At 36.8% G+C, this 133,887-nt stretch overlaps 5 protein-coding genes across 21 annotated transcripts in view; 4 read left to right on the top strand and 1 right to left on the bottom strand.

The window, feature by feature from the left end:
* Positions 1 to 16,405: 16,405 nt before the first annotated feature.
* On the top strand, positions 16,406 to 90,501 carry LOC106174496 (roundabout homolog 2-like). Of its 16 annotated transcripts, none has more exons than XM_087018613.1 (28): positions 16,406 to 16,645; positions 30,930 to 31,076; positions 60,339 to 60,454; positions 72,880 to 73,206; positions 75,985 to 76,263; positions 76,556 to 76,822; positions 77,214 to 77,338; positions 77,603 to 77,762; positions 77,887 to 78,084; positions 78,498 to 78,587; positions 78,853 to 79,037; positions 79,326 to 79,476; positions 79,910 to 80,040; positions 80,329 to 80,590; positions 80,869 to 80,984; positions 81,128 to 81,293; positions 81,648 to 81,788; positions 82,028 to 82,058; positions 82,810 to 82,970; positions 83,876 to 84,078; positions 84,295 to 84,427; positions 85,039 to 85,861; positions 86,194 to 86,369; positions 87,935 to 88,120; positions 88,782 to 88,922; positions 89,127 to 89,231; positions 89,623 to 89,858; positions 90,228 to 90,501. In XM_087018613.1, the coding sequence occupies exons 3-28, from the start codon at positions 60,400 to 60,402 to the stop codon at positions 90,240 to 90,242; spliced, it is 4,863 nt and encodes a 1,620-aa protein (XP_086874739.1). In that variant the 5' UTR covers positions 16,406 to 16,645; positions 30,930 to 31,076; positions 60,339 to 60,399; the 3' UTR covers positions 90,243 to 90,501. The 16 variants fall into 16 exon arrangements, with proteins under 16 accessions (XP_086874739.1, XP_086874740.1, XP_086874743.1 ...); XM_087018614.1 differs by having other exon boundaries at positions 78,850 to 79,037; positions 82,813 to 82,970; XM_087018617.1 differs by having other exon boundaries at positions 78,850 to 79,037; positions 84,295 to 84,382.
* A 6,672-nt stretch (positions 90,502 to 97,173) lies between these two features.
* Positions 97,174 to 100,476, bottom strand: LOC106167582 (basic phospholipase A2 nigroxin B-like). Of its 2 annotated transcripts, XM_087017597.1 has the most exons (5): positions 100,406 to 100,476; positions 100,080 to 100,233; positions 98,535 to 98,676; positions 97,914 to 98,041; positions 97,174 to 97,596 (listed from the first exon to the last, which is right to left on the bottom strand). In XM_087017597.1, the coding sequence occupies exons 2-5, from the start codon at positions 100,108 to 100,110 to the stop codon at positions 97,463 to 97,465; spliced, it is 435 nt and encodes a 144-aa protein (XP_086873723.1). In that variant the 5' UTR covers positions 100,111 to 100,233; positions 100,406 to 100,476; the 3' UTR covers positions 97,174 to 97,462. The 2 variants fall into 2 exon arrangements, with proteins under 2 accessions (XP_086873723.1, XP_013401837.1); XM_013546383.2 differs by lacking the exons at positions 100,080 to 100,233; positions 100,406 to 100,476 and adding an exon at positions 98,969 to 99,161.
* Positions 100,477 to 100,933: 457 nt separating this feature from the next.
* Positions 100,934 to 112,391, top strand: LOC106174499 (uncharacterized). The gene is made up of 15 exons (XM_087017596.1): positions 100,934 to 100,950; positions 101,101 to 101,137; positions 101,404 to 101,800; positions 102,099 to 103,185; positions 103,501 to 103,628; positions 104,046 to 104,225; positions 104,677 to 104,834; positions 105,190 to 105,315; positions 105,734 to 105,853; positions 106,290 to 106,405; positions 106,986 to 107,181; positions 107,840 to 108,019; positions 108,701 to 108,826; positions 108,964 to 109,124; positions 109,398 to 112,391. Coding segments are annotated over exons 1-15 (3,807 nt in total). The 5' UTR covers positions 100,934 to 100,948; the 3' UTR covers positions 110,191 to 112,391.
* Positions 112,392 to 117,373: 4,982 nt separating this feature from the next.
* Positions 117,374 to 120,740, top strand: LOC106174504 (uncharacterized). Its single transcript, XM_013556087.2, has 5 exons — positions 117,374 to 117,464; positions 118,171 to 118,632; positions 119,312 to 119,570; positions 120,118 to 120,315; positions 120,527 to 120,740. Exons 1-4 carry the CDS (start codon positions 117,462 to 117,464, stop codon positions 120,306 to 120,308), a joined length of 915 nt encoding a protein of 304 aa, XP_013411541.2. The 5' UTR covers positions 117,374 to 117,461; the 3' UTR covers positions 120,309 to 120,315; positions 120,527 to 120,740.
* A 4,916-nt stretch (positions 120,741 to 125,656) lies between these two features.
* Positions 125,657 to 133,887, top strand: part of LOC106174493 (uncharacterized) — a 10,107-nt gene continuing 1,876 nt past the window's right edge. The window contains exons 1-10 of the mRNA XM_013556074.2: positions 125,657 to 126,133; positions 128,733 to 128,838; positions 130,011 to 130,102; positions 130,446 to 130,647; positions 131,066 to 131,212; positions 131,755 to 131,840; positions 132,081 to 132,273; positions 132,745 to 132,906; positions 133,589 to 133,689; positions 133,829 to 133,887. The exon at positions 133,829 to 133,887 is cut by the window's right edge and continues 140 nt beyond it. Coding sequence (XP_013411528.2) covers positions 125,789 to 126,133; positions 128,733 to 128,838; positions 130,011 to 130,102; positions 130,446 to 130,647; positions 131,066 to 131,212; positions 131,755 to 131,840; positions 132,081 to 132,273; positions 132,745 to 132,906; positions 133,589 to 133,689; positions 133,829 to 133,887 — 1,493 coding nt within the window. The 5' untranslated portion in view covers positions 125,657 to 125,788. The remainder of the gene's footprint in view (positions 126,134 to 128,732; positions 128,839 to 130,010; positions 130,103 to 130,445; positions 130,648 to 131,065; positions 131,213 to 131,754; positions 131,841 to 132,080; positions 132,274 to 132,744; positions 132,907 to 133,588; positions 133,690 to 133,828) is intronic.

The following is a 133,887-nucleotide window of genomic DNA, read 5'->3' as shown; positions in this document are numbered from 1 at the left end:
AGTGTCAAGATTTGTGTGTCATCTTCATTGCTGGTGAATCATTATGTAAATAATTGGTTCTTCTGCTCCTTTCAGACAGACTGACAGACAAACAGACAGATGAATATGCCACATGGGCAGGTTGTCCACCTTCTGTATGCTTCTGTATGCTTTTCCATATCTAATAGTAGGAGAGATGGATAGACCTACTGACAGACAGACAGACAGACAGACAGACAAATAAACTCAAGTGACCACAGATGTAATATAACAGATGTAATATAACATCCTAATGTCAGCCTCAATCCCAGGTGTAAATACATCACACTGATTGACGTGATCTTATCTCTCCTTGTTAAAATGTCTGTGAACCCATATGTGTGCTCCCCGTGCCTGCACTTACACACCTGATAACTCCCCAACACCAGGTAGGGATATCTCAGCTAGATATAACACACACACAGAGCTTAGAGAAACACTGTGGCCAGATAAAAAATGTATGCACATTTTATTTTGAGAACGACGGGGAGGTCGGTGTGCATTACTGTTATGCTTGATCTATTATAGAATTATTATTATTTAATTATATTTTGTTAAATTATTACATTAAGGATAGATCTATTGTAAAATAAATTTGTTGGACATGACAAAAGTTCCTGGTTCTAATAAAAGAGCTTTCTGGTCAGGTTTAAATTGTGAACAGGAATCAAAAAGAGTTATTTTGGACAAAATGTTCTTTGCCTCAGAGATGTGGAGGGGAATGTTTTTATTCATTGCTTACAATAATAATAGATACAATTGGATAAAGGTTTTGGTATTCCTAAGTAACTGCAGCCTAAGGTGGGGATTTGCATATACATATTAAACATTTCTGGTACTTTAAACTTTGTGAAATGCTTTTAATTTTTCTTATCATTTTGACATTTGAATACAAGTCAAATTAATATCTTGAGTTCCATCCCAATAATTGTTTGCAGTGAACTCTGGAACTGGTACCCTGAGTTCCATTACATAAATGGCGTTTGCAATAAACTCTGGAATTGGTACCCCAAGTTCCATCCTGAGAATGATGCTTGTGAGAATCATGTTTGTAACGAACTCTGGAACTGGTACATCACATCACATCACATCACATCATATCACATCACATCACATCACATCACATCACATCATATCACATCACATCACATCAACATCAACATCACATCACATCACATCACATCACATCCACATCACATCACATCACATCACATCAACATCACATCACATCACATCACATCACATCACATCAACATCAACATCAACATCACATTGGCACCAACCGTAAATGCCCAATGATTAAATTACCTGGGAGTAGTTGGTATTCAACAGGTATAAATGTAAGGTAAAAATTTGATACCAAACAAATGTCTTCTTTAATCCAATGAATAGGAAATCAACATATATATAAAGAAATGGATCAGCTGAAGAATCAAACGAGGTTGCACCATTTTTTTGCCAGTGTAAATGTGACATGAGATTATAGAGAAATTAGAGCTCCAGATCTGTAGCACATTAGTTGGACATTATGAGGTCCATTTGGTGAAATCACTTAAGAGACCAGGTTTCTATAAGTGGCATCAGTAAATGACCTTGCATCTAAACACTGATGATGTGTGCACTACTGGGAAAAGTAGTTTTGATGTTGGTGGCCTTGTTCCATGAACATATTCCTTTTGGGCTCTATAGCTGATGGTTTTGGTCATGCACAGATAGTTTAACATATGTTTGTAGGCTATTTTTTTTCTTTTGAAAAATATATTGGCTTATTTTATGGCATGCTTCCCATTCAGAAACATTCAGGAAACATTTTCTTTTGTCTGCTCAGGGTGGAAAATGTAGGCGAGGGGGGGGGGGGGGGAGAGTAACTAAAACTAACCATCATCCCCCTTTATCAATTGCTTTATTTCCTATAGCCATTATTCATTTTTATAGAAAGTAATATGTGGTAACCCTTTTATATGTTTCATGAAATGTTCTAATTTTCATATATTTCGACAAAGAATCCCTATGGTTTACAATGTAGGTCCCTTACTTCCATCATACTATATGTACATATGGCATGATAGGAAAGACCCCCAGGGCTTTTGGGCCCATCTATGTTGCATTAATGTACATTCAAAACAGGTTCCACTAAATTCATTTTTGATGTTTTTTAGAGTTAATATTGATTGCATTCTGTCATTCAGGAACCTACTTTGGTACGTATATAATGGATATATAATGAACATGTGATAGTAAGCCATTGTAAGCCAATACCTTAACCCAAGGAATTGCAGAAAATCCATGTTTCTTTTAAAAAAACAAAACATTTGTGGTTTTCTCCAAAATGACATGGCAGATAGCATGCTGTGAGATTTTAGAAATTTATTATTGTGGATGATTGTATGGAAGTCTGTCTTACATGTGCTTGTGCATCTGCATGCTTAACAGACTAATATACATAAAATGTATAAAAACACACATGCATGGGGGGGGTAACATGATTGTATTTTCTCTGATGCTGAAAACTTAGGTACAAAAAAAATGCAAATTTTAGAAAGTATACACTATGTGGGATATTTGACAACCAAATAACAGTTTTTGTAATTGACTCCCCCCCCCCCCCCTCCATATTATCTTGTTTCTACCCTTGGCCTTTATATTGTATTGCCACATACTGAGAGTTTAATTGAAATCATGTCTGTGTCTGAAATAAATGTGAAATGGAAATTATATTCATGCTGTGGAGGAAATATTAAAAGTTAGTTATAGAAATGGCTTGGAAGCTAATAGTCAGGGAATAGTCAAGTTAACTTAAAATGCATGTCTGGATTGGGTTATATACATGTATAATATGTTTTATGGAAAAATAAATTGGAAAAATATTGTGATATTTGCATTAAGTATTTATTTAAATATATCTAGCCAGTGAATGTTTTCCTCTTTTGTTTTGCTTTGATAGAATTCCATTTTAGCTATGGAGACAGAAGAGTGATGGACGACAGCAAAATGGCCGTTAGCAACAGACACCCATAGATCATCTGATAGATAAAGTGATCATGGACTTTCTAGATAGATAAATTTCTACTTCCAGTTCCTGTTTGTCTTTACCTCAGTTATTTATGGGCTGAGGAGATGACAGTGTGTTTTATTGTGGGAAAGGATGTTTTATTCACTGCACAGTCTCGTGAGAGAGTAGCAAAATAATAGAAAACGGTGACAGAAGGGCAAGCGGGGTTGCCAACTCTAGGTAGGCATATATGGATATTCAGTCATTTTTGTCTTCTTTTCTCCCTTTGTTTAGAATTTGTTATGAAATATGTACATAGATAGGATTTTCAATGTTAATCCATCTATTTTGTATTGAAAATAGATGTGTCATCCCCCGCCTCACAATATGTCAAAATCATTCCCATTTATCTTTAATTTTTGTTATGGAAAAGTGCATGCTAGGGAAGTAAGTCAGTTCATTGTTGAGTATTCACCACAGGTAACTGTATGGTTTTCCATGATATCATATATATTTTTGCATTGACAACACCCAGTTTAAATACCAGGTATTTAGTATATTTCTACCACTGCATGTCGTGTACCAGCAGACACTTGACGCCTAAGCTTGACATAACCAGCCTCCTGTCACAGAAAATTTAAGTACATAATTTTGGTGTCTTTCTACCTTTTTCACTGCCAGAAGTATGCTATGTAATATCCATGTCCAACAACACCCATTTTATGTATCTTGACTTCTGATTAGGCTTGAGGAGGAGACAGCATGCTGTTTTCTGAGCGTCCTGTTCACACAGATGCACTTATGTGAATATTCTGTTTCTGATGTCATCTTTGTATGAAGTTACCAGTTGGCACCAGCACAGCTGTATTCCACCTGAGTGTTGTTGCACTTAGCTAGGTTATTACTTTTACTCTGCTGCTACTGTTAAGCATTGGTATCAAATAGGGTGGTAATCAATAGATAGCATCTTGAATTGTATTTGTCAAACCTAGCATCAGAATTGGCTGAAGTTTACCAGAAATGTGACATATTTAAAGATAAAAAAAAAAAATACCAAGAATTATTTTACAAACTGAAAACTGATAGACCAGGATATTTATTGCCTGAAGAGTTGGAAGGCTCATGCAAAAGTTGTTAGAGCGGGAAAGTTTTGTGTTTCAGAATCCAACACATAATTGCATGACTTGTGTGAACACACTTTTGGCAATGCTACAGTGTAGAAATACTCCACCCCTTTAAACACACACTATATATGTTAGGTTAGCATGTGGACATGCCTTTGAGGATATCTTCATCAGGCTGGTAAGTACTTCTTATATTTTGGGACCAGAAAATATTGGTGCTGAATGTGCAAATCAAAAAAAGAAGAGAAAAAGAAAAGAAAACCATGGCAATAACACTTGGCTCCAGAAGAAGCTTTGTCTATTAAAAGAACAAAAATTATGTCATTTGAGCAATGGTTTCAGAAGAGGTTATAAGAGCAATGAAGATGTAGACAGGTTTGTGAAATATTAAGGTAAACTTAAGAACTGTTTTTTATTTGAGACATTGGGGCTTCTTAGTACAAGAGAGGTCACTTTTCCTTTTTTGGATTTAAAAGTTCTTGAAGTGACCAGTCTATCCTAGGTTACAGACATGGCCATGTTTATTCATTTTCCATTTAATTTCAGCCTTTGTCCAAAGGGCCTAGATTAATTCTACTGTAACACAATAACATCACTTTCTCTGCACAACTTGGGTGACATTTACCAAAGTAGAGTTTCAGGTGCGGTCTTGATATAGATTTACAACTTCAAGGGCTTCTAGATGGTGATTTACGGCCCAGAGATCATAAGGTAATTACATCATGATTTTCAATTTAAAAACTTAGGGTGGAGAAGTGTAGGTTGAGGTGAGATCTAAAAGGATTTAAGACACCACACGTTGTAATGCTGACACTTTAAAAGATGATTTAGTGTTTTAAAACAATTCTACCTGATTGACTAAGATAATTGACAGAAGGGAGTTACAAGAGGCCAATATGATTTTCAATTGGAAAGTCAATTGAGCATATAATGAGTAGACTACTCCCCGGGACTGACTTCACCTGCTTATTCAACCAAAAATGCCATGTGTGGGGTGAATGATTCTCTGTAAAGGTTTAGTTTGTTGGTATAAAGAGATGTCTGGTATTGAAAACGATGTTTCATCTTATAAGACAGTCATCTGAAAATTATAAATGGCCACCTTACACAGTTTTTGATATTTAAAAAAAAGTGTTCACTTTAAAAAGTGTTGATGCAATATTTTTAAAATGTGTAGTAAAGATGCTATTGTTGATAGTAACAGTGATCTGCTTTGAACACAAAATTTATTTCTTTTTAAATACATAGATAAATTGTAAATAAAGAACTTAAATGACCTCACTTGATAAATCAAACAAAGAATGAAAATTAGCAAAAAGTAACAGGTGCTAATGAAGAAAGGAAATGCCACATCTGCATCAGTAAATAGTCATTTACTTGAAAGGGGGAATACCTTAGGTAAGTGACTGAAATTAATTAAGCCCTGTGGGCCTATGTCTCCTTGTCTTATCTTTCTTGGCCTGAAGTGCTAAATGCTCCTTAAGTCCTTCACCTATTAACCGCTTGCCTGCGTGCTATAATCTTAATTAAAAACAGAATCATTGGTTATGTCAGGAACAGGTAAGTCGTTTTAAATGTCCACCTATCCTTAAATGTTACCTAAGACATAATGGGTGGCACCATTGATTGTAAGAGAGGTGTACTAACTTGACTTTTTTCATTCATGAAAAATGTATGAGGCAGAATTTCCTTATTTTGTGCATTTAAGAAAGAAGATGGAGGCAGGGGGGATTTGGAGAGGTGGAGAGTTCAAATGAATTGCACTTTTGGCTGGCTGGGGAAAGTTCCCCCTGAATGAAAATTTGATCTAGGGCCTATGCCAGTTTGGTTAAAAAAGGTTCCCTCCTTTTGAAATTGATGGCTGCAGGCCAGAGATATCTTCAAAATGAGAAAATATACCAAAAAGAGTAATCATCTCTATGAATATTGATGGTTATTTGCTTTTTACGTGTTAACTGACTAGCTTATGTACTAGTAGCATATTTGTTGGTTTGTTTGTTCATTCATAATTCAAATGTCTGTGTTAGCTGCATGTTATTTGTTTGTTCACAGGCTAGTATGTTTATTTTTTACATATGAGTTGTTTATTTAATTATTTGCTTTTCTGTTTAAAAAAGTGTTTTCTGGCAAGTTTCCCATGGTCACTCCAAAATTTTTTAAGCAGGTAAATAGATTAATTAACTGTAACTTTAAGCTAGCCACTTTGCTGTTAATTTTCAACGACAACATTGCCAACAAACCCTCCTTTGTCATCAGTGACTTTAAAAAACGATGAAGTAAATCAAAGATGCTCTATTCCTGACTTATTCATCAGAACCAGCACTATTCTGTTTTAAGAACCAATTTTCCAACTTAACAGAAAAAGTTTTGTTCAAGGTGGCACGTCACTGTCAAAATGTCAGATGTAGATTGATGACCAACTATCTTTTCATTGTTATTTGATTCTGCACAACATGGGGACAAGAGGGGCTCATTTATCACTGTGTTGAAGCTATGGGGGAAGGTTTGAGGGGGGTGGCTGGGATGTTATGTGGTTTCCAAATGGTATTTGTGGGTTGCAGATAATGTATACTTGCATTTGTGTTAAATTGTAAAATTGTTAATTATTGCATTGTTTTTTATTATTATTGTGAAAAGGTTTTTGGCAAATCCAACTAAAATTATGTATGTAATGACTATGCACATATTTTGGGAGGGGGGGGGAGAAGAAAAGGGGGAAAATGGATGAAAGATGAGGTTTTTCTAAGTCACCTAGCTTCATGTAAATTGCTGATTGGTGAGAGTAGGGTAGGTGGAATGGAAGTGTTTCACAAATATTGGACCCACATGATGTACAGGTGCTATGGCTTCTTAGTGGCAGTGAGGGGGTGGAGTGGTGGAGTGGGAGGTAAGGGGGTGATTCCTCTGAAAAGATTATAAGTATTCCTTATCAGTAAGAAAATCAGGATGAGATGAGTGTAGATAATGTGGTTTCTTTGAAGTCATTTGAGGTCCCTTTGTTTTTAGTTATGAACTCTAGGCCAGTGGCTGAATAATAGTTTTGACAGGTGGTCTGAAACATTATGACAGTCATGCAATAATAGTAAATTGGACTCCTGCAGCAAAGAAAAAAGAGACAAAGGAAACTGTTACCTGGTTAGAAAAAATATGATTAAGAATAGATGAAAGACAGCAGGTTGTAGTAAGGTAGGTGTGGACACCTTAGGAGTGCTGTAACTCTGTTAAGGCTCTGTTTATTTCTCAGGTGAGCGCCAGGGTTAATAGACTTGACACTAAATGAAGCAGGAACAAAGGGTGCTCTCTGACAGGGCTGAGCGTGCAGGCTTCCTGGTTTGACATGGTGTTCAATAAGAGTTTAGTTTTCTGATATTTTTTGAAAGACTTCATTTGGCAGTAAACTGACTGACTCAGGTTTAGAATTAATCTAAGGGTGTATTCCCAATAACACTATCATACAAGGTCAAAGTAACTCCATGGGGACTCTCACTGAATGCAATTAGATTAACATGATTCTCTTGTTTCCAATGCACTGGTATAATGACCAGTTTTTCTACTCAAAGACAACAGAAGGAGAGAAGGAACGAAAACAGAGAAGATGGATAGAGACAAAGACCATGGAGAGGGGCGGGGGAAAATGCAAAATGTGAAGAATTGAAGCCTTTGTGAATGCATGATGGTGTTGACATTTTTTTTCTTGACAGATATTTTTGCTGCTTGACAACAACACTTTGCTATATATTTCATAGCACTGATTTTAGTGAAGTTAGCATGGCCTGCCATTTTGACAGGACATACCATGCCTGCAATCACCACTAGAAAAAAAAAAAAGATTTGCTGTTAAAAAAAAGGCTGAAATTCAATAAATGCCCACACAGAACCCAATAGTATAATTGAAGAAACTCTAGCTGCATCTTTAGAGCAGTAGAAAAGAACATATGCCTGCGTTCATCAGCAAAACGCGCCTTCCTCCCCGCCGTGCCTTTGTGGGAAGCCAGACCACAGGGAGATGATGTTACATCATTAAATGGGGAGCTGATAGCCCTGGACTGGAATATCAGAGCCTGAAAAAAAATATAAAAAGCAGGTTTTTTATTATGTTTCCCTTTTTGTAATTTTGTGTATTTTTAACTTTTTGATATGGTGTAAAATGACATGTATGCTTCTTTTTTTTGCACCATTTACACTGTGTCGGTTTTGGGCTCACTTGAAGCTAACAGGGACAGGCTGCCCCCCCCCCCCTTTAATCAAGCCGGTTGTTTTTGTGATAATTCTTATTTATCTGTTTGATCTTGATTCACATTTCATAAACCTAGAAGGTTATGAAAGTATATACAGTATGCTTTTTTAAAAAAAGCTATTTTAAATTGAAAAGTGCAATACAACAAAAAGAAAGATAAGTTAGTTCAAGACAGTTAAAGAAAAAATATATAGTCATTGGCCTAAGATTTGAACCCCAATCTTCTTCATATACTAGTATGCTGCAGTTAGCACACTACCTCTGCAACACTCTACCTCCTTAATGTATTTCTTACGTAAATAGCAGTAGATACAATCAACAAAAAACCTTGATTAAAGATGTAATCTGTGCCATAGGATATGTCATCTTAGGTGCAGAGTGGAGCTCTTTTTTAAATTAAAGGTCTATTTACTGCCTGTGTGGCACAAAACTAATGTAGGGGTACAAAATGTCTAGAAAATTCAGCATAAAAAAAGGATGGAAAGAAACCATTACTGGCCTAACAACATAATCTAACTACTTAGGATTGCTTGTTAAACTGTTTATTTTAAAAGTTTCTTGCAAAAGGGTGGGAGAAAGGAAGATTATTAGATATGTGAAAAATACAGATATTGAAGAAAAAAAAAACACGAGGCCTGTTTTCCATAAATGTCCTCCATTGCCAGCTTAAGTTTCTTGTATGATGGTGGCATACAATCAAGAATGGAAGCTAACCCCTATCCCCTCAATTCATACATAATCACAAACATGCATGTCTGTATGCATGCACAATCACGTGCATGCATTTATTTGCACACACACACACACTTATGCACGCACACACACACACACCATCATCCTCACTACTGGTGTACCTTGTACTCGCTGATCAGTCAGACTTGGAAAAAAAATTACTAAAAAGTGTAACTGAGTATAACAAACGGCTAATGTTTAAGATAAGTAGTAGTTTTACCTTTAGTGACACATATAATGTTCCTGAATGAAAGATATCAAAATTTTCATCCTTAGATTGAGGACCAACGTTTGCTTTTAAGTTTCCTTTTTTTGTGTGTGTGTTTGTGAAACCTGGGCCAAGAAACAGAACCCAAATCCACCCATCCAAGTGACATCCCAACTGCCTTATCAGTGACAGCAAAATGACAACAGGTGGGGAATTATTTGTCTGTCATCCTTTCTCATTAGTTTTGCCTGCTTGGATTTCAACAGTAGCACATGACAGTCAGAGTGGTTTGAATGCCACAGGGAAATGAACCTTAACCGGACAGCCAGACTGGAGGAGTTTTTTTTTTAGTGATACAGGTAGGCTGAGAATTGAGAATACTCTCTGTATTTGCCTTGGGACAGCATCTGTGATGGATGGAGAGGGAGGTCTGTAGTGTATGTAACTTGTTAGCACTTGTCTAGATTAGAAATCTTTCCTGAAGCATCATCGGAAACAAAGGCTAGAGAAGAAGAAAAGTAGCCTGAGATGGACTTGCTTAGTGAAATACTGAGGAGGGAACTGAGATATTTATTAACTGAAAGGTAAACTTGTATCTGATGGGTTGAGGATATTTTAATCATACCTCATGGGATGGTGGTTATTAATTATAGAAAATTGTCACATTTAATGTGAAAATGATACATGACATATTGCCTAGAAAGAAAAGAAATCCTTATGCCTCTGAAAAACGAGTTTTTCAGGTTTTTGATACTTGTATCACGCTTTATTGAGAAAAGATGCTTCGATGCATGAATATTTAGCAAGAAAAAGAAAACAAAGTTTCAGGTTTTGATATGGCCAACATATATGGACACACAGGTAAACCTAGTGACAGTCTCTGTCACTAAATGTCACCTCGCAAGTTATAAATGACCAATCACATACCCACGACAAAACTAAATTACTGTCTTCTTTAAACGATTTGAAGTTTGCGAGACAAGTATGATTAATAAGGTGTAAAAGCATCCCCAGGTGAGGGCGTATATGTATGGGGGCTGTGTTTATGTTATTATCTTTACTCCATGGTTACGTCCAAGTACAGCAGCTCCTCATCAGTTAATTTTTTCTGAATAAAAACTGTTGACTTGTCAAAATTTTACTGGTTGAACATTAAATTTATGAGACTGTCTGAAGGGCTACTAACCAATGCAATTGCTGTATGTTTTCAGCTAGATTTTGAACCAAAAGTACTGAAAGTTTTATGTGTTTAAGTCCAAGATGGACATACATGATGTCCTGGTGACATGAGCATGAGTGACCAGAGACAGTCACCGTTACCTTGTGGTCAGTCTCCCTGTCGCCAGCAGATAGGAGTGGACAATTAGGGGGAGTGACCATCACTCTCTGGACAACTGGACATTTGATATGGTCACTGGCTGTGGTCTTGGTGATATTTATCTGAATACTTATCAAATTTATTTGCCCACCACACGATAGGCAAGGATTAAATTGGAGGAGAGGGGAACATGAATGTTTTTATAGCTTGATTTAACCCTCAAGAGACCAAGCTATTTTACTGACGGAAATGACCAAGTGGGGTCATCTATGACCCCATTGTGTTCTATACAGGGATCCTTATTATAAAAGGCTGTTGAGGGTTTATCACACCTATACTACTCCCAGGATTTAAGACAAGTATTTTATAATGATCTAATGTAAAAAAGTATTTGGTAATAATACTTTTATTGCATGAAATAACCAAGCACAGATTTTAAGAACAACATTACACCGGTATTTAGACAGTCCTTGTCAATTTCCACTTGCAGAAACCTTTCTTTTTATTTGCCACACTAAATGAAAAAAGTACATTACAAAATTGCTTTGAGTAAAAATATTTTGACTTATGTTGAGATAGCATCCTGCTGACTTCAATAAGAATAATTAGCTGATTTGCTGAGTAGGGAATACCCTAATGCCGGTAAGGAAGGCATACTTCTCAGAACACATTCAATCAACCTACATGTATGTTACTACCACATCTGTGTATATAACAAAATCCACACAAACACTTTGTTAATATATGTATAAAATGATATCGACAGAATTCTTTTGATTTCCGAAATACCCGAAAATTGTAACCGTCAAAATGAGAGACCCAGTTATGAGAACAAGTTCCAACAAAGCTACTGAAATTAGATTCAGCGATGCACTATTAGGAACACTTCAAGGGCAATCTTTACAAACCACTTATTTGTGCCTATGCTTTGGGCACACTGGCTGGTTGCATGAAGTACATGCATGTGGCATTTTCCTGTCAGTTGCATGGGCAAAACATTTGAATTAAATTTAAAAACTAATATTTAAAAACCAATGCTTCTCTTTGGGGTCATAAATGACCCCACAAGAGTTTGTGCTGTATGCGCCACACTAATTGGTTGATCCCTACAAAAAACTGTGAAAGTGTGTAGGATTAGTAGACTGACAAACTCATGCAAGGAAAGAAAATTCGAATAAAAAATAAAGAGATGGCACATTAAATCATATGGCTGGGGTCGTAAATGACCCCACTCGGTCACTTGAGGGTTAAAAGTCAAGTGCCTTAGTTGGATTGTGATTAAAATTAAAGTGCAGCATCAGATTTTTCTTCAAAGCTGCTGCTCTAAACATGAAAGTAAAATAAAAGAAATAATTAAAAACCATTTGTATAATATTTACAGTAGGTTGATATAGGTTGATGCTGGCCATGTTCATGTTACCACAAGGTGATTTCGAACTTTGATCAAAATAGAAACAGATTTTTACTTGAAAAAGAATTTCTTAAAATTTCTTTCTCTTTTAAAGTTTGTGAATATAATGAGTCATCCTGCTAAAAATCTTGCTCAGAGGTTGCCATTTAGCCAGGAGGTGGAGAATTTCACAAGTTGGCAATCAAATTTGTTACCTCCTGGTTTCGAAGGGAACAGTGTTCTAGATTGCGTGTGAGATCATATCTCCAGCACAGCTTCCCATGGCTTCAAAGAGGAGGAATTTTTTTATATCAACTGAACACATATACTGAATGATGTATGATAAAATACTCCTGTGTGCCAACTGCCATAATTAATTAACAATTAAGGTAACACAGACTATACTGAGTGGAAAGATTGGGGGGGGGGGGGGGGGGTAATGTACCTCATGACCTTTTTAGCTTCATGATATTACTGAAAATTAGCCTTGCTCTATCAGCATGCTGCTGTAAATGGCAGAGGTCCCAAACTCCACGTTTACACATATTTATCACATCTTCACTATGAATTCCCATTTTTGAGGTGTTTATTAAGAATAACTTTTATAACATGTTAAATATCTTTAGAATTGGCACTCCTGTATAACGAAAAAAAATTGCGTAACTCTTTGTCCACAAAATAGTCCTTTCTGTTTTGAAATAAGGAGGGAAATTGAAGAGTCACATGGCCCTAACATCTGTAACATGGCCTCATTACTCACTCACCTGAGGTGAGCATCTTCCCAGATACTTCAAAGATGTTCCCCCAGTGTGAACTGTCATGGCAGCCAAAAAGATCAAACAAGGGTTTCTTTAAATTGTTCTTGAATTTCCAGTTTTTTTAATCATAGCCTAACTTTGAGCATGGCAGTAGTGTTTCAAGGCATGGATGGCTGGCCACAACCAGGTCTTTAAACAGAACAGGGAATACTGTTAAGACCTATGGCATGTTCACACTGAATTGATTGTCCTAGGTAGTTCAAACCAACTTCACAGGAACTCTCACCGAATGCAATCAGATTAACTGTAAAGCACACCTCCTCTTGTTTTCAGTGTACTCGTACAATCGCCAGCTTTTCTGTATTCTACTCAATGCCAGGAGGAGGCGTGTTAATCTTTAATCTGATTGCTTTCAGCAAGAGTCCATGCGGAGTTGGAACGATCTGCATGTACCTAGTGCAATACTTTAGTTGTGAACACACTCTTACTTTGAAAATGCTAGATAAGTCATGTGAAAAGTTCACATTTTCTTTGAAGAGGTGAGCAGTAAAGGAAATATAGGATACTCTTGATTCGTTTATGATGAATTACATATTTTTGGTGCTTACTCACAGATGGTCATATAAGACGGAAATTTGATTATTTGAGTCAGGAGATTTTTGGAGGTATTATGGTATAGAAGAAAGGCCTATAAGTACAGTGGTCATTTGTAGTAGGGAACATACAAGCAAGAAAAGCATTGTGTGGCATAACCAGTTCTCACAGTAAGGTAATGCAATTTATGATATATTTCACCAACCAATGAAAAAAAAGGAAAAATAAGGAATATATATATATATCTGGGTATATTTATGCTAACAAAATAATAATGCCTATTATAGTGTTTTCTGAAAGTGTATTGTTAAATTTTAAGAACAACCACACAGGAATTAAGAATCTACGGGTACATGCTTTTTAGCAATACATCTATTGAAGACCTGTGACAAATATCAGTTTGTACATGTGGGTATGCTTGAGGAGACACACAGGGTCAGGATGGACAGACTTCTACCATGTTTGTGTCATGCCTTATTCCGGGTCTCCTCCTTTGATGGAACTCAGACCAGCAGGAGGGTCTTGCTTCCAGTGATCACAACATTGCAAGACTTGCGTCAAACAAGAAACTAGCTTGGATCTTGTGTCCTAGAAAAAACAGTTTGTGGGAAAGCCTGGTTGGTTTACATTTTTTGGCAATGAAGGTTTAGTTGAGGACAGTGAAAGTGAGGTTTTTCCCTGGTGATAGTTCCTGAGTTGCTCCTGGAGTTGATTTGCTTTTGAATTCTTTTGTGCTTTGTCATAGGTTGTTTCCACTTTCAATAAGTGAAAAAAAATTATTCTTTTCTTAAAAATGCTGGATTCATACAGAATAAATTGTTGTCTTTTGTGTATGATAAAGGATTGGCTATTATAACAGGTATGATAAAAATATACAGTATAGCTTAGGTTGAAAAAGCCAAAGGCTTGATCATGATCTCCGATCATTTAGTCTTTATTTAAAGAAATATGATTTAATTATTTCAAGAATCAATTTTCATTACCAAAACATCAAATAATATGTCAAATATATACAAAAACTTCAGCACATGGAAATGAAGATAAAATCAACACTAATTAAAAGCTGACTTTTGAGTACTTTTTATCAGGGTGATTTTGGATATTTGTCAGAACTTTATAAGCAGTGGATTATGGAATACAAGTATAAAAGTTTACTGTGCACTGTACATAGTGGCCGGGAACACAAGATTTATAGCCAGACTGGAGACAGATAGATTAGAGAGGTGTGATATTATCGCTGAACAGTCATATTTTTGACAGGATATTTTATGGGCTGTTGAGCAGTCATTGTATATAATTTGTGTTCCTTTTTCCTTGCAACACCTCCAGACATCCAGGTAAGCACTTTGTCATCTTTTTTCAGATAAGAAATGGACTCTTTCATGACAGCTACAACCCTCTCTTAGTACATATAACCTTATTATCTTCGTGCAGTTTTATCTTGATGAAGATGTAAGATATGTGATGATAGGATATCACCAGGCTATTGGTGGCAAGTGTGTCTTTGGCCTACCATCAGGATAAAAACTCTCTCTCTCTCTCTCTCTCTCTCTCTCTCTCTCTCTCTCTCTCTCATGACTTGTTTTGAAGAGGCTACGGAGGAGAAGAGCACTCCAGCCTCAGCTATCTCAAATTAATACTCATATTCTATTAAGATCAATCTGAACATGACTTATTGTCCAGAAAGTTTGAGAAAAAGGATGTCTTCATCATCGTCAACATGCTGTCATGATCATAAGAATTATAACAGCACATGTAGCATATAAGCCACTTCTTAGCTTAAGCCTATGGTTTTTGCCAACTTGGCAATACTGCCAGAATAGAGATTGCAATAATAATCTGAATAAATCACTTCTTGCAGCCATTTTGGTTATGGCTGCAATTTTGGATATTAAAAAAATTGTGTAAGTATAAAACCTATGGAAGATACTGCAAATTCTCAGCAATCTTTTGCAGATAATGATCAATGTTACTGGTTTTCAATATCAGTATTGATTTTTTTTAACAGTCACAGGAATTCTCAGACCTGACTGAAATTGTCATGCTTATGTAATCCCAGTTGGCCAAGGTAATCTCTGATACCTGTCTGGAATAACATCACACCCATGCTTAATCTAGCATTGATGCGTCTCATGTCTTACTGTAAAATGGTGTCTACATGACAGGAGCATATTAGTATGTTTACCTGTAATCAGGGGTGAACAGGTGAGAGTGAGACCAGTGTTTATTACGGCTTGCGGCAGTGCGTGCCAGTGTGTATGAAGAATCCAGCATAAATATGAACAGACGGCTTTTCGTGCTCACATGATAGAACTGGCTCAAACCCTTGTTGCAGACAGACAGATAGGGGTAATGGTGCATATGTTTTTGGTGCAGATACAGAGGTAAAGATAGAGATATATAAGCATGAGATATATATACAATTAATATTGCCACCTGTTTTATTGAATGCATAGATGAAAAGGTACACACAGACATAGGTGCACATGCTGCATTTTGGCGCTGATGCAAAGGCAATAGTAAGTTGGCAACCTAGCAAAGATATGCATGCACAGTCCATATTGATGTCCGTGCCATCAAGGCAGACTGGTTTTATATTCAGCTAGATGTCCTGCTCGCTTATCTGAAGTAGTGTTGCCAACTCCACATAGTTACACGTATTCTAGACATTTTTCAGTGACAATTCCCATTGTTTTGGGCGCTTAAATCTGTAGAAGATAAAAGTTAAGACATGAGATTTGGGTAATTTTAAAATTGCTGCATTTTTCAGTTTGGGGGCAAAAGTAAGGTTTAATTTTTTTTTTTTTTTTGGGGGGGGGGGGATATTTGTTTTTGTTCTGACAATTTAGCAACTTTGAACAGTACAGGTGTTTACATATGCCTATGTGTTGAAACATGTAGGTAATGCTGTGCATGTTCTTCCATGCCTGGGCATATAGTACTTGTATATAGGGAAATTCATGATATCGTGCTTCCTTTAAATTCATTTAAAAATCCCAGGTATTCTGTAACACGTATCCATTTTTCATTGCAGGTATTGAAGATCAGAGATTTCAGCCACTTATTGAAAAGAAATACTGCATAGAGAACAGACTCTTAAAGAGCATTTGCTTCTAGAAAAATTCATTTTAAACAAATCAGAGATTTGGAGAAAAATAAAGGAAGGGCCGTTGTACTTGAACTGGATTCCTACAATTATATTGCAAGGAATTTGAGTCTATTTGCTCAGAGGGATAACAGCAGCCTGTTACCTTGAATTTTAGACAAAGAAAAGGTGAGTATACAGAAGAAATATCTACTAAGTCTGTTTAACCTGGGTGAGGTGAGGTAAAAGAAAAAATTAGCTTGTTGTGCTTATGTTCTTTGTTTTCCTCATTTTGATGAGGAGTCTGATCTGATTCTGATGAAAACCCCGTCTACTTTGGTCTTTTTGTCTGTTCTATTAATTCTTAACTAATATCTGTCTTATGCTTTACACATACTAGGTGTGTGTGTGTGTGCGTGTGTGTGTGTGGGAAAACAAGTCTGTAATAGCATCATGAAACAGGTATGTTTACATATATTATATCAGGAAACATTCCTTAACTGTGTGAAGTCAGAGAGCCTCATTTTGTATTATATATAGTATATCTATTTTGAATTACCATTTGTATAGGCTATATAGGCGCTTTCTTGTTTGCGAACATCTGAAGAACTTGTAGATTTCAAGCTGCTTCATCCATTTCATTATTCATTAAACTGTGTGTACATATCTCTTTGTTTGTGCAGACAGTAGCATTTCATATTTATAAATATCATGGTATGTAGACAGAAATGCAGAAAATGGATGATAATTTTCATTGACATTGTCCTGGTATATTATCTATATTACTATGAAGTATTATCCATAAAGTATTTATGACAGTGTGTTGCATAAAAAGAGCAAGCATTTTTTTCACTTTAAATATTTTATAGGGTGTAGGTACTATAGAATATAGAGTTAAGAGGTGTAGAGGCTATGTCACATATTAATGTTGCTGCTTGCAGTTTTTTTAATGCAGCTGATTATATAGGGGAAAATAATATGCAGTCCATCTGTATCAGTTATATATCGAATTCATATCATTAATCTTATCATAAATCGTAATGGATGCTTATCAATATCTGAAATGAATTTAGTTTTAAAAATTGCCATACAACAGATATGATCTTCACTGATTACTGGAGATGTGGTGGTAAAATATTTATCATACAATGGGAAAAACAGTAATAGTGAAATATTGAAAAAGAACAGAAATGGAGAAGATTTGCCCAACTTCTCACCAGGTCTTTTATTTGCTCATATAACTCAGAAGACACTTATGTAAATATGTTCTTATTAAACAAACTGAATATGGTAGCAGTAATGTAACTAGGTTATAAAACCATATCATACCCATTGCTGGAGGAGGACATGTTGTATCAGAGCATGCAGTGAACACTGTGTTGGAATGGCTGCCAAACTCCTGCTTTCATGAAGATCACATAGAAAACTGCTGCTGTTTTTACTTTTTACATTTATTCAGATTAAACACCAAACATAAAGGCAAACACACGAGTGATGTTAAATAATGCTTAAAAAAAAGAAAAAAAAACAAGAGAAAAAGGGCTTCTGCACTAGCTCAGATGCAGCTTTGCAAGGTTTTTCTTCTCCTTTCTTCTTCTTCCTCTTCTTATTTCTTCTTATTATTATTATTGTTATGCCAGGAATTAACTTGGGTACTTTAAATTACCTAACCTGAAAATGCCATTCATTATCTAGTAAGTATGCAACTGCACACCACTTCTGCATTTATATCATCTCTTATTTATTACTACATTGTGAAAGCATGAAAAAATGATTGAAGACCCCTTTTGTTTTCACTGCTTACGTGCTAGCTTCATTTTGAAGGACAAATAGTGACTTTGTTATCTTTACGTAAAGAGAGAGCAATAATGGCATCATTTGTCTTGTCTCTGTGAATGTAAACAACATCTGTGAAGCCTAGACCTTTTTCACCTCAATTAATTACTTATACGCAAGTATTTTTATGATTATTTATTACAGCAAAAAGTAACGTGTCTACGTGTGTACAATTACTCTCTTTATTCTTCAGAGGTAGTAGTTTCACTTGCCTTCTCTGTACTATCTTGAACTGTGCACGTTTTTTGTTCGTGTTTATGATGGATAAAAGCAATAATTTTCTAACATTTTCTCTATTTACATCTAGTTGCTAAACCTTTGATGATTCTTTTTTTGCTTTCAGCTAAGTAATCATAAAATCACATTTGTGAGTTATTTGCTTTGAACAATCAAAATAATGTTTTTTTTTCATGCACAAATGTGCAATAAAATCAACAGATTTAATATTTCTTGGAAGTTGAATGCCCCTGCAGTATAAAACCATAGTCATTTAATATTTTAGAGCTGTGCTATATGAGTACAACTTATGCTAATATTTCTGCTATAAAAAAGCATACACTTAATTTTAACTTTAGAGTGTTGGAGTTAATGCAGTGACTACCAGTCAGAGATGGGGAGAGTAAAGAGAGAAGTACATGGGTCACACGTGGTTGTAAAAATGCCAGATTTACTTTTGACATTTATAGGTAGAATGGTATTGCAGCAATGCATTATATACACTACAATATTCACATATTGTTGGAACACTCAGTTAGATATCAAACTCAATGTGGAGCGTGATCCTGACCACTGTAAGTACTGGCTACCCAGTTACTTCTTTTGCCTCATGGAATTCTATAGTTGAAAAACACTGCAATTACTCCACAGACTAAACTGTAATCATATAACAGAGCAAAAAGTATTTTCTGTCTTGTCTTAATCAAATTATAAAACAGTTCTGCTGCTAATAGCTATCCCTTTACCTTGGAAACACCTGCATGGTGCTGTAGTGGCCATTATATTTCTACCTGGAATATTAATCTTAGATGTCAGAACCTGGAATTTTGGCAGATTACTAGAAAGTTCTCATTACTCCGAGTCGCCTCGGAGAGTCTGGGCAATAAATATAGTGCTACTGGTGTTGGTAAAGATGGTTCTGAATGCCGAAATGTTTTGGTGAGTGGATTTTAGGGTGCATTCCCATAGACACCATCGGTCTATATGAATCCACCCAACTCTGCAGGGGACTCTTGCTGACTGCAGTCGGATTAATTGACACACCTCCTCTTTGCATTGAGTAGAATACATAAAAGCTGGTGATATGAGAATATTGGAAGCAAAAGGAGGCATGTCATTCACTTAAGATAATTACACTTGGCAAAAGTCCCAGCAGAGTTGGATCAATCTACGTAGATCGACAGCGTTTATGGGAATGTGGTCTGTGTTATTGACAGGAAACTGATTACTGTTATTACTTGATTGCTAAATTCATGCATGTTTGCATATTTCCAAAGCAGCCCTGATAGCAATAGTCCTGATAAAGATTAATACTTTTCCCTGTTAACTTAAGATGTTCACTTGATTAACAATGATTGTCAAATGTAGCATAACTAATGCTGGGAATAAACAAATGTGGAACAGTTGTTAGGGAAAAAGTTTATACATGGCATACATGAAGTTTAGAATGATCAGCAGCCATTTTGTGCAGTGAAAGAGCTAGCTGTCAGATATCTTTATATTGAGTTATGTTTGTATGTAAATTAGTTAAAATATTTCAGAAACATTTTTTAAAGGAACCTATCGCTTTTTTATAATGTTATCTTTTTATCATCCTTACCACTTCTCAAGGATAGCTCTGCCTGGCTGACTACTGTCAGAAGCCGGCCATTTCAGAATTATTTTGCGCCTAGCAAAAAGATTCTAACCGTCTGCTGGAAACCTGTCTAGATCCATCCTTCAGGCAACTTAGGGGTCCTTCAGAATAGATGATCCAAGTACTAACTGATCCACCAACTAAATATGGCCTGCCACACTTCAGAAGCGATGCCGCTGATTCCTGATGGTTTTCTCACCTCCACACGTGTCATTCAACTGATTTAATCTTGGGTCTGAGGTATAATTGCTAGGCCCCTGCAGCGATGGCACGTATGGAGGTAGGGAGGCCATCATGGATTTAGCGGCGCTTTTGAAGTGTGGTTGGCCATATTTAATCAGGGGTCAGTTAGTACTTGGATCATCTATTCTTAATGGCCCCTTAAATATTCTAGTTTCTCCTAAGATGCCGTAACAATTGTATATCTAACAACAGTGAAGATTGACCTGTCTAAAAAGGCATTTTACTCTTATTTTTTATCAGAAAGTCATCCGATGTCAGATGAACCTCAGTCGGCCATTACTGCAGGATGTCACTCTCTGATTGCCCTGTCCCTGTTATGTGTATCTTAGGTGAAATCTGATAAACAGCCAAAGCAGCTGTAATAGCTTTTTATGAGAACAGATAACATCACTGATAGATGGAAAGGCTTACTTCCTTTTCCTATAATACAAGAGTAATAGGACAGAAAGATAAATATTTGTTTTAACCTCATTCATAAAAAAGGATGGCATTGCACTGTCTGCATTCAGAACAGCAGACTATAACAAGTCCATGGGTCCAATATGGCCGACCCACTTGAATACGTCCCCACAGGGAATCTATTCAGTGTCTGTAAGCGGATTAGACGGCAAGCTTTTTAGTCGGTCACCATATTTGGCCCGCGGACTAGATAGTCCAATGAACTGAATGCATCCTGTGTTTGTTCACCAGTGTGTTCCTGAGGGTGAAGAAATTGTGAATTGACGGTGGAAATGTGATTTTCATCCATTGAAAAAAGAGGTCTTTAGCTATACAGGTGCTGTTGTGCATCAGTTTCTGACATCTTCAAAAAACTTTCCTGAAAATGGAAAGTTGCCGTTGCATTTATTCAAAGCATTGCATCCCCTCCCACTTTGTACATCATTATTTTGTATAATTTTGGTTGGACCAACCTAAATTTTTTGCCATTTCTCATTACAGTTTTCATTACATTCAAATAATATTCAGTTTGGAAACGATTCATATTATACATCTGAACATTATTTTTCTTTAGGTGTATGCTTTTGACTGACAACATATATATATATATATATATATATATATATATATATATATATATATATATATATATATATATAAAATCAGTGTCAGTAGAATGGATTGATGGTACTGTCCATTCATGTACACGAAGACTTATTTGCAGACCCAAAAAAGGCAAGAAGGGTTCCATCCTAAATATTTTCCTCTTTTGCCTGTAGATATGTTGCGTGAATTAAATCAACATAATTTTATTGTACCACCAGCGTTAGCGCTGGCGGTACACATGGTTTCGGTCTCGTCCGGATCGTTCCGCCGGCTCCGCCGGCTCCGCCGGCTCCGCCGGACGGCTACCGTTACCGCTTCTCCTCCTAGACGGTAAGGCCCCCCATACCCATCTCATGGATTTAGGTCACCTATAATCTCAACTCGTTCCACGTAAAATTTGGGCTTTGTCGGTATTGGGGTCTGGGTGTGGCACTCATTGCAATGCACCCTTGTCCAAAAATGGCAAAATTAAATGCTAATTATCTACCCTACGGAAGGAGTTACGGGAAAAATTTCTACAGACGGCTTTCCAAAAGTCATATGTGTAGATTTCAAATATACCCTCGGATTTGACCTTTGACCTTTACTTCAAGGTCAAATGGGCCAAAATTTTCAAAAAAATGAAATTTTTTACGAAAAAAAAATTTTTTGCCCTGTTATTCAGACACCACACAGACTTAACCAATAATATTATTGGAAAGTGTTACCCTTCAGGTCATCTTTCATCTCCGTGAATTTGGGGTCAATCGGTGCATTTTCACAGGAGTAGCGGCCATAAGATACCGAAACTGAAAACTGTCTCTAATTCGGGAACCGTTAATGCTAGAGACCCATTCTTTTTTGCATTTTGTAGAGCATGTAAAGCCCAACACTGGAGGTGGTCTCGGTTTTTTTGTATTCCATACGGTTTTCGAGTTACGCTGTATCAAAAAGTACATATTGGTGGTGAAAGGAAAATGTACGGAAGCCCACTGGTGCCATATGTAGAAAAAAAAATTATCTCGAAATTTCGAGATACTATTTTGAAATTTGAACAAAAAAATTTACCACCAGCGTTAGCGCTGGCGGTACACATGGTTTCGGTCCCGTCCGGTCCGTTCCGCCGGCTCCGCCGCCATGTTACCGTTACCGCTTCTCCTCCTAGACGGTAAGGGCCCCCGTACCCATCTCATGGATTTAGGTCACCTATAATCTCAACTCGTTCCACGTAAAATTTGGGCTTTGTCGGTATTGGGGTCTGGGTGTGGCACTCATTGCAATGCACCCTTGTCTAAAAATGGCAAAATTAAATGCTAATTATCTACCCTACAGAAGGAGTTACGGGAAAAATTTCTATAGACGGCTTTCCAAAAGTCATATGTGTAGATTTCAAATATACCCTCGGATTTGACCTTTGACCTTTACTTCAAGGTCAAATGGGTCAAAATTTTCAAAAAAATGAAATTTTTTATGAAAAAAAAATTTTTTGCCCTGTTATTCAGACGCCACACAGACTTAACCAATAATATTATTGGAAAGTGTTACCCTTCAGGTCATCTTTCATCTCCGTGAATTTGGGGTCAATCGGTGCATTTTCACAGGAGTAGCGGCCATAAGATACCGAAACTGAAAACTGTCTCTAATTCGGGAACCGTTAATGCTAGAGACCCATTCTTTTTCATTCATTTTGTAGAGCATGTAAAGCCCAACACTGGAGGTGGTCTCGGTTTTTTTGTATTCCATACGGTTTTCGAGTTACGCTGTATCAGAAAGTACATATTGGTGGTGAAAGGAAAATGTACGGAAGCCGACTGGTGCCATATGTAGAAAAAAAAATTATCTCGAAATTTCGAGATACTATTTTGAAATTTGAACAAAAAAAATTTTTATCTCGAAATTTCGAGATAGCATTTTGAAATTTGAACAAAAAAAAAATTATCTCGAAATTTCGAGATAGCATTTTGATATTTGAGCAAAAAAATTTATCTCGAAATTTCGAGATAGTATTTTGAAATTTGAACAAAAAAAATGCTATCTCGAAATTTCGAGATAATTTTTTTTTTCAACATATGACACCAGTCGGCTTCTGTAAAAATGTGCAGTACGGTAATGGATAATAAATTTTGAACTCCGGAAAAATAAAACATAATGCTTGGCAAAGCAGACAACTTGTGGTCAAAAATGACATTATTTTATCAAATTTAAACTTCTGCAACTTCAGAGAACCTCCCATTTCAAGAACTTTGACCAAAATGACCTTTTCTTTATTTTAATTAATTTTTTCTGTAGGAAATTTATGGCACATTATGGTAACTCCAAAATTATAACATTTAGTCCCTTATATCTCCAAAACTGGCAGAGATAGGTCCATAGTTACTATTGAAGTTGAATAGGAAGTCATATACTGGCAATCTTACTGTGACCTTGACATTGACCTTTGACCTACTTTTCACCATGAACTGAACTTTGCAAATTTTGCTTCCCTTTTATCTCCAAAACTGGCAGAGATAGGTCCATAGTTACTATTGAAGTTGAATAGGAAGTCATATACTGGCAATCTTACTGTGACCTTGAAATTGACCTTTGACCTACTTATCACCATGAACTGAACTTTGCAAATTTTGCTTCCCTTTTATCTCCAAAACTGGCAGAGATAGGTCCATAGTTACTATTGAACTTGAATAGGAAGTCATATACTGGCAATTTTACTGTGACCTTGAAATTGACCTTTGACCTACTTTTCACCTTGAACTGAACTTTGCAAAATTTGCTTCCCTTTTATCTCCAAAACTGGCAGAGATAGGTCCATAGTTACTATTGAACTTGCATAGGAAGTCATATACTGGCAATTTTACTGTGACCTTGAAATTGACCTTTGACCTTCTTTTCACCATGAACTGAACTTTGCAAATTTTGCTTCCCTTTTATCTCCAAAACTGGCAGAGATAGGTCCATAGTTACTATTGAAGTTGAATAGGAAGTTATATACTGGCAATCTAAATGTGACCTTGAAATTGACCTTTGACCTACTTTTCACCATGAACTGAACTTTGCAAATTTTGCTTCCCTTTTATCTCCAAAACTGGCAGAGATAGGTCCATAGTTACTATTGAAGTTGAATAGGAAGTCATATACTGGCAATCTTACTGTGACCTTGAAATTGACCTTTGACCTACTTTTCACCATGAACTGAACTTTGCAAATTTTGCTTCCCTTTTATCTCCAAAACTGGCAGAGATAGGTCCATAGTTACTATTGAAGTTGGATAGGAAGTCATATACTGGCAATTTACTGTGACCTTGAAATTGACCTTTGACCTACCTTACAATGAACTTAACTTTGATTGCACCATTTTTAGTTATATATATTTTTTGCATATTTTGAAAATTCTTGTTGATTGCATTTTTACAGCTTGTCAAGCACAAGACTGGTGGCTGCACCCCTTATTTTGTGTATGTGGGGGTCTATACGAATGCGCTTGCTCCAGCTGGTGGTACAATATTCGGAGGCGGTATCGCCTCTCTGATCCTCTAGTTCCTTGTGCCCCCCCCCCTTCCCTGGAACATAATACAATGGTATGTAAGATATTATGCATGCACACGGCACTCTATGTACACACTCTGCCTACATGACACAGTACGACACCACCGGGAGAATCTGAAAGCTATAGCAGCACACTCCATGTGACGCGTGCCGTCAGATATATGGAGACAGATAAAAACACATTTACTGTATATACGCTGTAATCATACTATTTATCAGGAATTAATGTCTTTTAAATCATCATTATGGTTGACCCTGGATGAGTTGTTGGTTGGAACCAGTGGAGCAGTATCTGGGCCATTTTTGATGAGTTTTTACATGAACTTCATTCATGAAGTCCCTCAGGTATACTGTCTATAAACAGTTGTTATAACAAAGATGTACCTATGAGACATAAGTTCAAATTTTGGTAAAGTGGTACACATTGGAAACCTAAAACTATGTTTATATCCCAGTAATCAGTTTTTTTTGTTTTTTTTTTTTTTTTTAATCCCACTATAATATGTTATAATTTTTTGGAATTTTTTATTTAACTGTAAGCACATCTTTGATTATGCATGTCTACAATGTACAAGGAATTTTTTCTACTCTCCATTTGTTTTTTGTTTTTTGTTTTCATTTTATATTATATCTTATTTACTTAACCATTTCCACTCTTCTATCCTTTACTTAACTTCTAACCTACAAAAAAATTACACCAGATACTGTAGTTCCCAAGGCAAGAGGTTTGGCATTTCCACTAGTGATTGGATATTTTTCTTGTCAGTCAAGTGATCCGTGGTAGAGAGGGTTATCACTGGTGACCATCTCCTCACAGAAGGCTACAGTCCACCTGCTAGATATTTGACTACTGGGAGAGGGGAAGATAGAGAGACAAAACTGCCTCAAGGATAAAAAGAGTTAAAACTGTATTTTGCAACAGGCTAGGAAAAAGCTGAATTGTAATCAGCCCTGTTGCAAGGGAAAAGTTACGCTACAGGCAGATTGATAAGGATACAAGTATGTAGAAGCATGCACAGGATCATGTACACTCACACACACACATGCACATACACACGCACATACACACAGTGGTAGATAAGGGCCATTCACATTAGCATTAGTGAAGTTAACCGCAGTTGAAATTGCCAGCTTGACTGGAGATTAAAGGGGGACTGCAGTCATTATTCGAGTTACATGTAATAACCATCTAACAGATATGGTACCAGACTTGTAAAAATATTTTTGACAATTGTGTTTGATGGCTGAAAATTTTAGTCACTGTTACACAATTTTTTTCATCATCTATTTCAGTACAGTATGTCTTCTGATGAGTTCAATTGTTTTCGGACTTGTGACAAGCTGGTTACAATTTTAAGCTTCAGACTGGGGCTCTCAAACTGCACACACACACACACACACACACACACACACACACACACACATTCCATGTCACGAAAACTGACTGATTAATATTTTTTCTAAAATTAAGATCCATAATTGATTTTGTTAGAATAAACAAGGTGAAAGATGCACAAAGGAGAGAGTCATGGAATAGTATTGAAGTAGCATGGATGAACAAGGGAAATCAATGAGAATGATAAATCAGCACATGTTGAAACCACATTAAAATGGAAGAAAAAAAGGATTTCTCATCAACATGCCCAAAGTTACACACATTTCTATCATTCATCTACTGTTTCCCAGTTCTCACCCAGACAACTACCAGCTGTGTAATGTATATGTTTATTTAGACAGATAACTGTTTTCTTTCCTCCACCTTCCGCTCTTATTCATATCCACTCAAGGGAAGGTGTGAGGAGAGGCCAGCAACAAAACTGTTGACAAACTCCTCTGTTTGATGAAAAAAAAACTTGGGTCATTCGGTATTTGGCGGTAGGTATCAGATGCAGTGGTGTGAAACTTGTCACACCCTTTGTCATCAAGTGCCATCTGCTGATAAACGGGGTGGTCTGAAGTTTAAAGCAATAATAACTCTTCGTTTCGGCCAAAAAATGAATTTTCCTGGAGTAAACAACAATTTTCCCATACTTACCAATGGTTAATGAATCCATTTTTACATTCAAAGTTAGTCCCTGGTTTTTTTCTAAAAAGTTTGGTTTTTTGTTAAAATCTCTTAAGAGATTTTAACAGAGTATAGACATCAGTGGAGGTCACGTGGTCTAAAGACAAGTTCAAATATCAGAATAAAAGCTATAACTGCTGTTTTTGTGGTAAAACAGAATATATTATATTTCTATGAGTTATTCACAAGGTTTTTATTGTGAAATATAGATCTCATACGAAGAGTTATTATCCCTTTAAGACAGAAAAGATGTAGTCCATTTTAACCCATGGGGAAAAAATAAATCAGCTGTAGACCTGTTTTGTAAAAGTCCATATTACTATTATAAACCATTCAACCATAGTTGTCTGTTTTCCACGCTTAACCTTTCAACCATCCCCTTCAAAACCCCCCTTTTTTGCCTATTACTATGCAAGGGCCTTCAGGGGGTGGGAGTAGGTGCTCTGAAGAAATTGTCCTTTGGGCTCAGAATTGGTCTACTCTAGATCATATTTTTGATCCAGTCTCTGTATCATTTCTCATTGTACAAAAGATTTTTTTTCCAAAAAGGAACCCTCCCGTTTCTTTTGAAAATGTTTGCCACAGGCCTTAGCTCAGATAACAAAAAGCACTCCATGACAGTCTATCTGTTTGCCTTTTGCCGGCATGGCTGGAAAAAGAATCAAACTTTAAAGACTCACATTCCGGAAAATCATGTCGGGAGTTACCAGGAACATCCCTGTCTGTAGCCCCACCACCCAGAAAAGATGGAAAACCCATCTTTTGATCGGCCTTCACATCAAATGCTAAAATTCCATCAACAGTTATTAACTGCGCCATTTCAATTTAGCATCTGACCTGACATCTTGAGCTGTCAATCAAACTGACAGCCCATCAAAGAGCTTCAAAGTGGACCGCTGTAAAAGATAGCCTTGGCTCAGGCAGAGGTGTCTGTGTGATGAATATATTTTGGAAATTGTTTACATTTTTATTTGGACAAGGATAAAAAAAAGTAAGAGATGGATGAGTTGCATGCTGATAGATATGATGTCTACATTTTCAGGCAGAACTTTTGGTGAACATTTTCCAGTGTTTCAGTTGTTATCATGAACTTTTACCGATATTTTGAGGCTCTTGCGCTTTCTTCTGTGGAAAAATTGTCTACCTATTGCTTATAAAATTCCATCCTATTCTCTGTTTCTCTCTCTCATTTCTTCCTTCAATCTTTCCAAACGTAACCATGTAACCAAATTATCTTCGGTTGCATAATAAGGCTATTATAACAGTAACCATAGCAAATACCTGCCAACAATAGCAATCCATCATTGTGTCACAGGTAAAGAGGGTTTGATGAGGTGTTAATTATTATAACAGGACTTGATGTAATTCCAAGATTTTAGGCTGGTGTGACTCACTTACAATAGGTGTATTTAGGGGGGTATGGAGACAAGTGACACCAAATTTGTTTATGTGCATTGTACTTGATGTCAATGATTCAAAACAGTTGATTGACATAAGCATAGTTCCCAAAATGTGTAGATGTGGAGTATCAGGCCAGTAGACGGGGGTTGGGGAAGGGGGGGGGGGGTGGTACAAAGAATTGCCCTTTTTGCTGGAAATGGCTACTCTGAATCGAAATTTGACCTAGGTTCTAATATATGCCATATTTCACTTTGGGTCAACTATACGGGGATGCAAAAATCCACTTTTTCAGAACCAGAAATCAAATGTTAGCAAGTTACGATTTAGTCAAAGCAAACACATATGATATTAATCCCAAACAGACTATTTAATAACATCCAATCAGAGTGTGATGACTGAACAGTTGAACTGTGTTATCACCCAGTGATGTTTGGTAATGTCATTTCAGTATTTACCTCGTCACTTACTGTGCCTTTTCACACCTCCCACTTAGAAAAACGTGTTCTGTGGTGTGATATCTCTGAATGTTGATGTTCTAATAATAATAAACTCAATAAACTTTTAAAGAGACAGTTTTTGCAATGTAAACTATATTTGTTTCCATTGGACATTTATACTTCTTCAGACTGGAGGGCTAGATACACTTTTGTTATTAATATGATCTGTGACAGGAATGGGAGTGGAACCAGAGTTTCACTGAAAGGGATCAGTTTTGAACCCCCCCCCTCTCTCTCCCCCTCTGGTTGCCATTTGAACCGGGGCCCCATTTGAACCTGGGTTTGCACTCTGACAGAGATTGAGGGACATTTTACATTATGGAATATATTATACTGGTTTGTCCTCACCACCAACGCATTTGTCTTTTTACCTGAACCACCTAATGTACCTATCATGTGATCATTATTGATAAAAAGAGAAAAAAAATTGACTTTATTTCTGGACTGACTCAAAGCCTCCTGACTGACTTTTTTTAATGCATGAGTGGTTTTTGGTGAGTTCTTATATATTAAAAAATCATCACTGTTTAGGGTTTTTTTCAAGTAAAAACTTTCAAGTGTTTTTTAAGAGTATAAGGATTTTTAGAATATGAGGATTTGCTCTAGTGTAAAACTTGTCATTTAAAGAAATTTAATACATTTAGAATAACTAAGAAATCATTCTAAATGAAGAGATATATTAATGGAAAGCAAAACATTTTGACACATTTGAAGTAAAAGTTAAAAAAGGGCATTTTAAAAAAGCTTATTTTTAGAAATACAGGGATGGTGTAATAGAAGATAAAAAGTTAATTCAAAGAGAAAGACCAGAGAAGAAAAGAAAAAAGTTATTAAACCTATCCACCTACGGTGAGTGACACTGGATACCCGTCACTCCAATCTTCCTTTATTCACAATCAAGACGAGATGAGTCAACTTAATATAACAACTGATTGCATTATTTCCCCTGCACTTAAGGTCTTGGCTCCACTTTTATAGAGAGAATTGTGTTATTTAATCTCTCCATCAACTGTCAGGGGAGTGAACAACTGAAATGTCCCATCCTAAGAAGTACAAGTAGTAGTGGTGCTGGCTGTCTGGTGTAATTGGTTATCCAGTCTCATGGCCCCATTGTGTAGTTTAAGGGACAGATAGTGGATAAATAAAATTATATGATAATACCACAGATGTCAGGGCACTTACTGTATTCATTGAGGGCCATTTGAGGGGATTTTGATGAGTGAGGACTGTTTTTCACCTATCTCAGGTGATAGTGTCACCCTCTGTGGTTTTGTCCATTAAGTGACTGAGGCAATAAAGATTTAGTGGAGTAATAGTCTGTACCTGTTGAATTGCACTACCTGTCACCCAGATTTACTGCTGTCTCTTAGGTATTGTTGTCAGGAATTGATGGCACTTAGCAGCACACTTCTTAATGAGTTATTAAGAGACTGGTTGGATAGAGTTGCTTAATAATGGATGTTGTGGTATGTGGAAGGTTGTGGTTATAAAAACATTGCTTTTGTGATTGTAATATTAATGTTTATAATTGGAGATGGCTATCTGATTTATTTGAGGTTGTAATTACTGCGGATCTCTCTCTCTCTCTCTCTCTCTCTCTCTCTCACACACACACACACACACAATGCATACACCAATACACCACACACACAAACACACACACACACACACCGTGAGCAAGCCAGCTAGAGCACATTTTACCAAAATTTTTCATGTATCAGCATTCAGAAATGAAAACTCCATCTGGCAAAGAAATGTAAACTTTAAATAATCAGTTTGTAGGAAAAAGTAATGAAACAAAACAAATTAAACATGGCTTCTTCCCACTTTATCAAAAAAAAAAAAAATTAAAGAAACCTCCAGGAACACCAAAGAACAGCCTGTCCCCCCTTTCCAAACTTGGAATAACCCACTCTGGCTTAATAGGCTCTCGGCATGACTTCCTCCCCACCTCAGAATGGTATTGACCCAATATAATGAGATTAAGAGGATAGTATGCTTTGCGTATTCCAGGTCTTACAGTTGCCAGAGGAGGTAGATCGAGTGAGAGCGAACGGAGACTTCAGAGGTGTGGATAAATAATAAGTAAGCTGTATTCACGCCAGAGCACAGAAAGAGCAAGGAGGATAACAACACCAAATTGGATTTAACCCTTTCAAGGTAAGCCCTGTTTTTTTTTTCTCATATCTTGGTGAAATCTTTGATTGTTTATATTTACTGATGCCCACCCTTCGCTGTACTTGATGAGTGAAACCCAAGGTTGGAGTGGAGTGTTACAGCAGTTTAAGGTGGATATTGTTTATGAGGAAATGGGAGGAAAATATTCAAGACATAGTACAGCATAAATATATTCCTTGGAGGCTTATCAGCAAGACCTAAAGAACCTAAGATATGGGTCAGTGGAGGAAGAGACAAGTTACTGATGATGCACAGGAGTTCGGCATTCAGTTGGTTGATGTTGGAGATCTTTGAGACTTTTTCAACCAGATAATAATAACAATATTTATCAAAATATATAAGCTATGTATGATGACCATGACTTTTTTTGGGGATAAGGATACATTATTAACATTTGTCCCTTTTTTTCTCCGGATACAACAAAATTGATTTCAAACCGTTTATGACAAACTAATCTATTCAGACAGTGGAATCTGATTAGAGATGGAAGTGATTTAAGTACTCTGGCATAGGTGAATGTATCCTAATGATTTAGTTGACTTCTTAAGTCACAGGATGTTAGGATTATGGTTACAGATTGGTAATAAGATGCCAGCAGTATCATACCTTAAGCTAAACACAGCATAGCTTGCGGCTCATCTATTTATCATATCAGAAAAAGGTGAAACTTCCATTAAGCTGCTCAGTGCTTTAATGCTATGCTGAATGCTTTGTTGGCTTTCTGTGTGCAAATGCTGTGATATGGCCAAAGGTGTTATTACTGTGCTACTAGTGCACTTTGAAGTGTACTTTTTTCCATTGGGATTTTTTTTTTTTTTTTTTTGTGTGTGTGTGTGTGTGTGTGTGTGTGTAAAAGTAAGAGAGATTTAATCAGATAAAATTATAATTAAAAACATCATTACTGTATCTGAAATTGCCCTCCTGAAGTTTTCCTCAAATGACACAATGTTTCCTTTTGTAAAAGTGGCGTTGATATCACAAAAGAATTCAATCAGGATGAGAAGCAATTAAACCCCCTCATTACTGCACAGGGATATAGTTCCATCTAGATTGGCCAAGTGGAACAAAGAGAGCTAGGTTCTCTGGCAGAGGCAGTGGATGATACGATACGACTTTCATTCATGTGGAGATACAATAAAAAGCTGCCATGAGTGGACCACAGGTTAATAATTTTGCTGTTCCTTAAACCGGTGGTCAAGCCACTTAATGGACATTATCAGCAGGAAGATGAATGGACCGTGGAACATCTTTAATGGGGACCCATCATGAAACATTGTAACTTGACAACTGCACTTAAAGAGAACCCTTCTTTTTGACATCAAACAACAATTGTTTTGGACATGACTGGCTGAAATGACCATTAGCGTAGGACCATTATGGCCATTGGTTTTAATTGAAACTGACCACTGGGGATGAAGTTATTGTGACAAGACTGCAATGTTAATGCAAAGTGACCAATGTAAATGAAACATGTTGTTCTTTTGATGTCTGCATAAATGCCTTCATGAGTGGTGTTGTAAGTTGCTGCAGGTTCCCAAATTCACAACAATAAGAGTTAATGGATATGTTTGTTTGATATTGGACATGGTTGTGGTATTTTAAGTGGTCAATGGATGACCACTGGCATTTTGCTGCTGGCACAATTATGGTATAATATGGTCACATGCCACTCTGATATAATTCTAGATATCTGGTCAAGTCACCACAGTGCATCCTTATTTAAAAAGTGATCATTTTATATTTAAGAGGGACCTGTTCTTCAGTGCTTGTATCATAACTGTATAGGATCCCTAATTTGCCAAACATTGGTCACACACAAATTTCCCTCCTCATAATGCAGAAAACTTTTGTCAAACACCACACTCAAAAATAATTCTTACCTTGGGCCACTATTGATATCAACAAAGCAGAGAAGAATCAATTAAAGAATGTCTACACCATGTGTCCACTACAAGTTTGGTATATAAATAAAGAAGCTGTGTTTGGTTAATATATAGAGAAAGTATAAAAATATTGAGTTCTTGGCAAATAACCATGAGCAAAGCTGAGGAAGTGGTCACCTCTGGACATCCAGGCTGACCAAGGTCAGTTGGGATGGGGCGGAGGTGAGTCAAAAGATTGATGTTTACTTTGGGTCAATAAATCATACTTCGTTTAATCCCTTTAACCCATATATTTTGTATTTCGAGATGGGGAGAAAGGTTGAAGAAAGGCTGTGATCTGATTATATCTATAGGACATATCATATATGAGAATGAAACCCTGAAAGCTGCACTTGGATATAGAAAAAAAGAGAAACTGATTTCTGTAAGGTTTCACTGTCTGAATCACACCCAGCAATTCAAAGAAAAACAGGGAAGATGGTGGAAAATACCTGGAAATGGTGTCCATTAGTCTGTGACTGAACCCTGCAAACACATGCTGCTGCGCCATTAGATATATGACTGCGAATCCATTTGTATGGCATCGTGACAATAGGCAAGATTGAATGGAGAAGCCATAAAAGTCAGCGGGAAGTTTGGAATGGTAAATTACAGCTGTGCCTGGTCGAAAAGACAGGGATGGTGAGATACTGGGTATTTATACAAAGTCCTTTCTTTCAGTGCAGTGGTTAGAAGTATAGTTCACTATTATGATGATAAAAGACAGTGCTTAGTAATAGTGCTCACTAGGTATGAATGTTTTTGGCAGGTTATGATGCTTTGAAATGTGAAAAAAAGAATGAGTGAATTTTATGACATTGTCATTGTACTACTTTACTACATAACTTATTAATAAATTCACTCAAGTAGTGCCATGCCCACCGAACTGTGAGTGGATCGCAATAAGTATTGAAGAATGGGTGTATCATATTTATTAGTGACTGCTGCAGTGACATCTTTGTGATAAAATATTCAGTTTACTTAGCATAATTGTTGTTCTGTGTCAGATATTTCATCAAAATCAAGCTAAATTGTCATAAATGATTAATTTTTTAACAGTGAAAAATCCACTCTGGGAGCAATTGATCCTAGATACAATATTTTGTTATTTCATGCATGTTAAAAGCCACTAAAGCAGATACTAGTACCAATTAATGCATCAGCCAGTTGAAAATTAACAGAAAATGCTCTCACAATATCACTTCAAACGTTTCCAGACAGTGGGTAGATGTCTGAGTTTCTCCTTCGCACAGCTGTTCATTAAGCAGAATTTTTCAGTCAGTGTGTTAGACACATTTTCTCAGACCCTGCAGGAAAGAATCATCAGCTGATTGACCATGTTGAAACTATCTCCCTCTCTGCACTGGCAGACAGATGTATGCGAGATTAAGTTAGGTATTTTAGTGGAAATTTTCTTCCTGTTTGTTCTTGAAATGCGTTTTTGGAAAACTGGAGAATTCATCTTAAGACTGTCTGGTTTGTGAATAATGACTTGCCACTTTTACACAACCAGATGGTTTAGAATTTGTAATTGGAAAGATAAGATAATTTTTCTACTTTGGAAGACACTTTCTGAAAATGCAATAAAGAATTCATGGAACTGATTAGGTTTTGCACCATTTAGACTGAAAAATTGGCTAATACTATATGCCCCTCTTCCTTAAGCATTGTAGACTTTGCTGGAACTAAGAGATGTTCTTTAAAATGAGCAGGTTGCTGGAATCTTAGCACTGTGTTCATGCTTTAAGATATTTCAAATCTGTTAAAAGAGTTTCTTGTGCCATTTGGTACATACATATATCGTGATGAACTTTCAGAAAGTGCCGCGAATCAGTGGGTGAAGATACCATACTAAGCCTATTATTCTCTGTAAACAAAATTTGACTCCAACATTATTCCTCATAGTAGCATATTGTTTAATTTTGATAGATATACACAAGCTTGTCTGTATTTCATTTTCATTTAATGCATCTTTTGTTTCAAACATTTTTGGCTTATATCCAAATAAAATGATTTATTCTAATGGACTGTCTGACAATAACATGAAAATGGAGCTTGGCTGCTCATCTAAAAAACTAAACAACAACAACAACAAAAAGATTATATTTATTTTATTAATCACCAAAAGATAACAATTTCTATTTCTTCTGCTTGATATTTTTGGATTTTCTGGGAAAATCTCCAAGAAGTAAGGATATCAGTTTCTGTCTGTTATATAGATACATGAATTTCAGGTTCTCAGATTCCATTGAGCCTAGATAAACCAACAGAATCTGCTGCCATGCCTTGCTGTGTGTGCACCACATCTCTAATGTACTCGTTTTTCTACTGCAGATAATATTCAGAGAATAAGGCTGAAAAAGTTATTAAGCCTCGGACATTTATCAACCCTTATTTCATCTGCATTAAAAGTTAAGTAGCAATGCATCATTTGTAGCTACAGTTGTCATTATTTTGACGTCAGAAACAATTGTTGCTCGTCACATCCCTAAATGATGGATGTGCCTAAACATTTTCTTTGTGAAGGAACAAGAAAGGAGTACAATGTTTTCAATACATCAATTATCCAGAAAAAATGTAATTGTTCATCTGATTTGCTGTGTATTACTTTTTGAATTGCATAGCGATAAAGTAATCACCAAAGCAAGGCAACAAAATGCACTTGTTGTTACATAGTTATACAATTTTGCCCAAGAGCCCCAACTCAGATGACTCAATTACTTGTTTGAGTTAGACAATTGCTAGTAGGCTCTTTTAACTACCAAGACTGTTTATATCATTAGAAGAAAAACCATCAGATTTACATCATGGATTCTTATCTACAGTTGCTGATAAAGAGAAAATAACAAAACAGTTGTATAACTGTCTAAAAATTGTTTATAGAAAAATCTGTTTCCAAGACCTTATGAGACTTTGATTCCCCAGAATCAACCTATTATAATTTAATTTAAATTACTGATAACTAAAAAGGGAATGAATAAAGAACATGTTTCATCTTGCATTGGTTCAAGATTTGAAAAAAAAAGAAAACATAAAAAACAAGCGAAGTGACAAAACAGCATGTACATCAATAAAGCAGCACCTCCATGATGTATCTTCATTAAGTGGATATGAAAGATTGATGCATGTACTCCTAATGTGCAATTTTGTCCCAGAATTATGATGGGTCTTCTCACTGTAGCTGTGGTGATCTGTATCTGTCATCCTGGGTTGGTTACATAGGTGATGCCAGTGTAGTGCATGTGTGGTTGTTTTTTTTTTTTAAGCATGATAAATTGTAACAAAAAGGGAGTGATTTCTTAATGAATTTAGGTCCTAATGTTAAGCTTGGTTTAGACAAAATGCAATTGCACGGTGCATTTTTCAGAAAAATTAAGGGAATAAATTGATATATATTTTTATGATAAAATACACACACAGTTTCCTATTATTTGATGGTGCCCCTATATCATTGTGGATGTTTATAGTACGAGATGTTCTAGATCTAAATGTTCTTTTTCTTTGTAATAAGAGTTACTAGGGGGCAGGGATGTGGCGTTGGACTGGAACCTTTTGTTTAAAAAGTTCTGTTTCTTTGCGATACTCCAAGAAAGCAGGGAGGTGGGGCAGGGATGTCGAAATTGGTCTGGAAACTTTTGTCTAAATGCTCCGTTTCTGTGTGATAGGAGTTCTTAGAAAGAAGGGAGGTGGTATGTGGCTAAAGCCTGACTAGGGAATTTAATGCTGACATTTTGGTTGATCTTACAAACAAACAGCGGGGCTCTAGCTGTCTACAAACTAGCTACAACACGCTGTAATCATGAATGGAAAAACAAACCATAGGAGGGGAGATTCCCAGTCAGCTCAGAACCTCGAAATAATCACATTTTCCTAAAGAGTTATTGTATCTGATATAATCCAAAGCAGTAAATGATTTAATGAAAAATTAATGTTAGATAAGCAGTTTTTAGTTATGTATACATGTATTTCTGTTCATGATTGGTAACACTGAGCAATCAATATTTTCAAAAAGAAAAAAAATGAATAACAAAAAATATTTCTATTGAATATTTCATTTTAGCTTTGCAGAACCCTACACGTTCTGATGGCATGAAGCATGTGCATACACGAGCTTAGTAAAAAAGGGGATTTTTTTATTTGCCAAATACTTGAACATTTATACAATGACCGCCCTGTGTGTGATTGCTTGATCGATCCAACACTTGAGTAGTTGGGTGGGCAATAGCATTAAGTAAAGGTGTGGCCCCTCACATAAACTTGAAAAGTACTTAGAAATTTAATCCTAGCAAAAATGTGTATTGAGAACAAGCTATATTTTTGTTAAAGAAGTTAATTTGTGACTGTGGGTGTGAGTGTTGGTCAAAGATCAGTTGAGGCTTTCTTCTTCAAGTTGGGGTTTCATTTTCAATAACATTTTTAGATTTCGGTGATGAATTTCAACTTCTTGAATCATATCCTTATGTAAACTGAGGCTAATAGGTAAGGTCGTGTGCATGTAGGGTGCTTAAATTAGCAATCAGATTCTGAAAATTGTTCTAGAACATTAGATCTGTATGCTCATACTTCCTTTTTCACATAGGAGAAAATGAATTTTTGTCCTTCAGTCTAGGCTATATTTAAAAGCAAAGTTACGGGATTCAATCTGTTTGCCCAGTCTATCACAATCTGTGTAATGCCCATAGGAAGTATTTGACCTTTTCCTTAAAGTCAGAACATTTTATAAAGGAAACCCAGCCACTTAAGTTGGAGTAAAAAGTTATTTGCCAAAGTGAGTGGTTTGAACAGTCTGGCTCACCGTCTGCTGTGAGAAGCACAACATCAAAATGTTTTAAACCTCTGACAAACTGCCATTCAAATTGAATGAGAAATTCAGGCAAATCTAATGAAATTTTAATGGATTCATTTTATTTTTCTATCTTTCTGTCAATTTGCATAAGATCTGTTTATCCCCCCCCCCCCCCAAAGGCCCTAAAGCAGTTGGGATAAATCAGTAGAAACCACAGGGTATGAGCAATCCTAGCAAAGGAGCATATAACTGGCGGTTATGTCCCAGCCCTCCAGTCTCGTACTTGTGCCAAGGTCACATGACATTTGCCTACGACCCTGGATAGCAACCACAGTCCGAGGCATGTTTTGGCAGCAGTGTACACATGTCCTCACTTCATTCCCTCGATGACTTATCACTGACCCTCAGAAAGCATGAGAATATTATATAGGTTCTTTTAATGACGTTCAGTATTCTAGACATTTTGTGGTTCTCATGATGGCACCTTAAAAGAAGTTGAACTCTTAAAAATCATGAGAACTTACTCCTTCTATACAATGCATTCAATGGTTTTTGCTTAGAGGCATTAAATTATTTGGTATCAAACAACTGCAGAAAGATCTGAATTGTCAAATAGAGTGTATGTATCATTTGCAGTGTTTTAAAACCTTTTCAAGATATGGAATTGCAGATGGGGTATAAACTCGGTCTTCAGTTACCTCTGAATGCCAATGTTTCCTAGCTAACAGACAATTGAACTTTTATATAACTGTCTTATACCCTTGTACTCATCATCGTATCAATGTGATACTGGTATGTATGAATATATATAGTTTCATTTGCCAACCATTGAGACAAAAAGGGACAACTAAAACTTAAAAAAAAAAAAAAACAAAAACAAAAAAAAAAACATCATGAAGATTCAAATGGCATTTCGAGCACAAGGATATGTTGTAATAATACAATGCAGTTTCTGAGCCCCCCCCCCCCCCTGCTCTCTCCCACCCACCCCTCCCCCCATTTTTGGGAAGCAGGCTAATATTTGCCTAGTACATGTTCACAAGAAGACGGTACTGCTATCTCAAAGACATTGTTTGGGCACCCAGGCTCCAGATATGATACCTAATCTTAAATTGATGACAATTTAATTAAGATATGTCTAAGTGTTATAAGGCTTTGTGTGTATAACCTCTTCAGTTAGAGATATAAGGGGGATCAAAGAAGGAGGTAATAGCACTTCATTGAATGGGAGGTCCTAGTTATGAAGAGTTTGTTAAGATTATGGCATCTCTAAAATGAATTGATGTTACATTTGATTACTTGGTTCAGTGGCTGATTCATAGAGTTTCTGAACAGTTTTATGACTTATAAACTGACTTGCTTCAGTTTTGAGAATGATAGTAAAATAAGGCAATGGAATGGTTATAAATGCTTAAAGGGGGTGAGACTGGATGGGATAAAGACTGAGACAATCTGATAATTTTATGAATATCAAATAAATGTTGCACCATAAATCTGGGTATGCTATGAAATAATTGATTTGTTCACAGTATGAGCAATCCATGTCTTTTATTTGTTATATACATAAAGATGAACTAGACAGAAGAAAAATAATATTATCTGTCAACAAAAAGAATTAATTTTTCAAATTTTGCATTTGAACCACACTGATTTATATCAATATTCCAGTATATCCGGTAACCGACCAAATAATGTTAATGTAAATGGCAGTTATCATGGCGATATTGTGGATGATAGAGAGATTGTTTTAATTGCCATATGTACTGACTCAGTGAGTGTATTTATACCCAGACATCTATACTACACCTCTAGGCAGTGAGCCAGCTGTTGACAGGCCATCCCATGGGATACCTTCCGCATTGGGGCACTGGGTTACCTCGATTGGGTGTGTTCAAATACTGTTCTAAATTAAACAGGTATTGGACTAGCTTTAGCACACGATGCCACCAGACAGTTCAAATGTTCAATGGAGTAGATTAATGTGCTTAGTGCTGCAATATGTTGTGATGTTTAACACATTCTTCATGTTTTTAGAATTGATTCTTGTTGTTTTTAGATTTAATTTTATGTACACATTTTTGTAAGATGAAATGCTTATAATTTTGAGACTGCTAAATTGATTGGCACAGAATCTAGTCATCTAGTGGCTTCAAATGAGTCAGTTAAGTCCCCTTCTCAGTTTAGGTTAGTCTTGTGTGTGCTAAGGTCCATTGTATATATGTACAATGTCAACTTATACTATTTGTGTATTGAAGCAAAGGATAGGGTTCTATTATTTCTTGTCAGTTCAGTCAAAATGAACCAGCTTTAAATGACAGTTGCAAGGATTCTCATGCTGTCATATGAATCCATGTTCAGGGTGATCATAGATACACTCCTAGTCTCTGTGATGAATAATGCTAACCATTATCCAATTTTGTTGAAGGAAGGGAACACCATATAGGATGAGAATGGATTTTTACGAGCTTCCGTCACATTGTGTGCTCGTTACATAATTGGTAAAGCAAATATTGCTTTGGTTTTATGACAAATTGACCAAGCTTCTGGGGTTCTCAGAGATTTATTGATTCTTAATTAGGCTGGGCTGAATCAGTCAAATATTCACCTCTAGGTTTACTACATGATGAAACAATGGCCACGGAAATCAGGATTTTCAATATCCATTATAGAAATAATCGGCTCATTTTCTGTACTGTGATTGTGCTTAATAGGGCAGTCTGACAAAAGTCTTAATTAGACCACCAATAAATTTACCTATTATAGGCTGACTAATACTTCTTTTTCTTGTCAGTTTGCGGTAATAATTCTGTGGTAGACAAATGCTTTATTATTCTGAGCTTGTGGGATTACTGGGAGTCTAAATGAAATTGTATTCTGCTTCATTCAAGGATTGTTCTTAATAGAATTACTTGTCATTGGCTTAAGGATGTGATATAAAAAGGATTTTTTTTAGAATGCAGAGGTTGAATAATGTACCTCTGCTCTTTTCAATATTATTATTAAACTTGAAAGAATCATCTGCCATTGATTAATAAATTTGATATGAGAAGGATTTATGTAAAATGCTTCTTTCTAAAGGAGACGTCTTTGTGACTGCAATATACAAGATGAGCTATATGTAAATTAATATCTATTGCCTCCGGCACTAGCAGACTGCTTTTAGCTGAAATGACAGCAAATGAGATGGAGCTGCATGGGTCTTTTGAATAAGAAAAATACATATGACTAACTGAGTAGCAGCATGCTACATTGGTCTCAGTGAAAAACTAGAGGAATAAACATAAACAATTAACAGTAACATTCTTAAGACAATTAGATTGTTTTATTTTATTCTCTGAATTAATAATTATAAGTTTTTTTTGGCAAGGGATGGGGGAGGGGGGTTGAAGGAATTGCCCTTTTTGGCCAGAAGAGGTCCAATCAGAATCAAAATTTGATCTTGGTTCTATGCTTTTGTGCAAGTTGGTTCAATTAAATGGGAAAAGTGGTCTACTTTTTTCATAAAAAAGAATCCCTAGACCTCCAGGCCACTTTGAAATTTCTGACCACAGGTCTGATTATGTACATGTCTAAGTGGCCCATGTTCATGTTTATTCATGTTCTCGGCAGATTCGTTAAGTGCCCATAGTCCACTCTAACATGTCAGGTAACATGTCAGGATAGCACATGTATACATAGCTTTGTGAAACATGTGCTTTGTTTGCTTGAAAATAAAGCAAACAGTTATTAAATTTAAGTAACCACGACTATGTAACTTGGTGCTAGGTTTGTGGGCATATGCTTTTGTTTGTATAGGATTTGTGGACGCTGCTTCGAAATGTTCATCATTTCATAAAAATGTCATTTATGATTGTGGTCAAACAGATGTTCTCCTTTATGCTTTCAACTGTCCGTGTTATGTGGTCACAGGAAATTTGTGTAATGATGTTTTCTGGGTTCTAATGGCTTGTTCTTTGTTGGATTATCTTGCTTGGAGCAGGATATAGATTAATTGAAGGCGGAAACAAATATGAAGAGGTTGGCAATAGCTATGATGGGATATCTTGCGCAATTTTATTTTTATTTTTCTCACTGATATGTGGCAGTATTGTTCTCTGCCAGGTGAAGAGGAATAACAGATGTGTTGTTATATGGTTGATTCAATATTTGTCTGTTTAATCTAATGCAGTGATATATTATGAAGCTCTGATAATTTGAATACCTATTTCTGCTGTTTTTTTTTTCAAACTTTCAAAGCTCACTGTTTTAAGACATCTGCATTATCAAACATACAATAATGATGGCAAAAACAAAATGCCTTATGCAGTGACTTTCCCATTCAAAAACATGAATTTTATGAGAACTATTCTATAGCAGTAAGTAATAAGAATGAAAATGCTAATATTGTAACTGTTGCCATGGCAGCACCTTATTGGAAATATTTTGTTTACAGCATACACTGTGTGTCAGTATGATAGTCCATGCAGTTTTCCATATCATCACAATCCAACATCATTAGTTTAATAGACTAGCATGTCCCCAGATACCATCGTATGGAAGTTGTGTGTGTGTGGATTCTGGTAGAGCTAGCACAGGGAGGGATGTCCATATTGATTCGGAAGATTGCAATTGTCCCCCTTTCCCACTTCTTGATATCGACGACATATCTTAATTTCTTACCCCCTCCCAATCACAGTCCTCTCCTCCCCCTCTCACTGCATGGGCATGCACATACACACAAACATACCCTCCCCCCACCCCCCACACACACACACGCCCACCCAAGAATTGAAGCTTAACTACTGTGGTCTGATCCACAATGAAACTGTTCCTTCCTTAGAAATATGATATTTCATAATTTGTGGTGTTATCTAACATTGAAAGGGGGAGGGATGAGTAAGCATGAGAGCTGGTACAGAAGGAGGAAGCGTCATCATAGATACATTGTTTCATTGTTCCAATGTGGGAGGTCACATAGTGTCATTTTCCTTATAGATGCTTTATTAAGATACAGTGTCTCATTGTTCCACTTTGTCCCTGATACATTGTGTCAGTATTGTAGTGAGGTGTGATTAATATCAGGAAGAGCTGGTACCATTTGTAACAATTTTCATTGTAAAATGTTGATGTCACTTTTGTGACAAGGAAGGCTTGTCGTATTATTTGTATCCAGCTGTCATGACATTTTGCAGTGATGTTTGTTATTTCTGAAATACTGCACGTCATTTAGTAGCACAAAAACATCACACAGTTTGTTGGACAATGCACCATAGATTATCAAACTGTCATGAATCTTGATACTCTAATGACAGCCATGCCAAATGTGAAGCACTTCCATAGACCACCCAGATGACAAAAAGGATATTCCTTTCCTGTCATAATAGAACATCCTTTCTGATCACATCATACACCGTGAGATATATTAAGATTACTGGAAATTAACCTGTAGTATCTGCATGGCTATGCTGTTTCCTTTTACATTAATGGAAATGGCAGTGGGTCCATTCCATTTTACTTTGAAACTGAAGGCGTGCCAGAAGAAAGATGAGAAAATATTCGCCCGGATCATGTGAGGTTCTTCCTCTCTCTTCAGTTGTACAGGAAATCCCTCCCAAACTCTGCCAGAAATGTCTGTTGTATAGCATAGTGTTTTTGTCTCCATTTTGTATGAATTAAAGAGAGAGAGAAAAAAAAAACAAACAAAAAAGACTGAAATTACAGATTCTTCCTTTCTTTTGATTTTGCAGGAAATTCCAAGTATCTAGTCATATATATGCGTCCACAGTCAGATGCCTTAGTGTTGGTTTTTGTGATAATTGATTCAGAAAGAATAGGGTCTCTATTGTGGGCTCTTCAAAGGAAGTGAACTATGTTTGAGGTACAGGGAGCTTACTGATGTGTGTAAATTTCAGTTATCTTTAATTCAGAATCAAAAGGATAGAGAAACCAGCTGACATTTTATCCGTTTTGAAATGTTTTATGATTTTTTAAAAGCTCACTATGATAATTTATCCATGAAATCATTTTTGTTTCTGTAAAGGATAAATTTGTATATACCAAAATGGGTCTGTCTGGTATGTAAAATTGTGGTTGTGGGAAATTGCCAAGGACTTTGACTGAAAGACTTAGTATTTAAGAATAAGCGGATAAGCTTAATGGATTTTATGACAGAAGGATGACCAAAATATAATAAGGATGGCCAGAGATCATTCACCTGAAGGCTATTGCAGTCTCACCCTATAAAACGCATCAAAGAGATGACCAGGAGAGTCTTTTGTAATGAAGGTATGAAAACATGTTTCCTGTGATCATCTGAACCACAGGGATAAGTAGGAGCAAGCAGTTTTGGGCAAATTTAATCAAAAATAAAATGGTTGAACCCAGTTCCATTTCTTCTACAGCGATCCAGATCTGTATGAGAAAGCTGAACTTACTCATATTTTCCACTTCGATGGACGATAATTTTATAACCTGGGTTTTCCATTTTCAGAGTAATCATGAGTTGAATTTGCTTCTAAGGCCTTAATGAAAGTGGCCAAGCTATTTAATCAGTCATACTTGATAAACCTCTACTCTAAAGGCTTTCACATCAAAAACTGCAGTGGAAATTCCAAAAGTTCCAAGTTCTGTTGCCCCTCCTATACTAAGGAACCACACATCACCTCAATCTCAGCCCTAATCTCTTGAACGATTGGTTACAAAATCCAAGCATAATATTTTTGAAATAGTATCATCAGATCAAAGATTATGCCTTGGTTGGAGTGGGTTGCTTATCTCTTACAAGTGTGCAATGTTATGCAGACAGCTTTAAGTATAGAGAAGAGTTAAAGGGGAAAAAAGCTGATCAATCATAACCTGATTGCAATCCTCTTAACAGGGCCCTCTCATCAGTGAAGGGCCACTATTAAGTATGGTTAAAAATCACAAAGTATTCATTCATGTGGATGGCCTTTATGACATGCCACCATGGCCCCTGAAAGGGATTTTGAAATATAGCGTGAAAATGATCAATATTACCAACTTGGTCCAAGTGAGATAAATGTAATCTTTACCTGTTTTCAATATAATGGGTGGGTTAAGAAGTGACAAGGGTTGTCTTGACAGGGGACTCCCAGGTAAGCTGTTATAGACTCATTCAAGAGCCTCTTCAGATGGCAACCTTCATAGGTATTTCTTGGAATATATGTTAAATGTATATTTTTTGTTCCTAAAAAATGAACATCAAATGTAGATGTACAGAAAGTATGAGGATGACTGTGTTTTTTACAAGAAATTAAAACATTTTGAAAGTGATAACATCTTTAATAAGAAGTAAAAGTTTTTTTAATTAAATAAATACAGTTTGAAGTTTATGTGCCTTGGACAAGATAAATGAGAGGTTGTTGTACAGACAAGTCTGAGAATGATCATTGGGTCACTGAAATGACTTCAAAGATTGAAAATTCAAAGAATGTTCTTCATCAGTGTTAATCCTGAATGATGATTGCCAGTATATCTCAGAAAATGAAATGTCTAAGGGACCATTCCCACAGATATTTGGATCGATCTATCTCCCTGGGGAGTCTCACTAAATTGCTATCAATGTAACCAGCTTAAATGTCTGTCATGCCTAGTATAGCTGTTAGGGGGTAACTATCTTTACCCCCTAGCTGATTCGGTAGGCATGACAGACATGTAAGCCTCTTGAGCTGACAGCAATTTAGCGTGAACCCCCAGGGAGTTAGGTCGATCCAAATGGACCGATCTAAGTATGGGAACTCAGTCTAAGAAATTGAAATGCATGGGAAAGGAAATGGAGTGAATAGCATTATAGGAAACCTGTCAGATTGCAATACTTTCTCCATTAGACAACCCATTACTTAACCATTAGGTAATCTTATGTGATTGAAAACTGTGTCTGGGAGTCTATAAGTCTCTATTTGTTCCATGCACATTAAAAAGCCGTTCAGCCATTCTCTGATTATTGTAGGCCTTAGAGAAATATAACCCTTCCACTTTGAAAAAGCAATCAGACATTTATATCCACATCTTCTGTATGAGTGATGCTGTGATAACAATCCCTGCAATGTTTTATTTATATGTTATATTTATAGAAATACTTGTCCCTAGGATGGAACAATGAATGAATGCGGGTTATGTCATTTAGCAGAGGGGAACCCCCTCTTAGCTCTTCAGTTTGAAAAAAAGAACAACACAAAGGATCAATCCCAAACTTTCCTTACCTACCTAATTTCCCTGAAGGTAGTTCAAGGCAAATTACCCCTCAGCCCCCCTGTTAAGGTGGAGGGAAATAGCAGTCTAAAAATAACACCTTGATGTATTGAAATGAGGTCCTTGTGACTGACTTGAGAGAATTTGAAGCCTTCGGTAATCTACTTATTTCTGTGTTTTCTGACTTTCTATACTTTGGACACAGAATTGCTTTTTAATCAGACTTTGTGAGCTTTTAGGGAGAGGGGGATAAAAATAAACAATGTAATTTAGTAAATGTGAAGGGGTTGGTGTTGTTATTACTGAAATATAGTGTTAGATAACAAGATATAAGCAAAAGGCAAAAATTAACAAAGGAAATAAGCAAAAGGCAAAAATATTACATCTTGATTTAGTATAAATTGATCATGAACTTATGGTAAAAAAAATAACATATTTAGAAGGCCAAAGATTCATTGACATAATTTCAAAGCAATTGGCTCAGGTGTCAATGCAATCCATCTATAATAATAAATTTTGATGTTTGTTTATCACCACATAGCTTTGAAGTTCTTAACACAATGGCCAGTTATGGTAGCCATCATGGACTGAACAGACACAGGGCCATCGTGCTTAATGGGAATGAAATACAATTTAGGATGATTTAAGATCTTACACAAACAAAAGATACCTCTGATATTGTCCCCTTACATCCAAGCCAATGTGAGAGTTTACAATATTAAAAGTCTCATCAATTTTCATAAAGCATATACAAATGTCATCTCAAATTGGAATTGGTTTCAGAGCCAGTGTCATGATGATGGGCAATCTTTATGTATGTCTGGGATCTGTGATTGATCTGTTTTTGTAAATCTGCATCTTTTTTGTTGTTGTTGATTTTGTGATTGTGTCTAGACCAGTTAACACTACAGTATTGTGTAGGCGGAGACTGTTGATTAGAATTGACTGTGAACATGTATCACTGTGACCACCACAAGTTTGATGCAAAGTCTGGGTCATCCATTACATTGTGTGATACATTGTTATTGCATTACACATTCTTGTCACATAATCTAGGGTCACTGCATTGTAGGTGTTGATGAAAAAAATGGAAGAGTTTTTGATAAAGTGTCTCAAGTCATTTGAATCAGTGTGGGAGTTTTTGAGGATGTATTGATGACAGAAGGAATTATGTTACTGTAAATTACAGCGTGTGGGTGGCTGTAACGCTTGCCTTGTTTAAGATTGTACAGATGATATTTTTCAGTCAGTCTATGGTAAATGGATGTTGCAGATGCTAAAATGGTTGATGTAGAGGGATACATATTTCTTCTTGTTCTTCTGATTATAAGTTTACCATACTTACTAGTACACTCAGTATGATAATAATCAGTGATGATAATGGTAATAACAAGTAAATAAATAGATTTTAAAGAGAAGATAAATGGATTAAAAATGATGGTAAAGGTGACAGTGCTGATACCATTGTTGAAATCAATCACCTTTATTCTAACAATAAATATCTTAATATAATCAGTGAAGGGACAGATATTTAGTAACTATAAATAAGTATGCCAGTGAGTATGTAAGAGGGATAAAAAACATTACCCCTATATAAGTATAAGCTGTCAAATGGAAGGAACAGAGGGCAGGAAGTAAGTGTGAGAGGTCTGAGGCGGAGTTTCAAAACATGTGTCCCCCCTCATTGACTGGATGTATTTTACAGAGTCTCATTGTTTACAGTAGAAGTATAGGTTACCTCATGGTATGGTGAGTTTTTGGAATTTCATCAGTGTTGGAATCAAAGAGGAAATGACATGGGTTAAAAAGACATGCTAAAATGTGTGAACCAAAAACTTTTTTTGTATATTTTTATTTCTTTTGTTGGATCTAGCTTTTATTTTTCCACAGTGGTTGAAACAAGAAAGTAACATTGCAGTTCCATTTATTTTAGAATGTGTATCGGTGCTTTGTGGATTTGTCATTTAAAGATGTGATTCAACCCATGCAATTGTGTTTTATGAGAAGCAACATATGTGACAGAATCCATCTAGCTTCTGTTTACTAGCATAGTCTATAGTTCAGAAGATTTGATGTATTTCTAAATAATAGATCATATGACACTGACCAAGCCCAACCTTTCAGAGTATATGTTCTATTGCATTGCATTGTTCACTTTCTCTTGATGTTTAAAATGAAGAAGTTACAGGCCTGGAAGGCACTTTGGAATGTAAATTGTGTTGTTTTCCTAGTTGGAGTTCGCTTCCATTGATCTTGGCTTAACACACAAATCAAACATGGCCACTCCAAACGACACTTGTCTAGTGTTACTAGTACCATTCATCCCATACTAAAGCGAGAATGGATTTAGCCATTTCTGTTACACAAGACACATTGTGTAGTCCTCAGCCTTGCTTCCAGCATATCGCAGTGCTTAAAAAATCAATTTTGCCAATTTGTCCGTCATTAATTTATCATGCTTCAGTTAAGGCAGCAAGGAAGGCTATTATTGCAGGAAGATATTGGTCATTGGGATTTGACAAGAAATGAATGCAGTTTGCAATATCGTTGTCAGCTGTGTAGTACTTTCTAAGGGTGATTTGCTTCCATGTTGGATTTATTTCAGTTCATATGAATATCATTTTTACGAAGGTGCAGTAAGTACAGGTTACTCTGTTTTATAATTAATTTGGTTTCTTTGAAATTGCATAGTTTATTCTCTCTCTCTCTCTCTCTCTCTCTCTCTCTCTCTCTCTCTCTCTCTCTCTCTCAGTTGTCTGACAGTCATATTATACATTTCAAGCATTCGTATTTGGCAAGAAATTAAGAATTAAGTTCTGCATGACAAGATGCCAAAAGAGGCAAAAATTGCCTTAAGTATAGGTTAAAAAGCAGGCAGTGTGATGTCTAGGGCCTGTTCAAAAGCCGCTGATCTGGGGACTAACTGGTCCACGGATCAAATATTGTGCGACCCACTTGAAAGCATGCTGAGGTTTAATTCCTCTGCCCCTGCAGGGACAGTGGATGTGGGAGGTAGGGAATCCATTGTCAAGTGCACACCATATTTGATCCCAAACCAGTTAGTCCTTGGATTGACTGGTTCTTATTGATGGCTCAATAGAATTCCAATTGAACTTCAACTTACAGGTAAGTCTCATTCAATTTTTAAATTTTCATGCAGATATCAGTGAGATCAACACAGAAAATATTTGATTACCTTGCTTCAATTTTGGTCCAGATAGAGAGTTGATTGCAAAGATAAATCAATAGCCTACAAGCATGAAATTAGAAAAGTATATTTTCAGTACTTGAATTAAGGATGGCAAGTTGATTTGGGGTTTATTTTTAATAAGATGACGTGATATTATAAGGCAGAATTTTTCTACACCTACCACAGTGACTCAGGGAGTGGTTTTGCAACACTTACAAGTTAACATGGTTTGACTCTGTATTTGACAACAGTGGTGCCTGCATGGAGGACCCTGTGACAGTAGGGTCACCTGGATGTCTGTGCGTCTGTCATCGTGCTGACAGATGGAGGTGACACTTTTTTTCTTGGGTCACCTCACCAGATATTGACACAGGCGAGTTCTCTGGAGATAAATTACTGCAGAGGATGACTGGTTATCACCTTGGAATACATACAGGGAATTGGGAAATCCCAGTAGAAATTGGTTTATCTGTCATTGTGAGAGACCAAAGCTTGCCAAAAAATATGGTGTATTCAATATTTCAGTCTGGTGGGCTTTTAGGGAGGATTTATTTGTCAGTCTTGGGCTTGTTGGTTTCATTATTCCCTATTTAACATTTACCAAATATATACAAATATGTGACCTGCTTGGATCTTCATGATACACATTTTATAAAGAAGTATTCCTCTGATTTCCTCAAAAAATGTGGTTGCTTGTTAGTCTTATAACCTGAAAAACATAAATGCAACCATAAAGGAGACAAAATCATTATGCCTGAGATAAATACATGAAGTCAGCCATGCTAAAATGCCTGCAGCCCATGGCAGATTGACAGGTGTTGGTTTATAACTGTGACGTCCAATAACAGATTTATCTTAGACTATCAAATTATACACTTTCTGTGTTAGAATAATTTGTTGAAATTAATATTGTAATTGATAGACATCATAATGGGTAGTAAATTGTAGGAAAGACAAAGTGACCATCCAGCTGGTAATTATGGTTATTCAGCTCATTTCTGGACACTTATCCACAGAGGAAAGCCCTCCAGAAGTTTATCAAGCTAAGTGGCACTAGTCGATCAGATCAAGGGCCCATTAATATTTAACATGCTGTAACTGTAGTCTTACAGGTAAGGTTTAGCCCCAGGTGACATTTGTGGCCAGTTGGTCAGCTTTGTCCAGTGTTAATACACCTGTCCAGGTAGACCGTCTGCTGTCTTTGAATTATGGACTTTGTGGTCATTTGGTACATTGTGATTGGTCTCTGAGTGACCCAGACAAGGGTGATTCCACAAACCCTTGATTATGCTCCGATTTGGACAAAATCATACTACCTTAAAATTTGCTTTGTAAAAAAAGGCTTTGTCCCCATTGACTACAGTGCCACTCTGTTGCTTAAAGAATGTTTGGATTTGCTTAGGGAATAGACTACTTTCACCTGAGAGGAATGATTATCATAAAATGTGCTGATCTTTTAATATGCACATTTAAACTAATCACAATGGTAGAACTGACCATTGTTATTAACTGTATATTTCTCAGTTGATGGACAGCCCTCTTTTCTTTTATCCATCCTGTATGGTGTTAACTGCATCAGCAACTCACTGGTCAGTCATTTACCTGACCACATAATTAGCCCTTAGCGGCATGACCAAATTTGACCAAAAATGAAGCTTTCAGGACTGAGGATGGAGCGTGGCGGAAGGCAGCTGAGAAAACCGTGGTTCTGTTGATCTAAGATCACTTGATATTTACTAATGTTATTACCCATTAGTCTGATAATATTTTTGTATATTTATTCCCAGTACTGTTATGAAACCCCAATAATATTTAGGTTTTGGTTTTGATTCAAAATGCCGTCTCCGGTATATATTTGTGTTAGAGGGAAAGTCACTTTGAATATATTTATGCAAACGGGTGGCCCTGAAAAGGGCTTATTGTTGGGAATGTTGTTATAACTTACCTGTATGCCCCATGCTTTCATACCTTCTGCAACTGTTTCAGAGTTAATTCTGGTAGTGTTTTTGCTTTCTGTAGACCACACAAAACAGATGTAGACATAGGAATCAACATCATATAAATGTACTTGGTTTAATCCAGACTGCAGTTTACTGACAAAAGAATTCCATGACTAGGCTGTTAGGTCACAAGTGGCTGGATTTTCTTTATAGTTACTGTCGGCAAATTAAGTCCTTACCTTGTCCATTGTTCTTTTTGTGATGAGATTAACTTTACTTCAGAATTATTGTCACAAAATTCAATTATCAATATGTCACTTTCTGTAAAATCATTGTAATATGTCAATGTGCCCCGTGAACAGGTGAATTAAAGGGAAGGTCAGTAATGATTAAGTTAATATTTACTAATAACCTAACAATGGTGTGCTATGGTCAAAAGTAGATTGATACAATTGAATGGATTGAAATAATAATACTCAGAACTAAAAGCCAATAATTAATGCAATTTCCATTATTTATATGAGAAATATTTTCGAATGATTGATAATTAGAAATTAGAAAGAAATCATTTAGTTGAGATTAAGATAGTATACTTTGTTTGTTATCAGTAAATACTGTACATAAAGACAGCTTGAATTAATTTGAGTCCTTTATTCTGTTTAAAAGCAGCATTTATTCCATGAAAGAATAGGGCATTTTAACAGTAGGAATAATCCTCTGGAGCATAATAATTGGAGTTTTTAATTGCCAGTGTGACAGATCTTAGACCAATAAAATGTTTAATTCTTCACAGACTGGATGCCAAAATCCTACTCAGCAGTTTAAATATTAGAAGGAAGAGTAAGGGAGTGAGGACATTTTTGTTCAGTAATTCTTTTTTTAACAGGAGAGGATAATTCTTTGTGACCACACGCATGCATGCATATGTACACACACACACGCACACACACACACACACACACACACACACACACACACACACTGAAACTTATCGTTGGGTGATAAGTTGCCAACAACAACATGTGTCCAGTATTTACAATGTTCAAGATCTCATTAGAAAAACAAAGCACATGGTAATCTTCACAGTCAAGTGTGAAAATTCTAATCAAATAGTAAATCCTTTTTCACCTATGGGACACAATGAGAGCACCTGCTCATGTGCTTGTAGCCGCCATCTTAAACTCGCAAACATTAGGCACTCTTTTTCTCAAGGGCGTCAACTTATCAACTTTGGACCACTGAAGGATTTAGATTCTAGAGATTGAAATTGAAGCATTATGACTGCATTAAGATTATAATTTGCAAATCTGATCCCTTTTCTCATGTGGATGTAACTTATCAGATTGGTTTGAAGTTTTTCTGTTTGGGGTTAGTTTATACCCAAGTTGGGATTAAATCCCACTTATGATCTGATTTGCATAAAGGTCTCAGTTTTCCAGAGTACGCCTTCAGTCTTTGACTAATGGAGTAAGTCAGAAATAAAAAGATGTATTTAGAATATATCATCTTTGTGATTATGAGAATTTATTCACAATAAACAAAAGTCAGGAAAAAAGAAAGATATTCTGAAATTTTGCAGAACTAAGCAGGTGATGGCAACTGTCTAATTACTACCAGTATGTTAAACTGAAAAACTTGCCCTTAAATCATTCACCATGGTTGTGTAACATGACAGTCCACAGTGTAAAGTACTGAGTACTGTTGCTGTTGCATTGCATGTTAGAAGAACCTGGTGTATTGTTCATAAACAATGCAAGTCATATTGAGAGTTAGTGAAAATAATGTTATTAAAGAAAGAGAGAGGTTAAGTCAGTCAAAAATATGATACAGAGATCTAAAATCATAGATAATTAAGGGATTAGTCTTGTATTTCACGCTATCTCTTACTTAAACCTCAATGATTCACCAGCAGCAGGGGCGGATCCAGAGATATTTTCTGACAGTCTTCCAATTTATCTTTGTTAATTCGTCCTCAATTTTTGACCGTCTTCCGACAGAAAATATTACATACCCGTCAATGTAAACTTTAAAATCTGACCGTCTTCCAGAAGACCCAGAAGACGGCCTAAATCCGCCCCTGAGCAGTCTGGCATAAGATATACAACATATATCTTCTGTTAGGTAACAAAATTAATGAAGCAGTTGATTAGAAGGTGGCATTGCTGTGATTAATGCCGAGCTCTCTGTACTGTGCAGGATGAATGATTTGCAATGAATGGTTCACTACAAGCACTGGATGGCTATGTGGTGTATAATGCCAAAGGAATCCCTCTTGTGACTTGCCAAGTGTTTCTGTTACCGCGTATTATGTGGAACTCCTTTGTTTTATATGTGTGTTTGATGTGTGTGGTATTGTTCAGTGATGTTATTGGAGCAGTGCCTTGCATTCAGAGTTCCGTTCTCTTCCATCTCCCACCTGGTGTTGTTACAGCATGTTATGTCGGATGCTTTGAATGGACATTTTATCAAATTGAAAACTTGAAAGAAAATTTGGTCACATGCAGTGGCTTCAGGGCACTGTTTCAGTGATGAAAAACAATATATTTCTGAAAAGTCTTTAGTGAAAAAAGTACCTTTTTTGTTCCAAGTTTGTTATCTCCTTCCTTCTCCCACACTTTTGTAAACTCTTTCAGGTTAGGTGCGAAGTGACTTTTCACACCTGATTTTCTAACCTTTAAGCAAGAATGCTAATTTTCTCCCTCTTGCCACTTTCATAACTCCTGTCACTGCTCTAATCACTTCATCAACCAGCACCATAACAATAGTCTAACTCTTAGAACTCAGCAAACAATACAATAAAAACCATTAAATAAGTTTTAAGGTCACCAACCTTATTGGAGGCAGTCGTTTATAACCAACCCCTCATTAGCACCATATTTTTTTCTTAGTCACTCTTTTATCTAAACCCTATAATTAAAGCTGGTCTAGCACATAATTAGAGGGGCTGTGGGTTTTAATTGGTCCAGATTGAGAGGTCATGTGACATTGAAGAGCAAATTAAGATGGCTATCAGACTCCCTGAAGGATTGGTGCCTGTTCACTTCTATTAGGTGTGCACCTGGCACATGTACACTGAAGCCAGTCAGTAGTAGTGGACTGGTCTGACAGGCAGGCAGGTGATTACAAGGATACTCTGCACTGGATTTATGCACTGGTTATAGTGAAGAACTGGACACTGCTAAAACTGTGGACATATAGATGCAGGCTCACTTCACTCTTGGATTTACAATACTGGAATATATGATTTACAGTGGTGGATTTTAACTGAGGAATATTTGCAAGAGTCATCACAAGGGAATCGTAGGCATTGTGCAGGATTGCTCTTAAAGAAAGGTTTGTCATTTCACTAGGTAAAGTTTTGCTTACTATACAGATAGCCAGATCATTACGAAATTCATTTATCTTTAGTCCTAATCTTAAGTTTGAATAATTTTATGCCTCTGGCCTACAGTTCAACCTTATTTCAAAGCTCTCATATAAGTGCAATGGAGTATTCAGAAATGTTACTAAAATATTACTTTATTAATGTACATCTTTTCATGCCCAGTTGAGCCAAGATAACCAGCTAGAGGGGAAATGGTAGCCAGAAATCTGTAGCCATGAGTTATACAGCAGAGCTGGCCCAAGGGTTAACTTACAGCAAAAATCTTCTTGTGGCAGCTCTAGCTCCTGGGGCTTCTTTTATTTTGCACTAATTAACCGATTACCACGGCTTTTGGTTATTTGTGGCATTAAGTGAAATAGCAAATGGTATCCAAGGACCTCTATAGAGTTAATTAAGGTTGAAAGTGAACATGTCAAGCTTGGAGAAATTTTCTTGAGGCAAAGATAACTGTAAGGGCTTTTATTTTGCTTTAATAACTAAGTAGGAAGAATGCTAGAAATAATGGAAATTTAAAAGATATTTTATATAGACACGTGACAACTCACTTTGATATGTATTGTTTCAGCAGGTTATAGAATTATGATTTCTTACCTTAAGAAGCCAGTCTGATCTATACATATGAATCACCTTTAATAACAACAAGGTTGCATGGAACAATGGAGGGATTAGAATGGCTTCCTCTGGTTAGAAAACCTAATCATATTTTAAGTAATTAAGGTAAAATTTAAGGTAAGAAATCATATTTTAAGTAGCGCATTTAAAAGCTAGAAAATCACAAGAAGTTGAGTAAAGAGAGAAGAACACAGACAATGGAAATGCAATGTATGGTTTGCAGACCATAAGCCAGCACCTTAATGTAATCAAGATGAAGTGATGAACATGATGTCTTGTATATTAACAACAAATGGAGAATTACATAATTTGTCCAATCTCAAGTGAGAAATGCACACCTAGAAAGCAGATCTCTACAGAGATTGATAGGTTGGAAATGAATTCATCATAAAAGGAGGACACACAAAGAAAGTGATTATTGAGTAGTAATTATAAGGTAAGGCATGAAACCTAAGGTAAGAAATGAATGCCTGCAGTGACCAAGGCACATACTGAGAGTGGATCTTCATTACTAATTATGATGTAAGAAATGAAATCTGAGACTGGCCAGGGAAGAGGTATGCATATAGATTGGTAGGAATGTGATAAGGTAAACCGTCTGCATACACATATAACCTTCAACAGCTGGAATGTGTGTAGTCTGTATACAGACCACTCCAGAGGCTCTGTTCACACATAGAAGACTGGGTACAGTACAAAACTCTTTTGTCCAGTTCATGTCCTTTCTTTATGTGAACACCATGATAATGTGACCCTATTTGAACATGCTTTTTTTTTTTTTTTTTTTTGGATTTTGGCTATAAAAATTGATTGAATGCAATCAAGCAAAATTTGATTGCTCTACCCACTGTTGCAGACCCAGCAAGGTGTAAATATGCATTTAGCATTTACTTTGCTATCTGAATGCATTGGTATGGTATGGGGCAGTAGAGCCTATTATATCATCTGTATATATGCATAACTCTATGGGCTCAAGTTATAATGAATGACCAGCTGGGTGGAAAAGGACCAGAGTCTGGGTAAGATATCAGTGTGGTTTGGGTATGAATTTCTAGTGGACATCTTCCATTGTTGAATATTCGAGTGTCTTTGTGTTTTTTCTACTTGGATACTGTGACTGGCATGGGATGTAATGGGGAGGAGGTAGGGAGGGGAGGGGAAACGGAATCTCCAGACTGAAAGCTTATCAACAGGAAGGTTCCTTGGCTATACTTTTTTTTGGATAAAATTCCTTTTACCCAAACGGGGTGGATGATTTGATTCAATAAGTACTTTTGTTGTAAACCATAAATGAATCTGTCAAAAACATTTACACATTTTACAAATTTTTGAGCTGTAATTCTTTTTGGTATATCTACAGCAGATGTCCAAAATTAATAATGCTTCACTAAAAGGAGGTTAGCTGGATGTATCAGCATTGAAAAAAAAGGTAGTTTAGAGATCACAGAATTGATTTGACAGAAGAGAAAAAACAGGCTGGCATGAGGCAGAACTTGATAAGTAGAGATTTTTTTGGTGCTTCTGTGTAAAAGTATGTTCATGGCTAATTTACAATATATATATATATCTTATTTTGGCACTTGTATGAAATCTGGAATATGATTACTCAAACACTTTTCACAGAGTAATTGCATTGTCAGTTGAGAACTGTAAATTTTTGCAATGGTAAATATCACAGAAAGGCATACATTAGATTGTGGAAAAAAAATTGAGAAAAAATGTCAGTGTCATTTTGATTAGACCGAGCACAAGTGTTCCTGAACTAAGACAGATGATTCATTCAGTGGGTAGCCCCCATCCCCCATGTAGTCTTGTGGAAGGAAATTGTGATGTCAAAAGAAGGAGCTGTTGCCAGTGTCAGAGCAGGTGAACAGGAAATAGAGAGGCATGTAGGACAGGTGTATCCCCATCTCGCTACCTTATTATCTACCTGCCGCCTATTTGCTGGATTACATGTACAGGGGCTGATACATTGACTTGCTGATCCGATTTACATAGACTACAGTTGATATGTTATAAGTCATTATTGTCAGATTTTTTTTCATATAACACAATCATGTCTATGATTTCTTTATATATTTCACTAGCTTATATATAATTAAAGATTTTTAATGCCTAACATTGCCCAGCTAATGGCTGGTCCCATCCTTTCTGAGCTGAATGCTGGAAAATTTTTTGTTTTATCATATACGTAAAAAAATTGAAATGTAATATTGTTTTTTTGTTAAATGAATGCTTGATTTAGCTCAGCATAATGATATGGTTTAAAGCGTTTAATGTAAATGGAATTTTTTCATAGTCTGAACCCAGTGTGTTTTATTAGGAAGTGTGTATTAACATTACTGGAGAAGCTCTAAGTTGGTATCTGCACTGCTTCACAAAGAGAGTTTCCGAGCGTGACAGTTATTAATTTGTTGCTCTGTGATAGAATCAGATGAAAGTAGCCTAAATGAACCGAGAGCTTTTACGAGCTGATCGGCAATTTCCGTTCACCCATTGCAATACAAATTACAGAAATAATGAACTAGAGCTGTGCTCAGGATTTAATACAAAATTGCCAGTGAACTTGATGTGTTAATTCTTTTCTGATGCCAAGTAATGTGATCTGTTTTCTTTGTCTTTTGGTATTGATGGCACCTTCTAAAACAGAAAAATGATTTGTAAGACATGTTTACAAAGAGTCATGCAAAAGCTTATACTATAGATGTTCAACTCCTCAAATAACTGAATTATTATTTTCTTTCAAATCTATCAATGGAATAAGATGAATGTCTGTATAGCATTACACCACATCTGTGTACTGCATGTAAAATAACATGTTGGCTTGTATTGTGACAATCGCAACTACTGGCTGACTTTGGTGGGGAAAAAAGGAATTGTCACTGATAAAATTTCTCAAAGTAATTAATTTGTTTTTAAAGTCCTGAAATTTTGATTACTAAGTTTTAAATAGAGAGTTGAGTTTGAGGCAGATTAGTTCATTTAAGATATGTTACCATTGTATTGCCAAAAAGGTAAACTAAATATTAACTGTAAAGGTATCCTGCAGTGATTTTTTCTTCAATACTGTAAGAGCGAAAGACTCATTCGTAAGTTATCATATCAACATCTTCTGGCAAATGTTAAAAATAATTTTGTCTCCCCTGGATGATGTTTGCAGAAGTAGAAACAAATCAAGCCTGTCGTTATCTAATATTATGTGACAGCTGCAGCAATTGAAGTGAGTGTATTTCTGCTGCAGATAGCACAGAGTGGAGGAGTATTAATAAACCCAGATTGGGAAAGAAAAAAAAAACAATTAATTGGATCTGGATAGAGTTACAGCATTTCAATTTCCAAAGCATAGGGACAGATGGGGAAGACATTAGTTTGGATATAAATTCATTAAGTACTGGTGGCATTTGGGTGTTTTTTATGCAAGTTGGCTTCGAATTTCAATGTGGACTGAAAATTGCACATGGACAAAGGTGGCATTTTTAACAGAAATAAAGGCTGCAGTTTTTGTAGAAGATCAGGTGATACCGCAGCTTTTTATAAAAGAATAACTAGCTTGTGTGATGATGATACAATATTGATTGTATAATTGTTTTGCACTTGTGATGGTGGATTTATGAACTGATAGCCAGGCAGTGGTATATTCTAGATTACATATATATGTAGGTAGACCACAGTTTCATTTAAAAAGCACCATTTACACCCATAGTCTTTCCACTATCACACAGTAAATTAGGACTTACATAAGTACATGAATGAGGTACATGATAACTGCTGGTTATCATTTTGATGACACCTCTTTTCAACTGAATATATTTCATAGCATGATGTATATTTTTAGTATGACAAATCGGCTACATGATAACTCTATATATATGTGTATATCATCATTTTGATACCATCTCCCCGTTAAACAGAAAAGGATTTATATAATGAAGCATTAGCTTATACCACCATATTACATGCGAAGTGAAATTTAATGCAAGGCGAGTCTTTGTTATCACCTGATACAGGTGTGCATCTTACCTGGATATAATGAGTTGTAATGACAATGATGATCAGCTATATGATAGAGGTGACAGATGGAGAAGACATCGGGCACTGACTTGAACAGAAGGACTGGACTTTCAAGGGGCACTTTGCTGGACAGTTTGTGGACGTAGTGCCAATACAGTGGACAATCGGAGATTGTTGAAGAGAGACTGACAGCCAGTGAACATTATTTGCAAGTATGCTGTCTTAAAAGATAGGATCAGTGACCTGTATAGGACTGTTATTAGAAGAGTTATGGCACTGGGAGGATTTTGTCCTGGACTTTATTTAGTTGGACATACTGATAAATGTTGAGTAATGACGATACTCTTGGTATTTCAACAGTGTTAATTAACACATACATAGGTCTGCTCATGTTTGCATACTCTACCAGTTAGAATATGTACAACCACATCATGAATGCAACATGAGGGAATTTGAAATTGTAATGGATAATGTCTTACAGCAGTAATATGTATAGTTTAAAAATCAGTATCTAAATGAAAAATCTTTTTTTTTTTTTTTTTTTTTTGTGTTATATATATGACTTTTCATAAAAGCAGAGAAGGTAGGGAAAGCTGGAGTAACCTACTCTCTCTTTCTCTTTCTCCCATGGCATAAAACTTTATGATATTTTCTTATTGATAGGTCGTAACCCGTTGTGAAAACTGTGCTACTGTTATGGTTAATTAAGTACAACTGCCAGGATACTTGACTTTATTCCATTAGATGGACAGGTGGAATTATCGATGTCATATTATTTGTGGCCTTGGAGTTGATGATCCCAGGTCATCGGAAATTACTGCTATCATTGCTTCATTATATCTTATTTCTGTTGAATATTTGGAATGACATGCGGAAATTGTTGCATACTGAATGAAGCTTCTATTATGTATAAAGTTAGGCAACAGATGATTGAAAGTATAATTGCTTTTAAATTAATCAGAAATAAATGCTAGGATCTGTTAAATTCATAACAGAACTAATGCAAATGGCATGAATATACATGGTTTTGATGTCAGGCATTATTGCAATAGGTCTCTGACGCATTTCTTTAAAAGGTATGATTTGTGTGCTAAACTGCAAGACTATTTTAAGTATTTTAATAGTTGTCAAGCTGACCTGTATATATTGAATCAAAGATGACCATAGGGGATCTTTTTTAAATATATAAATATTTTGTGTACTTTCAGAATTGAGCAACTGCCTCTCTCCATGTCCCATGGTGCTATGAGGGTTGGAGTTTAGACCACCATGAGTACGCTGAGGGGGAATCTGTGGGTCCTGGTGCTGGTAGCCATCTTCTACAGTGAGTATATACTCATCAATGGGCATAATGAGTTGTGTGCGTGTTCACACAGGTACATATGCATGTTTGTTCGCACAGCCACATATGGGTCTATGTGAATACGAGTATGCATGTGTATCATGAAGTGCTCTTAATTTGTCCCAATAAGACGACACCAGACCTTAAAATGTTAAAATTTGTTCATGAAATCAGTTGAAATGTGAGTCTTTAGTGCATGTCCAATAGGTTGAAAATTTTCAAGCTCATCAAATTGGAATTATTTATAGAAGTGATAATAAATATATAGTCACCTTAATTCAGCAAGTCCTTTCCACATTACCTGCTCTATAAGAATCAAAGTTGACTTCTATGTAACATGTCAAGACACCCATAAAGTTTGTTGTGGGAGCTGGACCTTTCTTGGGTGGGAATCATGGGGAACATGATTTTGGTACCATCAAGATGGATAATACATTTTTGGCACATTCCTATAAGGCAGAGATTGATCAGGTGGTCTCAGCCCACAGGTACTTATGTCATTGATAGGAACACACAACTGGTTCTCTGTCTCTCTCTCTCTCTCTCTCTCTCTCTCTCACACACACACACACACACACACACACTTGGAAGATGCTAACTTTCAAAATCTTCAATTTCTGTGTTGTGCTTTTTTGCAACAGCAGAAGTATTTTATGTATATATTATGAATTACTACATTTATAAGAGTGCCGTGGAATAGAGTTTATAACCTTGCTACAACAGAACAATTTTTGCTTCCTTACGTGTATTGTAATTCACAATAAAGCATTCAAGGTTGTCAAATTTTGACCTTAAAAGTTGCTAAAAGTGGCCAGATGAGCAATTGTAAAGCTTAAGGTCAAAAATGTTAATATATGATCACCAGCTTAAGTACGTGTTTTTGTCCTCAATGGTTTTTGTTGTACTGGCAGAGTACTGGAAAGTTTTAAGGCCGCCTGTGTCTTGTCTCTACGTGTGGCATGGCCTGTTGTATTTTGCACATTGAAAAGGATTTTTCAGATACCATTAGAGTAAATCGCCCAATTTGACCTGCAGAAAATACTTCTAAGCCGGAAAACTTATATACATTACAGAACTGGTAAAAATCCATTTTTAACCCCTTGCTGGTGATGTGCATTTATATTGAATTAAGAAGAACCCCTCGGCTTGGAAATAGCTTTTAAATTCCCTCCCCACGCTTGACCAGGGTTGACATCGCTCAGACCATTCATTCTTTCTAATACAATTTGTTGCCTTTGGGTTTTCATTTTGTGTTCAAATTAAAGGAAGGGGATTATTGATAATATTATCCCTATTGCTATCAAGTAATGGTATTTGATGTAGATTTCCCCCTCAAGAGATGCCAGGTTTGGAACCATTCTGAAGTGGATGATGTCAAAAGATGATCCGGCTATCAAAATGAAATCAAGCTGCGCGTGTGGCACCTCAATTGAAATTAATGATCGGGCAGATTTGATAGTTATATGCATATATAAGAGGAAGGAGTTTTTTTGGAATTGTTCACCTGGGGGCCAAGAAATTAATTGGAACTGGCGTTTTGAAGTTTGCAGTGCCAAAATATCATCTTGATGTCAGGGAGATATGAAGTTGAGAGTGGCAACTCAATTTAAACCGATATGTCTGGCAGGTTTGATTTTATGCAAGTCTGTTTGGCTGGTTTTTGGGGAAATAACTGCGTGAAACTGTTTTAAATGAGTTTGACATCTGAAAAAAAGGGCTATTGTTGTAGGTGACTGATCATGTCTCAGCCATTTTCAATCATGGATGATACCCTTGCCCTTATTACTGTGTTACCATCCAATATATCAGAATAGAGGATCTTTATTCCATCCCACAGACCTCCTTTAAAATATAGTAATTCCTGAAAAAAGCAGGTACAAATTCCCCTTGCTGTAACACAAAATATTCATTCAACTATGCCCAAAATTGTTCGTCCAAGAAAGATATTAGATAAGTGAAAAAACTTCCCCAAGTGACAATAGATGGCATTGAACAAGATAACCCAAACAACTCCAATATTGTGATACCTGAAGGGTTGGAAGATTGAAAAGTTGAAAAAGATCCAAAAGTTGAGCAGATACTTGAAAGAGCCAGTGTGAGAAGGAGATGATACAATAACAACAGAAAAGCAGTTCTTTTTTAAGATGATAAAGAAATGTTCTAAATGAAATAAAAAAGGCAAACAGCAGCCAGTGGCAAATGAAAAGTATCTCACACCCAGATGAGATCTTCCCAAGGTCACAACTACTGTGTAGTGGGCTGGCAGGTGCTTTGTCTATGTAACACTACCTCTTGGGGCTCCTGTAGCCTACAGAGTATTTGTTGCTTTAGTGCACTGGTTTCCTGTGCTTCTGTCTAGACATCTGTCAGAAAGGAGCTGAGAAAAAGCAGGGATACCCAGGGATGGGGGAGGGGATAGCTGAGGGGATGCAGAAAAACAGGGATACCCAGAAAAGTGGGAAAAGGTTGGGTATCTTAGGGGGTGAGGAAAAGCAGGGATACTCAGCGAGAGGATATCAAAGGGGATGAAAAAATAGATAAAATTATAGAGAGAGAATGGGGTAAGATTTCTAAAGGATAAGAAAATTGAGGGGTGTCAAATACCCCGTTCACACTACGCTCAGTTATCCGGATAAGTTGCGAATTAGGTCACAATTCGAATAAATGCAGTAGTGTGAACGCAAGAGGATTTTGAAAATGCGCATTTTCAAAATCCTGCAAGCGAGGTGGATTTCTAAGCGCGATCCGGATAACTTACCGGAATCGACACCTGTACAGATCTTACTGCGCATGTGTGCAGATAAGTGCGGGTATCTATGAACGCTGGTTTATTACTTTAGCGATTGCACCAAACGTATTTGGAGGTCACCACTCACTACAACATGAGGAAACAAACTTATTTTGCTACCTTATACTTCTCAAGAATGCTGGAATGTCTTTTGAGTTGCATTTGTCGTCACAAATTTTTGTTGATATTTTAAGATTTCCTGTGCGGCGCATGCGCGAGTGTTCAAAACAGGAAGTTAAACCTGAAATTTTCAACGTGGGATTCGGATTCGCTTAGCGAGTGTGAACGCAATACCGAATCGGATTCCTTACGAAAAATCCGAATTATAGAAATGCGCATTTTGGCAACTGTAGTGTGAACGGGGTATAAGTGCAGCTAAAAAACACTAAGGGATACAAGGGAGAAAGTCGGACAGGGTGTCAGTTAAAATGAGAAAGAGCAGGGTGCCATAATTTAGGTATTGGATGATAAAAACAGATCAGCACTACTAATGGGAATCTAAGCAATAAGTGGACTTGTGGTCTAGAATTGCTTCTTAAAGAAAATCACATGAGTCTGGTGTCTGTATTAAGGGGAGGTTAGCTGGTTACAGAATGGCCTTTCTGTTCTGGGTCACATTGAGAGTGGGCGTGGCAGATGAGCAGGTGATAGCTTACCTGTACTTCAACTGGAGTGGACAGGTATTGTTACACCAGTAATGGGAATCTTAATAAAGAAAACATTAAGGTAAGAGGTAGATTACTATGGTGTAGACTTGCCATCTGGCATGACACATGGTGGTCAGGGGTTATTCATCTTTAAAGTGCCACTTCAACATTGCTGAAATTCTTATATATTTGTGATATGTTAGTCTTTGAATTCTGCAAAGTTCAAATGTTGTCTGAAGTAGCTTAATGGAATATCTGGTCATTTCGGCTTGAATATCTGAACATTTCCTTCATTCTGTACCTACTAATCACAAGTGAAGTAAACTGCCATCTATATGATATTGCAAATGTTCCACATTAGATGAATTCACATGAACAGTCACATGAACAGAAAAGTGATTGAAAAAAGTTCTTCAAACATCTCAATCCAAAGTTCCAGTCCCTCTTTCTCCCTCATCTGTCTATCCATTATTGCAGCTGTTGTTTCCTCAAGCCTTTGTAAACTTGATCTTCATCCTCTGTGTGAGTCATTGCCTTCACAAAACAAACAAAAAATTAACAAAAAAACATGCCTACACCACTCTATCATTCTCTATGGCTGAGGAGGACATGGGCTGCCAGATTTAATAAAGTTGTTGTTGTTGTTTACACGTGATACATCACAATGGTTGCTTTTAACAGGTGAGTGATTGAGTATTTGTCACACCAAAAGTTTGAAGTCTAGTATGACCATGTCCACGCTTATTTGCAGAAGTGCATGCAAATGAGAACTGCTAAAAATTAAGTTGTTAATGATGACAAAACACACTCTTCCTGATTTACATGATGCCTTCAATTAAAATGGTCTCCACTCTTGGTTGGTTGTGAGTTGCTAGTTCCACTTACAAATTCTGAATTTTTCTCAGGTTGGGGGAGGAGAGGAGAATAAATTTTACTATACTGCTATAATTGAACCTTGTTATGATAGAAAATCATGCTGTAGCAAAGCACAAAAATATTTCGGAGACATCGATTCCTAACAGAAATATTAAAAATGGAATAAGTCTGTGGGTTTATTCACATGTTTATTGGGAAATTTAAAACAACAATAATGAAATCACAAATGCCAAGATGTCTCATTGGGATTGTCTCTGCTGCATAAGAAATCACATTAAAAGATTACAGATATGATGGCATGAAATAGTCTAAATGGGATTCTAATCTTTCTTCACTTAGAGTTGTCCCACAGGGGTATGAGGCCATGATAAATTTCTATCTGAATGTTAGATAAACTCTCTGCAAGATGCTGCCTTGCAGTCTCACTTCAAATAAACACTTGTGTTAAAGCTTGCCAGTCTGCTTGGAAGGAGATGTGTACATCAGACACATGACATAATATGTATGTGTCACAGTGCAGGCGCATTTGTGTGCATGCATGCATCTGTTTTTGTGTCTTCTTGTATGGCTATACCTGCATGAAAGGGATATAAAGTGCTAATGTGGCAAATAAATTCATATATTTAGAGTCCGGAAGAATTTCTGTCTTTACCAGTATGCTTATGTCAGTTGTTTGTCTATTCACCTCTAGTTCATTAACAATTCAACTCGAGATGTATGAGGGTTCTGTAGCATTAACTACATACCATCAGAAATCTCATGGGTTTTCTATCATTTTGTTCTACATCAAATCTTCATCACAGTCCACGACATAAGCTATTTTGTCCCTATAAAGTTGGCTTCTCTGTGGCAGGGGCCTGGTCTCATAAAGGAACTTCAGTTCAAAAGATGTTTTTTACTTAAAAACAAAAAAGTCTATTTTGAGGAAAGACGAACAGTTCATTTGATTGCATTATTTTTCCCATTAAAAAAAAAACAAGAATGGCTTTCTCAGTTCTTTTCTTGGACTCGTAGTTTTTTTCTGGCACAGAAGTAGCCAATATTAAAAGTAAAGATCAACTCATGATTTGAAATTCTTTTGTGAAGCCAGATCCACATGCAGTCTGAGAATGGAGAGATAGGGACATCTCATGGGTTTTCAGACAATTTGTAGAATTGCTGGTAGTTACCAGCTTGGATCAATACCAAAGATGATTAGGGACTAAGATAGCAAGAACTTAGCTGGGATAAAGAACGATATGTCCACTAAGCAGAGAACTGAAATCCATGAAATTTATTTTGGTTTATCAAAAAAAAAAAAGCAACAGCAACAACCAAAACATTTATTTCATTTTGATACTGAAAATTACAAACACAGATAAGAATAATCGAATAGTCATATGGGTTTTTAAAGTCAATAGTTTGGATAGTTTCCCAAATGCACTTTGTGAAACAAATTGCATTTATATATTGATTTTTTTTTAATCTGTGACTGGAAAGGTTCTCCAATATTGGCAGATGTTCAAACATATCAAAAATGTTTTTGAGACATCATTTTTAGTTCATCCAATTTTGACAATGGTTCAGAAATTTAAGTGGTTCAAGTTAAGAAAGAGAGAACAGAACATTTATAGGTATGCTAGATGACCCCTAAAGAGCCCCAACTTTGAATAAAACAAAAGGAAAATATCGATTACTTAATTGTGTGAAAAGATTTCAATCTTGGCCCCTTCCGTTGTTTTTGGGGGCTTATTTAATCTAGCAGGTTTGGTGGTATAATCAAATTTTCTGAACACAGAAGTGACTTTGAATATGATAAGGAAAGGTCAATTTGGAATAGGCTGGGAGGTTTTAACAAGTTGGGATGCCAAATAACACTTGTTCTGTGTTTGCACTGCACAGCGTATTATCAGCACTTTTAAGTAATTGTTTTTCAGCAAAAAAGCCAGGCTTTTTCAATAACCTGTTACCAGAGTGTTTTTGCCTCTGTTAACTAACACCACTAAAAATAGCAATTTGCAGTTGCCCTAATGTCTCTCATCTCTACTCTCTCCTTCCTTCCCTCTCTCCCACTCTCCTTCTATCTCCTCTCCCCCTCTCTCTCCCTCTCTCTCTCAATATGCATGTGTGAGTACATCGAAAATGTGGTATTCCCCTGCTGGTTCTTCAGTAGTCAGTCCACTTATTTCATGTTTTCTTAAAACACATGCTTAGACTGTAAATGACCACAGGGCCATCCTTTCCACAATAAATTGTTTTGCTGACTCATAAATATGTGTAGTGGAGATGATTTGAACAAGTGGAAAGCATATTGGACTGCAGGGTGGTTTGCACTGAGAGGTGATGACTTAACAAACCACAAGTGGTGAATTTATTGACTGACCATATGTTTCATCAAGTCACATTTTAATGGGTTGATTACACGAAATCAATGGGTTGATTACACGAAATGTGCGAAACAGAAAGAATACAATGACAATTTTCTTTAGCCCTTAACCTGAATACTTTTCAGTAGTAAAAGAATACAAGGAATGAATTATAACATATTAAATGAATTTTTTTTCAAAAACAGTAACTTTAAAGCTTTATTTATGAAATGCAGGAATTTTTGCTTAATTTCACCCAAATACTTTATCAATAGTGAACAGTAGATGGCTAATATTGAAAAGCCAGATAAATACACTGGTAATCATGGTGTTGATATCCCCAAGGACAAAAGCAGAGATAACCTAAAGAATTTATCTCAAAAAATTCCTGAAGTAAAATTGAATTTGGGGAGTTTCTCATCAATGCTATGATTAGGGTATCTTTTATTTCCAATTCCTGAGTCAATCATTTATGGGAAATCATGTAGTGAATCACTAATTACCTGCTCCCAAGGCCATTATTGTTCCACTGGACAATTACCATATTTATTTCAAATGGCGCCAGAAAGTCGCCAAGAATGTGTCAGAATTCCACACCATGGTCATTTGAGATGGTCATTTGATGACTGTTGGAGGGTTCTTACATCAGCACTCAACACTTCTTGGAATCTGTTAATGAAGTAATTGTTGAGACTTGTGAAGAGAGCCTCTAGTGAGCAATGCCATGGCAACATGTAAATGAGTTGTCTGGATGTCTGAGTATGGCTGAGCTGTTGGCAACTAACTCCAGATCTGGAGTAACCAGCAATGGCTTCCTTATCCTCATCATTTTATTCCCTTAGATTCAGTGTGAAACTGGTTGTATATATGACATATTGCTTCATAACTGCAAAAAACTCAATACTTTGTTTAAGAAATGGTATGCAAATTGCTGTACACACTAAATGTTCATTGCTGATGAACATTTTTGGAGTCTTTTAGTAAACAATAACTACTGGTCTTTAAGAAAACTCCACATTACAGCTACTAGAACCATTATGACCAACTGATTTGGACAGTGATCTTCTGATGGCTGGTCATTGTTATAGTCACTTTTAGTATCAGAAGTCTCCTTAGACCCCATTCTTATAGATTTTAGATCGATCTATCCCTGTGGGGAGTCTCACTAGATTACTTTCAGCTTAGCCGGCTCAAGCGTCTGTCCCGCCTACTAAAAGCTGTAAAGGGTAAATAACTATGGTGTGCGCTCGGCTGACTGCAATTTAGCGTGAACCCCCAGGGAGTTAGGTCGATCTAAATCTTAATCTCTGGATCGATCTAAATCTCTGGGAATGCACCCTTAGAAACTCCCTCATGTGGTAGACTAGGCACAAGACACCCAAGAAGGTTCCACTCAACCAGATGTTCTTTTGACTGACAGTTGGGGTTTGACAGTATTGGGTTTATAATGTGGCGGGGTACGGAACCATTCTGGCAGGTGCCATTGGCCCCTCTGTCATCATTATCATAGTGTTTGATACAAAATACTTTTGGTAAGGAGTTGGGTTGCCCTTTTCTTAACTGGCCATGGAAAGTTAGTCCTATATATGAATGTGGAAATATCGTCCTTCTATTAATGGCAAAAAACTAGGAGGGGGGATAAAGCCATCCTTGGCATGCAAGTCTGTTTTAACACCAGCCAGAGTGGAACTACACTAGCATAGGCCTGCCTGTTGTTGCTTAACCAAACACCCAGCCTTCTAGACCTGTGTATAGGCCACTGGGTGTGGATTTTATAAATCTTGGACAGTGTTTTACCCCCAACAGCTAAAGCAATAAGCAGTGTTGATTCTGTAAGCAGACATTTCATGGTCAGTTTGATGGAGGTGTGACACTTATCATCAGGTAATTGGATGCTGGATATCTGGACAGTGTACACCCAAGTGGTGGCTGAGAATGTTTGATGTTTTGACAAGGTCATAGGTTTGGACATGTGCCATTTCTCTGCAGTGTGCCTAGCCCCTCCCTCCACAAATGAAAGTTTTGCTCTCTGAAAATCAAAAAGTAAAACTTTGGCCTTGTTTTTCTGCAGTTTTTACAACTATTTATTCAACTTTTAGTTATACTTTGAGATAATGACAATTCTAAGTATTGGCATAACGGAGAAACAATCCCTCTCAGTAATGACTGTCTGTTTTTATATATGAGGACACCAGAGCTGGGGAGGAGGGGGGGGGGGGGGGGGGGGGAGCTCATTATGGTCATGCAGCAGGCATTGGCTTAGTCATTGACATGTATACACACAATGAATATTTGTTATGTACAGGTAAATTTAGGAATAACTTTCAGGGTACACATCCTTATCACAGTCTTGGATAAGATTAGCCAAGTTGCATTGGTGCTGTAGTTGTTGGAGTAAGCACTGTATTGGCTTGAAAGTGCTTGCATCCTTTTGGCACTCTTGGACACTCAAACATGTTTGTTGCTGTGCATGTTTCCCTCCCCTTCAAACTTGTTCTAAATGTCAAAACAAACAGCTATCAGACAGCTCTCTGAGTGGAGATACAACAATCACCCACACAACCTTTTGAGAGAGCCGACTACTGATATTGCCCCGTAGTATATTGTGCCTTTAGAGCCTGGTTCTGCGAGATTGTTCTCGTTAAGTGGATATGGATTGACGCTACAGTTTAATAGTTTCTCAGACTTAAGGTGCCTAGTAATGTCGTACGATAAGAAATGAGCAGAAAAATGGCTTTTGGCATTCAGTAGTCTTGTTTGATATAGATATGATATAGATTTCTAGTCCGATTTGCCTACTACATATAACTAATACAAAATAGTACATTCATGATTTAGTGTTCTCATAAGTTGGTGTAGTAAAATGTTGTCTCAGTAATTTCACTTTTGTCTAAGATATGTACACATGGCCATTATGTATGGAAGAGAATTGGTTTCAATTACTTGCAATAGAGTGTTTAAATGTTAAGAATAGTTTGTAGCCTGATATTAGTAGAAATGTGTGTGCATGCATCTGTGTTACTTGAATGTGTGAGGGGGTCATATAAATATGCATGCATGCATGCCTATGCACATGCACATTTGACCCACCCCTTTGCAATGGCAAAATGAGTCCCAATTTGAACATTGGTCTAAGAAGCTCTTAGTAGGGATGTGTATACAAAGCAACCCACCCAAGTGGAATGTACATTAAAAAAAAAACAGCAGTATTAGTATTATTGTAGTTCAAGCATTGTGATTCCAAACACCTCAGAAAATCCTCCATTTTGTTTTGACTCTGAGATCGGGAAGGATTAATGAGTTGTAAAATATCAGGACGAGAACATTATACAAACATTCAGAAACAATACCAACACAGCAGACAAAAGATAAATATTTTTCCTCCTGAAGACCACACTTGGAGTAGAAGAATAGGTTGCTGCTGTCTTCCTTTTCCCATAGATTCTTGTTTGTGAATGAATTTTGTCAAACAGTGATGTTGATTTGAAGATGTCGGTTGTTAAAAAAATGAAAATACAGTGAGTTATATGCCATTAAAAAGGTGATTGAAGGATTCTGGAGTATGGAAATTTTATGTGTAGACTTTGGCAGTGTGTGGTGGTTTTCTATTTTCATGATCATTTTGAATGAAGGCAAGGGTGTGTATTGTTGTCACACACATGTCATGGCCTGCATGTGTGTTTGTGCATGCGTGCATGCCTGTGCGCATTTATTTGTGTACGTATTTCCTCATTCTTCAAAACTACTGTTTACATTGCTTGTCAAAGAAATAAGTGCCATAATTATAAAAATATATTTCAATTGTCCTCATAATGAAAAGCACTTGAAGCTATGTCTGAAAAAAATGTGCTTGCTACAGGTGTTTATTTGTAAGTTGAAAACTATTGTGTCAGATTTAATTGAATAGTTTTAAAGTCCATGTTCTTATCTTGGAGATATTTTCCATTTGTAGGTTTTTAAGATGATTGTGACCCTAAAAGCTTTTAACTAAAAATTCTTTGCTTGAAAAAAGTGGAACTAAAAAAGACATTCAGAGAAAGAAAAAAAATTGGCTTAGAAGTCCAAGGACCATGAAGGCGTTGTGAAGTTATGTTGGACAGGGAAAAGTTTTTCAGGGTGAAATGTTTGTTCTGCCTTTCTTCTTCTGCTCCTTTGATGTTTTGTCAGATATACTTTCATTCACCCCTGTCAAGGAAGGCGAAGTTGGACCTCTACACTCAGGGTCATTTTTTTGGCATTTGATCACAAAAAAGACCATTTCTTTGGGCTTGCAGTACAAGCCATTTCAGATGGCCAGGTTAGTTTTTAGGAGGCAATGTCATGGGGTTATCTAGATGGGGACAATGCAGAAAAAATGCAATGTGTTTATAATGTTGGTTCGTTCAAGTTAGAGTTTACAGGTCTCCCTGAAATCTAGTTCATTATTTTGATTGTGTTTCAACCATTTGATTCAACATCCTGACAAACTGCCTTTTCTTTTGTCCTTTTTCATTGTAATTCTGGTTTATAGCAGTACATTCCAATTCAGCTGAATTACAAGAATAATATATTATAACTTGTGGGAACTTATTTTTAAGCAACTGCGTTCAAATGAAATGAAAGTGAATGAATGTCATTTACTTTTAACAAATGTTCCTGGGCCATGCACTTGCCCTTTATGACCTCAGCTAATCATTTAATCTCCATGGGTGGCAAGAGAAGATATTTTTTATTACTGTTGAGATTGCCTGTTTATTAAACACTTGTAGGAAACCCTACTGTATTTCTGAATGTAATATATCATGCATGCTAAGAGTTAAATGGATGGTTGCCTTTGTTAAGAAAAAGAGAAGAGGTTTAGAAATTGAGTTGCATATAAAGCACAGCTGCATTTATTTTGACAACGTCAAAGTTTGTGAGACCAAAGTGATTCGTTTGTCAGTAAGTCAATTGTTTCTGAAAATGTTTTTGTCCAAAATAAAAAGAGAAATCACCACTTTTTGTGAGGTTTGCTTGTGCTTTTAAACTAAAACTTGAGCCTTTTTTGATATTTAAAGCACAATACAAAAATGAATGTTTTATCTTACAACACAACCTACCAGAGTGATAACCTCAATGGAATTCTAGTGGATGATCTTCTACACACAGGCAATTGGAATGCTTGCATTTCCGCCACCTGTTATATCTCTCAGTGCTATTTTTTTCTGGTAAAAAAACAGCCTTAAAATAACCAAAGGAAAAGGGTTAGGAAAAAGCACAGCCATTAGTCTAGGAGAAAAGTGGTAAAGAAATAAACATTAGGGTTGCCACACTGATGTAGACTGTTATCCAAGATGCCCATTGACCAAATGTCTTGCTGAAATCACAGGCATAGATTACTGAAACAATAAATACATCTTTTACTTAAATTTTCTCTTCAAATCTAATTAAAGACAGGGTGCACAAATCTGGTATCACTTTTCATTTAGTGAAAGAAACTTATGATTGATAAAAATTAATAGACCTAGAGATAAATTATTTAGAAAACTCATTTTGTATAGGCACCATAGAGTGGAATACAATGAATTCAGTCTTATGATTGCAACATAATGCCTTTGGTTCATTCTTCTTTATCTTCTTCAGTTATATAATTATAACCTGCATTTATCCCCCCCCCCCCCCCCCCCCCCCCCCCCCAATTTTACATTTCACGAAATGTAGTATCAAGTACAATATTTTTAATTAAAAAAATCATCTTCAAGTGTTCAAATTTGCTTGTTTTTGTCATTTCAGACATAGTGGCTGAAACCATCCACCCCAACCCCCGTATAGTTGAAAACCCCACTGATGCCTACGTGGCAAGGAATGAACCCGCAACCTTGAACTGTGGGGCCGAGGGCATGCCTAAGCCCACCATCACGTGGTACAAAGACGGCGTGCCAGTGATAACGTCCAACGAGGATACAGCATCGCACAGGATGTTACTGCCCAATGGTCAATTGTTCTTTTTAAGGATTATACACAACAAGAACAACAAGCCAGATGTAGGGACATATTACTGCAATGCTACTAATATCCATGGAAGTGCAATAAGTAGGAACGCAACCTTGGAAATAGCAGGTAAGGAAGGCCCTTTTGATATCAAGCGGTATAGTTTTTTGGATCCAGTTTGAGCGATTAGTGACTTTGTAGCCTGGCTTTTACATAAGAATGTATATTCGCGCTCAACACAGCCACATAAGTTGATTATTTTTTAATAGTACATTGGAGCTTGTGAAATGGTTTAAAATCCACATAGCATAGTTACTTGCTAGACAAACTGGTGGGTTACGAAAAACTGCCTTGCTCAATGTGAGAAGGACTAACACATGATTTAATCTTAGCAATACAGCAGTACCAGAATGTTTCGCAAGATAGACGACTTTTACTTGACTTTATCATAAGATTTCACCTAGACAAAGATGAAATTGTAGAATTATGTGTTATTGTTTTCACCAGGCAATTAATAGACAAGCCATTCCATAATAAATATATGAACTAAAGCTTTAAGCTACTTATCACCATTTATGCTTGGAAAGCTAGTAAAATTATGACAAATCTGACAGTAATCCGTTATCAGTTATGCCATTAAGTAGATTCATGTAGGATTTGTCTGAGCACAGGTCCTGCCTGCTTCATTAAATACAACTGTATAATATTAGAAAAGATAAGGCTGGTCGGTAATCACTGTACAGCATATGTAGGTCTCTGGGTAATTCCTCACTCGAGATTACTATACAGAAGAAATGGCTACCTCCAGTTTTCAGAGGTTTGCCACCTCCTTGATATCCTAACATGCCATAAGTACAAAGACATGTTACCTTAGGATAAGCAGCCTCCCCCCCCCCCCAACCTTTACATTAGGCAGGTAAGAAGATAATAGTGTTCTTTGTGGCACACAAATAAACATAAATTTGGGCGTCATCCAAAAATATGTTATTAAATGTAGTTTAATATCTTGTAAAAAGTATTCACGGAATTATTTTTGCCTATTTGTGACACACCACATGGAGCAAAGTTGGTATTTTTTCCTGCATGAAGAATAGATATTATTATAAAGAAGTTTAACATGGAGGACTCCCTTGGCCCATAGGTCATATTGAAGCAAATTCCCCATCACTGAAGTTGATGGAATATGGTTTCAAACTGGGATGCAGGTTGCTTTTCTTTTGTAATTTTGGTCAAAGGATGTGTCATCAGAAAAAATGAGAAAGGTTGTAACAATTTGAAATGAAGTATTATTTGTAGGCCAATCAGGAAAGCAGGTCATTAAAAAAATTATCTTGTCCAATTTGATATTTATCCAGCTGGCAGCTTACATTACCCTGCCTAATGTATAGGCTTTTTTAGTTTATAAGGAGAAGCATGCCAGTTTGTTCTTGAAATCCCATTAACTTATCATATCGGAAGCTATGATAAGAAAGAAAAAAAACATTTTTCCAGTGTCTTAAAGCCTCATGGAGGACTTTAGCCATTTAGAGGACAATTAAGAATAATATCTGTTAGTGTAAGGCCATTTTCATGTCTAGTTTCATAGTTTTCTTTGTCACTATCTGTAGGTACCACATAAGAACAATGTGCAGCCTCTCAAATCTACTCATTGTATAATGAAAGTATTTTGAGAGAATATGCCAAGGAATAAGTAGTGATGGATAATGTGGGAGGTATATCTCAAATTTGCCAATCATGTCTAACAGGTTTTCTGTGTAAACCTCTTCAAGTGCACATAACTATATATTTGAAGTGGGTCTAGAAGCAGTCAGTGTACTTTATTTACTGTATAGCCTGCTGTTTTACGTAGTTTTGATGATATCACTGTTAAGTGTTTTTATGGTACTTGCTGGTGTGGATTTATTGCAGTATTGCTGACTTTAACTTCCATTTAATCTCAAATAACTAGCAGTAAAACTTAGTAACAGAAACAGATTAAGGTGAGAGTATATGTGCAACCTTATAAATTTACCATACATCTCAGATATCTTGATTTTAATTTCAAAATCTGCAAATAAAACTACCACTCCATGCAATGGAATATGTGAATCGGCTTGTTCCCCTCCCATCTCTCCCCCCCCCCCCCTCTGCCCCCACCACCAGGAAAGAAACCAACATGTGCAAACTCAACAGAAAATATTTCCATCCTTGGTTCTAGAGCCCTCCCTCTGGGCATAGGCAGCCAGTATAAACATTTGGGATATTTAGACTTTCCCTGAAGTCTATTCCTAGAATCTTTGTACTTGACTCTGAGGAATGCCTGGTTTACCTTGCCTAGGAGCCTGCCCATCTCTTGGTCCTTTGATCTTTAATTATGTTTTATCTTGGGAAATATTTGTTCAACCTGATCCTACAGCTTCTAGGTACACACAGACTGGGGCTGCATGGTGAAATTATGCAGAAACCATATTATGGGAGGGATAAAGATTGAAGGGAAACTCAAGGATGGTGGTGTATATAGTATTGAGAATCTTAGATTGTTCCCCCTCCCCCTTCATTTTCAGCTCGAGAAACTGTGCTGAAGTTGATAGTTTTTGGTGCAAATTAAGATCTCTGATGAGTCTAGCACACAAAAATCTATAGAATTTAGATATTTTTGGATGGTCTGTCCAGGTTTTTCTCTTAGGTTACTAGTGGAAAGAGGGCAACTGAGTTCTCTTTGTGTAAATTTTGCTTTTGAGCTATTTTCAATTATTTGCTTCTGTTGATCAGTTCATGGATGATACCTCCATATAAATGAACAAAACTTGGTTGATTTCTTTATTTTTACTTTTTTGTTTCCAACTAAGAAAAAAAAACACTCAAATCTCATGACTTTCAAGCTAGTATATGAATTTGCATCTTTAATATCATCATTTTGATTTTCAGTTCTGCGTGATGAGTTTGAGACCAATCCGCACTCGACCAAGGCAGCCATTAACGATGACATTGTTCTCGAGTGCGACCCTCCACGTGGAAAGCCCAAGCCGACCATACTTTGGAAAAAGGACGGGATTGTCATTGAGAGGGACAGGAGGGTTGCCATTGACGACAGCGGCAAGCTGACAATATCGCAGGCACAGAAGACAGACACTGGCACCTATGTATGTGTGGCCAGGAACAGAGCAGGAGAAAGGGAGAGCGTCAGCGCATATGTTGCTGTACAAGGTACCATGTTAAAAAGATATAGCTTAACATTCGAAGGTACCATGTTAAATATAGATATAGTACATTGTTTGACGATATGCAAGGAATTACATTGAATAGACGTAACAGACAGGATAATTTAACTGATGTTGCCTTTCCACTTTTCCACTCAATGTATTAATAAGAGTTAAAAACTTTTAAAAAGTCAGTTTTGGAGGTATTGGGGCAGAAATGTGGTAGAGGTCCAACACAACCGGTTCAGACAGTCTCCACACACCAGTGCGGTTTGCTGAATTTTTTCTTCATGTTGCAGAGAAACCAGAGTTCACAGAACCACCCCAGGACAAAGAAATTCAAAAAGGTCAGGGAGTGGAGTTCAAGTGTGCTGCCTCTGGGGACCCCGCCCCCACCATTGCCTGGAGAAGAGAGGAGGGGGAGATGCCCCTGGGGAGGTACAATGTCCGAGAGGATGGGACCCTGGAGCTGAAGCTGGCTGAGATTAGTGATGAAGGGGTGTATATATGTCGAGCTTCTAATCCAGTGGGTTATAAGGATGCCCAAGCCAGGCTGACTGTACAGTGTATGTATATTGCTGATTTATAGTTTTATGGTCATGTTCACATCAAAACTAAGTTAAAGCAAAATTATAAATGAAAAAGGAAATAAATTGATAAATGAAGCTTCAGCTGTGTCATTGTTATATTTGGCAAGAAATCATAGAATACTTTACAAATTAAATTTACCAAATAATATTATTTTTGGGCTATGGAAACATAAAATATGGGTTTATGTCCCATTTTAAACAAAATTGTGTGTGAATACTTGTTACATTGTTCTTTTTTACATAACACATTTTTGACATGTCTGTGATAAATAATTGTTATTTGATTTGATTTCTATTTAATGATGCGTACTCTGATGTGTCTGTGAAATGCAATTAATATTTGACTCGATTTCATTCCCAATTCTAGCTCTGCCAGAGTTCACCATTACGCCTAGGGACAAGACAGTGGGTGTTGGGAGGACGGTGTCTCTTCGCTGTGCTGTGACTGGTAATCCCCCGCCAGCCTTGTACTGGAATAAAGAGCAGAGTAAGGTAAAGTATGGCCTGTAGTCATGGAGATTTTGTCCTCTGGAGTTTAAGAAACTTATGTGTCACTACTACTCTCGGTATCAATGACAAAAATCTTTGAAGCAGTAAATCTGTATAGTGATTACAGATTGAGTTACTGAACAGAAAGTTGCTTTGTCAATGAATGCACTAGTTGTGCCAAGCAATAAAAGGAGGTGGTGTGACTCTTTGAGCTTCTTTTTCTGTATCTTGGATTTCTCACCGAAAACTTGCTTGCTTTGTTTGCAGGTTTTGTTTTTTCCGAGACAAGGGTACGGCAGGTTTACAGTTTCAGATGGTGGAACATTAAAGATAGAGGACATTAGAAGGAGTGATGATGGTATATACCTGTGCCAGGCAGTGAGTGTGGCAGGGACTGCTTTTGCAAGGGCAAGGATCACAGTGCAAGGTGAAGGTCATCATGATGAAAACTAAATAATAATAATACTGAAAATTGTAGAATTTTTTTTTTTTTGATTATATATAATGTTTGAGGTTAACATTAAGAACTCCTGGTTTTTTCATAATTCCAGATGTGGACCCACGACCACCTCCCATCATCCATCAGGGTCCATCGAACCAGACCCTCCATGTCAGCACCCACGCCATGCTGCAGTGCCAAGCCTCAGGGGACCCCTCCCCTACAATACAGTGGTACAAGGCCAACCAGCCCCTGCTGGCAAACAACCCAAGGTTCACCCTGCTGGCGTCAGGGACCATGCAGATATCAGGTGAGAGTCCTAGTTTATTAATATGTATACCCTTACATTAAGGGCTGTTCAGTAGGAGAGATAAACCTGAACTGGTTCTGGTCTGAGTTAACTTCACTGGATAATTGTACTAGTAATGGGGGCTCATTTTTTAGGAGAGATTTATGAATGAAAAAGCAAAATCTAGCAAACTTCTGATAAAAGTTATGAAAGTTCTTCTTTCCTGTTCCACCAGGATAGAGATTTATCCAGAATTAACCAAGTTTTAACTTTTTGCTCACATTGAATCAGATATATTGCCTCAGGATACCTAAGCCTGGGATAAGAATGAATTAGGATAATAGTTAGGAGAGATGTACATATGTCTTAACCACTGATGAAATAATTTAGCTGCTTGTAGCTTTATGGTCTCTGATGTTTGATATACTTTGCAGACCTGAGGCTTGAGGATACAGGCTACTATCAGTGTAAAGCAGTCAGTGAGACAGGGGAGACAACAAGAGGAGCTTATCTCACAGTAGAGGGTAAGAAGTGCATGTAAACTGTATACAATGATAGCCACTCAAACAAATAAAAATTTTGTTGTTTTAGAATATTTTTCTGTTATGTAATGTGCTACATATTTCATTGTTTACACCAAAGTTTTATCATTGATATATTAGTTGTAATTTTTAAGTTGGCTGATATATATTTGTCCAATTGCTACAGAATTTAGGACTATCTTTTGTATTGTACTGCATCTCATTTTGTGAACTTACATTTTCGTAATATGAAATTTCGTCTCAGTAGCCAGCCATACGACGGTCATTCACCGCACTCCAGAGGCGTCAACATTTCCTGGACCGCCCTCAAAACCATCCATCCTGGAAATAAATGAGCATTATGTCAGGTTGTCGTGGCAACCAAGTGAAAATACTGGAGCTTCCCCAGTGACAAGTTACACTATGGAGTACTTCAGCCATGAAACGGGAGAGGTAAGTAGATGGATGTCAGGTTCAAGTGACTTCTGTTTATAAACAGTAGATGTAAAACAGGTCCTACAATTATTATTATTATTATTATTATAAGTATTGTGTTGTCTCAATTTAATGAATTTAAACTACTAGTATTTTCATTTTTGTAATTGAAAACTACATACATCAATTCAAAAAACAAATATTGAAAGTATAACATATTCAATAATCCAAAATGAAAATTTTGTGTTTTTTTCATTACATGGAAAGTCAAAATTTGCTGAATTTCTCACCTTCCCCCTCTTCTAGGGATGGATTGTGGCCTCCAACAATATCCGTGGCACCTCATTCACTGTGAATGGACTTCAGAGTGACACCAAGTATATTTTCTTAGTACGGGCTAGGAATAGCCATGGTCTGAGCCTACCTTCACCTACCACAGAGGTGATAAGGACCAAAGGTAGTTACCACTAGTATCTGTAAATTATGTCGGTAACTTGAAATGGTTTCTCAAAAGTCAGACAGAGATGGTGGCAGAGGGCTTATTAGGTGTAAAATTGCTTTTAGTAGACATGAAATTTTCTACAAAATTAGAATTTATTCAGCATTTGACAAAGATTTACAGTGCTTATTGAGGCAAGCTACATTTCACGAACTTCAGTGATGTCATACTACTTTACTGATATACACACGCTTCAACCAAGTAAAAGCAATTTTAGATTTAAAGTAAATATGATTGTAATAGATAAGTATAATGAAGCAGTGAAACACTGAAGGCAATCAATTTGAGACTCAAACCAACCACCTGTGATAAAAAATATTGTGGATTGTAATAAAAAAGATTGATAAATCATTGTACGCATTGGTCTGATGGTACATGTTTTTGTCACCAGGGGGCAATGGCAGCAGACGGACGGAGACGCAGATAGATATTCCACTGATAGAGAACATGTTATCTGGAGATGTAGTCAGAATGTCAGAGCCTGAAGTTGTGGGGTCAACCATGGTCAAGTTGACCTGGACGGTGAGTTGAGCAACCTGACCATTGACTAATGATTTATATTGTGTGATTCTCTACACCACCCTTGCATTGCTTTTAGACCATAATTTCAATGTGAAATGACATCTTGTTATTGTCTGGAAGCAAATAAGGTTAATTGCTTTAAGATATATGTCATTTGCCACAGGATTAATCATAAAGTCAGTATTTACAGCATAGCAAAAAAATTTAATATGAATTTTTCATATTACACTGGAAAAACTGATATTCACTAATTAATATAGAATTAAATTCCCATCCCCATTTATCTAGGTGCTGAAATCCCAGCAATATATAGAAGGCTTTCGTGTGATATACCGCGAGGTTGATCCCTCTCAGAGAACGGTATCCAGCTCGGGCAGTAACTCCTTCTATAAGAACTGGTACCAAGAGACCGTGTCCAGCAGCAGGTCTACTATGTATTTCTTACGACACCTTAGAAAGTGGACGTGGTACGAGATCCGAGTACAGCCGTTCTTCTTGTCGGTGAATGGCCAGGCTAGTAACATTGTACGGATCAAGACCCAACAAGATGGTGAGTTTGAATATTATGTTTGTGTACTGTGAACTTTCTTTTCTTCATCTCATTTACAGTTTGTCTTCAATAAATATTAATAAAAAGAATTGTTGGTTAGATTTTCTGGGAGCTTTTTAAGTTGAAAATTTTGATAATCTGCTGTCTGAAGTGAAAACTCTAGAAGGGTTTTGTTCTTTTAAATGATCAAATAATTTATAATTGTACATATACACATTACAGTGTTAGAACTGGAGTACATTAGTCACATCCAAGGTATCTCATCCTTTTCATTTCAGTGCCATCTGCTGCTCCCCAGAAAGTGATGTCAAGGAAATTTGACAATAATTCAGTCTATGTTGAATGGAAGCCACCTGCCACAGAGAACATACATGGGGTCATGAGGGGATATGTGGTAAGTTAAGACAAAAATGGTGGAGACTTTTACTTGAAAGGTTATTTAGTTTATATTTTGTGTAAGAACCTAAAAGTAGCTGCCACAATATTCAAAGGTACATTCTAAGTGACACAGATCAAATTTTTGTGAAATTTTTTCAGATTTTTCTGATTGCTGATGATCCTCAGTACAGTCGTAACATCACCCTAAATGCTAGTACCACGTCATACATGATAGGCAACCTGATCAGCGGGGTGGAGTATAAACTACAGATTGGAGCCAGGACAGATGTTGGGGTGGGGCGAGTCAGTGAGGCCACAACAATTGGTATGCTTTTTTTTTTCAAATCATTTCCCTGATAATTTTACAACTGACATAGTAATTTTAACTTTGATTTTGCACAGTGTCTGATGCCATTATTAAATTAACACCCTTACATACTGTAGTTGCGTGAAGGAAGTAGAAATTGGTATAACCAGGAGTTGTATGTATGTTAAATCTAGTAGATTAAATCTATCACATGTTCAGTAAATTGCATTGATTTTGATCACCTAGCAAGAATACCATAAATGATATGCCATCTGTTATAATTATGATTATTATTCATTTCACTTAATATATATTCATTTATTAAACTTATAGGAATATTATAAATAAGATATATCTTGTCTTTTCCACTAGTAATCGGCCAGCCTCCCTGGTTTCTTCCGACCATTATTGGGACTGTGGGTGGAGTCCTGTGGATTGTGCTGTGTGTCTTTGTTGTGTGGCTATACAGAAGAAAAAGGAACAAGAAAGCACAAAAGAACAGTGTTGTCATGGGTATGTGCAACAGCATTTTAGATTTTTAAAAAGTGAGCTCCGGTTATACTTTCAGTGAATGTTAAAATATGGAGAGCTCACACTGGATGCTGCTTTTGCTTATGATTAAAATAAAGCTGTGAAATGTTGTATAGGAAGATTAGCAAATACAGTAGTTGAAATGTGAAGATTTCTTTGGCACATAAGCATTGGAAGACTTTGTTACTGATTATATTTGAATATGTTCCATTTCTTTACAGTACCAGTGCACAAGGCCAATGACCCAAATAGGTGCGTATGTGAACATGTTTTGTGCAGATTGTAACATAATAGATAAGTGAAGGATTTCTAATGTTTAAAAGTATTATTAAATTTCCTCTTCTTGTTTCTCAATTCCATGAAGTAAAAATGAAATAAAATCAACTATTGCTCTCCCCTCAGAATGCCCAATATTGTTCATGGTGATGTACTCAGGAAGGAGTTAATTATGCTAAATGGTGGTAAGTTTGGTCAAAGGATCGGTCCTGACCTTCAGGTTAAGGAAGTTACCTTTGCCTCAAGGTTACAGGAGTGACCTTTGCCTTGGGATAGGTGTAGGATAATGTCTGTAGAATTGGCACAACTATGAATGCTGAAGTTTGAGGGAAAAGCCAAATATCTGGACAGAAAGAAAGAGCAGGGCATTTTTTCATGCACAAAGTATTTAGATCATTTTTCTCTAAAAAAGGATGGTAAAAAGGTGATTCTTACCACTGGCTTCTATATTTCAAACTTCAGCAAGATTTGTCAGGTGATCTTCTTGCAAATGACCTTGGTTGACCATTCAATCAAACTGAATTGACCTAATTAAAAACGAAAAAATAATGTTTTGGTTCAAGTGCATAAAGGCATATATGCAATGACATGTATTTTTGCAATAACACAGACCAAGGTTGTTTTGCAAGAGGACTGTCTGATTCTGTGACTAGAGGTTTAGGCTCTGCTTTTATTTTATCTTTAATTTCACTCTTTCTGTCATTAATTCCACTTGTTTCACTCTCAGCAGAAACAGCTTGGCACAGGCTCCTCCTCCTGGGATAATTCTAGCCAATCGGGACACTTCTGCTGGTCACCATGACAATCAGAATTGTGTCAACTCTTGTTGCCATGGCAATCCATCAACAAGCAATCACCAGTGCACTCCTTCATATAACAATTTCAGTAGTAAGACATGTACTTGATTTTCTACTTTAAATTTTCCAGAAAAAGCATGCTGCTATAAAAGATGAATTTGTGATTCCATTTCTTTTTGAAACACATTAAAAATGAAAGAGAACTGAAATAGACTTTTAATTGGAAGGGGCTTTGCTATATAACCAGGGGAAATAATCTTTATAGATAAATTGGTCTCCTTTTAATATAAAGCAGCATTTTCAGTCAATGTGGGTAGTCCTAACCATTCAAGCAGGTTGTCCGAGAAGTTAACTTGCCATATAAAACCCAGCTGAAGGCATTATACCAATAACCTTCTCATGTTGGTGTTTAGGAAAATGAGGGGTTAGATTCACTGCCTTTAGTAAATCAATTTTAATCAGATAGAGACCAAAGATGTTGGAACAGAGATATGTGTACCTAACATGACTGGAAATGCATCTTTAATGTAGACTTAGTCAGGGATGGTACATTTGTATAGTTTTAGTTTAGTGAAATGCTACTTCAGGTGGTTTCTGTCCATGACACGTATTTATTATTGACCGATTTTAATTTTTGCTGTGAATTGAGTTGTCATTATTGTAGTCATTGGTGAAATTCAATGTTTTTTCTTTGGACGCAAAAAGTGTTCAGTTAAGATTTAAATGTATTTTGCGTCTGATATCAAAGAACAAGTTTTTAAAGCAGGATAAAATTAAATACTATCTATCTGAATTTTATAATGTGTTTTTAACATTGTCAAATCATGAATGTGTGGTATTTCTGGCGTTGAACTTGATCATTCTTTGTCCCATATGACATTCTTCTGACAGTTACATGAAAAAAGAATTTACTAATATGTATGAAAATTATTAGAATTCATATCTTTTGAAACAAATTACTTTCTTTCTTAAAGCAGCTGTTTCTGATTATTTTAGGGAATTCTGGGAATGACCAAGATTATCATACAAACTCCTCAGATCAGAGTAAAGTCATCAATGTAGGCGATGAAAATGTCTACAACTGTATAGATGGCGCCAGTCCACAAATCAAAACTTTCTACGACAAAGGTCACCCTCTCAATGTGACACCATATGCAACAGCAAACTTAGTTAATGCAAATAATATATTAAATAAACAGGTAGGTATCATTTGATATTCCCTTTTTTATTGAAGGTGAAAGTGTACAATGTGGGTGTGTACTAAAAGTCTTAATCAAAAACAAAGGATAAATGGTGAAAAGTAATAACCCTTTTGTTCTGAAAAAGCAGGAAAAAATATTTGACAGAATTGCATTCAATGAATTGTTCTTTGAAGAGGATGAAAGTATTAATTCCATATCCCCCTCTTTCTGCAGCATTCAGAAAGTGCATTCCGGCCCATTCGACAGGGCATCATTGATCCTCAGATGCACAGTGGCTCCAGTGACAGCTGCTTAAAGCCAGGTATCAGCAGTGAGTCTAACACGGACAACAGTAGGCCCAACACAGGTGAACATTTCCCAGTGAATGCAGAGGGGGGCGGGGGATAGTGGGGAGGAGATGGGGGCACAGTGGCTCTTTGTATTGAGATTATATCACCTATATTGCAAACTCAGTTAAACACATATGGGAGACCTACTTTGCAAAAACCAACCACTTAGCACAGAATTATAGATTTTTATATTCTGATATTGAGATCTGGGATAGAGATTGTGATTTAATAAATGGGGACTTTACAACATGATATAAATTATACCATCAGAATGAAAACCAGCTGTGTTCTAATGAGTTTGCAGTGGGCTTAGATAGACCGGGAAATATTCACTGATAATCTGCTTGTTACACGTGTATTTCCTTGAAACAATATTTGTTTGTTATGTTAATGCTTATGAGTTAGACCAGCATTCATTGTGAAGTTTGTTCTAAATATGTCAGTTTTGTATTAGCATCCTGCTCCTGTACATTAAAAACCCTTAAATTTGTTAAGAATAAATTGTCTATGTCTTATTTTCTGTTTATTTGAAAGATTTGGCAACTTCTGTTCATTTCCCTGAAATGCCATGTCTGGACAGACAAATTGCTTATGTAAATTCATTTCAATTGTGTATTTATGAATTCAGATATACCTCATGACCACTACCACTACAGTGATCAAGTGGGCAGTCCACACAGCGAGTCAAGTGAATTCACCATGGATGAAAATGGAATTCCATATCGAAAAAATAGAGGGCAGCAGTGTAAACAGCCCGTTTTAAACTTTGCAGACTTATTACCCCCTCCCCCAGAGCACCCACCACCCACAGATATAGATTCCCCTCCAGATTCACCACGTAGGGGGAACTCTCCTGTGAGAGGAGGTCAGAATGAGAGGTATTATGATAGAGGGCAGCATTATGGACAGTTACGCAGCCCTTTGTCCCCCGCCTCATCGGGGTCTATTAGAAATTATCCCCAGAGAGGGAACGGACAGTACAGCGACTCAGACTACAGGTCTCAGTCTCCCAAGAGTAAACAAGCTCAGCAGTTAGCTAATGGTGATCACAGAACGCATTCGCCTAGGAACTATAACGAGGTTTTACAAGCAAGAAATATGTCACAGTCCCCTCGTCACAGAACTGACTCACCAAAGTCGTCATCTCAGCAGCAGCCGCCTTCATACTCTGAGGTGTCAGCCAGTGAAAACGAGAGGGGACCCACACCTCCTGTGAGAGCATATAAACTTGTTCCTATTCATAATAAAAGTGACCTAGGAGGAGGTGGAGGAGGTGGTGGAATGGGAGGGAGATACGATTCAGATCGAGGTCCAACTCCCCCTGTTAGGATGTATGCCATTCATTCACCTATATCTCCAGCATCCTGTCCCGGGGTGTGCATGGACCGAGGGATCCAGTCTTCTCTTCCTAGCCTGACCAATGAGAGGGTGCATTCCCCTATGTCAGCAAGGTTAGCATTTACCGTATGATCAACAGTTTTCACTGAAGAGATAATGTAGGAATACTCTTTGGAGTTGTTACAAAATATTTTGCAATTTATATACACCTAGACTATGATTTAGGAGGTTTCTCCGAATGATAAAACAAATAGGGTCTTGTCCCCAAATCACCATTCACATGACCAAGGTTGATAGATGGTGAACCATAATTTGGTCTTTGACTGGTCTTCTTTAGTCTCCACTGAAAAAAAACTGTTTTATCATCTCCTCAACTTGTAAATCAAATTGATAACGTTGAGGGAATAGATTTTCTTCTTTACAGTGTTTGTGATATTGTTTGTAGGTTAGAAATGGGTCACCACGGAGGCCCTCAGCTCAGTCTTGACTACCGCCCCGAGTCCCCAGTCTCTGAGGGGCTGCCAGATTACGCAGGAGACTCCGACATGGAGCCGCCATGTCATCAGAGGGATTGTGGGACACCTGATTCCAGTATTGGCGAGCCTGAGGGCAGTGTCACAGGTATGTTGATGCACATAAGCCAATGTCACCTAGTATATGTATCAGCCAGAGCACTGGGCATGGTATTTGAACAGCATTTATGAAATAAAAGATGTTCAGGCAAAAGAATTACTGGAAATGGATATTTGTGTATTTTGGAAAGAAAAAACAAGCATATCCTAGGCATTTTCTAAGTTTGTCTCTTGCTTTTCATTACATTACAAACTTGTAAACACACTCAGGAAAATACACAAACACCTTTCATTTACTCGGGAGTATAAATTTTGTTTTCAAGCAGAGGGATTAATTTTAGTGTTTTTAGCACTAAAAAGATATTGCTTGATATATTTTATTGGTAGTAAGACTCATTCATATTCAGGTAGCTTGTAATATATTGATGATTACCTTAACTATTAACAGTTGACACTTTTAATTGTTATCAGCCTTCTCATTTATTTGCACTGTTCTCTAACATTTGCTATGGCTAAATCTCTAACTTACTAAGAAAAAAGTCCATTTATTAGAAACCTTATAAGCTTTCAATGATTTTAATTCAATTTCGATTAATCATTCTTATGACATTGTAATTGTGCTTAAGTTATGAATATCATAATGATTTGTATAAATTGGTCCTTTATTTGTTCAATTCTGCAATGTTTCCATGTCTGCCAGCAAACCTTATTAAAAAAAGTATGTATGTGTCTGTAAATCATTTGTCGTTATATGTGCTTATGTTGATCATATCTGTCAGTTGATTATTTTATTTATTTATTTATTTATTTATTTATTTATTTATTTTTGATGTCTTTTAAACATTCAGACTGATTGAATTTATTATAATTTTATAATGTTATAAAACTGTCTAGTTTTAAACCCTAATGACCAAATCACATCATCAGAGGTTATTGTCTGGGGTCCAATGGGGTCTTTTTATGATCCCCAATTACCACACACAGACCTCGTAGATATTAAAACCATTAAAAATTAGTTATAACTTATTTTTATTTTATTACCAGTCTCTGCATGGCTGTATAATATCTCATATATAACACCAGAAGAGCCCTGTTATTGCAGACCCATTCTTGTCTGCGTCACACTCACACCATAACCTGGACTTTCCTGTCCTCCAAGTTATGCACAGGCTCTGGTTTTTTTTGTATCACATTTTAGTGTTCACTTTTATTTAACTCATTTTAATGTTCAGTTCTGAATGTGGTGTATGTAAAGTGTAACCTTGTTAATCTTTATACTCTAGGTGTACAGTACAGCTCTGTTGTGTTATTACTTTTAATGTATTGCACTGTCATTTCTGCAAAAAAAAATCCATGAAAAACATGGGTCTGTGGTATTGGCATATTAGAGCAGTACTGTAAACCTGGGCTTTATCAGTTCTCACATGCTACTTTTGCTTTGATGTTGAACTCTTCACACAATCTGGAAATGTTCACAAACATCAACAAGAGATTATAGTCGAAATCAAGGTTCCACTTTACTGCACCCCCTCACTTTGTACTGTTATTAATAATAATAAGTTGACAGTTGTTTTTGGCTTGCCCCTTACGCCATACTAACGTTCACCATTGTAGGTTCTATGCTCGCTTCTTGGGCGAGTGTCACTGATAACAGTGACACCTGTCTGTCCAGTAGATCAAGTGCCACCTCAAGTGATGGCTCTTTCTTCACAGAAGCTGATTTTGCCAGCGCTGTTGCCAAGGCTGCAGAACTTTCAGGTCTCACGGTCGTAGGTTCCACAGTTACTGACCCCAAAGCAGGTAGGATGAAATGTTGACCTCCGTGGGATGAATGTTGACCTCCAGAGGATGATATGTTGACCTCCCCAAACTTTGTTGAGGCACACTTTTGGATTTTAAAAACACCAGAACTAAAAATGTCATTCAGTGGAACCTTTCTTTTTAAAAAGAATTTATAAGTTAAAAAACTTGCAAAACGACTTTTTGTGTATAGTAAAATGATCTCCAACTTGTGAACATTTCCAGATTTCTTATTTCAGTTTTTGATTTCACAATTTAAAAATGCTCATTTTTAACATTATAATAATTTTTGTACTTTATGTAAACACCAATTTGGATAAGGCCTGGTCAAATTATTCCAAGACATTTTTTGTTCTTCATCATCAACAATTAATTTAACGATTAATGTAATTATAGACCTCACTTGCATGTAAAATAATTTAGTAGACTTGAGAATCTAACATCAACATCTGCAAGCAAAAACCAAACTAACGAGAAAAGTTTAACATGCATGACTACCACAGATTTTTGCCAATAAATACTGATTCAACTCACTTGTTTCCTTTTGGTTTTGTTGAAGGCAAAAAAAAAAAATAATTATAATAATAATAATAATAATAATAATCACAAGACGTGACACAACTTGTATGCCAGCCAACACCAATATAATTTTGTTTACCAGGCAAGAAGAATCGCCATCGCTATCGGGAGCGGGCAGCAGCTCATCGACCCCACAGCCCCTACAGTACTGACAGTAACTTCAGTGTAGTACAACACAAGCCATATCCTAAAGCTAACAGAAAGAAGCAGTTACAGGAGCAAGGTGAGATCTGATAGGGTGTTAAAATGAGTTTGAATTTTCAGGTCAATTAGGAATGAGAAATACATATCCATTCAGCTATTTATTCAGTTCCACTTGTAAAGCCAAATTTTTAATGTGTTACTGAGATATGCCCCAGAACAGTATGATATATGAGTATATCAATGTCTGGTTGCATTGAAAACCTTTTGTTGTTTATAATTTCAGCTGCTAAATACCCGAGATACACAGCCCCTGGGGACCAGGTCAATCCACCCACAACCAAACCAAAGCCACCCCCCTTGAAGGCCAAGCCCACTTTGCCCCAAAGTGGTAAGATTTCTCCCTGTCAAGTAAAATTTTAAAGCTATAGTATCAAAGTTACTTATATAACTGCACTATTCTAGGAAATAAAATTACCAGAAGGATGTTCCTATATCGTCTTATTTTAATCTCAAAATGCCCCAAGAAAAATAAAATTACTGAGCTGTAGCTTAGAGACAAACCTCTGTTTGTATTCCTTAATGGTCTTTTATGCATGGTGATATGAGAAACCTTGCTGAAGACTCATAAAATGGAACATCATGCATAATTTTGGCAATATTTTATTAGTACCAATAAAGCGCTTGAAATGTGTTTCCTTTTAATGTACATATGGCATGTTCAGAAATCAGTTGAAAATGTCCTGACATATCTCACACATGCAATGATATTCTTCTTGTAGAGTATCATCCACTTCCTTTTGTAGTGGAAAACCTCCCATCGTACAGCCGACCAAATTTCCCGACGCCATCATCCCACATGCAGAGTCCCACGTCTACCAACTCATACTCCTCCAGTAGCGGAAAATGGAAAAATCTCTCCACTTCGCCCAAGACACCCCCTAGTGTGCCAAGTGAACTGAGCGACAATGGAATGTCTATACGCTCCAACCCATTAGCATTCTCCCTCGAGGATGATGTGAGTTCATTTTTGTTTAACTTAATGTAATATAAAAGATTTGTTTTGTTTTGTTTTGTTTTTTTGGATGGTGTTTCTAATTGAGTAATGGTGCAATTTTTAGAAAGGATATAGTACTTTTCGTTGCATTAATTGGGGATTTTGTTAAGATCACAGAGAGTGGAATGGATTGTTCATTCTGATAGAAAAAAACAAAAAAGAGAGAAATCTAAAATATGTTTGAAGTCTAAACTTTAAAGTAAAACAGATGCAGTCAACTCGTATAATAAATGTAAAGTGCTAGACTTTATCTGCCTAGTTTATGATTGACATTGTTTTCATTTTCAAAAGTGCCTTTAACTTAACAAATATTTGTACTTATTTTTTCAGCCACCAGTTGCATAGTATTATAAGGTTCAAGATGCCAAGCTGATGCACACATAGCCAGGAATGTGCTTGCTTATCCTCCAGATTGTGTAGGTTCTGTCTGATGATACATATTAGTGGTGCTATTTGAGCTAAGAAACATGGACCCTTAGATGTTAAGCTTGTGTTGAGGAAAACGCCATCTATGTTTCTCTTAACCTTAAAGGATGTTGTTTCCCCAAGATTCATTGGAGGAAAAATAAAGAGAAACAAAAATAATACTTATATTGAGCTTTTATGAATTGAGCTTTTATGACATATTTTTATGCTTGCACATGCTGAATCAAATATTTTTGAGGTTTAAAGACATTGAAAAGAGAGTAGCTTGATGTATGCCTTGACTGAAAAGCCTTCCTTATCAAGAGATTATTAGATTATACAGATTTTATAATGGATTACACATTTGAGATGCTGTCATAAAAAGTAAAAATATTTCTTCCATGCAAGGTGTCGACACCTTCAACCATTTGTCTTAAAGCATATTTTTTCTTTTTTAAAATTATTTTTCAGCTTTTTAGACTTTTAAATAAAGATTTTAAAAAGTAATTTTAGCATGTCCAGACAAGTAACTTTGACCAGAGAGACAAGAAAGTATTCCATGGATATTGACTTTTATCCCCACCCCCAATCCCACGGGATATCCTACATGCAATGTACCTCCAGAAAGAACGGAGGTCATTTACAGGATCCCCTGAAAATTTGTGAATATCTGTTTTTGCTACAAATGTGTGTCGAAAGCACAAATCTTTGTATATAATTGTAAACGTCTTATTTATTATCAGAAGCATTTGTACATAGCTGTGTTATTAGAATTAACAAATAAAATCATTTACGAGTACGTTGAGTGTTTGTTATTGGTTTCAAAATGTCTAACAGTTGATAGTGGTAGAAGATTCGCAGGCTTGCAGCCAGCAATTTCCAAAGGGACGTTCTTTTTCTCAGCAAAAATGGGGATTCTATGCCCCTAAGCATATTTTGATGTATATTATTCTTCTACTATATCACTACCTTCTTTTATATCGCTGCCAGAGATGTATATTACAATAGCACTACCAGTGATACTTTGCAGAAAACTAAAACCATTTATCATAATAAACTTGACCATCACACTGCACATGTGTGACAGTCTTTGATGATAGCCTTTCTTGAATACAGAGAATGATACCATAAGTCACTAATAAGTTTTCTAGGACCTATCATTTACTGATATCTCCTAATAATTGATTGTGGATAACAACTCTTGATAAGTATCAACCCAATAACACGTCAAGGAGGTTTTGTTGTATCAAAATAAACCAGTTTGTTATTGACTGCAAAATTATGACTTGGATCATATGCTATGAAAATTTATTTTAAAAAACAGCAATATTCGAGATGAAGCAAGTAGGTTTACATTGGAAATGGGTTTAAGACCAAGGAGTTTAACAAGACCTACTTTCATTGCCATTGTGCAAATATGCAAAAAAAATGTTTGGTAAGTGTTTTGAATGACGAAATAAAGTGAAGACAACCTTGCTGTTGAGGGGAGAAATATGGAAAGTGCGATCAAAATCCGTTTCTTAGAACTTTTCTTCGCCAGAAATTCGCCACATCCGCAACTTCCTCACCGTTTCTTCACCGACGGCGAATAAGAGGATTATGTAAAAAGACTACGGCAGTGTGAAAGAAAAATGTCAGAATGCGTTCTTGTCACACTACAAAACAATGTCATATGGTATAGTAGTTAGAGAGCACTTACAATACAATACAATACAATGCAATGCAATATTATATGATAAAGTAGTTGGAGAGGTCAATATATTATTATTATTATTACTTTATGTGGGCAATAATCGTATCAGTGGTCCTTTTGTATCATTTTTTGTTTGTTTTAATTTCTGTTTGCGTTTGACACTATCATCCCGCGGGAAATCGAGTCTACTTTGTCTGTCAGTCAACTCTCCTGCTTGCTTCTGTCTAGGATCCTAACCTCTGTACAGTCGCTGTACTTTGGGGAAATAGAAATTGAGGAAACGTTCGTTACCAGCATTTACGAAAGCAAGTCCTACTCCTTGAAGGCAATTGAGGAGACAGAAAACAAACCAAAATATGTCTGATTGTAGATGCTCAGCAAGGTATTCACAAACCCATGTAAGCGTCATTATAAAGCTCGACTGGACGCTAGACCAAAAGAGAGCCTCATACCCCATTGCCCTTGCACAGGATCTTCTATATTTTGTCGTGGAACGAACCACACACATCAATGATATGCAAAAAGCTAAATTGGCAAATAAGACGACGCCATTTGGGACGACAAAGAAGGCAATGATTGCACTAGAGCCTGCTAAAAGGCAGTTTGCTTCACCAAAATATGGCGTCATAGGCGAACACTCACACAACTGCAGAATAAGACAGGGGGTTGTTAGGGCAAGGGGGGTAATATATGCTGCAAGGGCAAACCGTTTCGTTTGGGTCCTCTTTTGGACAGAGCCTACGGTAACGTCAGGTTTCTTCAATAGCTGAAAAATTGCGAACGCCGATGCAGAGGTCCATACCATTGTAGCAAACCAGAAATAATGAAACAAAACAGCAATGGCAAGGCAAATAGGTCTTATTTGATGGAATTCTGAGAGCGAACCAACGGAAAATAGGAGTTGTGTTATGAAAAGACAGCCGATCAAATTCATCATGTTTAAATCAGTCACCTCTCTTAATTTCGGAGATTGGACGTAACCGATGAATAGCAGACAGAGAAATGTCAGCGAAACTGTAGTCAACGAAAGGGACACATAAGCACGGTAATCTACGGCAGGTTTATCATATAGGCCTATATTTGACGGCATTCTGAAATATACCTCAAAGGGAATGTATGCAAAATTCCTAGTTATATGTAGATCTTTTGGGTCTAGGATACCTGGTCTATTGCGCACTGTTACGTACCTGTCACCTCTACTGTCATTATGAAACGCTACATAAGATGACGGGACATTCACCCAAGTGCCGTCATTTCTGTAAATGTTCGGCACTGTACTTCTACTTGTTGTTGTACTGTCTTTATCTTCAATGTACAGTAATTTGCACCTAAATTTTGTACCGACTAATGCCAGCTTTAATTTCTCAAATATTTTGTAGAAAATGCTCTCGAGTTTAACCAAAATCTCATCGTAAGTTTCAGCATGCCCAAAATGCTGTAGCACTATATCCACTGTGACTGAGCAGTTGTAATAATAATCTAAATCATTATCATGCAATTTTGTTGTTATCTTTATACCTTCACCCAGCGTTGTACGCAGTACTGACCAGGTGCTGTTCAAAGCTTCCTGAAATATATCAAACAGTTCACTTCTGCTATAAAAGCAGATGCCTGTTGTATTGCTTTGGAACAATAGTCCCACAAAAACGGTTCCTAGATTAAAACGGTTGAACAATGGTTGACAAGTATTGTTCCTCAGTTCTGTTCCTCGACGACAAAGTATGGTTAGGCACTGGTTCTGAAAAAGAAACGCCACGATATACCGTATATATATATATATATATATATATATATATATATATATATATATATATATATATATATATATATAAGCCTTTAATTGACCCTGTCTTTCATTTGGGTATAGATAAACTGTAGAACAGATTCTCTCTTCCAGAATTATTCTCTAGCTCTTACAAAATGCGGCATTTGAGGAGATTGAAGATATCGCTGACTTTGCACGTGTTTTTCCTGCGTTTCCTATCATTCGCCCTTGACGCACTTCTTAAAACTATATGAAATACAAATACATTATGTAACGGCCAACTACATAAGTCAGCTTTTTAGACATGTCCTACGGGCCTTCTTGTTTTTATAAGACAAAGCAAAACCCTGCTCTCTGTTAGTGGTGTCTGGATCAAAAATTCATGGAAGGTGTTTTCTTCTTGCTTTAAGAACAGGTGTCAAAAGGCGCATGGTAGACATGGGTGATAAAAAAGTTGCCGGACACTTGAAAAATATGAAGTCGCAGATGAATTTGGAGATACTCAAAACTGTACTCGAAAGCAGTAAGTGCAGTTGACGTGCACGTCTTGCGCACCACATTTGGAAAGTTTTGACTTTAATCTTATAAATGATTTATGGATATCCAACTGAGAAAAAAGTGTAAATGATTAACTATTCTTTCATATAACATACAAGGATTGTTGTGATCTAGACTGAATGTATAAAAAAGGAAGGAAGAAATGTACCGCAGCATTTTCGATATTTTTTCCTTGACGGCAAGTAATTGGGGGAGCCTTACAGGTACCATGTGCCTCTTTGTGTTAATTTTTACCTGATAGAGTATTTGGTTTCTCTTGCAGATGTTTTCACTTTTCTCTTGTGTAAGGTTTAACGTCGGTAGAAGCTCATCCCATCCAATGCTCAACTCCACAGCAAACCTCACGGGGAAATGAACCCCTGGGGTTTCATATGACACGAGGGTTGTTTCTAAAAAGAGTCAAGAAACTGGTAGACTTATGGTAACTGAGTTGTCCAAAGCAAAATGATAATTTCATCATGGAAGTAACTTTGGAAGGGGTACTTTGATAAAAAATGCTAAGTTGGTCAATTTCACGGAGCTTTCAAAATTTCTCAGAAAATCATTAGAGTAGACGGATCTACCTGTTTCCTCACAACTTAATTTTTATTCCCAAGTCCACGTATCCCATTCACCTCTTATCAGCATTAATTATCATTTTATCAATATAATCTGAATTTAGCATTTCAACGACTATCACGACCATACCTGGTATTGAGCAATTCTCATCTTTCCGAACCTTCACATTTAAATAATCTAAACAACCTTGGCCACGGTGGATTTCATACGACAGCACTTCTGACGAAACGTTGATCGTTTCTATTGGGTTGTTCTCTATTAACGCCGCTGTTGGGTGGCATGTGTCATCTTTACTAGATCGTTCCCCACAGAGGTTCTCCGTCCATTCGCCATTGCAAGCATCTGTGATGTCAGCTTCTTCAAAACAACGCCGGGCAATCGAATGATTCTCCCTCTCATCTTTCTGCTCTTTGAAATGGGCCTCGCAAGAGTATTCCTCGGCGTATTTCCAAAACCAAATCAAATATGCCAACCTGCTTTTAGTGTTGCGCCGGTCGGCTACTGACTTGTGTTCCATGCACGAAATCTTTAAGGTCCAAATCACCATCTTATCAATAGTGACACCATTACAAAGTCCACAGAAGACGTTGGCATACGTGAGTCCCGTGGAGGGTACTGACACGGGCAATATGGACCAGGCACGATTCGTGTCGGACGAATATCGTGGCTCTGGGGATGCGGTACACTCTCTGTTGTACTGGTGCGATTCGGTAAGGCACCGAGAAACAAGCCAGATTTTCTTGCGCGAATAATGCGAGTTTTTTTGACCTGGTGCCGAAACGCATTGGGCAATACCTTTTGTCTGTTCACTAGCGCTTCGGTCGTTTTGGTTAGTATGCCTAGTGCTACATGTGTTTTTCCAATCTTCACAGCAGTCGAGATAAGGTCGCTGGTCGCAGTCACTTCTGCAACTACACACCCTTTTGACGAAAACACCGTCTGTAGTGCTGCATAACCACTGGTTTGCGGGGAAAATACTGTTGCCTGTGCTGTGTACGGATAGATATCCGAAAAAAAGCAGTGTGACTACTGCCCTAAAATGAAGGCAAGAAGAAATGCACACGCCGATCATTTTTGACAATCAATCCGGCCAGTTGTCCGAGAGAGTGTGTACTCAAGTCTTCATTTATACAGTGTACACGCATGTTATAAATGCCCTGAGCGAAATTCGCCAATCAAATGAAGGCTGTAGGGAAAGTCGCGAATGCTAATCGGATGGAAAAAAAAACAGGTGTTGTTTGTTAAAACGGGTACAGAAGGTACTCAAATCGAACAAGAGCTTTATTGTATTATTGGGCTGTGTGGCACCAAGTCGTCACTTGTTTTTATTAATAAAACAAAATTTTAGTGGTTTTGATGCAGGGAGATTGAAAGGTTGGGCATCTTTTCCTAAGATGACTTTAAGAAATTTGACCTCCATACCCGTTCTCCACATCAAGATTTCGTGTTCCAATTGCGAACTTTGTAATTCTGAAAGCGTTCGTCACATATCTAGCACTGACATCGTGCTGAGATTACACTAGAAAATGTATTCCTATACTCGATTCGTAGACTAAGGCCGTCTCCGAACTCGTTCAAATGTAGAATCCCCCACTTTTTGGTGATTTACTCACATCTGCAGCTATCCAAACGTTTATTTATTTTTTTGTTCTTTCGGGGCACCATACCTTCCCGTTACCCTTAATGAGCCCCTCCGGGTTTTCACGTGAAGATGAGTCCAAAAGTTGCTTGCCTACCTCCGGCTTAACGTTTACCCGTGTAGATGAAAACCAATAATTGCTAGCCTCTGGTTGTTCATATCAGGGAATAAATGGCTTGTATTCTGAATTGTGCCTTTCCATGACATTTGCTAAAGAGAATTTCAAAACAAACTCCAGGATTGAGGTTTCGGCTCGATTTGTGAACATCAAGGTACGTCGTCCTCAGTCAAAAATGGCCCCAATAAATGATTTTGTTTATCTCAACTACATATCTGTTGGATCCATTATCAGATACATGCACATATGTCGACCAACTGAAGTTCCACGACTCAGATTTACACGATATAAACCAGGTGTCAGCACTAGAGAATGCATATATTGCGTGTTCTTTTATCATCTCTTCTCATTTGCCTGGAGCTCAGTTTTAATAATGCCACGTAGTAGATATGACTAGAAGCCTTCTTTTTGTTTTGAATATGAGCAGATGACTATAAACGCTATCTCAACAATGCCCCGAACCTACAGGTTCGCGTTTTGTTCCAATGTATGATCATAAAAGCTACATGTATAAAGTGAAAAACTAGGGTCAGACAAAACTGAAATGAAAGTTTACCTTTTTAAGTTTATTTAAAATTAAAATCAAAAGATAGGTTTGGATTTAAGGTTTGAAAGCATGATGTTTTCGATAGGCAAGATTAGCCGACTTTGCCAATACAAATTCTCGCCCGATATTTAAGGAACTGTTAAAAAGCGACTGGCCAATGCCAAAGCGAAAAGTTCCAGCCTACGGTGTAACTCCTGTCTGCCTCTTGTCATAAAATGTAAATGTAAAACTAAGGACAACATTTAGCAAGATTTGTTTCGAGATGAATGTCTTTTTAATATCTTAACAAAGTCGTTGGTCGTACGCGAAGTAAGTGAGATTGTATTTGCCGGTGGTGAAGCATTCTGCAGCTCTTCTGTCGCATTCACACAGGTTGTAGCGACATCTACCTTCCAACCAATAAGACGATGGTGGATCTGAAACGCAAATGCAAATGGGGATTTTATGACTTTTGAGCTTCAAACAAAGCAAACCTATTGTTTCAACATCACTAATTAGCACAGGACAGTGATTTTTTTACTTTTGTGTTTCTGACCTTGTGGTTTTAAAAGAATTAACATTAGCCCAGCAAGCACAGAACGTTTTATGACGTTACCATAACATTTTTGGTAATATAAACGCTTTAGATAACGTTATATACATGTATATAAGAACGTTTTTATAACATTTGCTGGGAGGATACAGAATAAACAAATGGACTCTGGGAAGAGAGAGAAGAGGGGGGGTCACTTACAACAATGAGCAGGCAAAGAGCGCTTAAATCCCATGCCACAGGTGGCAGAGTACGGCAGGAGATATGGGCTTAGGCTGCCGCACTCTTCCTGTATCAACGCATAGCACTCGTCGTGCGCCTTGCAGCACCTACGAAAGAGAAAAACAAACTTCAACCATGGACGTATAATTGGGTGTTGAATACCCTAATGTACAACTGATAACCAGAAAGGAACCAAGAAACTGCCACATTAATAGTACAACAAGCATAATCTGGTTGAAGTTTTGTCTTAGTTTTTTTTTTTTTTTTTTTTTTTTTTTGCCATAGGCCCTATACGCAATGCTCTGCTATAATATTCTATCATTTTAGCAATAAGTACAATGGCAGCACCTCTATCCTCGGAGGATATCCCTTCTTTCATTTGTCCCACCTAAAAAGCGGTATAGCACTCAAAACGAGACCAGAAAAGCAATTTTCCATCCCTGTGCCTTACGCATAATGGTACACTTCCCTTGTCAAATCGTCTATTGTAATGCCCCTCACCAATATCCTCGAATCGAAACTGTTTGCACACTTTTCATTAGTGACCTCATTATCAAGGTCCAATTTATCATAAAGTTTCATTATCGCATTTAACCTCACCTATCAATATCGTCAACGGGAGTCCCGCCCCCATCGAATCCACAATAGCAGCCATAGTCCAGGAAGTCCGTGAACCAGTGGTCGGACAGACAGGAGATGAACATGGCGAAGTCTACCAAAGATTTGCTGTCTCTTATTAAGGCTGAAATAGTGTGCAGCAAACAATTTGTACAATGATATATAAGAGTTATGGTATTCTGTGAAACCGAATTGTATAAAATGTTGTATACATTTCAAGAAACGGTTCATGGGAAGTGAAGTTTCCGTAAGGGTAACCCCGATATTTTCGGCTAACCCGAACTTGTATACTAATCTTACGAGACCCTGCACTTCCATTCTTAGGTCTAATATTTCTGTCATACCAACCAAAGTTATATTTTAAATACCATTTGGCATCATTATGGCATCAAAAAATATATATATAACTTCCATACCTGGAGACGTTGGCGCTCCACTGTTACTCCCTATTATAGTGATAAAGGCACCCACGGTGAAAATGAAGCCCAGAGGATGACACAATGAATACAGCCACATTTTTTGCTCTATATGCCGCAGAACACTTCTTATAATGCCAAGATATGTTTTGATGCTCTTTGGTTGCGAAAAGTTTACACAAATATTTTAATACGAGGATGCACATGGCGAATTTGTGTTTGGTACCATTAGCAGACAGTTCGTTTATTTGTATTGTTTCATGACATGCTATTCTGACGTTTACGTTGATATTGAAGGGTATCTTAGGTCATGCTGTAACGTTTTCATGTAGTGTCATTGCTTATGCTCACGTCGTGAATGACGAGAGGGAGAAATGAAGAGATGAAGGCCTAAAAATATTTTTTAAATAATGACAAATAATAAAACATAATAAAGTAAAGGTTTATTCATTATGAAATACATTTAAAACAGATATTAAATTACCATTAATGAAGGGGTTTAATGAAAAGAAAATACTAAGAGAAAAGAAAAGTTAAAAATCATCGATTACAATAATTTGTTTTACTATTTATAAGAGGTGCAGCAGTTAGATAAAAGTTTTTTTTTTCCTTTTTCTTAAAATTTAAAGTCTACCTTGTCTTGAAAAAAAAATTAATAAGTCCATAGGTCGGTTGTCTCTTATCAATCATAATCTTTTCGGTTTTAGAGAAAGAAAGAAAGAAATTTTCGACAAATGCTTTGCCAGCAGAGAACACGTACGTTTGGCGTTTAAAACTTAACATGTGGATTTTATTTCCTAAAATCTTTCACCGCTATTTACTAGCATTTCTTCAGATTCGATCAATGTCCATATGGACATCTTTCCTACGATCTGTCGATAAACTGTTAACTTAAAGTACTTAAGAAATTGAAAGTCGTTGACCTGCGTAAAAAGACGCAGTCACTTAATGTAGCCTACGGTTGCCACCTGTGTCACCCGTGAGTTGCAGCCTATTAATGTTTACATTAAAGTGAAAGAAAATAATTCACTGCCTTATCAGAAGAGTTAATTGAAAATATTCCTTCGCAAATTTCGATAAAATCCCTGACAATGTGTACAGTTATACTCACGTAAGTATGTAGGCTTTATAACTGGGCGCATTTTATTTGGATATTGTTAATTGGAATAATCTAATTTTTGTCCAACTAGTTTTCAGTTTATGGTGGTTTGCCTGGTTGAAATGTGTAAAATCCCTCTTTTATAAATCCACTGGGCATACTTCACCTAAAGGTAAAAAGGTTGGTATTGATTTTAAAATGTTGTTTGGGTATTTTGTATCTCCTTACATAAAAAAAAGAAATGAACAAAAATGCTATATGAATATACTGTTCAGGGTGTTACAGCCACTATTTTAATTTTATTCGAGTCCATTCCTAGCACGAACTTCATATCTTACCAGAAAATCAGTCAGAAAGCGCAGATCTTCGCAAAGGCAGCTCACTTCTTGATTAATTAAGCGGCTATATATTATAATAGATAAACTTAATTCTCATTATTGAAATTAAATAATTAACTAAATGATTTGATCGACTTTATTATAAATTGATTTGTTAATAAGTGCAATTTTCATAAATTGGTTAATTAATAAGCGCAATTTTCATTACAACTAATTCATTAATCATAATATCTTGCCCATTAATTAATTTGACCCATCCTGAAAATTTCACCAGAAATTTCTCCATATTTATTGTATAATGTTGCCAGACAAACATATATTTTAATTAACAATTAAATAAATGGGTCATCGCCAAAATCTAATGTTTTGTTACTTGTTTCTCTCCATTCTTTTTCTGAATACATCGAAATCCAGTGATCGAAATCCGTCCATGTGGCGAACAGACGAACCAAAAAAGAAATTTCCATCCTTCAATAAGTGAAGAGCAGTGCACTCAAAACGAGGTCACGTCAACCTACAGTGTAAAGTTGCAAGCTTAGAAAAATGTAAGGTAAGTCTATCCGGATGCATAAAATTGTATTATATGAGTCAGTTCGTAATACTCTAATAAGGATACGGATGTTCAGTGCTTTGTCTAAAGATGCAATACGCTTTTGATTCCATGCAAACCTCGTGTTGACCCTTATGTTTTCAAGGTCAGGACAGAAGGAAAACACTACACAGAAGCTAGTGGTATATATACGACTAACTGAGAAGTATTATAGATTATACTCTCTCTCTCTCTCTCTCTCTCTCTCTCTCTCTCTCTCTCTCTCTCTCTCTCTCTCTCTCTCTCTCTCTCTCTCTCTCTCTCTCTCTCTGATCCCCCCACCTTTCTAGAGGACTTATTATTTTTATTTTAATTATTTATATATCAGATTTTCGTAACTTTTGTTCTCTGCTCGTGTGTTTGAATGCTTCCATCAACTTTACTTGAGAAATGTCAAATACCTTTTCAGATAGCAATGGATAATCCTGGTGAAGATGAATCTCCAGACAGTGCAAGTGGACATACTGATACTGAGGTAGACAATATGGAGCAGGATGATGCTCTGCACCCAGCAAGTGGCACCCCTGTCACAATAACTGGAAGGGAAGCAAGTCATACACAAAGTGAGCTTTCAGAGTCCCCACCCAGTCACTCTGAAAGTAGCCAGGAAGATGTTGCTGAAAAGGTAACACAGGAAGATGAGGAGGAATCAGAAAGTGGGGTTGATGGGCAGTCGGACTATAGTGAAGATATAACCTGTCTAACTGCGGACAGTATACATGGTGCTGATGGAGTGGAGATGCAGACTTGCTTACCTCATTCTATACTAAAGCATCAGACACAGGATGATAAGGAGCCTTTACCAGGTGAATTTTCAGTGATGGCAATTTCCCTCTTTTTGATGATTTTCTTCCTTTTTGGTGTACTTTAAATATAAAAGAGGGTTTAGAAAATTGCTAGATTTTCTATGAATTGTTATAATCCAGGGTAAATTCACCTCTTTACTTGTAAGCAATTTTGTGTTCCTAGCTTTTGTAATGGATAACGTTTGCATGAAAACGGGGTAAACATATTTGCTTTCAGTTGCCAAATTCTATCCATCTTTCACTGAATACGATAAAATTATATTTAACACAAGGTTTTGAAAAATTAATGTATTTTTAGTTGTGGACGATATGAAGCCACAGATGAAACTCAGGTGGCGTTCCTTATCAGTGTCTGAGGATCCCATTGATCCTAGACAGTTTGATCCACCTAAGTTCCACCGCTCAGTCTCGGCAAGTGATGATACCACAGACCTGACAACTAGGGGGATACATGTCACTGAACTGATACAGTTACGCAAAGTCAGGTTTCAGGATGCAATATCTGAAGAGGAGGAAGAATATAAGAAGAAAAAATCCACAAGGATAAATCCTTTAGGCGAGGTTGTGAGAATCGCCCCCTCGCGGCGATCAGTTCCCCGGAATTTAAGCATGGAAGGACAAAGGCACCTGTGCAGTGTGACAAATTTACGGTTTCGGCAGAGACGGCGTGGGAGTGCATCATCAGCAAAATCTGGTGATGCTTCTGAACCTGAGAACGAAATGTGTTCATCTGAGGAAGAGAGTATACAGGACTACAAACCTGTCACATTTTTTACGGAGGACGATGAACCACAAACATTTCATGTGAGGTATCCCCATGTGTTAAAAGGTCCATTGGATGTGAACGAGGATGGATTGGAAAATCTGCATTCGCAGTCTCTCATGGAAGCAGTAACTGAGGAAGAGGAGGTGGAAATTCCAACAGGACTACACAGAGTCCTCTCAGTCACTATTGGTGGTTTAAACAGGGTGCTTACTAGGCTACAGCTACATAGACACAGTATTGCTGCTCCACCTCCAGACCCTCTTCAAATCCTACATCATGGAGATCTCATGTCAGATTTATCACACAGTGGAAATGTTCCTGACAGCGAAGGTTATCGCAGCCACCTCAGAAGATTCTCTACTCAGAGCGATGATTCTTTGGCCAGTCAGGAGACACGTACAACAGAATTAAATCGTCCTTCTAGCATGGACTCTGATACGTTTGTGGATTTTACTGTCCGACCTGCAAAAGAGGAACGCAAACTGTCTTTGATACATCGAGCTACTTCGTGTATTTTTGATGAGTATTATAAACCTTGGTGGAAGAGACATCGTCCTACAGGGAAGTGGGCTGTAGCCTTCTGCCTATCCTTATCTTGGTTGTTGGTATTTTTGACTTTGTAAGTAAATTTTGGGCTTTGTTTTGATTTTGTAATTTTAACTGGTGATTCTTGGTAAATTTCCTGTAACTGGACAAGAAAAAAGTGTTATTTATATTTACTTGTATTCACTTTTGGAGAGACACAGAGAGGGAGAGACAGAGAGAGATTGGGGATACTGTTAATTGTCACCACACTTCAATTTTTTCAGTATTCTAATTAACACAATTGCAAGAAGTATCTGTCCCAAAAAGAATGAATGATTGTTTGCAGCCCTCTGATGTCACAAATTAAATTACCTAAATCAATTGATTTTTATCTTTATAAAATCTTCAGCTTACTGTATGCAGTATTAACTTACACCCCACCTCCAAAGTTGGACTGGTGGCAAACCACTGTGATATACCAAATATATCCAAGGAGTTTTCAAGACTATAATCATGATGGCATTGGGGATCTTCGGGGTATGTTTCAAATATTAAAATATTTGTCTTTATTTGTGTTATATCTCAGTCTGTGTTCCCATAACCTTATTGTACTAGTAGAATCGATCTTTCTCAGCAGGGATACTTGCTAAGGCACCTTCAGTCAGTGCCATCAGCTAAATTGTCTGGCACGCCCCTTGCAAAGCAACATGAACAACGTCATGGACCACAATGTTTCTCTGACTTTACCCAAGTGGTTTAGGTTATGGAGAGAGTGCGAGACATTTCAGCCACTTAAACTGAGTGCATTTAACGAGAATTCCCTAGTAGTTAGATTGATTCAGTTTGTACAATAAGGTTATGAGAATGGTACTGGAAGGGGTACTTCAAATGTTTGAGACCTATTTTTTTCAGCTGCTAAGATTGTAAAATGAAATGAAAATTTCCCTCTTCCAGGGATTGAGGAGCGTTTAGATTACTTTAAAACCATTGGCGTGGACACAATCTGGTTGAGTCCCATATACGATAGTCCCATGAGAGATTTTGGTTACGATGTCACAAACTACACCAAAGTGTGGCCGACCTTTGGAACCATGTCGGACTTTGAACATCTGGTGAACGAGGCCCATGACAAAGGTAAGTTTTTTTTTCTGGAAAATCAATAAAATGTTTTTTTTTTTTTTTTGTCAAATTTTCTGTTTTGTTTCTTATTTGTAACCTCTGTTTAGCAGCTAATTGTTGTGTCAGAAATCTCACAATGGTGAAAAAGTAATGTAAACATTGATGAAATCATGCAGTTTGTTTTGTTCAGTCCTGGTTATGTTATTTTATTTGATCATTGTAAAGTAATTTTAAAATGTTAATAGAATTGAGATAGTGTGATGTTTATTTTCAGACATGCTTCTCTTGCATGTTTAATTACAAATGAAGAATGGGTATTTCAATGGCTTGTTTATTATTATTATTATCGTTGTTGTTGTTGTTGTTGTTGTTACGGAAAAACAACAGTTACAAAATTAAAGCTGCAGCAATTCAAAAAACATCTGTAAAAAATTACTAAAAATAACAGTTTTCTGTTTCAATCCAGGCCTGTATGTGATTCTAGACTACATCCCTAACCACTCCTCCAATGAGACAGAATGGTTTATCAGAAGTCGCCATGCCAAGGACTCGTCTGATATCTACAGCTACTACTACGTGTGGAAGGACTGTGGGGAAAATGGCAGCTGGGTGCCTACAAACTGGGTAGGAGAGCTATTTCCCAAAAAATACTGCAAATAATGAGTGATTAATAATCTCTCTATCTCTCACTTTATGGGGAAGTGATGCAATTGTGTTGAGTGTCTGTATTACTTATTTTTTAATGAAAAAAATAATTCTTATCCTGGAACTTAAATTGAATCGGAAATCATGACATTTTGACCTCAATGCAAGGCCTTCAGGTGAACTGATTTTGACTTGTCACCGATGTGAAGTAATTTTTCCATTATCTTAGTAAAATATAAATGGATGGATTTTGATGTATTCATCAAGTATTTTGCACCCCAAAATTATGTTTTAAGATTTTCCGTAGCAGGTTGCCTCTTGTTTTCCATTGCAGAGAAGTTTGTTTGGGAAGTCTGCCTGGGAGTGGGATCCTGTGCGCAAACAGTGCTATCTTCACCAGTTTCTGCCCTCTCAGCCAGACTTTGACTTCAGGAACCCTCTAGTCATTGAAGAGATGGAGGTAGACTGTTTTTGTAAATAAAAAAGTGAATATTAGCCCTTTGGAGTGAACGCAAAGTGGGCTTGAATGGGTTTAGAATTTTACAGTGATTATTATGTTTATTCTCACATAGAAAAAGTGCTTGAAAATCATCTGTGAATTAGTTCGGCCACATCACTGTACAGTTTTATGTCATATGTCAATTTTATTTCAACTATGCAAATGCAATCAAAACTTAGAAAATTAAAAAAATAAAAATTACAAATTGGTTTACAGCTAAACCACATCTGGTTCAAAATTGTTTTCTCAGGCTGCCAAGCATATGGCAGTCTTCTTGCATTCAATTTTACATCAGCTAGATTTTTACGTGATTAGAAAAAGACCTCTTGCAAAATGTTAATTTCAATTTTATGTTCTTTACTTGAAACTTTCCTTTTAGGAAGTGTTAAAATTCTGGATGGAGAAGGGAGTTGATGGGTTTCGCGTGGACTCTATTAAGTTTCTCTTTGAGGACTATTTGTATAGGAATGAGAGCATTGACAACCCAGACTTGGACCCAGTAAGTCTCTTTAATGCCACACCAGGAATTCCCTTCTTTATATGTGTAAAAAAGTGATTTGCAACAAACCAGATTTTTATGAATTTTTTTTTTAAATGGGGGAATAAAAGAGATAAATGATAAGAATTTCTTAGTTATTAACATATGTTAATTACAAAATATCCTCTACATACATCATGAGTTTTTTCCAGTTATCTTTTTATGGATACACTTAGTGCCTATAATTATGTTTAATCCCTCTTCATTTTCATGTCATTGTTCTTGTTATCTGCATGATTATCAACAAAAAATAATTTTTGAAATGAGCCAATATTTAAATCAAAAACTAAAAATTCCATTTTTGAATCATATCAAGTAAATAAATACACATATGTCACATTATACAGCTTTTATTGTGATAATTTTCAAATTGCAATTTACATTTTGACGCTTTTAGGATAGGTACGAATATCTTAAACACAACCTGACGGCATCTCTGCAAGAGTTATACTACATTGTGGCTAGATGGCGCCACTTGCTCAATGAATGGGGAAAACTTCATGGGAGAAAAATGTATGACAATGTGTTTATGAATTATCCACTTCATTTGTTGATAAAAGGAATGGGAATTTTATTATTTACTTAAAGTCCTGAGCCCAGTTTTATAAAGGACGTTTAGCACTAACCAGTGGATAAGCCTAACCAGTGGATAAATTCTCCTAACACCCATTAACTAAAAGATGGTTAAATTGTGTTTCATATACAGTCTTCTGACGGAAAACAGCCAATTAGTTAACTGGCCAGTGTTTAACTGGATTAAATAATTATTTAAAGGCCAGTTTACTAACAGACTGTTTAGGTCTGGTTAGAGTTAAACACTGGTTAGTGCTAAACGTCCTTTATAAAACTGGGCTCTGGTTGTCTTGTTTGTATGTATGAATTATCTATCATGTCATCATTGTTGATACTTACAGTGTTATAAATTGGTGTTACTTAAAATTCTAAGACGTGCTTATCTGTGTCATTTATATAAATTTCTTTTATGTGTAATGTGTAAAGTGAGCTGCATTGAAATCTAATACAAACAACTGTAATGTTAATGCATGCAAACAACAGAAAAAAAAACTATTTTTTGTCTCTAATTTGTGAACAGAGTCCTAATTGGTGAGGCGTATGGTGAGACAGAAGAAGTAATGCGACTCCATGGAGAGTACACTTGTGAAGGGACAGATTACCCATTTAACTTCAACCTCATCTTCCTGAACAGAACCTGTGGAGGCAACTGTGTGTATAAGCTTGTAGATGACTGGATGGGGAAAATGAAGAAGAATTTCTGGGCAAACTGGGTGGTACGTTTTGTGGATACTTTTATATCCGAATTGGGATTTTTGGTAATACCCCATTTACATCGGGCTTGCCTTAGCTTGGATAACAATTTTTGGCCTACTTTTGCCATCAGTCCTTGGGGGAATTTACCCTGGGTTTGCAGGGTGGTATTTTTTGTGATCGTGATAGTCTTCCATATTGCCTATTTTTTCCTCCATCTGATTTATGCTAACTTGACATTTGTCAGCTCTAGCTGGTTATTTTGTAAATCACTGCTGCCTTTGTCCGAAAGGCATTTCAGAATGCTTATATTATCTTTTTGAGTTTATAACTAAAGATGGTTTGATGGTTTATAAGTACAGAAGGCACTGTTATGGATTCCAGGGAAATATATCAGTTGCATTTTTCACCAAAATCCTGTAAACAGTAAGTTTACTGTTACAGTGTGCAAATGTATTCAGCAAGAATCGAAATGGTATCAAAGAGGCTGCTACTTGTAATATCAATATTTTGGGTCACTTTGACCAAAGTAATTAACTAAGACAAAACTTATCCATTGTAACTGTGACAATTTTTACTATGAAATTCCCACTTTTAGTTTGATAGCATCAACATGTTGGGCATTTGATTTTTTTAGCTTGGAAGCCATGACAGTTATTGTTCATTTTTACTCTATTTCAGTTAGGTAACCATGACAACCCCAGAATAGCCACCAAGATGGGCCCACAGTTTGTGAATGCACTGAACATGCTGTTGCTGCTTCTTCCTGGGACTCCCACAACTTACTATGGAGAAGAACTCGGCATGGAAAATATTGACCAGCCTCAACCCATCAGAGACCCCTTTGGGCTGATGTTTAATGTAAGGGAAATTGGTTCAGAGTCAATAGTCTGATTAGTTTTGATGGTATTATCATCATTTTTGAGTTGAAACTGGATTTCTTTTGCATGCAGCCCAAATGTTGAACCTACTTTAATTTTGATGTAATGAAGGGTAAACTCTTTCCCTGCATTTTAATTTATTGTTATTTCATTTTGTGTATTTATTGTCTAATTATGTTGTTGATGTACCTCACAATATTGGCTGGCTGAAATTTTCACTGAATGAAATTTTATCATAAAACAAACTAGTCATAATAAATAAAATTGAAATAAGCTTGCTGACTTTTTCCTTGCATTTTTTATCCACCAAATTTTTTTTTCACCATGGTTACTTTTGCATCACATCTCTTTCCAGGAATGTTAAGTGCACATTGACCCCTAGAAATCCCAATGGAAAATAAGACTATTATTAATGTTATTAGTATCTGCTCTCATCAGTGATATGTATTATACTGGTTGGTCCTGTATTTTAAAAATTTGGTGTTGATTTTAGTGCACCATTTCTCTTCTGTTTTGGATGAAATAAGGCCAAATCTGCCATGATTTTGCTTTATAAAAGAGGTGCCATGTCTCACTCTCTCTTTTGGATGCAATCATGATTATATTTGCATCATTGTCCCAATCTTTAACTTGTGATGCAATGTTTTAATCATTATTCCAGGACACATCTCGTGATCCAGAACGTTCCCCCATGCAGTGGAGTCGTGGCCGCCATGCTGGGTACAGCAATGGTTCCAAGGCTTGGCTTCCAGTTCATCCAAACTACAAGACTGGCTATACTGTAGAAGTAAGTGTGTGAGTGTGTGTGTGTGAAAATTTATTTTATTAGAAAGTGCTGGCTTTAAAAATAAAGGTACTTAGAATAATGTCTTCCATTTCTTGCTTAGTACAGTTTTGGATATGCCTAATGATATTGTATTGCAGGACCAGTTAAAGGACCCAGAATCCCACCTTAGTGTCTACATGTCACTAGTCAGACTACGTCAGGAATACGCTTTCCTCTATGGCAACTTCCACTATGCCATCATTGATGATAAAATCTTCTCCTTTGTAAGAGAATGGCCAGGAAGTGTGGGACAACCAGTGTAAGTGGTTTGCTTTGTATTGATTGAAAAGTCCACAGCAATTCACCCTTTTTATACAGAATGTAAAAAGAAATAGAACTGAAATGTAATCAAAGGTTAAAGAATGAATAAAAATAAGCTAAAATAAAGCTGCAACCAAATTATTAAAAATCTGTGAGTAAAATGAATTTTATTTGATAAAGAATTCATTATTGGAGGTTAACAAAATGGTTCTTAACAAAAAATAAATATTAAAATTGTACAAAAATGTGTTTTTTTTTTCTCTCGTTCCAGTTACCTTATTGCCATCAATTTTGGCAACGAGACTTGCCTGACTGACTTCACACTCTCTGCCAGGTTTCATGTCCCCAAGAAAGGCTACATCATCGAAAACACCAGGCAGAATATTTCAGAGAAACTGGCCATCGGACAGAAGATAAAGTTAAACCAAGTGGAACTGGAGCCAGGCCAGGGTATTGTTGTGCAGTGGTATGTTTGGAGATCCAGACTGGATGCTTTTATGGACTACATAATTGGGATATTCTATAAGAAACCAAAGAAGAAAACTGCTTTTTATCAAAATTACAAAAAGGAGCCAATCGCTACTGATTTGAATAACCCATTAAAGGTTAAAAAGCATGCAGAAAACATGCTCCATCAAGCTCAGGAGGCTAAGAATGCACTTAATACCATGGTAGATATCATTGGTCAAAATAAGGCAGATAGAAAACATGACAGCATAGGTTATGTCCCAGTTAGCTCAAATTCTACAAGCTACAAAACGAAAAAAGAGCAGTCTAGTAGTATAGAGGCACAGGGTCAGAAAAGGGCAGTCCATAAGAACAATATTCAGGTTTCTGATAAAACTAGCCACTCCAGGAATGCATTGGATGTGAAAGGTTATCAACACTCAGATGACTCCATGCTTGGTCATAAGATGACCTATAGGGTATCAATGAAGGACACAGGCCAGTTAGACAACAAGGACAAGGGTCGTGAAAGTAAGGCCAGTGGAACTCAAGATTCTGATAAAATTCTCAAAATGAGAGCTGTAGAAAAACAAAGGTCGAAAAGAAATATTGCTTGATGAAGGCTGGGAGGTTAGAAATTAGATGATTTTAGATTGAGTCTAGAAGAGCATATCTAGTCTTCTATTTTCAGTTATTATTTTTATGCCTATAATTCATTTTTCATGTCAAGATGCACATATACAGAGTCGTGCAAATTTACATGCTTAGTGTGGTTTTAATATTACCATATAACTGTGTTTTTAGACAACATCAGTTGCACATAACTAGTCTGTTGATTCTCCTAAGTTATATACAAAATTTTAAAAAGATGACTTGTATACCAATGAATGCATATGGGTAGGTTCTTGTATTTTTTTTTTCTGTTGCAGCCACTGAGGCTTGTTGGTGCAATTAAAGTAGCCTTGGTACAAGTACATGTCTGCACATTTGACAGCTTTTGCTGCCTAATTGTTGTTGATTTGTTATCTGACGTGTTCCACATCTGCATTTGCATTACTGCAATCTTATATATACTGTAATCATTTATATTTTAGGGTGGAAGTCATATTGTTATACTCAAAGTATTGGTGTGAAATTCTACTTTATATTTATTGTTTGTCCTTGTCCCCATGATATACATTTTATGTGAAACTTACTGTTATAAATATCATTATTTATCTTTGAGACTTGGGTTAAAAAGTATAAGGAAAGTTAGAAAGTTCAACATTTTCTGCTAGTTTTCCAATTTAAAACTAGAATTTTTGCAGAACACATCTGCTTAATTAAATCAAAGATTGTCAGAGACAACCCAAATAAGATCATGAAGAAAACTGGCAGACCCAGAAAACATTAGTGAATGGGATATCTCCCCTGTCCTCTGAATGTTACCAGTACGTGATATTGTAACAAAATATTATAATTGTCACACTCCGTGTGCCATTTTGTTCATACTGACAGACTTGTTTTTATACAATTTATATTAATTTTATATTACATATTTATTAACACATAAAATCATAATGCTAGATATGCACAAGTTACCACTTGACATAGTGGTATTCATCAGTGGCGTGCATCTGGCATAATTGTTATGGATCTCTCTTTATATTTAAACATCTTTTTATATTTGATGCCATATATACAGGTAACTGCATTGTATGATAATCAGGTTTTAGCAAACTACATGTACACAATCTCTATAACAGTTATTATTGTTATTTTAAAGCAGATGACCAATGAAAAACATTTTCTAAAATCAAAATTGGTAGTCTGCCGTTTGGGATTGGTCATGCATAGATACCAGTAGTTCTAGCTAGTAGGGTTCAAAACACATAGAGAGGAGTTGATTACCTGTTCTGCAGCTGAAGGTGTGTAATAAGATCCTGCTAGTCACGAGACTGATTAATCTTTGGGTACTGATTTGTTTGTCTGCTCAAACCACAACACAGGTGGTATTTTAGTGCTTTGGTTGGTAAGACATTTATCAACACCTTTCGTTGCCAAATAATAAAATTATGGTTAAACTACTCATAATTGGACATATTGCAGGGTTCAACATTGTGGTGGCTGCGGGTGGGACAACTGAGGGATTGGATTAGCTGCTTATAGTGAAATCAGATGACCCGTTGAGATGTGCTGCACTAAGATAGTGGGGTCCAACTTGGCTGTCAACATGACATTTAAGGTGTTCCAGTCTAAGTTTTGCTTCATAGACGAAGACATAACATTATGGCAACAGCTGGTTGTTAGTTTTCCGTGTTGTATTTTGGGTGTACATCTATTTGCAGCTGTAGTACATCAAACATTTATGCTGAGGTAGAGTTCAGGTTGTGTTTGAAGGTAAAAAAGCCCTTACTTTGGAATGTCAATGGTTCTATTGCAAGCTGAGCCAAGTAACCCCAACTTGAATCTCCCTAGAAAAAGGCACTGGACTGGACAGGTGGGGCAACTTTTTAGGGGAGGGGAAGGGGCGATCGAGCGATGTACCTTAGTGTAAACGCAGTCTTCGACCTCGCATTAACAGCAGGTGACTAAATCTATACTTCCACTTATCTGCACTTTTTTTTTTTTTTTTTTTTTTTTTTTTTTTTTTTTTTTTTTTTTGTGACTGCCTATTTATTTTATCCCTATATACAACTGGCACATACATACAGTTATTTCTTCGTGTCAGGTAATACGGGACTGGTTCTCTAGAGCAAATAGATACATAATTTGTCACGGGTATGAATATTACTATATACATGCGCACCAATTAAAAGAATAAAAAGAAAAACTAAAACGGCTTTGCGTTTTGAAACAAATGACTTGTTAGAAATTTTATTTTATTTTCACATGAAAGGCAAATATGTTATCAAGACGGAAAAACATTTACCTCAGTAGTCACAACACTACTATCTAAACGATATGTTGCTTTAAAAGTGAAATATGCAATTGTTCATTTGTGGAATTTAAGTCCAAATTGAAGAATCGTTACATGAATTCTAAGATCAAAATTAAATGACAAATAAACGAGCTGCAATTTGGAGAGACGAACAAGTCTTTAAATCCAAACACGTACATGCACCAGCCGATGATTAATCTAAACGAAACATGACATGTTGTTGGCATAGCATATTGTTTGCTCCTTATTAGCCTAGACCGGTACATGTGGCAGCACATTTGCTATGCATCGCATGTGTGTCTGTGATCAGGTGAGCGTGTACAATTCCATATACAGTACAATTCAAAAATAAGTTTTGATCAGTTGGATGATACTTGATACATCAATAATAATGATGATAATTGTAATAATAATATTGATTAAAAATTAGCGCAAAAAGCTATTTGTAGGCCAAAGGTGGTCACGCCCTACTGTAAAAGTTTTTGTTTTATTACAAGGTACTTTTATCCACGAAAGTTTCACGACTGGATCGCAAGATTTCTGAAAAAAAAAAATGCAACCTGGCTTCAGCTAAGTAAACGGTTTCCTTAGAAATTTTCGCAATAAATAATTTGAACAGTAAGTCTTGCTTTACTTACAATTTTGTTAAATATGTAGACTTAAATTAATGATGTAATAAGATGAAATGAAACTAAAAATCTACAGCTTGTCTCGCTACTGTACGTTATATCGGATATTTCGCAAAAATCGAATTTTTAATTATATAAAGTTAATCCACATTGCTTAATGCAACTAAACTGTCCCGCATTATCTAAAAAAAAACTAAAAAACAGAAAACAGTGCGGTAACTATTCCTAAGTAGGACACTATCGCCATTGACCGAAGACAATTTTCGCTGTTTGAAGGTTGATCATGAATTGTTTTTCCACCGTAGGGCGGTGTGTATACTGGCGGTCTCTTGGAATCGCTTGAGTATCCATCTAGAAATTTTGCATATTTGTCAGTTCCAAGCTTTGTTTCCATATACGCTTTGTTCCGAATGCTGCCAATTTGGTGGTCAATGATGTGTCCGTTGCCTTGGAAACGGTTGTCACGTGTATCACCTGTCATCCAATGAGGAGGCATGTATTCACTGTGAAACGGTGCGCTCAAAGGAGGGGAAATGACGTCGGTTGGAAGTGAATTAGGATGTGTCTTACTTTTGAAGGGATAAGTTCCATGCTTGTGTGCCCACGTCTCGGATTTTAGCTCGTCCAGGATTTCTAGGCCACGTGGTTTAGAAATTTTATTTATTATCAATCCTCTCCAAGAATCCAGTGTCATCTCATCTTTTGGGACTGGAACAGACAGAAGTCAAAATGACATTAATTGACCTGATGTTACATGCAGAGATCAATCTAGGCATGGCACCACGTTATTTATATTTTACCTGGGTCAACGGTAGAAGGGCACGTTTAGTGAATGCGATGTTCAAAGAGAATACGAAGAAACAAAATTATGTTTGTGCAGCAAAGTTTTATTTCATTCATAAATAAAATAAATACATGTAGATATAAACGAAAAATGAAAAACGACATGAGTATGATTTAACGCTGTTTCATTTTGTTTAGCGGTTGTCATCTGCAGAAGAATACACATTTGAGGCGTGCACCTCTTTGGCAACGTACACATTAAATTTTTTTTTATTAAAATGCGGTGCGAGAAGCATGCTTACTCATTGGTCCTCCATTGCAGCCGTCGCTGTCACACATACACCAAGTCTGATCGTTGTACGTTCTACATCCGGGTTCCATCACTCTATCAGGGAGGTAGAACCCCAGAGAACAACCACGGAACACAACTGTAATAAATGGAGCTTTCTAGGTAATAGGATGTACATACTGTTTTTTTTTTAACTTGACACGTATTATTGGTTGATATGCATTAGAAATTCCTAGGAGGCCAGGAAATTGTGTTCTTTTTAAAATCAATATCCCGAAAACGCCCCGGTTAATCTACCCCTTTAACTCATTTGGCGATAATCGATTTCTCTTTTTTTACAGATTTTTTCATCTGTTATTATATATTTATCAATAAACCGCCATATTTTAAGAATTATTATTTTGGCGACATTTAATCTTATTCTATAAAGTTCCAATTCATTAGAACCGTGCTTAATCGCATAGAACACTGGAAACGCATTCTATCATGTTTTATTTATTTATTTATTTATTTATTTTTATTATTTTTTTTTTTAGTTCTTTGAATCTACAATCAGACATAAAAAACGGATTAACATAAATTATAATATAGCAGAATTACTGGGGGTATACTGGTACGAGATCGAATTTGGGATAACTTTTGAGACCATATTACGTTTACCTTCTGGATTGCCTTTATCCCTCCTAATAAAGCATAGACCGCTACAGTAGCTGGCAGTCAGGAGCTCGGTGTTAACAAAGCCGTTACCTGGGCAGTTCTCCTGGGCCCAGGCATTTAGACGGCTATTAAAACACATGTAGCAATCTACGGATAACACTGGAAATGCAAAAGAGATTATGAGACTAGAGATAAGAAGTAAATGAATAGGTAAACAAACAAGCAAACAATGAAATAAATAAATAAATATTCATTGACTCTGCTGCAGAGAGAAATAAAAATTAACTTCTACAATGTTGGAATCATATATTAATAGCATTGAAAGTGGTTGTCTGGTCAATACTGATGATTGCATATTTGACAAATATTTTTTTTAAATTTCATTGTTTTCGCAGTAGGCTATATTTATCGTATATACACCCATGAAAACCGGAGCAGAATAGAAGAATATGTTATGCTAAAATAGTTGACCATATCATTAATTTCCACTGACATGGTACATAATATTCAGTGCACATTGCTGTGACTTTTTTAGCATTGAAAAGTACAGCCCGTTAGCATAATCATTTATCACTAATTGCTTTGCACTAACTGACCTGCGCACATTATAAATCTTACTTTATTATAAAGAAATGTTTGCTCAAAACATGTATACGCCTTGTTAAACTTCAAAAACCGACTTCTGAGGCATCCATCATTATTCTCTAATGCGATTACGTGAGGCGGCTATTTCTACAAGTTGAATTTACATATCTGATCTTTTCATGTATTTAAAGCTTGGCATAAATTCGACTTTCATTTCCTCACATAAGGCCTAGTCATGATTTCTAAACAAAGCAAAAACTTGTTTTCTATTGAGTATGGATACTTACTAGTACTTACTAGTAGGCCTATTTAGTGTATCCCTTCATCTCCATTTACAATATCCCTTGTCCTTAGTAACTGATATTACAATTTCCGTCTTTGTTATAAATAATTTTCTTACCTACGACAGGAAATGTAGTAATGCCTCCAATAATCAGAAAAGCGTGAAACAGAGTAACCATCGTTGTTGCCATTTGCTAGCGTTTTCTTTCCGAGCGTTTGTTAGCGCATCTCTAGTTCAGTCGCAACTGGACTTGGGAGGGACGTCATGGACGACATACGTTTGTCATGTAATTACAACATTTTCACCCTGGGTTACACGTCCTAGTGCAGCCTCACGTAGCCGCTGTATGAAACTTGGTAAAATAAGCTGTAATTGTTTTTTTTTTCCTAGGAAAAATTCAAAAGTATACTTGCAGGCCCCTATGCGCATTTAACATGTATTCCAAGGCAAAGCATACGAGAACGCGACAGTCAAGCTTTAGACTGAATTAGAAGGTCTGTAGGTTGTGAAGAAAAATGTGATTCTAGAACAAATTGTCACACCACCTGTGGCAACTAATTTACACAGGGAGGAAGGGCCATCGGTGATAAAAACATCATCTTTTCAAGTCTGCTGCAACGCCAGTGGCTTTGCAACATCTGTGTTGTACTTCACAAATTTACGCGTGCCATCTGTGGCAAGTTTATTTTCGCAAAAAAAAAAAAAAAAAAAAAGTTATTCGGGTCACCCTCTTGGATGCCCCCCCCCCCCTCCTTGAGCAACTTAGAAGACAAACAAAGATTTATAAATCATTTATAATTTGTCAATAGTTTGCGGTCATGATACAGATCCTAAAGGGAAAATATAGGCCTATATAGGGCCTACATTTACTAGTAGGTAGGTCTATTGCCTGAAAAGATTTCAATGAAAATCAATTTTTATTTTATAATTTTTTTACATTTGTTTTTAAAAGTATGGCATTAAAGGTAGGCTACATACGAACCGAGCATCGGTGGAGCGTGGATTCCCAGTAAAACATGTAAACCACTTCTACTAGTTTCTTATATGACTCTAATAAATTCGACATGCCAAGGGATAAACTGAATAAATCACCTGATCAGCCATAAAAGGGCTTTAGAGTGCTCCTTTCTTTAAATTTTTGGTTGTCAATTTAACCTACTTTTGTGACCTACTTTTCTGCCCCATTGACATACAGCATAGAATGCTAGCAGAAAAATCTGTTCAAACATCACTTTCGGGTAAAATTAAACAATGCCTTTTGGTAATTCTCTTAGTTATACTACTTGAAACTATATGCTGGCATTTGGTTAGTTTTTATGACAAAAAATTGACTTTGTATGTATCTTTAAATAACATTACAAAAGCGCTTAATTTTATCAATTCCAGCCCTTCCTTTTCTCGTCGGCCTTCTTCAGATCTAACAACCTGTATTTTTTTTCTTTTCTTTCTCCTTTCTCCCCCGATTTATTATTTTATTTGTCCACAAAATGTAACATTTTCAATCTATACAGAGATTTTGTTACACGAAGCAGTGGAAGATTTTTTTCTTTTCTTGGGGGGGGGGGTATAAATATATGATATCAAACATAACAGTAGATATAACGAGATATAATATCGTGTTTTAAAATACACAACTTTGTACTTGATAAGCAAAAAATCGATTTTGGCTTGTCTTGGACCACCACGATCTCGCAAAATCTCGTTCGCTCACCTTTGCCAACAACCACGCTCAAGGTCGAAATATGGTATGCTTTACATACTTTTGATTGTTGCGCATTATCTTCATGTATGAATGTCAGAAAAACGATAGTATTTAGAAAAGAAATGGAATCATTTACCTACTTGGTGTTCTTTTGAAATGTAGCAGTGCATGACTTAGCAAAAATCTGGTCAAACAAAAGCTGATTTGTCTTGTTACCCGTTACCCGCTTTCACCCCTCCACGTTTTCAGCGGTTGCAATTTTGCCTTGGTGTAGTTAGATTATTTTTGCAATGTCTCATATTTTGGCAGTAAATTATAACATGTCATAGTGTGTTAAATGGTAGAAGAAGTGGGAAGAATGTTGGTTGATATATGGGTATAATCATAATGGGTTCAATCACAACTAAAATACCATATAAGGGTTTACCACGTCACTTTTTATTTACATCAAATATATCTAGGTGGTAGGTTATTTTAAGGGATTATCGCGCCAAATCATTTTACTCTGATTTTCTTGCCTCACCATATTATGTTATATGCACATTTATTTATGACGATAGTTTTGAATTTCTCAAAGGTATATTTAAGTGATGGTTTACATGTATGTGTGTTACTTGCAATGTGTCTGAGCCTTCTTGTCTAAATTCTGATATTGTTGCATGTGATAAATGCGTTCTTAAATCAAATGAAGCTTTACTTTATAGAATACAGTTCGAAATTCAATTTTATTTCATTAAAAATTATTTCAGGCAGGAAAGCAAAAACTTGGGTTTGCAGAAAATTTTGCTTTGGGTGGTCTGGCAGCTGTGATATCCAAGACAGTAGCTGCTCCTCTGGAACGTGTTAAACTTCTCCTCCAAAACCAAGATGAAATGATCAAGGCTGGTCGGCTGGATAAACCTTACAATGGGATGATCGACTGCACAAAACAGATCTACTATAATGAGGGCGTTATCCCATTCTGGCGTGGTAATGTTGCAAATTGCATCCGTTACTTCCCAACCCAGGCGTTGAACTTTGCCTTCAAGGATAAGATTCATTTGTTGTTCAAAGATTCTCCAACTGATACGTATGCCTGGAAGTTCACGAAGAACATATTCTCTGGGGGTGTGGCTGGTGGCATGTCCCTGTGCGTCGTGTATTCTCTAGATTACGCCAGAACGAGGTTAGCTAACGATGCTGTCAAGGAAGGAAGCGAAAGACAATATAAGGTAAATATTAGTACATCCTTTGGGCCCTTTTCATATTTCAACTCGGACCTATCCTTTTACGGTGAACATCATAGCTAAGGGAGTGAAATTTTGACTTGCAAACTGAAACTGGATTTTGAACAAGTACCTCTCTTAAAATTACTCCATCAAAATAGTTGTATTATTCATTTAAGAGGAGTGCTTCAGATACAGCTGAGACATGAAATTTGAGATAAATATGTGCTTCATTGTAAGAAACAAAGTGAACAAAAGCAACCTAGTGCTCTGATGTAATATTATGTATACAGACAGGTTGGAGTCTTCTTAGACAGGAAATGTGTAATGAATCAGTATCAGTCAGTAAAAAGCTTTCCAGTCCTATATTTGCTTGCATTTGCACTGGTCCTAGTATGAATGTAGCAAAGATTTCATCTTCAAGTAAAGCTTATTTGTTGAAGTCATCAGTTAAGTTGAAATTAACTTTAGTTAAAGTAAAAGGAATTTGCTTTTTTTTCTCTTGTTAATCTGTTTAAAAATGCTCAAAGATGCTGTTGTTTAACAATTTAAATGTTTAGTTTTAGTGTTACAGTTAGCCCTGCTGCTACAGTTATTTGGCACATCAATTTTGAAAAAACATGACGCATCCATTTGACTTTCAGTTAAATGTAATATAGTAACCATATTCTGTTGCTTGTTTCAGAACTTGAGGGATGTGTACAAGCAAACACTGAAAACTGATGGAATCCGTGGTCTCTACCGTGGATTTGGCGTGTCAGTAGTGGGTATCATGGTGTACCGTGGCTTCTACTTTGGTCTCTACGATAGCTTCAAACCCATCCTCCTCAGCCCTGATGCAGGATTCCTCCTGAGATTTGGCGTGGCCTACTGTGTGACTATAGCTGCCACCATGCTGTCCTATCCATTCGACACAGTTAGGAGGCGGATGATGATGAAGTCAGGTAGAGGGTAGACCCAGGAAAAACTTAGATTAGGCTTGTCTTGAAACTACTGATGCTAGTTTTATCCGTTTCACTCTGATTCTATCTTCCAAAGGGGAGTGAGTTTTTTCCCCAGTGACAAAAGCTTGTGAAAAGTATGAACACGTCTATTGATTCCCTCACTGGCTATTCACATGCAGATAACTTCAAACTGGTCTATATAACTTGAATGTAAAATACATTTTCACCACAGAATTGTTGCAAAAAGACATCAAAATTTAAAGAAAAAAAAATGACCCAACAAATTTTCGTTCCAAGTCGATATTCCTTGTAGTATTTCAGGAACTGCTGAAATGTGATTGATATGAAGTACACCAGTGCGTTCTGGTTAGATGTGCTTCTTGAAGTTGAAAGTTGTTCCATTATTTCAACAAATGCAAAAAACACTACACAACCTGGCATGTGTGTAAAGGAATTTTCCAGTACGTAATAATGGGCTCCCTATGGTTTATTTTAGCCAAACATATTCAAGCATTGATTCAATATTTTATGATTTATAAAATTCCAGGTGAGGCTGTGAAATACAAGAGTTCATTCGATGCGGCCAGGCAGATTATCAAACACGAGGGCATACAGTCCTTCTTCAAAGGCAACCTGGCCAATATCTTGCGTGGTGTGGCATGTGCTGGAGTGCTCGCTGGCTACGACATGTTTGAGAAATGGTGGATAGCTTATAGGTTTGGAGATATGGCCTCTTAGGTAGCAGGTATGTGCTACAGCTATGAAAAATTCAATATTTTAATAACAGTTCCTTGTAATATTGATTCCAGTATTCTTTAGATGAAAACATTTTGGTGAGTAACTGAAAAACGAAAAATTGAAATCTTACAATAAGTGAAGCTAAAATGTAATTTTATATATGTAGATGTGATTTTATATATATATATATATATATATGTAATTTTTTTTTTTTTCAGTAACAAGCGGGTGAATCGGTGAAGCAAAGGTTTTTACTTGTTCAGTCACTGACTGATACAGGGAAAGCAACAAGATTTTCACTTATTATAATTCATGACGGAAGTGTTAAATGTTAGTGCAGGAATGTTTACAGACTAGTAATAGTTACAAGTTCTAGAAAAAATGCCACTGTAAAAAGTGCAAATCTAATAATTTCTTTGATGATATATATATCTGTAGTCATCAATGTTGGGAAGCCTTTCTATTTATTTATTTATTTATTTATTTAATTATTTATTCATTTGTTTGTTTTTTTGATAATCAGCTTCTGAAAGAATCTATCTATATTGTGTGTGTGCACTGCTAATTACAAGATTTTTCCTTAATTATAAACTAACACATTGATATGACACAAACATATATTGATGCAGTATTAAGAACAGTCATTGTATCATAGAGTATAGAGATGCTGATTACAAGAGTGCTTGCTGCTAATTTATCTTTTAAGAATAAAGTTATAGTTTTTTGGCAAAATTTGTTTAAGACTAAGGCCGCATTCACATCAAGTTGAGCCGTGGCTCTACCAAGCCATGACCTAAATATGGCGGACGTACATGAAAGGAAAACCGCCTAATCTTTTAATAGTCTCTCCGCCTCTCACACGCCTCCCTATCGTCCCAATGGAGCCGAGATTTAATGACTGTACTCCCCCTTGAATATGTACATCCGCCCTTTTTAGGTCTTGTCCTTGTAGAGCCTCGGCTCTTCTCAGTGTGAATGTGGCCTAAGTGTCAGAAAGTATTTTGATACCAGCAAAACATTTCTTTCAAGAATAAAATAGACAATTTCACCTTGAATCTGAGAAGTACTCTCAAAATATGTCTCTCCTTGGTAGAGCCTAGCCCCCCCCCCCCCCGCCCCCCCTCCCCCCACTCCATAATCATAATTGACCTTTAAATATCAAAATAAAGCAAAATGCTCGGGATCTCTTTTGAAAATTTTTTCTAAACTGTCAGTTAAATCACAATATGAGGTAAAAGGATTGTAAAGAATCTGGATGAAAAACTAACTTAGTGGCTATTATGGCAATATATCTCCCTATCCATGGAAGTATACTTCTGTGGTGGCTGCTAACTGACCATTTGGCCTCTGGGTGGACTCTCTAACACAATTAGAAAAGTGCAGCAGACGCAATTGACTACACTTCCATACTAATTCCATGTTATTGTCAACCACTTATGTAGTTCGGATCAGCTGCATGGAAAACTTTTATGGTCTTAAAATGATTAATGTTGTGTACTGGTGGGATGATTGCAGCAATGGAAAAAACAAACAAATTATGCTCAGCTTAATGTTGGTATATATATTCGATGATGACAATGAATTTTCAAATTAGTTTTGTAGTAATTAATTTTTTTTCTTTTTGAACATTCAAATGGTCCTTTTGCAGGGTCAGTAGTATCGGGAACATTGGTTGTAAAATTTTAGTTTGATGGGAAATTGTGGTGGCGAACTGCTTAAATTTTGAAATTCAAACGGCAATGCCTTTATTATATGTGGCGGCTTAGGGAGAACAGCGACACGTCATATGTTTGTATTGTACATGTAAGACCATAGAGGTGGGTTTCTACTGACCTCTGAGTCTCGAAGTGCATGGGGGTGCGTGTTTATATTATGGAACTTAGTTTATACAAAATCATTCTGAAGTTTTTCCTCGGTATGTGTGACATTTTGCTGAGCATCGCTCTTTGTCGTATTGACACAATAGTCACTTTGTTCACGCTGTATTTTCGCAGTTCCTATAATAAAATCTAGAGGAAAAATTGTCTGTGTTTCTGCTTTTGTTTTGCTATTGAACCTCCGTTTACTCTTGAACTTCATTCCATATAAATGACATTTTCATTGTGCTCTTAGTGAGGCACTCCAAGTATAAAGCTTAAAATCGTGAGAGAGAAGTAGCTGAGACCTTGATGGGTGTAGCTTTGAAATCAATGGCACTATGATCAGTTTGCTTTGCCTCGGTGCTGTAACTTTTTTTCAGGTTCCATGGTTAGGCCTACAATCAGTGTTAGAAATTAAGGCTGGACCGTCTGCCCGGGGCTGACAACTTTCAGAACGGGCTGAGAAGTTTTCCCACCCGGCAGACATTCAGTCCAGCTACTTTTCAAAATGGCTGGACTTTCGGTCCAGCAACTTATTTTCCTAAGAGGCAAACACTGCCTACAATGAAGCATGTTGTATCTGGAAAACTTACTGGGTCATAAAGATCAGTGAAGTGGTTATTAAAGATTAACGACTTTGTACTGTTGACGATCTAAGTGCGACACGTTTCAATGGTAGACTACTAGTAGAAACACATTGCGCATATAGCGTGTTGGCTCCTATATAGGGACCTTTATCTTATTTTCTTAGTGATATTTGTTCTAAAATTAAAATTTGAATTAAAGATTGCCTTCCTTTTTGCCCCTTGTTTTACGATCATAACACGTTTTATCCAATTGTAAATCCTATACTGAAAACAAAAAATGTGCTTTAAGTACGAGAACAATAATATGCAACACGTGCACACCAACGTGCACTCTGAATCCCCAATAAATTTTCAATGGGTAAATAGTAATAAATTGTAGTAACGCACCTTGGCTTGGTTATTTCAAAATCGAACATTGAAGGTGAACCATAGACGGACGATACGCACATAACTGCCTCTTTTTCGAGGGGTATATATTTAATTGATTTTTTAATCGATCCTGCACTTAACGAAGTGGATGAGACTTGTCACCCTGTTAGGTTGATGTGAATTTCCTCTTGTTTAAATTCTCTCATTAGAAGTGTGTTAATAACCGTAATTCTATATGTTACACTACAGACATCAATGAATTACAAACGTTTGCTTGGACTCAAAGACCCCATTTCCAGAAATTAGATCGATCTACTTTAGATCGACCTAACTCCCTGGGGGTTCACGCTAAATAGCTGTCAGCTGAGCGGACACGAAAGTTAATTACCCCCTTACAGCTTGTAGTAGGCGGGACGGACATTTAAGCCGGATTATCTGACAGTAATCTAGTGAGACTCCCCGCGGGGATAGATCGATCTAAAAGCTCAGGGAATACAGCCAAAGACATGGCATACAGTAGCACTTTTGCTATACACGTCAATGTCGATGTAACGAATGCCTGTCTTCTTTCTTCACTTGATGCTGAAGTTATTAAAAAAAATTAAAGTTTACAAATTAGCTGATTGCTTTCTTAATGTCAAGATTTTGTCAAAGTAAAAAACACCGTTCATTGTTAATAGTTTAATGTTTACAGCAGTTAGAATTCCCCAACACTACAAAACGTCGGGATCTGAATAAAAAGGAAAAAAAAAAAAAAAAAACACGATAAAATTCGGAAGCTGGTTCTTACTCGTAGTGTCAATCTCTCTGCATAACAGAGGACCATGCCACACAACCCAATCCTGCTAGGGATTACGCTTGGCCAATGTCGGGTTGTCTCATCCTTCTGTAAGCCAGCTCACAGTGTTGCACTAAGATATAACACGCATAATATTGTCGATGTTTCAAGTGTTTTCGGATTTCAATTTTGAGTTGAACTGTGATTTTGTAACTTTTAAGAGCGGGAAACAAATATTATTAGTTTAAAAATTAACTGCCGGTATAAGTTACTGGAATTCTTATCCTGCCTGATACGTTATGTTTGACTGGTCGGCTCATGCCTAAGGACCTGTTCAGAACCGGTCATGGCGTACACTTGAAAATTAATTCCCGCCTCCTACGCGCGCCGTCCCTGCAGAGGCAGAGCAATTGAATCTCGGCATGCTTTCAAGTGGGCGCGCCATGTTGTATCCGCGGAGTAGTTTGTCCACGAATCAACTGGTCCTTAGCAGGTCCTTAGTTGAAACCTCTTCATCAAAATAACGCGAATCAGAGCTGAAAACCTGCAGTGAGACCTTTTTTCTTTGGCGGCGTCTCTTGCTGCAGGAGCGAATTATGTTTAACTGCTTAGGTCTCTCGCCTAAGGGACCATTCAGATCGAGAAGGGCCGAGGTCTAGCTAGGCCGCGACCTAAATATGGCGGACCTACATGAAAGGAAGACTGCTTAATCCTTTAATGGTCTCTTGTATTTGTATAGTCCGTAAAATTGTTACATTTACCGGCGACTGTTGCAATCATACTATTCTTCGTATTTTTTTACTCCTGCCTGAAATAATTATCGTCTAAAAACGACCACAAAATTGATTTTGCAAAACACTCACTGAATTGAGTTTTTGCCTTTCTGCCAATAATGCAGCGACATGAGTGTTAGTTTGTTTTTCTACAGGTAGGTCATGCCTTACAGCTAATCCACTAATAGAAGCTTTTATCTTTTAGGCATAGATGCAAATGTGTTTTTCAATGGAAACAAAAAGCAATCATAGTGATTTATCCACAATCAATTTTTATGCAAGGTGTTTTTAGACTCAGTGCTGTATGCATTGTACATTTGGGTTACTGTTGATGTGTGCGGGTTTATTACATTTATAGCAAACATCTATGACTGCTTGTGATTGAGGCTGCTGGTTACTGTTTTTTGTTTTTACTTTTTTTACAAAAATAAAAAAAATTCACCACAAACTATAAAAAATGTACAATTCTGGGTGAACTTTTACTTAATTCTGTTCAATTCAGTAATGCATCTTCGCAGAGATTACACCCCAAATCCCTAATATCATACATGAAATTCAGCATGTTAGATTTATTACAAAAGTATATAGAAACAATCATTTTACGAAGCCGATTTTGTGGCGAGCTAAAACGAGTTATTGAATTGAACAGTTCTCAACCATTTATTCGTCCGAAATCAATTTAACACGTGGGGCATTTTTTGCTCTTATTGAACCACTCTTACCTTACAAATAAAATATTAATCATTGGAATTCAACACATTTCTTTTAGCTCTTTTAACATGTTATCAATATCTGGTTGCATTGATATCCATAAACACTATTGTGTTTTCTTGTTTGACGATTCACCGGCCACAAAGGCGACTCTATTATCCGATAAAATACATTGACAGAAAACATACCATTAACCTGGCGATTTGCCACTATAAAGAAACGAAGGAGAACCGATCGATTGTTCACTGCCGTATAAAAGGTTTGGCGATAATTTGCCGACAAACCCTATCCGATAACTAAAAAGATCCCTGAAACCTTTGTCGACCCTTTGGAATTGCAAGAAGAGGACGCTGGATGCCTTTAATGTTTTTGGTAGTGCTGTGAGCAAGAAAAAGACACTGAAATGTCTTTAATGTGTTTTTGGGCAGTGCTGTGGGTTTTTACGGTGTTCCAGGATCACGCCCTGGCTGATTCCATAGCCTCGTGCAGACCTACCACAGGAGGAAGTTCCACCACAGTTCGGGTGGCACCTGAATATGAAGTCCCGGTTTATCTGGCAGAATATCCCGCCGTTTCCAACCTCAACTGTCTCGCGCACTGCACATCTTACAATAACTGCCAGTCCACGTACTTTGATGAACGCGCCAAGAGATGTTACATTCTTGGTATTCAGCAGGAGACGACTGGGTATGAGACGAGCAGCGTGGTTGAGAGTGGAGGGGTGGTGACCAATCTGCAGGCGCAGGCGGTGAGTGTTATTTTGGGTGGTGTCGCTTAATGAATGGTATCGAATAGTCAAACACAGTATGGCAACTAGTATCTTATTTATTTAATGTAGCATATTAAGAATTTGGGTCTGATTTTTGTTGCCTTTCCGCCCACACCTATTTCTCCTCACTTGGAAGTTTGACAAAACGCGGATCTAACACGTGAAGCTGGTGAGAAGTCTGTAGCTACAGTAAAAGAGTGAACTGATTTAGTAAATATATCAGTGAATATCTCGTGTAAAATCTCTCTGTGTCGTTCTGGTAGAAGGAACCTATCCTCAGCGGCAAATAAACCATCCTCTGTTGTAAATGTTTGTCTTAATTTGCTTATCACCCATGAAGACTGTTTTTCGAAGGTGGTTCTGTGCTATTTTCACTCTTTGATGATAGATCGAGACACCGATAAAGAATGACTCTTTTCATAAAACAATATGGTGAAGCGTAGAGAAATAAACTAAATGTAAAAAAGAAACGAATACCTTGAAATATTTTTCTTTATTCCATTTTCCATTTAAACCAAATTCAATGGGATAGGATAAGATTGATACATAACACCCTTTTCGAGCTCTGAATTTCTAATTTTCACCTCCATCTCCATTTCCAAAGGAGCCCGAAAGTTACAAACTTCAAAGACCGGTTTATAGAAATAGTGTCACTGGTCCCGGATAAAACATGTCATTATAAAAGTAACAAAGGTATTGTGCAGTTCCTCATCTGAATATAAAAATCGAAAGAAACAGTGAAAGAAATCGTACTAATTGTGAAAGAAATCTTATTGTGACACGCATACGTTTTCCAGCTCACATTGTGTTCTTTATTTTCCTTTTTCGGAACCCCCGTATGACGAAACTGCGGTCTCGTGTAGCAAATAGTCCACCCTCCATTTAATTATACAGGTTAGAGTTAGCCTGACGTACATGTAAGTGGGTCGAAATCTCGGGCGAGTCTTACCTCTTCAATTTAATTGGAACCGGACCGTCTATTATGGAGTACTACCTGTCACGTCATACCGGTATTGGCAGTATTCATCCACCCGGTAAACATATGTAATGAACTTTTTAGAAATAACTATACTTTTTTTATATTTAAGTGAAAAAAAATCGAATTTTGTTCAGACTTAATGTAATTCGACCACCATGTACTTGCACAGTGGGTTTGCACACACAGGAAAACATGAAGAAAACCAATATTATCTAGCTATTTTTTCGACAAAAACTCATTATATCAATCAATTGATATTGACTCCTTTTTAGAACGTGAAAGGGGCTTTCAACAGTAACCATGAGTGCAACGATAAAAACAGCGACTCATCGATTGATGACGAATGTCTCAAAAAATAAATGTTCATTGCTTTTTATTATTTTTTTTATATAGTTCTAAACATTAATGTGATAATGGAAGACATGACGTGGTTGTTAACACTTAATAAAGTAATATTTTGAATTTTCATAGAAATTTTAACATTTCAACCAGAGAAAATTGCTGTCTGTACATTAGTTCTCAAAATGCATCTTTTTTTATTATCACGACATCAGTCTCCATTTCCGAATGTCTTAAAAGTTAGAAACTGATAAACCGTATCTGATGCGACAGGAAAGGGATCAATACTTCTTTGGTTTAAGTTACCTGTAGAACTTCTGTATTAATTAAGCGTTCGTCTGCCTGTAAAAATTAAGGATGTCCCATACAAGACCTACTTGTGTTTATCTTCTTGTTGCACTTGATAAATGAAGTGTGTGATTAGCTTACGTTGTAAGTTTAAGACGTTACTAAGAGCCTTTTTGCATTGGTCGTAGAGCCTAAGAGTTTCAGTATTGTCCACTTACATCTATATTATAACAGCAGATCAGCCGATGTCTTTCACGTTTTTCTCCCATACTACAACGATTTGTTGACAACTGGAAGGTGTTAGCAATTCCTTATGGTAGTGGGAAGATAGTGGTCGTAGTTTGAATTTGATGATAAGTTTATAACTGATAAAAAGTATTTTCTAGCCTTCGGCAATTTCTGTAAAACTTCGGCTTGTGTGACAGGTATCATGTATTGTCAATAACACTGCATCAAATAGCAGAATTTGCTGACCACATGTAATATCCCTGGCTGCCGAACACGGTGGACTTCCTGCATAGTGTTGCTAGCAAGTCAGACAGACATATAAATAATTAATTGCTATTAATTAATGAATGAATGGAACACAATCAAAAGCTGATCGTTTCTTACTTAGCCCTCTCCCGACAGTATCTTGGAATTTCATCATATTAAATCCAATTTTCCATAACGTTGCTGACAGACGACCGGACAAACAAAGAGATAAAAACAGCCAAAAACACCACCTCCCTGGGAAAGATTATGAGGGCAACACAAACGATTCCATTTATGACAAGAAGTGAAGGTTACTAGGAATTTCATACAGCGCAGTCGGGGTGTACCATAGCCATGTCTAGAATGGACCACCCAAAAAATCACTGTGCAAGGGCAGATCCAGGGATGGGAGACATCGTACATGAAAATAAATATACACTCCTCGTCTACGTCACACCACATATGCAAGTTAAGTTGCAAAATATGTTTTCGTTACAGGTTAACGCACTCGTGGAGTCAACCTACAGCGAGTGTGCCAACTCTCCTTGTTCAGAGGCTGGCCGATGTCGGGCCACGTGTGACACCAGGGAGGTCTACTGTGTAGGTAAGTGTGTGTAGGTAGGTGAATGGCTTGCTGCAGTACTTCCGCTTTGTCCGTGTTTGTCCGTTTCTGCACTGTCACGTTTGATCGGCGTCAATTGTCTTCAATAAAACTAAGATTCATGTGCGTCTGTATATATATATATATGCATTTGCCTTGTTGTTATATTCTAAAAGCGAAGCTTATTTTTGAGACCCGAGTCCCTCTGATCGCAGAACGGTGGAGTCCACCAAACATGCCCATTAAAAAGTTTGCTTTGTTCACATGAACATGCAAGTATAAAATTAGATAAAGGTATTTTTGCGACAGTGTCATGTAAGAGACAATACATTTTTTACTTTTCAAAAGCCAACGACCGATGCGAAACAATAAACCAAAAGAGAGAACTTGCTTGCGAATTCTGCCGTTACACGTACCATGCTTTCCAGTGATTTCCAACGGCACGTACTTGTTACACATTTTTAATATATACTTTTTGTCTATTGAGCCTAATATATCTACACCCTCTGTCCGATACCTAGTATTTTGTAAAGCAGGTGGGGGAGAAGGGGGGGGGGGAATGATTGGAAACGCAACAAAATATGTGCTTTGACATGTACATCGATGAATCATTTTGATACATATACTGAACAAAAAGCAAAAGATATGCTAATAGAAAAGGTCGCGTTTCTATAAATATACCTCCTATAGCACCTCCTTTAAATAAATAAATAAATAAATAAATAAATAAATGGAAATTGAGTGGTGTACAGGTATTGTAATGACGCGTGTTCATATGAGAAACAATATGCTCTTTTGGCCTTACATGCAGATCATTGATACTTGATTGAGAGGTCATATCTCAGCCCCCCCCCCCCCCACCCCACTCCCCTTTAGAAAGTATTGCACATTGGCAGTGGTCTGTCTAGACAAGTAGCCAGTGCTACATGGACCCGTGGTTTATCTTTGTGGGGAATGTCATACATGTACAACCAATCAAGTTTGTGACTCGGGTACGGACAATATCATTGTGATATGTATTAGAACAACCATTTGGCCTGTAACATATTTTAATATGTTTTTTTTATCTTTAAATCTTTTATATTAAATATTTTAATAAAAGTATTAAGTGGCTACGAAAATAATCAAAATTTCTTTTAACATAACGTTAAGGAATAATATTCTTTCATTTCCAGGCGACCTGTCGGACTGTGAAGAGACGCCATTTTCTAACATATACGAGTGGACCACAACGACCTCCAAGAGCGTCGGCACTGGAACTGCGTTTGTACGCTCGCCTTTTATGTATTCACTCATAGTTTGACAGTGATTGTTTTATAGAGATTTAATAGAGAAAATATCACTTGGCTGGCGGTTTGCAATGGTTATCATGAAATATCAAAGAGCTACATGAGAGGATATGATATAATTAAATAATATGGAGAGTGTACAGTGTGTAGTGTGAATATAAGATATATATATATATATATATATATATATATATATATATATATATATATATACTAAGATAAGCTATAAAAACCATTTCTTGATAGCAAGTTGACGTTTTGCTTATAGCCTTTTCATATACAAAAAGATATATTTAGCCTTGTCGATGATGTGTATTGCAGACCATATCATATACCAAAAAGAAAGGAGCAGAAACTGGTCTTTACCTCAAATGGAGTGGGACCATGAGATCAGCGTATAACGTTGCGGGCGGATGCACGTACTGGGTCTTCATGATTGACGGATCAGAATGTGCTGATCCTGGGCGCATCCGGTACGCAGAGTATCACTCCCAAGCTAGAAACCACTTGAAACACACGGAGTGTAAGTTCTTTATTTCTGAACTGTGTATAAGCGCATGTGTTAGAAAGTATATATGGAGAAAGGTTGCTGTCAAATAGAACATGTAATTTTTAAGTGGGCGTTTCAGGACAGGACATGTGTCTATATAGGCCTATACTTGTTGCTATATCTTCTGGATTTCATTTTGTATTATTTCATTACTCATCTTTTTTTTTTTTTCTGAAAGACAAATTAGCATTTCTATTGTTACAATTTTGAAAAAGTCTGAAATGTCATGATAGAAATTCTAAAACAAAGTTATTTATCGTGCCGTAAATGTAGATGTATATTTATTCATAGACACCTCATTACCAGGACGTCATTAGTAATCTAAAGGTATGTTCTTTTTCCTAACATATTTCCAACGGCATTAATATTCTAATATGTGTTTTTCTCTTAGTTTTCGGTATCTGTAATAACATAGCAGCCGGAGTGAGATCAATTTCTCTGTCAACTGTTAGATGTAGCGCAGATCGAAGTAACCATGTTGGATGGAACGCTAGAAGCAGGATAACCGTGGCCGAAGTAGAATACGGCGTCGGCTCTGGTAAAAGAACAGAATCTTTATTTTCAGTATTGGTAGAAAACTGGGAGAATCGCTCTAGTGCAATTATACGCCGATGTGATGATGACTGTATCTCTGTTCCTTAAGCCCATGTTCTAATGCCTCATCAATATTCACCATTAGTGCTTAGAACTTCCTTTGTACTGGGGCTCTGACGGCGTCTCACTTCTCTATAATTTTCCCTAATCTCCACAGTTTCGTTAATACCCCCAGTACCATGATAATACTTAAAGTGTTGAGTTACCGACAGACTCTGATAACGCAGAGGAAGAACATTCACCTGTTCAATCCAAAAGGGCTTCCAGGTCGCGCACCTGCCAACAATAAGATGCCCCTTCACAACAAATCGAATTCATTGACTTAATTGTTATCAAATCAAGAGAGAGAGAGAGAGAGAGAGAGAGAGAGAGAGAGAGAGAGAGAGAGAAAGAATATAACGCTAAGAAAAGCCCCTTTAAAACTCGTAAATGTACCGTTTTAAGATGAAATCTGTGCATTTCGTAAACGTACCATTTATTTTTCAGGTGCATGCGCCTCGCTCTCCACATTTAACATTCAATATCTGAACAAAGACCGCTACTCCAGCACAAGAAGTGAAAATGTCCATATTGTAAGTAAAATACTTTATTCACGTTAGTGTTGGCTGAAACCGTGTTTACACCTTAGCACAGCAACAATATTTTGTTCTAAGATACTATGGATGTACTTATATGCATCCTTTTGCTTTAATTTACCGCACAGACAAAACTGAGGCTCTCAGTAAAAATCATTTAAATGTAGTCAAATGTTCAACTTCCTCGCCCACAACAACACACGCAGTGGTGTAATTAGTTGTGCAACTATTTTCTAGAGCGAGACATTCCGGAAGAGGGCCAGTGATACCGCACTTGTCGTTCATTATTCTGGAAATTTGTATGTGTCCGGAAGCCCGGTTTGTTCGCGATGGTACTTTAAGTTTAATGGAGCAGAATGCCAAAATCCAGGCACAGTCGATATGGTTTTCTACACGCAGGGGGAAACCGCAGTTCACAGGGGATATGCAGGTAGGCTTTTTTCCTTTTTTCAGAGAGAGAGAGAGAGAGAGAGAGAGAGAGAGAGAAAGAGAGAATGCAAAGGTGTGCAAGAGAACACATGTTTGTAAAATACTAGTAGTTCATATAGAAACAAGTTCAATTTTAATTGCTTACTCTAGTCGAATAACTTATCACATGCAGTGATGCAAACCATTGGACGGATTAAACTCCCTCCTATGACAACCGCTTGATAAAGTGTATCCCTCTGACTTGGGAGCCGCGTATTAAAAAGTTGTTGGCGTTGAAGTACGTCTATATTGTACTACCCACATCCCCAATGTACACGTTGATAGGTTGCCTAGAGGTTATGTAATAGTGAAATTAAAATTATGGGCACCCTTGTACCAATGTTCATAATTGCGGAAGGGGTGATACTTTTTTTTGCTAGGGGAGTATATATACTTTGTCTGTGTAGCCTGAAGCCATAATTTCTATCTTCAGTACACGGACTATGTAAAGGACTTGCGGCAGGGACGGTTACGGTTTCCCTTCACGTTGGAGCCTGTTACGATAGCTATAGTGCAGGCAATCCCCATACCGGTTGGAATCAAGAGAACTTGCTGATCATGGAGGAGTCGCGTCTTGGCAATGATATAAGTGCTGGTGAGTATTTAATGTGAATTAACATAGGTCCCCTTTACATGGAACGTTATATTTAAGCGATACAGCTGCGCCGGCGTGTTTTCAGAGGGTTTGTCGGAGCAACTATGTTGTGGGAATTGAGGGACTTCACTTCCCTTCAGAAGTTTAATTCTCCTTCTTATTGTCTTGTTGAGTGCTAGGGATCAGTTCAAGTGTCTCTCTTGTTCACAGTAAGAGCCAGATTATTAAACCTCTCAAAACATGCTGCTCAGCTGTCTCTAAGATAACGATCGATGTAAAAATCATGTGCAGAAGCTAACGTGCCTGAAAAGTATGATCACGTTGAAAAGGATTCTAGGACAATCCCACCCGGACAATTGCCCCCCCCCCCCCCCCCCAACACACACACACATACACTGCAGTTGAATTATCTGTTTTGAGGTATTTATATATTACTTAAATATTTTACGTAATAGAAGAAAAAAGACAGAAAATGAAACGAAAACAAAATATTGGCAGGGGGAAGTGGTGAAACAATTAAAACTGGCAGTTAGTTCACCAAAAGGATATCTCGATGCCAGATGGATCGTCCTGATACCGGAAAAAAGCAATATCAGGTTAGGGAGTGTAGCATATCCTGGTATCAGTGAAAATAAGAAATCACAGATTTACTTCTTCTCATCCTATTCTTAAATCTTTCCAGTTCTCACCCCAAATGGTCACGCATATCGTCTCCCAGTGGTGAACAGACAGCACGGGTGGTGGCTCAACCTTGACAACGGGAACAATAATGCACTCATCAAGGTGAGCTATATGTACACGGGTCGTTTTGGTTATTCTATGAATTGGCATATTGTGACGTCATTGTGTCGTGAATTTCTGCCTGTCGTTCGAATATAATGACGATGTGCACTCAGTTGAAATATTTCCATATTTTCTTTAGGCGTTCGTGTACAACAAAGTGTATACGGACAGTGGCATTAATGTCATATGGAGTTTCAA

This window comes from Lingula anatina, chromosome 7 (assembly GCF_051362555.1).
Source record: "Lingula anatina isolate TDL-2025a chromosome 7, LinAna3.0, whole genome shotgun sequence".
Taxonomy (NCBI): domain Eukaryota; kingdom Metazoa; phylum Brachiopoda; class Lingulata; order Lingulida; family Lingulidae; genus Lingula; species Lingula anatina.
Note: the sequence above shows the minus strand (reverse complement) of the source record. Positions and strands in the feature narration are given on the sequence as shown.

Coding starts and splice junctions, on each gene's coding strand:
- LOC106174496 (XM_087018604.1), top strand. CDS start 60,400: ATGAGTACGCTGAGGGGGAATCTGTGGGTCCTGGTGCTGGTAGCCATC. Junction 76,264..76,555: donor CGCATATGTTGCTGTACAAG/GTACCATGTTAA, acceptor TTCATGTTGCAG/AGAAACCAGAGTTCACAGAA. Junction 78,085..78,497: donor AGGGACCATGCAGATATCAG/GTGAGAGTCCTA, acceptor TATACTTTGCAG/ACCTGAGGCTTGAGGATACA.
- LOC106167582 (XM_013546383.2), bottom strand. CDS start 99,068: ATGTGGCTGTATTCATTGTGTCATCCTCTGGGCTTCATTTTCACCGTG. Junction 98,042..98,534: donor CCCGTTGACGATATTGATAG/GTGAGGTTAAAT, acceptor TCTCTTTCGTAG/GTGCTGCAAGGCGCACGACG. Junction 97,597..97,913: donor CTCTTTGCCTGCTCATTGTT/GTAAGTGACCCC, acceptor TTTGCGTTTCAG/ATCCACCATCGTCTTATTGG.
- LOC106174499 (XM_087017596.1), top strand. Junction 104,835..105,189: donor GCTGGGTGCCTACAAACTGG/GTAGGAGAGCTA, acceptor TTTCCATTGCAG/AGAAGTTTGTTTGGGAAGTC. Junction 106,406..106,985: donor AAACTTCATGGGAGAAAAAT/GTATGACAATGT, acceptor ATTTGTGAACAG/AGTCCTAATTGGTGAGGCGT.
- LOC106174504 (XM_013556087.2), top strand. Junction 118,633..119,311: donor GAAGCGAAAGACAATATAAG/GTAAATATTAGT, acceptor TGCTTGTTTCAG/AACTTGAGGGATGTGTACAA. Junction 119,571..120,117: donor GCGGATGATGATGAAGTCAG/GTAGAGGGTAGA, acceptor ATAAAATTCCAG/GTGAGGCTGTGAAATACAAG.